Source organism: Pecten maximus, chromosome 1 (assembly GCF_902652985.1).
Source record: "Pecten maximus chromosome 1, xPecMax1.1, whole genome shotgun sequence".
Lineage (NCBI taxonomy): Eukaryota > Metazoa > Mollusca > Bivalvia > Pectinida > Pectinidae > Pecten > Pecten maximus.
This window is the reverse complement of record NC_047015.1, coordinates 56913574-57057752: the sequence shown is the minus strand read 5'-3', so window position 1 is coordinate 57057752 and position 144179 is coordinate 56913574. Positions and strand designations below refer to the sequence as shown.

The window sequence follows — 144179 nt, the reverse complement described above, 5'->3', positions numbered from 1 at the left end:
AATACCACGGGGTGGTCCGGTACGACTGTAGTGTTGATGTCCTATAATACCACGGGGTGGTCCGGTACGACTGTAGTGTTGTCCTATAATACCACGGGGTGGTCCGGTACGACTGTAGTGTTGATGTCCTATAATACCACAGGGTGGTCCGGTACGACTGTAGTGTTGATGTCCTATAATACCACGGGGTGGTCCGGTACGACTGTAGTGTTGATGTCCTGTAATACCACGGGGTGGTCCGGTACGACTGTAGTGTTGTCCTATAATACCACGGGGTGGTCCGGTACGACTGTAGTGTTGGTGTCCTATAATACCACGGGGTGGCCCGGTACGACTGTAGTGTTGTCCTATAATACCACGGGGTGGTCCGGTACGACTGTAGTGTTGATGTCCTATAATACCACGGGGTGGTCCGGTACGACTGTAGTGTTGATGTCCTATAATACCACGGGGTGGTCCGGTACGACTGTAGTTTTGTCCTATAAAACCACGGGATGGTCTGGTACGACTGTAGTGTTGTCCTATAATACCACGGGGTGGTCCGGTACCACTGTAGTGTTGATGTCCTATAATACCACGGTGTGGTCCGGTTCCACTGTAGTGTTGATGTCCTATAATACCACGGGGTGGTCCGGTACCACTGTAGTGTTGATGTCCTATAATACCACGGGGTGGTCCGGTACGACTGTAGTGTTGATGTCCTATAATACCACGGGGTGGTCCGGTACCACTGTAGTGTTGATGTCCTATAATACCACGGGGTGGTCCGGTACGACTGAAGTGTTGATGTCCTATAATACCACGGGGTGGTCCGGTACCACTGTAGTGTTGATGTCCTATAATACCACGGGGTGGTCCGGTACGACTGTAGTGTTGATGTCCTATAATACCACGGGGTGGTCCGGTACGACTGTAGTGTTGATGTCCTATAATACCACGGGGTGGTCCGGTACGACTGTAGTGTTGTCCTATAATACCACGGGGTGGTCCGGTACGACTGTAGTGTTGTCCTATAATACCACGGGGTGGTCCGGTACGACTGTAGTGTTGATGTCCTATAATACCACGGGTGGTCCGGTACGACTGTAGTGTTGTCCTATAATACCACGGGGTGGTCCGGTACGACTGTAGTGTTGATGTCCTATAATACCACGGGGTGGTCCGGTACGACTGTAGTGTTGTCCTATAATACCACGGGGTGGTCCGGTACGACTGTAGTGTTGATGTCCTATTATACCACGGGGTGGTCCGGTACGACTGTAGTGTTGATGTCCTATAATACCACGGGGTGGTCCGGTACCACTGTAGTGTTGATGTCCTGTAATACCACGGGGTGGTCCGGTACCACTGTAGTGTTGTCCTATAATACCACGGGGTGGCCCGGTACGACTGTAGTGTTGTCCTATAATACCACGGGGTGGTCCGGTACGACTGTAGTGTTGATGTCCTATAATGCCACGGGGTGGTCCGGTACGACTGTAGTGTTGATGTCCTATAATACCACGGGGTGGTCCGGTACGACTGTAGTGTTGATGTCCTATAATACCACGGGGTGGTCCGGTACGACTGTAGTGTTGTCCTATAATACCACGGGGTGGTCCGGTACGACTGTAGTGTTGATGTCCTATAATACCACGAGGTGGTCCGGTACGACTGTAGTGTTGATGTCCTATAATACCACGGGGTGGTCCGGTACGACTGTAGTGTTGATGTCCTATAATACCACGGGGTGGTCCGGTACGACTGTAGTGTTGTCCTATAATACCACGGGGTGGTCCGGTACGACTGTAGTGTTGGTGTCCTATAATACCACGGGGTGGTCCGGTACGACTGTAGTGTTGTCCTATAATACCACGGGGTGGTCCGGTACGACTGTAGTGTTGATGTCCTATAATACCACGGGGTGGTCCGGTACGACTGTAGTGTTGATGTCCTATAATACCACGGGGTGGTCCGGTACGACTGTAGTGTTGATGTCCTATAATACCACGGGGTGGTCCGGTACGACTGTAGTGTTGATGTCCTATAATACCACGGGGTGGTCCGGTACGACTGTAGTGTTGATGTCCTATAATACCACGGGGTGGTCCGGTACGACTGTAGTGTTGATGTCCTATTATACCACGGGGTGGTCCGGTACGACTGTAGTGTTGATGTCCTATAATACCACGGGTTGGTCCGGTACGACTGTAGTGTTGTCCTATAATACCACGGGGTGGTCCGGTACGACTGTAGTGTTGATGTCCTATAATACCACGGGGTGGTCCGGTACGACTGTAGTGTTGATGTCCTATAATACCACGGGGTGGTCCGGTACGACTGTAGTGTTGATGTCCTGTAATACCACGGGGTGGTCCGGTACGACTGTAGTGTTGTCCTATAATACCACGGGGTGGTCCGGTACGACTGTAGTGTTGGTGTCCTATAATACCACGGGGTGGCCCGGTACGACTGTAGTGTTGTCCTATAATACCACGGGGTGGTCCGGTACGACTGTAGTGTTGATGTCCTATAATACCACGGGGTGGTCCGGTACGACTGTAGTGTTGATGTCCTATAATACCACGGGGTGGTCCGGTACGACTGTAGTTTTGTCCTATAAAACCACGGGATGGTCTGGTACGACTGTAGTGTTGTCCTATAATACCACGGGGTGGTCCGGTACCACTGTAGTGTTGATGTCCTATAATACCACGGTGTGGTCCGGTTCCACTGTAGTGTTGATGTCCTATAATACCACGGGGTGGTCCGGTACGACTGTAGTGTTGATGTCCTATAATACCACGGGGTGGTCCGGTACGACTGTAGTGTTGATGTCCTATAATACCACGGGGTGGTCCGGTACGACTGTAGTGTTGATGTCCTATAATACCACGGGGTGGTCCGGTACGACTGTAGTGTTGATGTCCTATAATACCACGGGGTGGTCCGGTACGACTGTAGTGTTGATGTCCTATTATACCACGGGGTGGTCCGGTACGACTGTAGTGTTGATGTCCTATAATACCACGGGTTGGTCCGGTACGACTGTAGTGTTGTCCTATAATACCACGGGGTGGTCCGGTACGACTGTAGTGTTGATGTCCTATAATACCACAGGGTGGTCCGGTACGACTGTAGTGTTGATGTCCTATAATACCACGGGGTGGTCCGGTACGACTGTAGTGTTGATGTCCTGTAATACCACGGGGTGGTCCGGTACGACTGTAGTGTTGTCCTATAATACCACGGGGTGGTCCGGTACGACTGTAGTGTTGGTGTCCTATAATACCACGGGGTGGCCCGGTACGACTGTAGTGTTGTCCTATAATACCACGGGGTGGTCCGGTACGACTGTAGTGTTGATGTCCTATAATACCACGGGGTGGTCCGGTACGACTGTAGTGTTGATGTCCTATAATACCACGGGGTGGTCCGGTACGACTGTAGTTTTGTCCTATAAAACCACGGGATGGTCTGGTACGACTGTAGTGTTGTCCTATAATGCCACGGGGTGGTCCGGTACCACTGTAGTGTTGATGTCCTATAATACCACGGTGTGGTCCGGTTCCACTGTAGTGTTGATGTCCTATAATACCACGGGGTGGTCCGGTACCACTGTAGTGTTGATGTCCTATAATACCACGGGGTGGTCCGGTACGACTGTAGTGTTGATGTCCTATAATACCACGGGGTGGTCCGGTACGACTGTAGTGTTGTCCTACAATACCACGGGGTGGTCCGGTACGACTGTAGTGTTGATGTCCTATTATACCACGGGGTGGTCCGGTACGACTGTAGTGTTGATGTCCTATAATACCACGGGGTGGTCCGGTACCACTGTAGTGTTGATGTCCTGTAATACCACGGGGTGGTCCGGTACCACTGTAGTGTTGTCCTATAATACCACGGGGTGGCCCGGTACGACTGTAGTGTTGTCCTATAATACCACGGGGTGGTCCGGTACGACTGTAGTGTTGATGTCCTATAATGCCACGGGGTGGTCCGGTACGACTGTAGTGTTGATGTCCTATAATACCACGGGGTGGTCCGGTACGACTGTAGTGTTGATGTCCTATAATACCACGGGGTGGTCCGGTACGACTGTAGTGTTGTCCTATAATACCACGGGGTGGTCCGGTACGACTGTAGTGTTGATGTCCTATAATACCACGAGGTGGTCCGGTACGACTGTAGTGTTGATGTCCTATAATACCACGGGGTGGTCCGGTACGACTGTAGTGTTGATGTCCTGTAATACCACGGGGTGGTCCGGTACGACTGTAGTGTTGTCCTATAATACCACGGGTTGGTCCGGTACGACTGTAGTGTTGGTGTCCTATAATACCACGGGGTGGCCCGGTACGACTGTAGTGTTGTCCTATAATACCACGGGGTGGTCCGGTACGACTGTAGTGTTGATGTCCTATAATACCACGGGGTGGTCCGGTACGACTGTAGTGTTGATGTCCTATAATACCACGGGGTGGTCCTGTACGACTGTAGTTTTGTCCTATAAAACCACGGGGTGGTCTGGTACGACTGTAGTGTTGTCCTATAATACCACAGGGTGGTCCGGTACCACTGTAGTGTTGATGTCCTATAATACCACGGTGTGGTCCGGTTCCACTGTAGTGTTGATGTCCTATAATACCACGGGGTGGTCCGGTACCACTGTAGTGTTGATGTCCTATAATACCACGGGGTGGTCCGGTACGACTGTAGTGTTGATGTCCTATAATACCACGGGGTGGTCCGGTACCACTGTAGTGTTGATGTCCTATAATACCACGGGGTGGTCCGGTACGACTGTAGTGTTGATGTCCTATAATACCACGGGGTGGTCCGGTACGACTGTAGTGTTGATGTCCTATAATACCACGGGGTGGTCCGGTACCACTGTAGTGTTGATGTCCTATAATACCACGGGGTGGTCCGGTACGACTGTAGTGTTGATGTCCTATAATACCACGGGGTGTTCCGGTACGACTGTAGTGTTGTCCTATAATACCACGGGGTGGTCCGGTACGACTGTAGTGTTGTCCTATAATACCACGGGGTGGTCCGGTACGACTGTAGTGTTGATGTCCTATAATACCACGGGGTGGTCCGGTACGACTGTAGTGTTGTCCTATAATACCACAGGGGTGGTCCGGTACGACTGTAGTGTTGATGTCCTATAATACCACGGGGTGGTCCGGTACGACTGTAGTGTTGTCCTATAATACCACGGGGTGGTCCGGTACGACTGTAGTGTTGATGTCCTATAATACCACGGGGTGGTCCGGTACGACTGTAGTGTTGTCCTATAATACCACGGGATGGTCCAGTACGACTGTAGTGTTGATGTCCTATAATACCACGGGGTGGTCCGGTACGACTGTAGTGTTGATGTCCTATAATACCACTGGGTGGTCCGGTACGACTGTAGTGTTGATGTCCTATAATACCACGGGGTGGTCCGGTACGACTGTAGTGTTGTCCTATAATACCACGGGGTGGTCCGGTACGACTGTAGTGTTGTCCTATAATACCACGGGGTGGTCCGGTACGACTGTAGTGTTGATGTCCTATAATACCACGGGGTGGTCCGGTACCACTGTAGTGTTGTCTGTTGTATAGGAGAGAAGGGGCAGCTGGTTGGTCATAACGCGCAAATTTTGTTATTAACAGAATTTTGATTCTCTTGGGAATGATATATTGTCATTTTGCTCGTGTATTCATTAAAAGCGAGGATATTGATAATACTAATCAAACTCATTACTGTAAATGTTTTTGATAAGCTGTACCTAAGTGAAAGAATCATAAAAGGATCAAAAGCATGATCGATTATTGTATCTCATTCCATTTCAGAATTCATGAAAGAAATATATTAATCCTATTCGTAGTTATAAAATGCAAAGCTACATCTAACTAATTAAACGGGATGCTAATACATCAAAATATACAATTACTAAAGGGAAGTTAAGAGGGGTAAAATGTTCAATGGTTACAAAACCATGTACAATTCTAAAGAGCTATATTTATTTTGGATACATACAGACAATAGCTATGAACCTACAGCTCGTCTGTGTTGAACATTGAACTCTGTGGAACACGAGACGGGGAAAAACAACTTAAAATACCGACATATTAACGAAGGCATAATTCAACCTCGAAGTGGATAAAACGAGAGCAAAACAAAAAATAATTAATCAATTAAAAAAAAAAAAAAAAAAACAAACAAACAAACAAAAAAAAAAAAAAAAAAAAAGCACAAAACAAAATAAAAAAAAAATGTTAAGAAAGATTAAGATTTACATTGATACTCACAAAAAGTATTAATGACATAACCAGAAGATCTTCTTTTTCGACGACACGCTACGTCATATCAGGATTAAAAAGGATGATTTGTTGTGGAACCACGGGGTTTGTGAACAGGAATCAAACACGTCTAAGACTTCGTATCGCATAATAAAACAGAAAATTTAAAAATGGAGTCCTGATGTTGACTCCTAAAACTTTCCTGTGGATTTCATCAACCAGCATCTTCTGACACCTTTTGTTGGTGATTTCTCCGCCAGTAGTCGACATATCTGACAAACGTCGTGATAATGGGACAAATTCCTTGAATATCGAATCAACGAAGACATGTTAACACCGTACATAGGGGATGTAGGGATGGGCGTTGCTATGAAGAAATGGAAAATTGATAGTTGGGAAATTGACATATCCAGTCTTATTACGCAACGTAGGGACATGCAAACAGGGACATAAAAACACCGTAGATAAAGAATGCAGGAATGTTGCTATGAAGAAATGGAAAATTAATATTTAGGAAATTGACATATCCAGTCTTATTACGCAACGTAGGGACATGCAAACAGGGACATAAAAACACCGTAGATAAAGAATGCAGGAATGTTGCTTTGTAGAAAAGGAAAATGGATAATTAGGAAATTGACATCTTCAGTCTTATTAGGCAGCGTAGGGACATACAAACAGGGGCATATAAACACCGTAGATAAAGAATGCAGGAATGTTGCTATGTAGAAAGGGAACATTAATAATTAGGAAATTCAAATCTGCACGCTTATAACACATCTTACTTTAGTAATACCTGTTCATGTTGTAAATAAAGATCGAGCTAAATTATGCATTATCTTTAGATGTATAAAATGTCTTGAAAATCAACATGTGCCAAATAGAATTTTTCTTTACTGCAATACACAAGAAATCGGAGATAAATTCCACTTTTTATTGAAATGTCCTTATTTGATTACAGAAAACAAATTATCGAGATAAATATGTATACGAATTACAAAATATTATATTTTTTAAAGAAATAATGAACATAAAAAATGTCAAAAGTTCAGTTTATGTAGATTTATAAAAAATATGTTTCAAAAAGTCTCATGATCCGGCCTCCACATCAAATTTGTTTTGTTTGTACATTGTTGTAAATATGATTTTTTTTTCTCTGTACATCTGATTTAGCGATGAGAAATAAAATGAGGTTTGAAGTTCAAGTTCTTTAAAAAAAAAAGCCCCACATGCTTATGGAATGATCGCTTATTAACTAGCTAATCAATGAAGCAGGAAGTCGACCATCTTCCGAAATACATTATCTTATATTTGCTCCATTTCCAAATATTGCGTAAATCTGTGTTTTATTCAAATTTTGGCCTCGTTTTATCGAAGTTGAACTATCGCATTAACAGTCTCTTCATGATTTCTCGAGATTCGCATCAGCGTTAATGCTGTAATTCTTCAATAAATCTGAGAAAATGTCACCAACCCTGTGAGCATGATATATACTGATGTGAATCAGCAAATACAGTCTCTTATCTCTGCGGTGAGGCTAAGCCTCGATGATAAGCGTTGACGGTTTCGATTTTCTCATCTTGAATGTTTACTTGACCGACGTCAAATATTGATTTTACAATTAATGGTTACAAGAGGAACATATTTACACGTTTGACAGCCATTGTCAAGGTTTCCTATTTCTGTATAAGATTTGAAGCTTTCAACTACTGTAAATGTACTTATTTTAGCGTGCTCAAATTTTGGCAAAAACGATATTTAATACGGATTAGCGCAATGATAAATTAGTGCACCGACAATGCGTGCCATATAAAAACTTGTAGATAATATAAACCACTATTAGCACAATCAAAATTTAAACAAATTTTCACAGCGCAAAACTCGGTAAAATAAGATCACCACTAAAATATGTACTTTTACAGTATGTTCTTTAGGGATATCAGTACCTCTGTTTCACAGACAGTACGTACCAAAAAATGTAACTTATGTTATTTGACCTAGAACCAAACACAAGAAGTTTAAATACAATATTGTCGATGGATACCATAACTTAGATCATATTAAGCCGTAGTTTCGTCGGATTTAATAACAGTTTTTATTACATTTATACCAGTGAAATATCAAAATTTATTCATTCTATAAAAGTGATATTTTTCACTAGTGAAGAATATCATATTTTTCACTAGTGAAAAATATCACTTTTGCTGATTTGACCAATCAAATTAATGATTAGAAAATACCAAAATAATTGACCAATCAGAAAGCCCGACATATATGTCAGCACCTGGACAGGGGAAACTACTTTTTTTGTTTACAAATTATCGCTGTAGTCCTAGTTAGCAGGTTTTAGTTGATAAAAAATGTAATAAACAGAATATCTAACAGTGTCTTCAGTAAAACCAAATATATTTCACTCGTGCGGCTAATATTTTGATATTTTTCACTCGTGCTGCGCACTCGTGAAAAATGTCAAAATATTAGCCCCACTCGTGAAATATATTTGGTATTACTGAAGACACTGTTAGATATCCTCTATTTTTTATACTTTTTTCGAAATTATCAAAAGGTTTTGACCGACTTTCGATTTTCCTGGAAGTATAGTGACGGTCAAAGCCCGTGGTAAAGGAAGACTTCCCGTTTGTTTACCATCTGTTAATTTCTTATTGCGTTCATTATTCTTTGTTTTAAATCTTTGCATCTTGATTGTTTGTTGAAACTTTTTTTCAAATTAAATATAATGTTCAACAGTATGCCTATTAAGTAAAACAACGCAACTGAAACTTTTCAGGGCAGATATTTTAAAATATGTATGCTGTAGCTACATATGTTCAAAAGGAAAGTTACCCCATAACTCTATAAACAAATTGGACACTGCATTATTTGGCGCGTGTGTTGAATATACAATTTCTGTCCCCAAAGTTTGCTAAAATCATGCATACCACGTTGAATTCTTAAGAATACTGTAACCAGTTCGTAATGAACACAAAGACATATTTTGTTCCGTTTTAATTCCCAGATAAGACTCATAACTCAGAATCATAAAGTTTGAAAATACTCATAATAACCAAGAAATAGTGCTAGGAACCAATGGGACCTACATATCAATTTTCAGAAATAACATTTATTACTTCTGAAGAAATCGTGATAACAGACTCCAATATCAATATCTAAGATGGCTGCCTGTTACCCATTTTCTTTTCAAATCAAACTCAAAATTGAATGGGTTAAACTACGGACCAAGGGGAACCAACACATGGTATTTGAAAATAGCGATTACGAACTTGCAGTATAAAAATCCAAGATGGCCATCTGTCAGCCATTTTGTTTTTTCGATAACGCCAAGACTGTAGCCCTTCCCCAAATTTTAATTTTCAACTTTAGAATCCCAATTTAGATTTTAATAAAAAAAATAATAATAATAAATATAGAAAATTATATCTAAGTTGGAATTTCGGATATACTTAAGGCGCTTCTTGTGACATTTCGAAACAAGAAAGACGGCTGATAGGGCTTAAAACTTGCATGTATTTCCCAAAATAGAAGCAAGGTGTGGAAAACAATTTTTCCCAATTTGATCCTCAGTTTAGTTTTCCAAAACCCCCCAGAAAAAGTTCTCTTAAAACCTACTGGCGTGTTAACTGTCAATCACGTGTTGAGATGGTCAAATGGCCAAACTACAAAGCACCAACTGACCAATCAATAGCAATGCTTCATTATGACAGCATTAAACCTGATATTGTATCTATTAGACGTTGTCCGGTCCAGCTGATTAGACATGTTCCTGTTGTCTGAAGTGTGACTAGCATGGTATGAAGTCTAATAGCCTTTAAACGTATAAATGTGGCTTAGCTGGGATTCCAAGGAGAATCGCTACAAATAGTAAGCTTGTTTGCATATGTCGGATTTCGTCCTGGGCAGCTTCAACTTGTCAGGTTTTGATGAATTAATCGGATACATGTGGAGTAGAGTAAATGTTTGTACCAGTGTGAACATTAGATTTGGATACCTCAATGCCAGACTCATGTCCTTCCATCTGTAGCTTTGTTGGAGAACCTAATAAACACATTAAAATTCACATATCTGAAGAAGAGATATACATGTAACATACTTTGCAGTTGGAAACATTTTTCATAATAGTACCTATTAGTATTATCGATGATTGCATTATTTTTATTATCCTTTTTGTACAGAATACAGAACTTCAAACTTATTAAGGAAAATATAAAACATTTGCAAAACAATGGCTCGACTTATGCAACAGAATCACTGTCTCCACTAAGAATCGAACCCACATCATCTGGCTCTTAAGCTTAGCTAATCACAATAAAGAGAATATATCTTTAGACGTGTGAGTCCTTTTTCGTGATGGTATCTTTCATCACCGCTGTACATCGGCACACTCGTATACATTGTACAGTGAGCTGTATGTACTTGTCATTTCACGTGTTTATTGCGGTACTCGACAACTTGCTTGCATTCTCAACCTCGTTTTGGAAATTGATGGGTTTCATTGACGAGAAAAACACTTTGAAACCATTAGGTACGGGTTTTCATAGCAAAAAAAAAAAAAAAAAAAAAATGCTTTTTGTTATTCCATCAGAATTCGGTGTTGATATCAAAACTACATTTTACTTTTATTCAAGGGTAGTTGCCCATGGAAGTACTGCTTCCGGTTTACTTGACCATACTATTTTCATTGGTAAGATATATTGGAAGGGAGACCATATTGTCGAAGGGTGTCATTTCCCAGTATTTAGAGAGCTTCGCTCTCGTGCTTTGCGAGCGCGGAGAGCAGCTCTCTTGTAACATGTTCACATTTTTTTAAAATGAATAAACTCAATCTATAATTCAAAGGGTTATGAATATTATAATTCGTAAACAAAATACTTCACTCCCTCGTGTTCCCTCTAATCCACAGCCTTACTGAACTCGAAAGGTGCCAAACTATTTTACTCAACGACCACAACTGTTTACCACCGCTTAATTAAATTAACATCAACGACCACTGGGAACTGTGCGACACATCTGTCAACTGGCAGACGTATTGACCAAGAAATTAAAAGGATGTTCCCTTCGGGTCTTCTCGTACCTAATCCATCGATAATAGTGTTGAACTTGTAAACAAGTTTTATATTGTCTTTTATCCTACAATTGTCACCGCATTGTCGAAATACACCCACCAAATATTTTTTTTGCTTTATACGGCAGTGACGGACTACAGCTGTATTTTGGAATCTCAGCACGTGCGTCAATTCGACTAGCCAACTTCCAAGTGAAACAACGTTTAAAAGGCGAACACATTTGGATCATTGTTAATACCGTTTCACTTCAAAATGATTATTTTTATGACTGTTGCAGGATAAAAGAATACATGGTCAGTGTCTTTAAGTACAAGCTGTATTTTTGGCTCGGAACGGAAAGATGAATACCGATCTACAACAAACACACACACACGCTCGGAACACACTGTATGATCCACTATATGGTGACATTTGTCCCCTTCAATAAAGGAAGTATGTTAATGAGGACATTCAAAATATTAAACTTAAACAGAAAAAAAAAAAAAAAAAAAAAATGGTATACATAGGATCCTCCAAAGAGTAAATCACCTTTAAAGTAAATTAACAGCGACGTTTCCTTCCTCTAAACACTAAACAAATATTCAGTATTGGCCCAAGGAGTTTGTGGAAATTCATTTAAAGAAATAGTTGAGGTGTTGACTTGCCTAGTTCACTAGAGTATATATAACCAATTTACTTGATGTATTCATTTTAAAAATTTGTTTTCTGTTTCTAATGAGAATTTCGGCGGAAATGCTTGTCAAACGTCGCTGGTGTGACTTGATAGAGAAAGTCAATACAAGTTTTTTTTGTCAATATCAAAAAGACATATGATATCCCATTACCGGAGCACAAAGTATGGATGTATTAATGAGGATAAAAGTAATACGATGATTCATTTATTAGATACTGGTATTTGTTACCAATAAACATTTCTTCTCAAAGGTCACTATAGACAGTATTGACGCATTTCTCAGGAGTCGCTAATTACATATACATAATTAAAATAAATGATGGCCGTATAAGATGTCGAATAACATATTCTTCGCATGTGGTTAGGAGCAAATGAAAGCCTTAATAAAACTTCAAAAGCTCACGAAGAAGTAGTGGATCAGTTTCGGATTTTCTATTGTGTCATAGAGATAAATTTTTGAATGTTATGGAAAGCTGACCTAAGAACCTTTTGTGAGCATGCGTGGTGAATACCAATATCTATATATAGCTGAATACAGATCTGCGGTCATACATAACACAGTAGAATCAATAATTGTTTGTATAGAATAACAATTATTAGTTACTTAGGGGAAGCAGCATATATCAGACAATAAATGTCATTACTCGCGCGGCCACTATGTTGTCATAATTATACCCAACAGATGGCGGCGGCAAATTGTAAAGAAATATTTATTTTATCTTCCTTGCTACCAGGAATGGCCTTAGAGCACGAAGAATAAGCTATAGCGCAACCCATGCCAGTCATCGAATGCCAAGGATTTCGATCCGCCTAATTCTCTTAAGGAAGATAGGTAGATGATTATACTTCTTATATATTAAGAACATTCACAATGTATAAGGTTATTGCCGGTAAGTTTTGTTGTCCCAGTGCATTTATATCACAAGTATAAAGCTGTAATGAAAAACATTACAGAAGTCCCCAAATCGTCTCCCTTACTCCTGAAGATGCAAATGTGGTGGCTCTGGCAACAAAACCGATGCGGTTGAATTTGTAATCCTCTAAAACCCATATTTACGAATTATCCTAGTAATAAAACAATATCCAGATTTCGAACCATCAGAAGCCTCCGTGTAATTATTATGGCCGCCCAACCCAAACGGTTGAATGCCCAGTCCCTTAATACCCCATTAAACAAAATCGGACAATATTTAAAGTTCGATTAATCAGAGGCCAGGAATGATGGCAGTTTTGTTGAAATTATAAACTGAGGTTACGAAAGTGATATGTGCCAAATAATGTACATCCACACCAAATTTCGTCAAAATCGGACAATATTTAAATTTAGACCAATCAGAGGCCAGAAAACGGCGGCAATTTTGTTTAAATGTGATACTTAGATTACGAAAGCGATCGTGTCCCATCGAGTGCTTACATAACAAGTTTCATGAAAATCATACCTTATTTAAATTTCGACCAATCGGAGGCTAGAAAATGGCGGCCAATTTGTTGGAGTTCATTTAATCTGATATAGATAACGTACATCTGAAATGTATCAGGGCAATTGCTAACTAATTTTGTTGAAAATCTCTCAGTAGACTAGGAGAAGTAGCATTTACATCGTTGTTTCAAATGACGGACAGACGGACAGACGATCAACTTCATTCAACTTTACTATCATACGTCGCTGTGAAGAATACGGTGGTATGATAAACGAAAGAAAAAGTAACAAAACAAAATCATATGATGTGTGTTTAAAGAAACAATTAAAAAACTTCTGTCCTCAAGGCATACCTACGACCAGAATGTGTGATAGGAAATATGCTTAAATAAAACAGTTGGACAGGATTGGGAAATATTCTTGAATAAAATAGTTTGACAGAAATGGGAATTAAACTTGAATAAAACAGTTTGACAGGAATGGAAAATGTACTTAAATAAAACAGTTTCAAAGATACTGGAAATATACTTAAATAAAACAGTTTGACAGGAATGGGAAATAAACTTAAATAAAACAGTTGGACAGGATTGGGAAATATTTTTGAATAAAATAGTTTGACAGGAACGGGAGATATACTTGAATAAATTGTGAAATATTTTTGAATAAAATAGTTTGACAGGAATTAGAGATATACTTGAATAAAACAGTTGGACATGATTGGGAGATATACTTGAATAAAACAGTTGGACAGGAATGAGCAATATACTTGAATAAAACAGTTGGACAGGAATGAGCAATATACTTGAATAAAACAGTTGGACAGGATTGGGAAATATACTTGAATAAAATAGTTGGACAAGAATAAGCAATGCAGTTGGTTTAAACAGTATTTTATTTTGTAAACAGCAAAGTTGTACATATTACATGAATGTAAGGATTCGAAAACAAGCCTAAAGCTTATATCAATTCGTCTCCTTATAAAAGAAATAGCAAAATATATACAGGCGACGGTAAGTCAAAAGAGCATGGATATAGTAAGTTAAATACAAAGTCTAAACCAGAAAAATTAAGTAATAATGAAAATTATAATTCAAAATCTTAATCCATGTCCCAACTGTGTCAGTACCAGTATGTGCATGATACATGTTCGCGCGTATTCTATTTAATACATTATTATGATAAACATGTTATATATATATTATATTTAGAGATATGATGCCATTGAAAGACAGATAAAGCTCCAAGAATCACCCGATCGAGCTCTTAATATACGATATCAATTTGAGAAGCGTCTGCTTTCTAGAATAAAACGTTGAACAGTAAGGAATATGTCTTCATTTTGATCTGGAAGAAGAGTACTGTCCCCACAGAGAGCAGACTTTAAGTTAACATTATAAGTGAGGGTATCTATTGTTTCTCTTCTAATACGAGTATATTGGGGACAATGAAAGAGGAAATGTTCAGGAGATTCTACTTCACCGCAGTGACAAAGAGGATTATCAGTAATATTTTTGAGAAAGAGGTGTTGTGAGAGACTGCTACAGCCAAGTCGTAATCTGCTATGGTATATCTGACCCAATCTACTTCCACTGTTGTAATATTTTGGAACTTGTACCTTATTTCTAGACAGATATGATTTAAACTGTGGGACAGTTAGGTTTTGTACATGTTCAGGCAATGCATTCCATTTGCGAATGACACAAGGAAGAAATGAGTTGAAATATGTTGCAGTTCTACAGAGGATTGTAGGTATATTTCTAGCCTGTCTTGTCTGATAGCGATGGTCAGTAAGACGAGGAATAAGGTTCGACAAATAAGAAGGGCTTAGGCTATGATACATTTTATGAAATAATATCAGTCGATGGTGTCTACGTCTTGTCTATAGTGTATCCCAACCTACGTCTCGTAAAAGTTTGTCAGTGTTAACTAGATGTGTCGAGCCAGTGACGATTCTTGCGGCTTCAATATTGATATTTTCTAATAAATTTGAAAGGTTTTGTGGGATGTTAGACCAAACCACGTCCCCGTATTTAATTAAGGGTCTTATAAAGGATATACATATTTTTTCTAGAGAAGATCTATCTAATAATTTTTTTAGTTTTCTCATAATTCCAAGTTTTGACTGTGATTTATTAATTATTGTACAATGTATCAACGTGTTCATCCCATCTTCCATCATTACTAAAATTTAAACCTAGGTGCCTGTGGTGTTCAACTTCAGAAATAGGGGTATTAAGCATATATAGAGTTGGATGAAAAGGTTTGTAAAGTTTTTTGGAAATAATCAATGATTCAGTTTTGTTAGGATTAAATGTAACAAGCCAAGAACTAGCCCAGTTAGAAATTTTTGTTATGTCAGAAGAGAGAAGTTCAGAGTCGGCGATGGGATTATCTACTACAATGGAAAGTGTTGTGTCATCTGCAAAAAGACGAATATCGCAAGTAATTTCATTAACAATATCATTAATGAAAACTAAGAATGAAATTGGTCCCAGAATAGACCCCTAGGGCAACTCCAGGATACAAAGTTTTAAGAGATGAAGAAGCACCATTTATAACAACACATTGTTGACGTCCATGTAAATAATTTGTGAAAAATTGTAGGGCTTTGTAAGTGATACCTATAGATTCTAATTTATGAAGAAGACCTCTGTGCCATACCTTATCAAATGCTTTGCTAATGTCAAAAAAGAGAGCCCGAATTTCTTTGCCATCATCAATTGCCGAATAAAATCTATTAGTTATGTCTACCAACTGGTTTATAGTGGAATCGCCGTGCCTAAATCCTGACTTATGTTTAGTTAATATACTGTTAGTGTGTAAGTGATTATAGAGATACTTGAAAATTCATCTTTCCATGACTTTACTTAGAATACTCAATAGGGATATTGGTCTATAATTATCTACAGAAGAAGAGTCACCCTTTTTGAAAACTGGTATAGCATTTGCAACTTTCCATTTTGAAGGGAACAGGCCTAGTCTTAATGATATATTGAATAATTTTGATAACGGTTGGGATAACTGATTGGTAGCTTCTTTAAGAATACGTGGGTGGATAAGATCAGGACCGACAGCTTTATTAACATTTAATTGTGAAATAGCGTCTTTTACGTCTTCAGTTGTAATAGAGATTATGTCGAGTTTATGTACGATGTTGTTTCGTCCGTCATTAGTTGGTAACGGTGTGTTGTTCTCGTCAGGAAAACATTGTCTAGCCAAAAAGTCTTTCAGTGCCTCGCTTTTGTCCATGTCGTTGTCGATGTAAGTGTCATTAGTTTTGAGTATAGGTATGTCAGTGGATTTGTTAAACCCACATAGAGTTTTAAGATTTTTCCAACAAGATTTTGAATTTAGATTCGATTCGTTGTGCAATGATTGAATCATTTTATCACGAAAATTAGCCTTAGCCACACGAACTAATGATACACAGCGATTTCGTAAATTTTTAAACTGTTGCCATGAATCCGGCGTAATTCTTCGTTTAGCATTGCTATGGGCACGTTTGCGCTTCCGAATAAGTTTTCTGATTTCATTGTGCATCCAAGGAGCGTCAGTCTTGCGAATAAATACAGTTTTATTGGGTACACAATTAGAAGTAGCATCTAGGATTACTTTGGAAAAATTGTCTACGGACAGGTCGAGGTCGTCATCGTGTAGTAAAACATCCCAGTTCGTCTCGTTAAGCGTCTGTCTAAGTAAATTGTAGTCGCCTCTGTCGTATAACCAAATTTTCTGTCTGATAGTACATTTTTGTCGGGAAGGAGTGTTAACTGTAATGAAGATAGGACAATGATATCTAACATCATTACCGAAGCAATGGTCCCCCACAACTACTGATTTGATAACATTTGGGTTATTTGTTAAAAATAGATCAAGAGCCGACGATGTAGTTTCAGTTAAGTAGGTTGGGTTATTTACTAATTGTTTAAAATTAAAATTGGTTGTCAGTAAATTTATATATCTACTAGGCTTAGGTAAAACGTTGTCATTGAAATCTCCAGTTATAAAGACACCACTAGTGATGCAATTCATTGCTAAGTCAATTGAATACATAATGTTTTCCCATGTTGATGAAGGAGAGTTCGGAGGTCTATAAAAAGTACCTATAAGGAAGTTAGTATTGGTAAAGTTAACTTCAATCCAGATGCACTCATTTTCCGGAACATCAATGTCGGATCTATGTTTAGAAGCTAATTCCGGTTTGACATATACTGCTACAACACCCCCCTGTCGTAATTGTCTATCATTTCGATAGGGTTCTTTAAAGGAATGTATCATTACTTCATCATTTGGTATGTCCGAGTTTAACCAAGTTTCTGTTAGAGCCAATATATCTAAATTAGTGAACTCGGCCTCAAGGATATCAATTTTATTTCTAATACTTTGGACGTTTAAACATGCAATTGATAGTCAGACAGACAGACAGACAGATTCTTTATTTCCTCTTTACAGAGATTTTGAACAATACATAAATACAATATCTTAGTTACGAAATGCAATACATAAATTATTTGAATCAAATCATCAAATCATTAGAATGTTTTAGTTTCTAAATCAGATTACACTGATTAAGTTTTTTTTTTTTATAGTTTTGAGTTCATATCAGAGAGCAGCACATCAATCCCGTCTGAGACTACCAGCATTAGGTGTTTCCATTCCTCATCATCCAACTGAACCTGCGTACGACATCCCAGTAAAAAGTCAGTTTGAACATTGTCTTCAAGAAATGAAAATTTTACATAATCTTTTACGTTTATAACATTAACAACCTGCTCTAAGAAAGCATCGCGTGTCATATAGAGTACTGGGCATTCAGTAAGTAAATGCGCAACGATATCGATGCTATTTTTCGCACACAATCTACATATCACTTCTTCGGTTACATTAGTCACCGATAAGAGCATAAGGTCTACTAATTTCCAGCAATGTTTCGGAAACTTTGAACATAAACTCAGAATGGGGTTAGGACCAATCGATACGTGTATTCCACTATACCGTTTTAGTTCCACTTTTGATGCAAGATCATGTCTCCATTTATCACAATACCAATATGCTATAACATTTTTGATAAACCTTTTCCATGTAGTCTTCGGATATGAAATAAAGTCAGTAACCTGTTCTTTGAAAAACATATCAATTTGGAATTTCGCCATTAATTTAAAAACATCTTGGATAAAACCCATCTTCCGTTTAAGTGTGTTGCCATAATTGAAGCTACATAATCTGACGACAAATAACAGGTACCACACAAATGACACATTGCCATTTGCAAGCTTATTCCAAAAGTTCAGCTTTCTCTCTTCTACCATACTCCACAGATCCATCAGACCGATACATTGCGAAGTAACCGCAGTAGATGATCGTTGCGGTAGACCAACGCAGCGCCTACAAGCGTGTCTTAATGTTACATTTACTTGGTCAGTTGCTTTTTGGGTATAATTATTCCACAATTCGCATCCATATACTATCCCTGGAATAACCACAGAAGTCAGTATAGTCTTACTCGTTAAGGGGTCTAACCCATTATAATGAATGCCAACACCTACAAGGGAATTAAGCGTACGTCTTCCTTTTTTACATGAGTCGAGTATGCCTTCATCGTCTTTCAGGTTATATACGAAGCTAACTCCTGCGTAAATGGTGCTCGTTACCCAGGACAGTTCTTTCTCGCCAAGATGAACAGTGCGATTAAATGTCAGCTTCTGACGGTTTAGTGTAAACTGCATAGCGTTACTCTTTTGTGGGTTATAATTAAGTCTCCATTTGCATGAATATGTATGTACAATGTCTAATTCATGTTGAAGATGGTCCATGGAAGCGGACAGGACCATGGTATCGTCCGCTAGCAAAACACCCGGGACATGTACATTTCCTACTTTCAAACCGTGATTGTTAGTGTCAAGTTCAGCTATCAGATCATTTATTATTACCAAAAAACACCAAGCAGATAAAGTTCTTCCTTGTCCGACGCCTTGCAACACCGGATACCGTTTGCTCAGGATTTGATTATAAAGCACAGACGCTTCAACGTTTCGATAAGAGTCAAACAAAAGACGCCAAAATTTCCCATTGAAACCAAGATGGTATATTTTGTACATCATTCCGGTTATCCATACACTGTTAAATGCCTTCTGGTTGTCCAAAAAGGCAGCGAATACTTTTGAATCCTGTTCTAGATAATGAGAAATTGATTCTTTTGCCACAAATGCTGCAGTTATACTACGGAAGCCTTGCTGTAGCGGATGAGGAAAATCCAGTTCAGAACATTTCTTCCATACTCTTTGATAGAGAATTTTTTCAAACAATTTTTGAATAACAGGAGTGAGGGTGATGTCCCTATAGCTGTTCGGATCTAGTTTGTCTTTCTTCCCTCCTTTGAACAGACTGATCACAACACCATATTTGAAATGCCCTGGGTAATGTTCGGTATAGATTATTCCGTTGTAAATTTTTACTAAAATGACAAGCGATTCATCGTTCAAAAGCTTTAAATGTTCCGCCACTATACCATCATGTCCACCAGCTTTCCCAGAATTAATTTCGCGCAATGCAAGCTTCAATTCATTAAGCGTTACAGGATTGTCACATATTGAATCACAGTTATTAAAACTTTCTGATTCTAGTTTGCATACACGCTCGGTTATATAAGTCATGAATTTATTATCGAAATGTTCTTTTTCAAGTGGGCTTGCAAGGAGACTATAATGGTTTCTCCATGCGTCTCGTACAAGGTCAGGATCGCGTACTATGTCACCATTAACGCGAAGTTCCGACGATCCGTTACCCGCGTTATTCCCGCGTCTAGCCCTTACAGCTTTATAAAATGTACCTGTATCTATTTCGGCACATTGCCCAAGTTTTTGAAATTGCTCTTGCTCATACTCTGTCTTTGCTCTGATAAGTTCATTCGTAAACAGCCTCTTCACGTGTTTGTATTTAGCATAAGACTCAAAAGTGTGTCCCCTAGGACGACCTTCAGATATCCAAATTGACCTCATGTGCCTCATGTCCTTATGTAGCGTTTTCACATTATTTTATCCATTTTTTATTATTTATTTCTAATACTTTGGACGTTTAAACATGCAATTGATAGTAAGGATCCCGAGACCCGATCTTCTTGTAAAATAGGAAAGGGATTGGTAGAATTTGATGCAGACGAAACACTAGATGTGGAAGAAGGACCCGGATTTGGGTGTATATCACCTCCGAGGATCAGCATAAGGATGGACATGTAGCTTAATAATAGAGAGCAGTGAATGATTAAGATCAAAATGGCCAGTGTATATTTATAACTGTAGTGTTCGGGAGGACTGTGTGTTTCTTCATTCTGATAGCTAGAAGAAGAATACGAAAAGTTAATGAGGAAATACGATAATAATGCCTTTTCCTTAAAGATGATCAGCAAATTGACAAGCAATACTGTATGTAGATTAAATTTAATTTGTAATCTGCGCGCCGTACCACAGAAATTCCCTATTCTTGCCCTGTATAAAGTGATATTAACACCAGTCATGTTATAGATTCAAGTGAAAGGAGAAACATATACAATGGGCTAAGAACTAGGGATTCTATGGAGAATAAACTGACTAAGATTTCAGAATAGGAGCAGCTGAACCTGAGACAGATGGGACATGAATAACAGAAAAAACAAAAACAAAAGTGTAACATATATACACATGGTAATACATTGCTATTGAGTATACGTGAGAAGAGAAACAGCGTGAAAAAATGGGGTGATAAAATAATTTAAAATGCCCCATAAATGTACTTGAGAGGGTATATGTTCAATACCGTTATATTTACAAATAAACATACAATAAATGGAAGTGTTGTAGAACAAAAAAAAAATAAAAAAAAATATATATATATATATATAATTTACACACACACACACACACACACACACACACACACACACACACATATATATATACACACAATACATACACACAAAAAATATACATACATACATACATACATACATACATACATACACACACAAACACACACACGCACACACACACACACACACACACACATACACACACTTATATACACACATACCTATACCCATACATACACATACATACATATACACACATGTACATACACATACATAATATGTGTAGTACTTACACTCATTCACATACGCAGACTCGCACACAGAATATATTACTTTCATGCATGCCATACTTCCAAATACCATTTCCAGAATTAGACAATGGCATGTTAAAAGAAACACACAAAAATAATTGAACATAGATTGCTTAACAATATAGGTATGTTCGTATGAATTTATACCTGTTATGAAATTATGGAATTATTTGTTTATGTTAAGTGCAATCGCTACCAACATATGCATGTATAAGGCCACATAACAAATGGATAACTGTTGTATTGGATACATCATGTGAAAATAGGACTGTTAACTAAACTTGAAATTTGCGTACGTGATCAGGAAAATGTCGAATTTAAAGTTGAACCGTAAGCCTTTTAACGAAGATCACGTAACTTACACCTAAATACGTTAGAGTAACTTCCCCTTTGAACAAAACAAAAACAAAAGAGAAAAACTGCACCAAAGTCATGCATTGATAGTAGGGAAGTCTTTATAAATAAAGAGATGTAAATACCATGAATGATGCTGCCACAGTTTTCGCCAGGAAGTAAAAACAATTGAAATACATTTACACTTGGAAAAATCCAAGCTGAAGTAATGATGTTCAAGCAGACTGATGTCAAATCAGGTATCTGGCGAGATAATAAAAAAATCTTATGCTATTAAAGTTTCGGGCGTGTAGTGTAACAAAAAGGTTATTGAACGTATATAGATCAGGCAGGACACGCACAAACAAACTAGTACTGAGTTGTATTTTAGTCACATGTAAGCACGATGATAGTGCATGGACGATGTTACTCACAGAGTTTATATATGATCTCGTGGTTTAATTTTCGGTGTATCATAAGCATAAATATATATACATAATATATATTTATTACAATTTACAGAGTATAAAAGATAAATCATCGATCTTATTCAGATCAATTTATAACAAGATGTATGAATATGATCAACTCCAGTAAATCAGACTAATAGATCAGGTCATTTCCAATCAGGAGGAAAATACCGAGTACTAAATTACAGTAGTACAGCAATTTTATTTCCAGTACACAAAACAAGACAGTCTGCAGATATGAATCATGTTGAAACCTTGCACGGTCCCCGGACCGCTCCTTTTATACGACAAGACACTTTATACCTTCGGCGGCTGTCCATTGCCTTGATGCCGATAGGTAACATAGAATACCCTCAAGGGTGACCACTAATGAGGGCACTAGCAGCGGAAGTAGCAGCTTTGGCTGACAGACCATTTACAGTTGAAGCAGCAGGAATGTTCGCGAGATCGGATTCTGTTCTTATCACACGAACTTTATCGTACTGATCTTTAATAAAGATTTTACCGTCCACCGTCCAAGTTTGTTTAAGGACCCCATCCTTAACCAAGCGACGAGCTTCGTAAGCGAGTTTGCTCCTGAATTGTGTTAAGTCTTCATTAACCAAGCAATACAGTTGAATGAAACACTTGGACAAGAATGGGAAATACAGTTGAATAAAACAGTTGGCCCAGAAGCAAACTTCATTAAAGAAGACCAAAATCAGATATAGCTATCTGTATAGCCGATGCATTAAGCTTGCTGCAAAGATTTAAAAAAAAAAATATCACTGAAACATTAACTGGTTAAAATAAAAAAAATGAAAAGGAAAGAAAAAAATCTGGTTGGGAAAGACATGTTCTGCAAAATTACATATTTTGTCGCAATGCGATGTAAGCACGAAACCGAGTTTAAAATGATTACCGTAATGGTGGATATTTTGTCGCAGAAAACGATCACCAAAGTAAACAGATTAAAATCGGTCATATATTTTTTACCTTCTTTCTTTGGCTCATTACCGAAAAGACAAGGAATCGTAAGGTTTTAATCAAATCGTTATTTTTAGATAAAACATACCACCAAGGAATGGCTATCATTTTTTTACGACCATGGGTTGATTAGATATTACACAAGATTACCTGGGTTAATGACTTTTCAAATCAAAATTGTCTTGACATTATTGTAATTAAAATGTTTGACGTAATGAAGTCAACATAATTGTTAATACAAGAAATTTGCTTTTACATGAAGTTCATATTACATTTTTCGAAATGAGATTTAGAAAAAACAAGCGAAAATCGAAAATTGAGATAGCAATAGTGCTATTAACGCATCCTTGATCTTTGCTTGCCTTTGATTAATTTTATAAAAATCGATATAAAAATCAATATATATTTGCGAAATACAGTTATCCAAAAATGTTTCTCCGTTTCCGTAAACAGACGTTTTTCCTTACATTAAAATTCATCAATTTCGGCTCATTTTTACGAATAATCGCGAGCCCGTACCGCGTCAAAACTTTTATAGAGATTTAGAGTAGTAGGTATATAAGAAAGAATCCCAATGCCTTATATTTGTTATGTTAAATGAAATATGTATGGTGGGCAAATGCAGCATTGGAAACGGTTTTGATGTCACATGACCAACTGGGTTTTATAGCCTAAGGAACTTGATGTTATAGACGTATGATGGCAACTGCCACTGCAAATGTATATTTTTGGCATTATGTATCTTAAAAATGTTATTTAAAAAAAAATAGGCCGCGGAGGCCGAGTGGTTAAGGTGTCCCCGCGGTGGCCGAGTGGTTAAGATGTTCCAACACTTTATCACTAGCCCTCCATCTCTGGGTTGCGAGTTTGAAACCTACGTGGGGCAGTTGCCAGGTACTGACCGTAGGTCGATGGTTTTTCTCCGGGTACTCCGGCGTTCCTCCACGTCCAAACTCAGGCACGTCCTAAAATGACCCTTGCTGTTAATAGGATGTTAAACAAAATAAACCAAACCAAACCAAACCCAATCTTAAAGCATTTTAAGATGGCTAATTATTCTTGATGTATAAATCAGACTTCAAAGGAAATAATCTTAATCAAGTATGCAAACCAGCTCCAGGATACATATGTCTAATCAAAGCGTTAGGTATTTACATAATCTAACATGGGTCAGTTCCGTGGACAGTGATATATTTAACCCGAGTGCAAGAGTTGCGGAGTGCTGGCCAGCCAAACGTTTACACGAGGGTTGAAATATCCTTGTTCGCAGAACAGACCCAAGTTCGATACTACATGTATTTTTCTCACATACTTGCAAGCAAATGTAAGTTTTTATGATAGTTTTTCATTTGGCCATCTGCATTGCTCCTTGAGATGTGCGTCAAACTTAATGACGTCATAATTTATGACATGGATACTCAACGTAAAAAATGACGTAAGGTTATTGTGAGCAGCGTCATATGGTGCGTGCCAGCTGTCTGTACCCCCTTATGTGGGATCGATTTTTCTCTCGTCCCTACCGGTATCATACTGGTCTGTCCAGGTAAATACACCCATGCTTGCTGTGTGTGTATTACCTCGCTTCCGGTGTAGGATAGCCACGCGCGCGCAATGATACAAAAGTAGGTCGCCGAACCGAAAGTACATGTAGATCTACCTATAGATTTGTAAACACATCGTCTGCTCCATGTGCTAGGCCAGATGTAATATTTATTTTTATTTATGATATAAATTATGTAACACGTTCTTTTATTGTTTTTTATTAATAAAACATGGAACTATATTTTCACGCGAAAGGACACACTAGCTTGGCCGACATCAAGTGATTTGGCTTCGCTTGCAATGACAGGGCTGCTGAAACAACGTTAGACTGTGGAAATGAATGGTTTCCTTCGTTTTTAGAACAGCAAACGTCGTTCGCATATATGGGTATGGTAAATCGATTGGCGCTGTTCTTTTTTTATTATATGCAGGAGAAAAAAAGTTTGGGTTGAGAAAAAATGGAGTCTATCTGAGAAAGCTATCGACAGATAGTGCCTATTTTTGCAAATTTTAGGTTGGGGGATGAGAGAAAGATACCCAATCATATGTGGTTCATGTAGGATAGGGATATTTTACCCTCTGGGTCACAAAAGTGGTAAAACCCTCGGCGGAGCCTCGGGTTTTACCACATTTTGTGACCCCTCGGGTGGAATATCCCTATCCTACATGAACCACATATGATAGAGTCTTATAATCTTCTCCCTGGTAACCGCGGGATAACCATGTGAAGTATGTGAGAAACACTCTGCCCCATTGTTTTGTATACTCAACTGTGACTACTTAAGGAAATGAATTAATTGGACATGTCAAACAGATGAGCTGTTTGTTTGGCTGATATGGAGACGCATCAAGCTTTCTATGCAGTCTGCGATCAATAAAATACTGGAAGAAAAATGGACGAAACTTAAGTGGATATTCAAGAAGATTCAACCGTCTGAGCGACATGATTATTGATAAGTAGATAACACAAAGCTTTGCGGTTTGAACTCAAAAAAAGAATATGTGTTCTTCGATCAAATCTGAAAGTGCTTTAAAATATATATGAAAGAGAAATATCGACATGTGCAATTTGAGTTCCCGAAATAAAAAAAAAAAGAAAAAAAAAAGAAAAAAACGGCAAGAAAGAAAAAAAGAAAGAAAAAAATCCTCTTCGTATGTTTCTTGTGAACGGATAAAATCCGATAACGTTAATTTGGGAAGAAGTCAGAACATTCAAACTTGGTGATAACAGTGATCGTATGGGCCTAAACATCAGATATATATTTTACTTCAGCTATGTTAATTAGTTCACAGGACCCTAATGGAATTGGAAATGAGCATCTATCGTTTTGAACTGCTCGATAATAAAAGAAGAAGCGTTTAGCTTAAAAGAAAACAACGCGTGTCGTATTTGAAACCAATAACAATTAGAGGCATATCTTTCAAGCGTTTGAAGGACTCCGTTTGTGAAAAATTACAATTCCTTTCGTATTCCTTTGAAGTTTAATGAGAACGTATCGATATGGGCTAACCGTTATTGATCTTTTTATGTCCTCTATTGCTATTCACTTAAATTAAAAGCGTATCATTGTTATGAAATCTATATTTAAATGTGGTTCAAAGCACTCATTTGAACCATGGGATCAGCAGATCTAGATCATGTGAATGTTTGCAAAGGTATGAAAAAAGACCCGAGGGAAACATAGATTACAGGTAGTGTTGCCTTGATTTGTGTACAAATGATAAAAATAATGAATGGAATTAACATCCTTGTTGCTTTTTATATAAAATGTGACTACCGGATCAATTATTGTCATTTTCGTTACATTACTGACTTTTAGATGACTGGTCTGTTTAAGACATTGTGAAGTGTAATTGCATCAAAGATTGATTGTTTCCTTACGCAGAAGGAGATCTGCATCATCAACAATCCCTGGTTGAAGACCTAAGAGACTTGTTAATCATGTAATAAGCGTGTGACTTGTGGAGTTTGTCCGGATGGTACAATTCCAAGGGAAGGAACGAGATGAAATAGTACCGTCCATCAAGAAAGATCAATTCATATGGCAACCAAACATGGCATTTGCTATTCGCCTACAGAAAAATGAACGCTGATTAATGATTACAAGTTCCATATGTATCATGATTATAACAAATACACATAGATTTTGCGAGGTATGAGTGAAATATTAAATTCGGCTTATTCTGCTTTACGAAGACAACAAGATATGACCGACATGGGTAGGTATTCTAGGTGTTTCGACAGGGTAACACTATTCTGCTTCTTTGACCACACCTACAATATGAATTGGGATATCTTGTTCCACAAATATACAGGGTTTTGCTAAAGCAATACACATCCCCTCCCAGCACCCGCTGGCTATTATGGTTCCTCACAGGTTTCTAAAATTAGATCCAAACCCTTGAAGGAATAAAGCTGCTAAAACGTTTAGAAAAGTGTTTTTTTTCTTCTAAAATTAGATATGTTCACTTTGACCCTAATAGCAATGAAATTCAAACTTGTCCGAGATATTATAGTTCTTGTTTAATTGTGTAAAGTTGAATCAAAATCATTTAAGAAATTAAATGGATAGAACGCTGACCAAAAAGTATGTTTCGTACATACGTACTCACGCACGTGCAGGACGAACGGACGTAGTGAAAGACTGTACTCTTCCTTCTCCCTCCTCGACGGTTTCACAAGTAGTGAACTAAAATAATTATACGAAACGAAACAATGCAGCAAAAAACAAAAAGTAAACGAAAAAAAGTAAATATGCAAAACTGCTATGCATATTGAAGAGCATTGCGCACGCATGACTAATTACCGGTTAACGAAATGAATTATTTCCTAGTGAGTTCATGATAACGATTTTAGGAATATTCAACATAGCATCGAGTAGAGGGCAATCAAGTAGCATTGGTTAATTACATGGAAATTACTTCTACATAAAGAGGTCTTTATTTCGAATTTTGTCTCATTAATTCAATGATTCTTAGGTTGATAGCAAGGTTGGTTGACATCAAGAAAGCAAATTGCAGCATTTCCCCAATATGTTACCAGTTCAAATGTACCAATACAATATTTTTATTGGGTAGTGAAGTTAGATGTGTGTTGTGAAGATGCGATAAATCTCTTGTAAGTTGATCTCTCTATCTGTATTTATGCTTTTGTATTAATTCTTATGTAATTTTACTGCTTCCGTTAAATACATTTTTATTATAAGTGCGCAATAAAGAATAAAAGTTTTTTTTTTTTCTATTCTTTGGTTTGGTTTATTTTGTTTAACGTCCTATTAACAGCCAGGTTTTGGAGATGGAGGAAAGCCGGAGTACCTTGAGAAAAAAACACGTAGGTTTCGAACTCGCAACCCAAAGGAGGTGGGCTAGTGATAAAGTGTCAGGACACATTAACCACTCCTTTTTTATCCAGTTCGGGAACAAGAAATAACAGTTTATAATGAAATTAATGGAAAGAATATAAATAATCCTCGATATTATTCACATAGTGCAACACATAATGACCCATTTTAAGACCAGACAAGCCTATTGACCATGTCGTTATTCCGAAGGGTACACTTTGTTTTGGTATATTGGGTGTTTATCATTTCGAATTCGTTTGTGTTTGTGTTTGTGTTTTGTTTGCTTCGTTTATTCTGTTTTGTCTTGCTGCTGTTTACGATGATGTATATATAGTCCTAACCTTTTGTGTGATAATATTATTGTTTTCCATATATTATATTTATTTGGTCATTTTACGAAAATGTATTAGAAGTTGCATTTTCATAGAGATGAATAAATAAAAACATTGATTTTCCAATCAATGTCGACGGCACGATGCTACAATACCTGCTAATGTTGTTATGGTGGACTAGAGTACTCCTGTACTGTAGCCCAAACAAAAAAATGATTACAGCCATATCGACAACAGTGCCTGGGGAGACATAATAGAGACGGATAACGTTTTTTCTATCATACTTACATTACATCCATAATTGTAGTAATGGTGCGATTAACCCCCAACAATCACAGCCTTTGCGTTTTGCGTTTTTCAGATTTCGATCGATGAGGAGTCCCTCCAATATCTTGATACTGAATCTGTCCATTGCTGACTTCATGGTGTCTTTGGCGACACTACCAGCTGTAGGAATTGGCAGCCTTGCTCAGGAATGGGTGTTTGGAGGAACTGGTAACCAAAATTCCCTATTAACGTACATCTTTGAACCACAGATTATACATGTTTATTTTTGAGTCAAACAGTTTACATAACACGGCTTCTAAATTGCATTACTTTTGTAGAAATAGCATTGTACCCCTGATTCCGTTACCATTTTGGTAATGGTTTGATATAATCTGAAACGTTCGATACAATGTAATTACCCCTTTTCATATTTACCCTTGGGCTAAACTCTCGATGTCAATCCAGGATCAGCTGAACATTCTGCGACGCTCTCGATATACGTTGACCTCCGTTCTAGTCCTTTACCTCATTTCCTGCTGTTTACGTGGTATAAGCCGAATCATATGTTATAGAAAAAAAAGAAAAAGAAAGGGAAAAAAAAGAAAAAGAAAAATAAAAGAAAAAGAAAAAAAGGCAAAGGAAAAGAAAAAGAGAAAATAAAAGAAAAAAAAGAAATAAAAACATAAAAAAAAAGAATAAAAAAGAAAAGAAAAAAAAAAAAAAAAAAGCACCACAAAGGTCAAATAACATCAATTTGTTGTTTAAACAATGGGTCCATTTTTTTCTAAGGTGCGTACAACTTTTAACATGAAATAAGTTATATTGTTCTTTATCTGTAACCAAAACGATTACCTACTTGGTGACATGACGTAGACTAGGTAACACAAAAAAGTGTTTTTGGTGAGCTATCATTTCTATTTGGCACTTGGTTTTCGTAGACTTAACGACACAAAGCACACCCAATGTCTTGAACAATATAAACCTTTGAGTGAAAATTATCTATTACTCATAAAACAGAGAAAATGGCCATGGATAATATTTTGAAATATATCCTCATGGTGAATTTGAATATCATCTAATATAATTCAATTTGTATTACAGGTTGCATGGTGTATGGGTTCCTCGGTGCAGGAACCAGTATAGTGTCGATTATGACTCTAACCTTGATTGGAATAGAGAGATGCGCCGTCATAGCCTTTTCTAGGAAAATGACTCAAAGGAAGTTAGTTGCATTGATAATATTCACGTGGCTTTATGGAATATTTTGGGCGATAATGCCGTTAGTCGGATGGGGAAGATACATAATTGAAGGCAGTCAGACTTCCTGCACGTTTGACTTTCTCTCACAGGATAAGTCAACCAAATCCTTTGTCGTTTCTTTACAAGTTTGTGTTTTCCACATACCCGTCTGTCTTTTGTTTTTTTCATATATTTCAATATTTGTTAAAGTTCGACGTCATGAACAAATGATGGACAGACTTAAAAAAGAACATTTTTTAAGATCAAAACGGCTTGACCGGGAGACAAGGGTAGCGAAATCTGCTTTGATTATAACTTTGGTGTTCTGTTTGGCATGGTTACCATATGCTGTTATATCAATTATTGGTTGCTATGGAAACGCTATGCTTGTCACTCCGATGACATCAGCACTTCCGGGATTTTGTGCAAAGCTTTCGACGTCAATCAACCCCATTCTATATGCTCTTTGTCATGAAAAGTACAGGAACAAAATAGGACACGATATCAGATCAGTGATAAGATGCACTCTTTCAACTGTTAAAATTCCAAAACTATGACTCTAATTAATGAAAAGCTTTTGATGGTGATTGCAAATACATACAGAATAATTACTGAAAGGCAGTGATGAATACATGTATACAAATTGTACATAAACTACATCGGCATGAACTGATTTCCCGTGAAGTTTTAAACAGATATACAGATAGCTAAGAGCATCATGTAACAATATCATTACGGTCTCTTTTTTGGACTAACGTCGAAAGAGCTTACGATAACTACGGGTTTCTTTGTGAAATACAACATGTGTACACTCGTCTTAAAGATAAATATTTGGTTTCATCTTGAAACTTCGACTCAATGTCACAATCATCAATTTTATTTTTATATAATAGAGACAAGAAAAAATATTTATAAGGATCAAATGAACAGAACCATTGAAACATAAAAACCATGTTACCACTTGACTGAGTGTATCATTAAACAAAACGTATGTTGGACGATAGCTTGTTTTGTTATTGATATACAGACCTACGAAAAAACGTAAGTTTATTTACAATTGTAATTATCTTACATAAATCGTTCATGAAGTGGTCATGGTGTGGGTTTCTCGATTATTTCATCATTACTGAATACATTTGAATGATTTGTGTGGTCCTATCACTGACGGTGTTTGCGCGAACAGCTTTAAAACAAGGGTACCCTACGCCCTTTCCTGATCCAAATCAGTAGCGTGTATGCCTAACCCTGGTATTAGTCTCTGCTTTAACTCTCCTTAGCATTGACCTCATCAAGATGTTTATTGTCATTTGAAGGATATTATTCCACTCCTCTAGCTCGTGCAACAAATGTTCGATTCGGGGACATATCTGGCCTAGATGGTGTCCAATAACAATCTAATTAAAATCAGACTTGTAATTTTCCTCTCACCTATGGTACTCTGCGATACACTACAATACCAGATCTAACGATGCCCCGTAGGAGTTCATCTCAGCATGACATTTGAGCTCAGCCAATCAACGCGCCGCCTATGAAATAGTCCGATGTGATTTCCTTATTTGGAAGCATAAACACTTAAGCAACGTTCCTGAGGTATTGCGATGGTCGAGAGCAACGGCAAACAACATGGCTTCGCCCACTCCGGCTCACCAAGAAACCTCAACGAATTAATTATTTAACAGACATGTGCTGTCTGATTGGTTTTCCCTTCATCGCACGAGGGAAAGACAGTGAAGGCAACAGCGTCGCGAAAAAGTTAGTCTGAAAGGGATTACTGTATAATTATAACGTGTACTGCAGTGCGGTAACGATTTTTGAAATTCAGTTGGCAACACAATCCGTCCTGTCGACTAGATATTTTTTAAATGCTTTCTGTTCTTCTTTCAATGTAACGTCCAGAGGATTAGCAATATCTTTATTATCGTGGCCATTAACATAATGCAGTTATGTTTGTGAAATTATTTAATTTTGCGTATGTATTTCAAATCAAGCGCTGAATTGAGTCGTAAACACTAAGGAAACGCAACCGAAGGCTCGTATAAGACGCTTTGTCATTGGCTGATTAATGACGTCATTGAACAGTTTTCATTGGCTTATATTTGAAGCTCAAAGGTCATGCTGTGATGAGCTCCTACGTGGTATCGTTAGATCTTATATTGCAGTGTATCGTAGAGTTTCGTAGGGGGTGAAAATAACAAGTCTAATTTTAATTAGATTGTGCCCAATTAAGAACTTGTTTGAGTGAGAGAGTCACGACAAACCCGAGCAACATGGGGTTTCGCGTTGTCCTGCAGAAATGTAAGGTTATGTTGATGGATAAAAGGAAAACGTATGGTCTCAAGATATGATACTGATATCTTAATGTTGTAAGTTTACCATGGGTAACCATGTGAGGTGTTTTCACGCCTTAATATAACCATAACATAAAATACACTCCCCCTAATCTGTCGATTTCCGTTACGCATGCGTCAGAATATCGCTCACCACGACATAAAACGAGATTCGTCAGTGAACAACACGCGTCTCACGAAACCGATTACTGTAAACGTGATTATTTTTGCGGGGGCCTAATTTCGCGATTTCAATACGTAAACTATACGCGTGGAGGTAATTTTCGCAATCGAACAACTTTTGGTTGTAGTTCAAGATTACGCAAATTGATATCAAAATAATACGCGCTGGGGAAATTTTCGCGAACAAAAGGAGTCCGCGTAACTAGTGAAAATTTTCCCCTCACGTAAATTTCAACGATGCCAGTGAGTGCATGTGCAAGCAGCCATTGCATCCGACGTTGGCGGACACACATAGGGACGTCGTTACCTTAAATGAAACTTCCGCAATCTATTTCTAACCGTTCGTTGACACATTGGCCGACCATGAGAACCATGAAACCTTGACGTGCCGTCTCCATCGTTGTCTGAAATCGGTTACGGTTTCTTGACATGTGTGTTACTTGTTTCCGCGAGCATGTTGACCTTGACCTTCAACTTTGACCTTCTTTAAAAAAAATAACTTACTTTGTATTTCAACCAACTCAGCGTGTCTTATGATAAATCTTGTTCTTCGTTTCTGCGGACCTGTTGATCTTCACAATCAACATTGGCCTACATTATATGACCTACGCAGTCTATTTTATAAACCAATATATATCTAGTTCCACGTAAGATGACAAATGAGTGATATTACCCTGTTGAAGCCTTACGACTACCTACTGTACTGTACCGATCCTTTCTCCTGGATTAAGTGGTGCTTCCTTAATGGCATCGTGTCAATTTAAGAGCAATGAACGGTATATTAATCTTATCCGAACCTAATAAATGCGATCGGAGAAAGCCAATAATTTGCCGTGGAATAATCTGGCTTTGGCATCAAACCTTGTCGTTCCTCCAAGAGTAGGGGAGCGTAATATGTATAATGTCAGAAATAACAAAAACTACACCGTCCAAAATAATAGATTATCCATTTCTTATGAGTCTTTGTTTCCGTCTACTGTTAGGTTATGGAACAATTTACCAATCGATGTTAGAGAGCAACCATCCATCAGTTGTTTTAAATCTAAAATCCAACACAATATTGACCCGTTGCCTTTATTTTATCATGTAGGAAACAGAAAGTTAAATGTTTTACATACAAGGTTGCGACATGCTTGTAGCAGTTTAAAATATTACTTGTTTCGAGTTAATATAATTAATGATCCATCATGTGAATGTGGAAATGAATGTGAAAATGTTGTGCATTATTTTTTAGAATGTATATTATATAGAAGACAACGTGAAATTTTATTCAACAACATCTCTCCATATTGTAATGTCACAATCAATGTTGTTCTTTGTGGTTCTCCAAACCTGTCAGACGTGCAAAACGGATATATTTTTAAATCCGTACAGACCTATATTAAAATTAGTATCGGTTCTAAGGTCACTTAAGAATATTTCACTTCAATAGATCCCCCCCCCCCCCTTTTTTTTGTTATTCTTTTCTTCTTCATGGCTTTTCAGCTCTCCTCTTCTTAACAAATATCTAACTCTAGAAAACTTAATTAGTGATAGTGTATATTATTGTAGATATGTTATAGATATACAATGTATTTTGGGAGAAGGCGTTTCTTAGTTGAGATAACTAATGTGCCTTATCCTTGTTGTTATATTGAACAATAAAAATATGTTTAAATCAATTTAAAATCAACCTTGTCCAAAATGAGCGTTATTTGATGGCGGCAGAACAATATACATGTATGCCTTACAACAGGAATTGTCAAAATGGTCATTTCACAGCAAATAATGGGTTTATTGATCAGAAGAAGCCTTTGACAAAGAATATCTGATATGTCTTTCGAATATGATAATAAGTACGGTTTTAAGCTTCGGATGTACATGGCGGTTGCTTTCATTAAGATATTGTTTGATCCATTCTGTGTTTAAAAGGGCAATCAGATAAAAGGTTTATCCGTTTTATTCTGGATTTATTTAGATTAATTATTTATATTTACACTTTTTAAGATCTATATTAACGATAAAATTGACTCGGTCATTGAAAATCAAATTTTTATTTTTTACAAAAAATGAATTAATAAGCAGTTCTAACACAAAAAAAAAACATTGTATCAGTTTATTCCCGGTTCGTCGGGTGGTCAGATAGCACAAGTGATACCGCATATGTTTTTCAACCAGGCCGTCGAGGTTTGATTCTCTGATCGGACGTGAAAAGTTATTGGTGCCATCTGCCCGATCTCGTGGATTTTCTGCGGGTACATCGGTTTTCTCCCACAGTAAGAACCTGTGCGCGCTTCCATCCGGGCGAACACCCGTGATTAATGTAAGCTGTTATATTTCCGGTAAGTCAAATATACCAATAACGAAATTAATTTAGATCCGTCTTCATACCCAGGCGATTTCAAAATAACGACCAATAGACAAACGAAAAATTAACACCTTGCAAAACAAAATGAAAGTTGGAGAACATCCGTCAGTATAATCTAATTTCTTCTCAACATCTTCGGAACTGTTTAATTACCGTAATTGTATCTTTACAAAGTTGATCAAGTCTAAGCGTATACCGTAAACAGAGATTACACAACAAGACTCTGTTGAATAATCTATTTCACACGAGTTAGTTCTTTTTCTAAAAGGTTACAAAAGACACGAGCTTTAGCGAGTTTCTGTTGTAACTTTTAAAAATAACTAACGAGAGTGAAATAAATTGCATATCCAAAAATCACGTGTCGTGTGACCTGTTTCTACCACAATAATATCGGCTTGAATCAAAGGGAAACGAGGCCAATTACAATTTCGCGTATGCAAATAAGGTTCACAGATGGCGGCCGGGACTTGGTGATGTGACGTCATATGATTATTGATGAGGTCAATAACAATTGCAGCACGGGTCAACGTATCAAAATATCTTAACCAATCAAAAGACAGGAGTTGGTCATATTTCACTAGTAGAATATATGTATCCAACAGTCGGCACATTTATACAATGGCTTGAGAGTGGAATAACACGGCGTATTGTGGTAGGATACTAGCTTGCAACTGCCACCGCATTGTCGGAATACACGCACCATATATATTTATGCTGTATACGGCAGTGATGTAAAAAACACATTTCTATCATTTTTGACACCGTTTCACTTCAAAGCGATTTTTATGACTGTTACAGGATAAATAGAATACATGGTCAGGGTATTAAAATATAAGCTGTATTTTGGCGAGGGTAAAGAAAGACAAAAGTGGCGAGCCTTAGCGAGTCACTTAATTTTGTCTTTCTGTCTCGAGCCAAAAATACAGCTTATATTTTAAGACACTGACCTTCTATGCTCTTTATATACACGAGGAGAAATACGCAACACACTAAGACGGAAATACATGTAAGTGAAGCTGTAACCTCAAAAATAAAATCGTCATGCAGTCTGTATATCCAGCTACTAAAGGGGATCGATATGAAAAACATTCCAGCCAGGTTGTACCAAAAGGCCATCTCCAAATGTACAGCAAAATATAAACCGGATGACGATGTGGTCGGTGCCCTTGAAAATACACATTAGTCAATAAATAGCCATGCGCTATAAAATGGCGTATTGCCAACCACCAACATCAAGTGTCAAGGTTGGGGGGAAAACATGACACATTCTGTTATATAATATCAGAAGCGTAAAAGGATATGATTAAAAGTGTAAACATCGAGGTAAGAGAATGACCTAAGGTTCTGTTGGGTCAAGGATTTCTGGTTGGGACTGTTTATGCATATATCCATTTGACATGGTTAAGAAATGTTTTAATTTTCATTTAAAGTGTTTATGAATGACATTTTTTATTATTGTTAATAGCTAGATAAAGTTAAATGAGATACTTAAGAAACTAGGTGCAGAAATTGTGTTATTTATTAGGTATGCGCGATTTCGTGGAGAACGCAACTGTTCTCGAATGTCATTCGTACTAAATAGTGACCTATCTAGTTGTGACGTCATAAGTGAATACTTACATAAGATAGACGAAGCAATCAATCAAATCCCAACGGGTAATATATTATATCTTAATATCTGGCATTGATCTTTGTGTTCCAATTAAGTTCTTGGTAGTTGGGGCAATGCTTTGCAATATATTAATGATTGAGAAATTACTTGAAAATATTGCGACAACTGGCGTTTCGAGCAAGAGAGCATGGCTCATGGTATAGGTTATGTACTGTAATCTGTATGTCCAATAGTAGTTTGTATACGTCACATAGAACCTGTAAATAATCATATCTACATGTACACATGTTAGTTAATTTGCCAGTAATTAGATATACCTCGGTTCTCTAAACAACTTGGATGTTATCTATACCATTGCTCATGTAATACTGGTTGTATTCAATTATCTTTGTGTAGTTATAATTAATGTGATATTTACATGTAAACTTAAGGTCACGAACCCCATAACCATATTAAGTCAGGAGTAATATATGGCAGATGCACATCAAAATTGGTATAAAAGAATCCCATTTTCCTCATATCACTGGCATTCCTAGCCGTACAACTTTTTACTTTAGTTACAGATGAAATTTGTAAACAAAAAGAGACTCAAAACAGTACATTTTTTTTATTTTTTCATATAAAAATAAAATAAAAAATAAAAAAATAGATAAATAATTATAAATAAATAAAAAAAAAAACAAGAACAACCCCCCCCCCCCCCCCCCCCCCCCCCCCAAAAAAAAACCAACAACAAAAAACAAAAACAAAAACAAAAAAAAGGAAATAAATAAATAAAACACAATTATACAAATGTATATTAATCAAACTTGTTGGCCCGGATTTAGGTTGTCGGGCATGAGACCCCAAACCTGTTCACGTCGGATCGGGGAATCGAACCCCGGCTGCCTAAGTGAAAGGCAAGTGTCTAACGACTGCGCCCTCGACCACCCACTGATTAACTTGTCTACTCGAGACATTTATAATCTACAGTAGATGTTAGATTTTAACCAATTAACCTGAACAGTCCTCAAACGGGAAAAGAGTTCCAAGACAAACATGCTTTTCATTTCCATCCTCATTCCAAAAATCGATCGATTCTCCCAGTCCTTTTCATTATGATGCGTATTGAAACCTTTCTATCTCTAGTTAATTATCTCCAAACAAGCGAAAGTAATCAAAATATGAGCAGATGAGTCGGAACAGCGGGTTACCAATCGTGTCAAAGTATTAAACGGTGTTGTCTAAAATGTTAGCATCTTTAAAGTAATTGCTATTGTGGAATATCTATCGCAATATTTTAACATATTCCGACATGTAGTTTTTTTCGGCAAAGCCGTATAATTAATTTTTCCTTGTTTTCATGGTAAATACTCAAATTTGATTGGTCGAAACATTCTCTTCATTCTTCTATAAAAGAAATTCCGAGAATGGCGCGAAAAATGTAACGTCACAATACGACAATTGACGTTGCGTATTGATTTGAGAAAAAGAGTCCCATTTAAAACCAGTAAAATTGTACATAAAAAAATGTTTTAAATTAGAAAATCATTTTCAAAAATTAATTATAAGCGTTGATGTCATACAGTTTGCAAACAAAATTAGTTTCATACCCCGATGAAACTAAAAAAAAAATGACATTATTGTTTTTTGGTCCCCGGATAAAACGCGACAGGTGGCGTTACTAGTCAAGATGAAGTATGTGGTTGGTCAATATAGTGGTAAATGGTAAATGCAAAATGCAAATTTAAAACGAAACAAAGTTAAGATTGAATGTTAGCTGAATAAGTGGATGTATCTATTCAAATGACACATTAATAAAATTATATTCCTGATTCATTTGCAGTCTTATTATCACCAAAAATGATTCAAACTACATTTACATTATAACCGCCAGCATTAAAACTATGTCGTTTATCTTTTTAAAGATGTTTCTTGTTAAAAAATTAATGACTCTATTATTCGTGTTTTTCTCCGCCCGTAAAATGTAGTCTTAAGCCTATATACAGGAGATTGAGGTCATTTCTAATACATGTAAATCAAGTCAATGTCTGGGAAATATTGATTGATGTTGTTTTGTGTAAGAGAGAAAATTGTGTTGATTTAATTGGGGTTAGGCCAATTTCCCACATACACGCTCCACACGTGTGACGTCACAGCCCGAAATACATCCATCATGACTAACAGCACCAGTGTTGATTGGCTATAAACTGATACGATTTATATTTCGGGACAGAGAAGGATGTATTTATGTATTAGATGCAGTTTTCGAAAACTTATCAAGTTATAACAATCTCACTCAGTTAAAAGAAAAAAGTTAAAAAAAAAAAAAAAAAAAAAAAATTAAATTAAAAAAACCCCAACAAAACAACAACACTTTAGCTTTAAAAATACGCCTGATATATTAATACGTGAAGTTGAAAGACGATATTTAGGCCTTCAACAAGGTTTGTTCTTCCTTTTTTATGTTTCATATCTGTCTCGTATCGATACAAAGACGAAACAACAAGGAGAAAGGCTCTGTTTGTTCCCATGAGTATGCCAAAAGTCTGTTGGAAGGGTAAGATCCCAAATGTACCAAAGATGCTGTCGGCCGCAATTTCAATTATTCTGTCATTAAGTGTGTTTAAATTAGTTGACGTGTTACACTACTGTCTAATGGATGTAGATTATTTTAAATTTCCCTGCAAATCAAAGCATAAGTGATATATTATAGATTTAAAACATTATTTCAATAATGTATATCGTGTGAAAGCTTTGATCGCATTCAAAGCCATACTGGGTAATATATTGTTACGATATTAGGCATTAAGTGTCACAAACATTCAAATTCCTTTGTCGTGAAACCTTGTAATTACGTTTAATCTCAAAGCTTATAAATAGAATACCGCACCCACTTTATATATGTAGCTAAACCGTGACTTTTGTGAGCATTTCTCGATTGTATCGTTTGAAATGTCTCTTCCTTTTTTATCCATAAGCCTACTGTCTGAATATCGTGTCGTGTAGAAACCTATACATATTCTCACCACCCCACCCATATTATATCATCACGAAGATTGTGTTACTAAATGTGGACGATATCTGATGACGTAGAACTCACATATCTGCCCACATCTGAACTTGTGACGTAATCACTCGGTGTATACTGCACAGCACTGATATAATTGTTTATTTGTCTATAGCACAAATTATATACAATTACAGCCTTTGGCTGAGGACAACATCTGGATTTATCAACCCTAGAAAACACCATATTAACCGATATTTGATTCTACATGAAAAATGTAATACAAAAACTCTAAAAAAAGTTCTATATGTCCAATATCAGGAAACCTTACATAAAATTACATTATTTATAACGCAAGCATGTAAAGCGAAATAGGATTATATTTATATTCATGGCTTGCTAAAACAACTTATTACTGTTAAGACTTCACTAAGTTTGATAATTTCAATATAACTAGGTATAGTGTGTCTTTATTTTGCAGTGTTTTAGGAAGATTGGTATTCGGTAATAACACTTATTCATTTTATAAATATGCAATGACTGTGCTTAATTGCAATCGTTGCATCTGCGAAACAAGAAATATGTTTCGCTTGCAGATCCTGATCACTAAAAAAGAAATGATTTGCTAATATGGTTTTACTTGTACACGTCTTTCATTTACTTTTAATTGTTTAATTGAAACGTAATTTTGTTATTCAATCGAATGACACTTGTTTTGTAAATGTAAACTTTATTGATTTTACAACAAGTGCGAAACAAGTTATATTAACTTACATTAATCTCGCTTGTTGGCCTGGATTAAGCGGGTGAGGGGTCTTACTGTGGGAGGAAACCGGAGTACCTGGAGAAAACTCACGTGGTCGGACAGGTGACCCCATACCTTTTCATGTCCGATCGGAGAATCGAACCTCGGCCCGCCTAAGTAAAAGGCAAGTGTATTACCACTATGCCATCCAACCACCTGTTTTGTTTAATAATACGAATACTGAATAAGATTTTGTACTTGATCACATACCCAAAGGCAGTGATTTTAATTAAATTAGTTATACGCTCTGTTACAAAAATTGTCCAAAATCCTACCAGCACGGAGACGCATAACAATAGTTTTTTTTTTTTTTTTTTATGCTAGGAAACAATCAATCTCGTCTAAAGGTCTAAGACACACTTCAGCAGAATGCATATTTGTTAGAAATAATACGGGATAATTGTAGCATAATGTTTTAAAAGAAATACTAAATTGATGTAGGATATGACATGATCAGAAAAATAAAGAACTTTACACGAGTGACCTTTGCTTTGTAGTAAACAAGAATTACATATAATAGTGTTTCTCGTATGTCATCAATTAAGTCAACACGTGGTATTTGTTATATACGGGAAAATGCTACAAAGTTTTTCTCCAAATATAAACAAGAGCTGTTGGAGAACAGCATAGCTTGTCTCGCACATGTTTGTGTGGTTCTATATACTTGATCAGATTGTGTATTCATGCAATTTTCAAAACCCTACCAGTTTATATATATATATATATATCAGCGCCGTGCCAAAAGTATTCGCGGAAAAATGGCTGGCGTTTTAGTTCGAGTTGTCTCGCTTGGAATACAAGAAGCGCTTTTTGAAAAAAAACAACACATATTTGCCTTCAATACTTGGTCAGGTGCCCCTTGGAACGTATACATGCCATTACTCTCCTGGGAATCGAATTAAATAAAGATTGCACATATTCCGAGGATAAATTCTGCCATACGGCGAGTATAGATTGGAACAACTGATAAGTGTTGATTTTGGCGGCCTGTTTTTGCAGTTCCATTTTGATTTTGAGCCAAATATTCTCAATAATATTGATGTCCGGTGATTGAGCTAGCCATAACATGCCTCGGATACCGTTTTCATGTTTCCATCTTTCCACTATATGGGCTCTATGGACGGGGGCATTGTCATCTTGAAACATATATCTTTGGTTAGTAAAATGACGGGCTAAAACTGGCCATAAATGTTCATCTAATATGTCAATATATTTTTGAGCATTTATATTTCCTTGTACATGACACAAAGTTCCAGGTCCAAACCAACTGATGCACCCCCACACCATAACAGAAATCGTCCGTCCCCTTCCGACACTCATGCACTCAGGACGGTAAGCTTCATTTGCCGGTCTCCACACGTAAACCCGGTTGGTTTATCCAATCATCACCTCGGATTCATCACTGAATATAACATTTTCCCATTGTTTATTTACAGTCCATCGCCGTTTTTCTAAACACCATGTCAGTCGCTTCTTTCGCTTGACATCTTTTAAGCTGCCCTGCAGGTAGGGCGTACGAATTGTACCTGCTGCCCCCATTGCATGATCGTAAGAGGCGACTAAATTTGGGATATTATCTTTTCTCTTCCTTCTTAACAACTTTCTTCTTCCTAATGTCACCCTTGACAATGCCTCACTTTTGGCCTTTAGTTGAGCGTTCGCCCCTTTGAGGAAGGCTTTGGGTTCTGTCCCCTTGCCGAGACATACCATATCATGCATAGTCTTTAGAAATGGTAGTTGCTACTCCTGCTTAGCGCTCAGCATGTTTGGAGTGGGACGACTGGTTCGCCCGTTGTCAGTATAATGTGACCGGGTGGGGTCTGCTGCTGGGTGTCTTCGGCAATATACTTCAGTGAGGTAGCACTATAAATCGGCAAAAGTTCCGGCCTATCACAAGGAGACTTAACACGAACATACCGCAGCCTCCCAAAACACACATACGCACTCACCACACGCATGCATGTCGCACGCACGGGAGGCCGTCCTTAAATGACCTTAGCTGTTAATAGGACGTTAAACTAAATAAACCAAATCAAACCAAACCAAACCAATTGACCATGACGATCTATTTTGGTAGTGGGGGAATCACTAGGGTCACGTGATATTTTACCTGTATATTTAGCCCAGACTATCAGCGGAAAACAACCATACCTCTTTCGTATGCTTCTAATTTTGCTATTTGGCCCCTGTGCCAAATACGATCAAAAGCTTTAGATATATCACAGAGAAAAATGCATGTATGTTTTTATTCTTCTAAGGCAATACGTACATATTTTAAAATGAGCAATTTAAAATATATATATATATATTACACGCTCGAACACTTTTGGTTTGTTTGCTTGTTTTGTTTAACGTCCTATTAACAGCCAGGGTCATTTAAGGACGTGCCAGGTTTTGGAGGTGGAGGAAAGCCGGAGTACCCAGAGAAAAACCATCGGCCAACGGTTAGTACATGGCAACTGCCCCACGTGGGTTTCGAACTCGCAACCCAGAGGTGTCGGGACACATTAACCACTCCGCCACCCCGGCCGCTCGAACCAACTGTAGATACACGTAGTAATGATATAGGTCTATAATTACATGGCGTATGTCGATTTCCCTTTTTGAAAAGCGACATAACAGTTTCAAATGTCCACTTAACTGGATATATACGCGAGGAGAGTAATATATTGAAAAGTACATGTATTTCAAGTGGTGTGCAGAAAGAATTAGCAGTATACTTCAGCACATGAGGACGGATCCCCTCCCCTTCCGAAGCTTTCCCGAGCCTTAAAACCTGTAAAATATCTTTAATTTCTGAATGATTTAATCGCAAAAATACAAAACGTTTATCACTTTTAGATTCAACCAACGGAAGTGAAATATTACTAACCCGAGTTTCCTCTATCCCTGACACCATGTCTGATGTAGGGCCCCTACACCAGACATGGTTTCAGGGTAAGAATATTACCATCATTAACACGGTTTATACTACAAAAATAGTCATTGAATTTGCAGGCTTCATCGACATCGTTGTAGTAAGTTTTGGTAGTGTCCACCTGATTTCACGAGTCGTTTTACAAGTTTCCAGTACGATTTTGGGTCAAATAAACGTAATAATATCGTCTATAAGTTCATGAACGTTCTCATAAATTCTTTTCTTCATATTGCATGTTTACTTAATTTTCTGAGATCCACATTTTTTCAGAGAGAGAGAGAGAGAGAGAGAGAGAGAGAGAGAGAGATAGAGAGAGAGAGAGAGAGAGAGAGAGAGAGAGAGAGAGAGAGAGAGAGAGAGAGAGAGAGAGACAGAGAGACAGAGACAGAGAGACAGAGAGAGAGGGAGCGAGAGAGCGAGAGCGAGAGAGCGGGAGAGTGAGAGACAGAGAGACAGAGGGAGAGAGAGACAGAGAGAGAGACAGACAGAGACAGAGACAGAGAGATAGAGAGAGTGAGACAGACAGACAGACAGACAGACAGACAGACAGACAGACAGACATTTTCATAGTTTATCTTATCGACATTACGCAATACTCTGTCTCGCTCATGCCACCACTTAAAATCAATTAATTAGGTCAAATGAATAAAAAATAATACCACGGTTGACTTATCAAAGATCTAACAATATCTCGCTCATCTTAATAACATTTAATAATCTTATTTGATATGGAATTCGACCCAATTATCAACACGTGTTATAGGTAATGTTACGTATTTCATTATATAACACCTCATTATATATAATTATATACCTCAAGTATCACAATATGTGCGCTTCACGATAGAATCTGTTAAAGCAACACGATCACAACAGTAATGAAATGTATATAGTCTATAATTTAATAGATTTGTCATTGCTTTGAAATAACATTAACTAATTAAATTATTAACTTGTATACGTTTTCTATGTTATGAAACGGGGTGTACTTTGATTACTTTGATCATAAACCGCAAATGAGAATATACAAATGTATTCGTTTTTCCCCCCAAGTTTTCCATAACATGTTTTATTAGCCGTTCGAACGACGACCTCATTTTTAACATTATGTATGTTTGGGCCGATGAAAATGGGTGCTTCAAGCAAGATTAAGTTATCATTGAATAATAAAAACCAGAAATGTTACACTTCCAAATTTCATAATACCGATAATGTATTAGAAAGTGCTACATGTTTTTGCATATTAAAAAAATCTATAAATAATATATCGAACGATTTTGTATCTTCTCTGAAATATTGAACAAATATTACCCCTTGATTATAACCCCTCCCCCTTTATAAAATGTGATATTAAAATGACTGTTCAGTATCTTGTTTTACTAAATGACATTATTCACCCGTATAAAGAGCCTGTCGGTTGTAATCATTGATTTATTAGACCATGCACATGCATGAAGATATACAAAACAACGTTAAAGATTTGGCTGATAGCGTGATTCTTATCTGCGCGATAACAATTAACAGTTACTCAATCTACCTTAACAAGATCTGAAATCATTAATTGAATCCCTATATAAACTATTGGCGCGTCCACACAACAGACACTTAGCGATTTAACATCAACACCGCGCAACCAGAATCCCCGGGTCGAAAATGGCGAACAGAGTTTACGTATTTTTCGTTTTATTTTCGTGTTTTCGTGTTGCTGATTTTGCGGCTTCCACCACTCAAAAGGACATTTACACCGCCATAACCTCCGGATATACAAAAGAGGTTCGCCCTGTGTCAACAGCAAATAGTGTTTTGAACATAGAAGTTATGGGCTATCTATTAGCCATCAACGACTTTGACGAAGTTGCGGGGACCCTTGAGTCTGTAATTGTTCTGGGATTAAAATGGAAAGATGAAGCGCTGATTTGGAACGCTTCTACTTACAATAACGTAAGCTATATAATCATCCCGCAATCTAAAGTTTGGGCTCCAGAGCTCTTCAATGTGAAAGCCGCAGATACATTTGTCCCAATAGGCAGTGGTACTTTCAAAGTATCTATTATGTTTAATGGGGACGTACAAATGATGCCCGGGGGAATTATGAAAGTCAAATGCTCGCCGGATGTAGCCAAATTTCCTTTTGACGTCCAAAACTGCTCACTGGAAATACTACCGTGGATGTACATGGCTAATGATATACTACTCACTGCAGTTGCTGCAGAACTCGATTACACGTATTACGAACTGAATGGGGAATGGACAGTTACGAAAACCGAACTGAGATCTATAAATAAAAATGGATATCCTTTTCTGACGATTAGTCTCATGTTAACGAGACTTCCACTGTACCACATAGTGAACACGTTGATTCCGGTATATTTCCTCGGCTTCCTCAACCCGCTTGTCTTTATCCTGCCCTGTGACTGTGGAGAAAGGTCCGGATACACCTTGACCATGTTACTGTCATACACTGTATTCATGATGGTTATCAACGCTTCATTGCCGCAGACATCTAGTCCAATGGCGGCCCTTTCATTCGTGACTTTCGGAGCGCTTGTTTTCAGTGGTTGGATCGCAGTTTTGAACTGTTTCCAGCTTCGCATGTACCACCGAGAAGACGATGTCCCCGTGCCTCTTTGGCTTGTGAGACTGATTAACATTCTATCCTGTTCCGGTTACAGAAAGGTCAAACCGGAAGTCGCCGTGGTCGGAGATGCCGAAAACATGCAGGTTTCGAGGGTAAACAAAGATGACAATACAGTTGATTGGAAACGTGTAGTCGACGTCCTGGACATATTTTATCTCAAGTTTATATATATTACTTTTACTCTTGGTACCATAATCGCGACGGTGTACTTATCGTCAATGTAGGTCCATGTTCTGGAAATGTTTCAGCTAGGAATCATGTGTAAGTTTTAAGTTGTTGCCGGGATGTATCTTGTAGTCATTAAGGAGGGGGCGCGGTGGCCTAGTGGTTAAGGTGTCCCGATACTTTATCACTAGCCCTCCACCTCTGGGTTGCCAGTTCGAAACCTACGTGGAGCAGTTGCCAGGTACTGACCGTAGGCCGGTGGTTTTTCTCCGGGTACTCCGGCTTTCCTCCACCTCCAAAACCAGGCACGACCGTTAAACTAGAACAAACCAAATAGTCATTAAGGTAAATTTAAGAAATCGTTTGTTTGTTTGTTTTTTGGGTTTTTTTTATTTTGTTTTGATTCTTTTTTGTTTTAATTTTTAAAAATAAAATCACAATTCACAAAAGGAATTTTACTAAAGGAAAACATATATTAGAGCAGTCTAGGTCTGAAAAAAGAAAGAAAAACATACAACATTTTTTTTCATTCGCATTTCTCAACTTGTTCTTAGGTAACTGTAAAAGTATCATTAAGGTCATCTTACTAGCTCAGACTAGAGAGCATTTTCTCTTTGGCCTAGAGGTAGGATGTTTGCCTTGAGAGCGAAAGGTCCTTAGTTCGAAGCCTGGCACGGGCAGGGTATTTTCCATTACTCCTTCCTATTACAGTAACAAGCACTTTACCGATCATAATTCGTTGAAATTCAGCTATAAGGAAACCAAAGTGATAGCAATCGGCGTTTGATCATACATTAAGGCAATATGAGTTTAAATTTGAGCAAAACTGAGAGAAAGGAGAAGCAAAATAAACAAAAAAAACCAAAACAAAACAAAACAAAACAAGAAATATCTTTTAAAAAGATAAAGGGCATAATTTTAATGCTGGTAGTTATAATGTAAAACTGCTGGTGAAATAAATTAACGAACTAATGCGTTTCAGCACAGATAATAAATTAATATAATTTTGAATCATTTTTGGTGATAATAAGACTGCATTTCAATCATGAAAATAATTGTATTCAAGTATCATTTGAAAAAAGATAGATCCACTCATTCAGCTTGCATTCAATCTTAACATTGTTTCGTTTTAAGTGCATTCTGCATTTTGCATTTCCCGCTACATTGACCAATCACATACTTCATTTTGACCAGTAACGCCACCTGTCGCATCATATCCCGGGGTCAAAAGAATAGTATACGGCTATGCCGAACATGAAATGTTTCTCGTCTAGAACCAGAGTTATCTCCCGTTTTCCACTATTTATTTGGTGCTTACGTCGTAACGACTGAAGTAAAGCCAAACCTGTTGTTGCTATTATCAGACTAGCTTGGGAAATTTATTTACTGATAAAGCAAACAATCATACAAATGAATTAACGCATGCTCAGACTAACTATTTCATATCAGGAGGTTTTGAAAAGAAATTAGGATGGATGGGATTGATATTAAATATGCATATCAATACTAATAATTATCACATAAATGTATATATACTCATATTTTACATTTGACTCGAAATTTAACACTTATATAATATATCAATACATGTACATTGGGGATACACACTCCAAATAATCTGGTGAATGAATAATAACAATATAAATTTGTAAATAAATATACAAATATCTGTATAAAAAACATGACAGAAAGAGAAAGTGTATATAATTGAGTAAGTTCTTATTGAGAACGCGGATGTGTGGTGCTGTGGGTATTTCTGGCTAGGTGAATGGGTGCCGTAGATCGTGAGTTCGAAGCCCGATCAGGGCACGGGCCATAAAGTTGTCTTCCTTCGTCATTTGGGTTACAATGTTATATACATGTATCCATATATATAAATACATTTCGATCCAGGTATTCATATCATCTAATAGACGACTTCAACAATAATCATGTCAGAATATCGGGCCGACTATCACTGCGCCATTGAAGCTTGTTACCAAATCCTCTTGTATACTTTTGATTTACTGTATTGTATTACTTATTTCAAATAAATGTTGTTTAAACTAAACTTTCTTTTTAAGAACGCCGATTTGGCGCAGCGGTATGTTCTGTGGGTATTTCTGGCTAGGCGATTGGGTGCCGTAGCTCGTGAGTTCGAGGCCCGGTCAGGGCACGGGTCAAAAAGTTGTCTTCCTTCGTTAATTGGGCTACAATGTTATATATGTATGAATGATCTAAAAAAAACCATAATCAATAATTATCAAAGTCTAATAATGTATTTCTCTCTCGTTCATGCAGCAATTGATTTTCTGCAATTACTAGCATCACTGATAATGACAGAACGAATGAACAGACAATTCAATTTACAATTATAGAAGGGTTGCGATTTCCGGAAATTAACAAATCACTATAAAATGATCGTCAATTTGTTAATAAAGTTGAATGATGTTACATTGTGTACGATATAATGAGCCTTTATGTCAAGTAACAAAACTATGGAGAACAATAAAAAAGAAAATTATTGATAAATTAACAAACAGTAATTAGTCTTTGCAGGAAATGCTTTTAGAATTTAAATCTATGACATTTTTATACCTCTGAATAAAAACATGAAAGAAAGAGGAAAAAAACATAATTAAGTAAATTTAATAAATGAATAGTGATAAATATGCGAGGAAGAACAGCAATGGAATTGTAAGATTTTATGGAAGAATAATTGAAAGAAAGGATGAATTGGAAAACAGTTTCGCGTATTAAACGAGATTAATGTAAATATTGACATCGTATTTGCAATAAGAAGACATTTGTATACAATTATACATGTATATAGATACAGGATTGGATTTCACTTAGGTGATTAAATGATGTTATGTTTTAAATTATGTTTACGGTTTTACCATTAAGTTTTCTGTATATACGTACACAGACAAAATATCTCCATAACAATTAAGGTCACACTGGGTCAATTTCATGTGAAAATTTCAGGTGAAATGACTTGAAAAGAGCGATATAGTCAATTTATGTCAAGAAATTGACATAAATATGAACTGAAATTGAACTGAAATTTTCTTTATGTGAAATTGACTTCATTTTCCAAATCATTTTCAGGTCATTTTAAGTAAATATTTTTTTATAGATCAAATTCACCACATGACATTTGCCTGTGTATCATGAAATAGAATGAGATATGATTTGTTTTGTTTTTGCTTTTTATGTTTCTTGTTGTTATTTTGTTTTTTTTTATCATTATTATTATTTTAAGAAAGAAGAATACTCTGCTTATTTTGTACTTTCCATACATGTATTATTGAAACCTTTAAGAATTAATTTACACAGTTTTTAAAGTAAGAATTAAGTAAGATATATTATCTACATTTGTATTTTATGTGAGAAAGTTTGAATTGGAACCAAAGGACTTATATGTACATGAAAATCATGTAAATATTAAATAAATAATTTGAGAAAAAAAATGTTTTGAAAGAAAACTTTGATATTACGTTAAGTCAAAACACAGATAAATACACAAGTGCCGTCCGACCAAAATGATATACAATCGAACTTTTTGTTATTGCGAAGACACCAAGTTAATGCATTAAGAAATTTAATTGTCAGAGCTGAATATTTGAATTTTTGTACATATTTCGAGTAAAACAGTTTCTTCGAGTTATCAAATAACGAGATAACGGAGTTTGACTATATCTGAATTGTGTGAAACGCCATAAATGGTTGACAACCGTGTTTGTCTACTTGTTTATCGGTCAGGTTATAAAGTAAAGAATTCACGCCCCAACCGCGTGGCCACTAGTGCTCGGTTTCGTGTTTCTGAGTAACAAATGACATCAGTAAACATTCACAACACTATAAATTTAGCATTGAAACCTTGTAAAATTGGCGTTATGGATGTATAAAAAATACCGATTTTTATAATGTTTTAGAATGTATATGAATACTTAATTTATAGTGTTGTGGTTGTTTACTGATGTCATATGTTACTCAGAAACCCGAAACCGAGCCCCTGTGCACCTAGCGGCGCCGTTCACCTGTCACAACGTGAATAGTGTCCCCCTCTTTGGGGGATCTATATCTGTCCTTATATGGACAATGGCACGCCTAAAATCAGGATAGCGATCAAAGTTCAACACGACCGGTCACAACGGTTGATATATATATGTACCCCATATACTCAACTCTTTCATAATTAAAACTCGTTCATGCGTAACCTTCAGGACACGTTCTTGTATCTACAAACTGTAAACAAAGCCCAATTGTTTGTGAACAGGGATCCGCTGCCCACATTTTTTTTATATCAAAATAAAGTAACTGACCGACCATGCGATACCTAAAAGCAATTAGGAAATATTAAGACAATTCTAATTAACACTTGATTTTTTATACGCATTATATACAACCAACCAAATGAACTTTACATTCATTACAGAAATCATTTGTCAGCGGTAATTATCTGATAAAAGATAACACATGGTACTTCAGTTATTGTCCATTGACAGACAAATTAGGTTTTATTACGTCACATTAAAAAAGTTGTACCATAGGATAATTGTCAAAGTTGAAAATCTCAACCGTTCTGTTATGCATTTATCATGATATATACAAATGTATGACGTTTTTGAACGTAACACAATGTAACGATACCTAAAAAATAAACATATTAAAGAAAGAAAGAAAGAATGAAAGAAAGAAAGAAAGAAAAGAAATCATTATTAATAGAATTGCGATTTTAATATGTTAAAAATATTTTTCTCACTCAGACATACATAACTATCACTTTCCAGCAACATTGGTTTGAACTTTATTTTATTCAATAATACATGGCAATATATACAATATAATTTCAAAAAAGATTCAGAAACAAGTACTACGTACTTATGTAAATCTGTCTCCTTGTAGACATAAAGTAGCTGTGGAACAGTACTGACAATACTATTTGGATATATATCATAGAACATTTAATTCGGCATTTTAACATGTGCCTGGAAAATAAAAAGAAAGGCTGCAGGTAATTGAAAGGGGCTGGGGATAATGCTTACGGTGTAGGTAGGACAACATTGTGACTTCATTGTGAGAGTTTCCATTGTACAGTGTGCAGCACTGCTCAATTTTGATATTTAATTAATGCATGTCATATATATTTGAATTCTGAAATGAAAAAAGAAAAAAAGAAAAGAAAAAAGAAGATAAAAAAAAGATAAAAAAAAAGTTAAGATGAGTTAAATGGATAGACAGAGAGCCCTTTTCTTCATTTTACCCATTTCTTTTATCATAAAACTGGAGCAAATTTTCAATCGCTAACCAATTTACAAATTTTAACCTATTTGACATTGGAGGGTTTTCATTATAACTCATACTACACAAACTGCGTATATTTCTAGTCATATGCACAATTTATGATATAACAATATTTCATATAAGGTACATGCATCAAATGAAAATTGTCAAAGATACAGCACTACTGAGTTGAATTTACGCGTCTCACAACCAAGTCGTATTTTGGAGGTTTTAAACACAATATTAAAACGACATATACCTTATAGCGTTACTGACTTTAAATGGCCCGTAAACAATTAGTTCTTTTCTTACTTAATAGCATAGATCATGTGTTTAACAAGCATGCCAATCCTAGCAATTGATAAGCAGTCTGTATACAGTTGATTTAAAAGTACACAAAGCAACTTTAAAGATGATGCCGATATCAAGATGGCTATCTTCGAGGTGACAACAGACGGTTAAGCAGTGTGCCTTTAAAGTTTCGAGTCGTGACAGAAATCGGCCGAAGATATTTTCAAGCCGAAAGAAACATTTTACAAACAGAAAGGACTAGCAGATTTAAAATGGATTCCAAGATATATGCGATCGTTTTCTTACTTTCCTGTGTCAAAGTTGCCGATTTCACTGTTTCAACTGTCCAGAAGGATATTTATAACGAAATTATAACCGGTTACACGAAAGAGGTCCACCCTTTCACCACAGCCGGTACACCACTGAATATAGAAATGTCGGCATTTTTGATATCAATCAACGATTTCGACGAAGTATCCGGTACTCTAGAAATCGTAATCGTTTTGGGATTAAAATGGACGGATGAGGCATTAGCCTGGGGACCTAGCCAATCATAGCTACAGGGGCAGTATAATCATCCCTCAGACTAAAATCTGGACCCCCGAACTCTACAACGTAAAAGCTGCCGATACATTTGAAGCGATTGGTGGTGGGAATTTTAAAGCCATGTTGGTTTATAATGGAGACGTTCACATGTTTCCCGGTGGAATATTGAAAGTCAAATGTTCGCCAGATGTAGCCAAATTTCCGTTTGACATTCAAACCTGTTCTCTCGAAATTCTACCATGGATGTACACCACTTTGGATACATTGTTTACGGCAGTCGCTTCCGAGTTAGATTTGACCTACTATGAAGTAAATGGCGAGTGGACAGTGCTGGAAACTAGTATAGAAACAGGCAAGAAAGGGGACTACAGCGTTCTAATAATCAGCATCAAAATGGAGAGAATTCCGCTCTACCATATTGTAAATACATTGGTGCCGATGTATTTCCTTGGCTTCCTTAACCCGCTTGTCTTTATCCTGCCGTGTGACTGTGGAGAAAGGTCCGGATTCACATTGACCATGCTGCTGTCATACACTGTATTCATGATGGTCATCAACGCCGCCCTGCCCCAGACGTCAAGTCCAATGGCCGTGCTCTCGTTCGTGACGTTTGGAGCGCTTGTCTTTAGCGGAATCATCACAGTTCTGAATTGCTTTCAATTGCGCATGTTTCATAGAGATGAAAGCGTTCCCGTACCAGCTTGGCTTGTGAGGTTGGTAAAACTTCTCTCATGTTCTGGTACGAGGAGAAGGGTGAAACCGGATGTTGTTGTAAATGTTGAAAATGAAGAGATTTCCAGTTCGAATAGTGTCGTTACGTGGAAGAGGGTTGTTGATGTATTAGACATCTTTTATATAACTGTGATTTACATCACCGGTATCATCGGCACTATCGTCGCCACGGTTTACCTAACCTCCAAGTAAATCAATCTATGGGACATACATATGTCTGGGTCACGCTGGACCTGACATTTGACAGTTATTCATAAAAAAAACTATGGGAATTATGCTCAGTGTTATTCTTGCGGGAAAGCCAGAAGATCGTATCGTCTTTCCAATACGTTGTACTTTAAACATTTTTGTTTTATTCTAGTTCATGATTTTTCGTTGCACCGTTAATATATAAATATATATATTTATATAATTTCTGTAATTGTGCTTTCAAAAATATTTTGGCAATGCTATATGCTGTGATTTCAAATATAATATCGGCAATGATATATGTTGTGCTTTCAAAAATAATATCGGCAATGATATAATTATTATGTTGTGCTTTCAAAAATAATATCGGCAATGATATAATAATTATGTTGTGCTTTCAAAAATAATATCGGCAATGATATAATTATTATGTTGTGGTTTCAAAAACAATATCGGCAATGATATATATACCTAAAAACAATTGTACAATGTATGAATTGCTCTCATATGTAATTCTGACAGAATTCAGAAGTATCAGTCACTACCGATACAGAAGATAGTCTTGTTTAATTCCAAAAGCCAGTTACAAATATCTGTCTAGCTTAATTGACGCCTTTAAGATATCGTCAAATAGCTTATACTAAGATACAGATTATTATTTTTTCTATATTATCGAAGTTTTAATCAAACTAACTACGATATACTAGATCGTTTTCATAAATGAAACAAAACTACAATTATTCAACGTCGTTTCTGTCTCGTTTTACTCACTAAACGTAGAAAAATTTAGATAGAATGTAAAAATGTATTTTTATATGATGAACTAAATCCTCGAACAAAAGTAAAGATCTTAATTATGGAAAAGTTTTCACTATCCCTTATAGTCAACCTGAAGTTTTACTGCAGATGTACGTATCAACCTTAAGCTAGACTTACAATTGTACCTCTGTGATCTACATTACTTTTATACAGTACTAAATTTTAGTTGCAGTAAAATTTACATATTCTATAAAACGGAACTAAAACGCCATTTCTTAAAGCGACTTTATCTGTACATTTCATTTCCATACGGCGATTCCTTTTTTTTTTAAATGATGAAAGGCGTTTAAGGAATAGCGTTACCTGAGTAGGACATCATATTTTATTTATTTACTCTACTTCGTCTAGTCTACTTGATGATACCAATTTACAAAAATTCTCTCAAAAAAAAAAAAAAAAAAATACTCCTATGAATTATTGTTATTCTGAATTAGTGTACATGTATGTTAATTGAATGTGTATTCAAATATTTTTTAAAAGTTTATTTAAAGAACTGCAAAGAATTCTCGCAAATCCTGAAAATCGCCTTATTCATGCTGTCAAACCAAAGTATCACAGATACATGTACATGTGTATATGTACGTATCAGAATCAAATTATCAGTATTTTATCTTTTTTTCTTGGCTGTGTGAATTTTTATGACATTTTACATTAACGCCAACCTCAAGAAAATGCTTCAAGTTGTTGGCAGTAACGAGCTTCTACTTTTTGTAGTTCTGTAGAAACTTTTGCAGAGCTAAAATTATATTGTGTTTTTCATTGGCTAAATTTATTATTAATAAAAATGAGATAATTATTTCACTATACTGATGTCCATCCTGTTTTACCATGTATCATTGTTCTCCATTTGTTATGATGTTCATATTCGCTGCATTGAACTGTTTACGAGAATAAACAAAATTGGCATCGTGGTGTAGCGTAGTGTCAAATATTTAACTTTGTACACACGAATCAAATTAAAGTAGAAAGCATTTTGTCTGAGAATTGGCTCAAACTTGTCAACGTTGAGGAACAACTAAAACTAACTTTTGCTTCACAGGTATGTCGTCTTGAGGAAATAATATTCTTATTGAAGCTGCCATTCTCTTTTGAAAACATACTTAATATTTTCACTTTTATTCAACATTCTCGCGTGGTGTTAAAATGTGTGAAATTTTGAATTCGTGCGGGAATGCGCCGTTGCTAAATTGGCCATAATTCGTTTCCTATGTGCGCTCGAGCTCTCTTGAAAAGAAGATAGTATCAGTGCCATATGGTATACACACTTAATCATTGACATGCGCTGGGGGTGGCTTGTCATCCAATCTTTCCATTGTTACATATGCATTTATGATATAATAAATGACGTCTCAAACCAGTCAGTCGTGTTCATGATAAAGGCTATATCTGATATATGTGTTTGAATTAGTGTGCGTGTTATTTTCTCAATAACACATTTAACGGTCAGAACCTTTATGACGTCATGATGTCAGTGCAGAATATATTTCATAATCTCGAAGATTTCAACTAACACATAGATCTATTTTGTGAAGGCAAACCTAATACATTTTTGTACGTCAATTAAGTTATAAACGACATAAGCCTGTGGAACTGACATGCTATATTAATACCGAATCGTCTAGATGCGACGAAAGTACTAAAAACGTGTTGTCGAGTTTTTATTTGTCTATAATTCATCATCAAGCTAGTATCCGGAACTGGTGATTTTGTATGTTACTGTAGTATACTGTATTGCGTAATTTGTGTCGGTACATGTACATCACCGGAAGTTGTTTTCATATTTAGTTTGGAGGAGTTAAAAGGCAATCGCAACATCTCGGGGAAATTTCCGGCAACACTCGGAAATCTACTCCCTCGAATTTCCGGCAACACTCGGAAATCAACTACTCGAGTAGATTTCCGAGTGTTGACGGAAATTTCCCCGAGATGTTGCGAAAAGGATAAGTTGGATGTAACACGTTTCTGACATTTCAATACACAACCACGCGAATGAATTACAACACAACAATAGACACACGTGATATTTCTTTAAAAAAATAATTGTATGCTTCGGAAACCTCCGGTTCAAAAGAAAGAAAAATATTTATTATGGAGACGCCTGTGAAAAAAATTGAATATAGAGAGGTTTTTATATTTGCAACACGAACAAAACTGCATATTATAATTATGGAACACATATTTTGTACATTTGCTACTTCAGTCCAACTACTTTCAATACACCACATAAGAGTAATTGACTTACGGTGTAATATAATGTGTTTTTGGGTAATATATATATTTCTCTCGGTACAACTGCGACAGAAAATTTCAATCTATATCTTCGGATCACCAACACATAGTGTGTATGATACATTGTGCTAATAAATAGATATATAACATCTCATTGAAACGTTAGTTTTTTTAGAACGCCGATGTGGTGCAGTGGTATAAGCTGCGGGTATTTCTGGCTAGGAGATTGGGTGCCGTAGATCGTGAGTTCGAGGCCCGGTCAGGGCACGAGTCAAAAAGTTGTTTTCCTTCATCATTTGTGTTACTATATAAATTATATCAATTAGAAATTGTTCACAACTACATATATGAAAGATGGCTATATGTTTCCAAATGCTATACAGAAAGACACATTTTTGGTATCAACTATGGAAGCGCGTGGGTTAACATAGGAATATTATTTTCGAAAATTACCGTAGCAAATCAAACGTTTTAACCGTAAAACAATTACACTTGTATGTATATTTAAACCATTGTCAGTCTTTATGTTCCCGTTCGTACGTAGATTAAATAAAAAAGCCTATACATTACAGATATAAAGCTAGAGGCTATCATGTCTCGAAAACAGACACGGTCAGTCTCAGCATTACAAAGATAAAGCTAGAGACGATCATGACTCAAAAACGGACACGATCAGCCTTGGCATTACAGAGACTGAGCTAGAGGCTATCATAACTAAGAAACGGACACCATCAGCCTCCGTATTGCAGAGATCGAGCTAGAGGCTATCATGTCTCAAATACGGACACGATCAGCCTCCGCATTACAGAGATTGAGCTAGAGGCTATCATGTCCCTACTACGGACACGATCAGCCTCCGTATTGCAGAGATCGATCTGCCGACTATCATGTCTCAAATACGGACACGATCAGCCTCCGTATTACGGAGATCGAGCTGGAGGCTATCATGTCTCAAATAAGGACACGATCAGCCTCCGTAATACAGAGATCGAGCTAGAGGCTATCATGATTCAAATACGGACACGATCAGCCTCCGTATTGCAGACATCGAGCTGGCGGCTATCATGTCTCAAATACGGACACGATCAGCCTCCGTATTGCAGAGATTGAGCTAGAGGCTATCATGACTCAAATACGGACACGATCAGCCTCCGTATTGCAGAGATCGAGCTGGAGGCTATCATGTCCCAAATGCGGACACGATCAGCCTCCGCATTGCAGAGATCGAGCTGGAGGCTATCATGTCCCAAATACGGACACGATCAGCCTTCGTATTGCAGAGATCGAGCTGGAGGCTATCATGTCCCAACTACAGACACGATCAGCCTCCGTATTGCAGAGATCGAGCTGGAGGCTATCATGTACCAAATACGGACACGATCAGCCACCGTATTGCAGAGATCGAGCTAAAGGCTAGCATGTCCTAAATACAGACACGATCAGCCTTTGTATTGCAGAGATCGAGCTGGAGGCTATCATGTCCCAAATACGGACACGATCAGCCTCCGTATTCAGAGATCGAGCTGGAGGCTATCATGTCCCTACTACGGACACGATCAGCCTCCGTAGGCTATCATGTCTCAAATACGGACACGATCAGCCTCCGTATTGCAGAGATCGAGCTGGAGGCTTTCATGTCTCAAATACGGACACGATCAGCCTCCCTATTGCAGAGATCGAGCTGGAGGCTATCATGTCTCAAATACGGACACGATCAGCCTCCGTATTGCAGAGATCGAGCTGGAGGCTATCATGTCTCAAACACGGACACGATAAGCCTCCGTATTGCAGAGATCGAACTGGAGGCTATCATGTCCCAAATACGGACACGATCAGCCTCCGTATTGCAGAGATCGAGCTGGAGGCTATCATGTCCCAAATACGGACACGATCAGCCTCCGTATTGCAGAGATCGAGCTGGAGGCTATCATGTCCCAAATACGGACACGATCAGCCTCCGTATTGCAGAGATCGAGCTTGAGGCTATCATGTCCCAAATACGGACACGATCAGCCTCCGTATTGCAGAGATCGAGCTGGAGGCTATCATGTCCCAAATACGGACACGATCAGCCTCCGTATTGCAGAGATCGAGCTGGAGGCTATCATGTCCCAAATACGGACACGATCAGCCTCCGTATTGCAGAGATCGAGCTGGCGGCTATCATGTCCCAAATACGGACACGATCAGCCTCCGTATTGCAGAGATCGAGCTGGAGGTTTCATGTCCCAAATACGGACACGATCAGCCTCCGTATTGCAGAGATCGAGCTGGAGGCTATCATGTCCCAAATACGGACACGATTAGCCTCCGTATTGCAGAGATCGAGCTGGAGGCTATCATGTCTCAAATACGGACACGATCAGCCTCCGTATTGCAGAGATCGAGCTGGAGGCTATCATGTCCCAAATACGGACACGATCAGCCTCCGTATTGCAGAGATCGAGCTGGAGGCTATCATGTCCCAAATACGGACACGATCAGCCTCCGTATTGCAGAGATCGAGCTGGAGGCTATCATGTCCCAAATACGGACACGATCAGCCTCCGTATTGCAGAGATCGAGCTGGAGGCTATCATGTCCCAAATACGGACACGATCAGCCTCCGTATTGCAGAGATCGAGCTGGAGGTTATCATGTCTCAAATACGGACACGATCAGCCTCCGTATTGCAGAGATCGAGCTGGAGGCTATCATGTCTCAAATACGGACACGATCAGCCTCCGTATTGCAGAGATCGAGCTAGAGGCTATCATGTCTCAAATACGGGACACGATCAGCCTCCGTATTGCAGAGAATCGAGCTAGAGGCTATCATGTCTCAAATACGGACACGATCAGCCTCCGTATTGCAGAGATCGAGCTAGAGGCTATCATGTCTCAATACGGACACGATCAGCCTCCGTATTGCAGAGATCGAGCTAGAGGCTATCATGTCTCAAATACGGACACGATCAGCCTCCGTATTGCAGAGATCGAGCTAGAGGCTATCATGTCTCAAATACGGACACGATCAGCCTCCGTATTGCAGAGATCGAGCTAGAGGCTATCATGTCTCAAATACGGACACGATCAGCCTCCGTATTGCAGAGATCGAGCTAGGAGGCTATCATGTCTCAAATACGGACACGATCAGCCTCCGTATTACAGAGATCGAGCTAGAGGCTATCATGTCTCAAATACGGACACGATCAGCCTCCGTATTGCAGAGATCGAGCTAGGAGGCTAGCCACGGCTCAAATACGGACACGATCACCCTCCGTATTGCAGAGATCGAGCTAGAGGCTATCATGTCTCAAATACGGACACGATCAGCCTCCGTATTGCAGAGATCGAGCTAGAGGCTATCATGTCTCAAATACGGACACGATCAGCCTCCGTATTGCAGAGATCGAGCTAGGAGGCTATCATGTCTCAAATACGGACACGATCAGCCTCCGTATTGCAGAGATCGAGCTAGGAGGCTATCATGTCCTCAAATACGGACTACGATCAGCCTCCGTATTGCAGAGATCGAGCTAGAGGCTATCATGTCTCAAATACGGACACGATCAGCCTCCGTATTGCAGAGATCGAGCTAGAGGCTATCATGTCTCAAATACGGACACGATCAGCCTCCGTATTGCAGAGATCGAGCTAGAGGCTATCATGTCTCAAATACGGACACGATCAGCCTCCGTATTGCAGAGATCGAGCTAGCAGGCTATCATGTCTCAAATACGGACTACGATCAGCCTCCGTATTGCAGAGATCGAGCTAGAGGCTATCATGTCTCAAATACGGACACGATCAGCCTCCGTATTGCAGAGATCGAGCTAGAGGCTATCATGTCCCAAATACGGACACGATCAGCCTCCGTATTGCAGAGATCGAGCTGGAGGCTATCATGTCCCAAATACGGACACGATCAGCCTCCGTATTGCAGAGATCGAGCTGGAGGCTATCATGTCTCAAATACGGACACGATCAGCCTCCGTATTGCAGAGATCGAGCTGGAGGCTATCATGTCTCCAAATACGGACACGATCAGCCTCCGTATTGCAGAGATCGAGCTGGAGGCTATCATGTCTCAAATACGGACACGATCAGCCTCCGTATTGCAGAGATCGAGCTGGAGGCTATCATGTCCCAAATACGGACACGATCAGCCTCCGTATTGCAGAGATCGAGCTGGAGGCTATCATGTCCCAAATACGGACACGATCAGCCTCCGTATTGCAGAGATCGAGCTAGAGGCTATCATGTCTCAAATACGGACACGATCAGCCTCCGTATTGCAGAGATCGAGCTGGAGGCTATCATGTCTCAAATACGGACACGATCAGCCTCCGTATTGCAGAGATCGAGCTGGAGGCTATCATGTCCCAAATACGGACACGATCAGCCTCCGTATTGCAGAGATCGAGCTAGGAGGCTATCATGTCCCAAATACGGACAAGATCAGACTCCGTATTGCAGAGATCGAGCTGGAGGCTATCATGTCCCAAATACGGACAAGATCAGACTCCGTATTCAGAGATCGAGCTGGAGGCTATCATGTCTCAAATACGGACACGATCAGCCTCCGTATTGCAGAGATCGAGCTAGAGGCTATCATGTCTCAAATACGGACACGATCAGCCTCCGTATTGCAGAGATCGAGCTGGAGGCTATCATGTCTCAAATACGGACACGATCAGCCTCCGTATTGCAGAGATCGAGCTGGAGGCTATCATGTCCCAAATACGGACACGATCAGCCTCCGTATTGCAGAGATCGAGCTGGAGGCTATCATGTCTCAAATACGGACACGATCAGCCTCCGTATTGCAGAGATCGAGCTGGAGGCTATCATGTCTCAAATACGGACACGATCAGCCTCCGTATTGCAGAGATCGAGCTGGAGGCTATCATGTCCCAAATACGGACACGATCAGCCTCCGTATTGCAGAGATCGAGCTGGAGGCTATCATGTCTCAAATACGGACACGATCAGCCTCCGTATTGCAGAGATCGAGCTGGAGGCTATCATGTCCCAAATACGGACACGATCAGCCTCCGTATTGCAGAGATCGAGCTGGAGGCTATCATGTCCCAAATACGGACACGATCAGCCTCCGTATTGCAGAGATCGAGCTGGAGGCTATCATGTCCAAATACGGACACGATCAGCCTCCGTATTGCAGAGATCGAGCTGGAGGCTATCATGTCTCAAATACGGACACGATCAGCCTCCGTATTGCAGAGATCGAGCTGGCGGCTATCATGTCCCAAATACGGACACGATCAGCCTCCGTATTGCAGAGATCGAGCTGGAGGCTATCATGTCCCAAATACGGACACGATCAGCCTCCGTATTGCAGAGATCGAGCTGGAGGCTATCATGTCCCAAATACGGACACGATCAGCCTCCGTATTGCAGAGATCGAGCTGGAGGCAATCATGTCCCAAATACGGACACGATCAGCCTCCGTATTGCAGAGATCGAGCTGGAGGCTATCATGTCCCAAATACGGACACGATCAGCCTCCGTATTGCAGAGATCGAGCTGGAGGCTATCATGTCCCAAATACGGACACGATCAGCCTCCGTATTGCAGAGATCGAGCTGGAGGCTATCATGTCTCAAATACGGACACGATCAGCCTCCGTATTGCAGAGATCGAAGCTGGAGGCTATCATGTCTCAAATACGGACACGATCAGCCTCCGTATTGCAGAGATCGAGCTGGAGGCTATCATGTCCCAAATACGGACACGATCAGCCTCCGTATTGCAGAGATCGAGCTGGAGGCTATCATGTCCAAATACGGACACGATCAGCCTCCGTATTGCAGAGATCGAGCTGGAGGCTATCATGTCCAAATACGGACACGATCAGCCTCCGTATTGCAGAGATCGAGCTGGAGGCTATCATGTCCAAATACGGACACGATCAGCCTCCGTATTGCAGAGATCGAGCTGGCGGCTATCATGTCCCAAATACGGACACGATCAGCCTCCGTATTGCAGAGATCGAGCTGGAGGCTATCATGTCCCAAATACGGACACGATCAGCCTCCGTATTGCAGAGATCGAGCTGGAGGCTATCATGTCTCAAATACGGACACGATCAGCCTCCGTATTGCAGAGATCGAGCTGGAGGCTATCATGTCTCAAATACGGACACGATCAGCCTCCGTATTGCAGAGATCGAGCTGGAGGCTATATGTCTCCAAATACGGACACGATCAGCCTCCGTATTGCAGAGATCGAGCTGGAGGCTATCATGTCCAAAATACGGACACGATCAGCCTCCGTATTGCAGAGATCGAGCTGGAGGCTATCATGTGCCAAATACGGACACGATCAGCCTCCGTATTGCAGAGATCGAGCTGGAGGCTATCATGTCCAAATACGGACACGATCAGCCTCCGTATTGCAGAGATCGAGCTGGAGGCTATCATGTCCCAAATACGGACACGATCAGCCTCCGTATTGCAGAGAGCTGGAGGCTATCATGTCCAAATACGGACACGATCAGCCTCCGTATTGCAGAGATCGAGCTGGAGGCTATCATGTCTCAAATACGGACACGATCAGCCTCCGTATTGCAGAGATCGAGCTGGAGGCTATCATGTCCCAAATACGGACACGATCAGCCTCCGTATTGCAGAGATCGAGCTGGAGGCTATCATGTCTCAAATACGGACACGATCAGCCTCCGTATTGCAGAGATCGAGCTGGAGGCTATCATGTCCCAAATACGGACACGATCAGCCTCCGTATTGCAGAGATCGAGCTGGAGGCTATCATGTCCCAAATACGGACACGATCAGCCTCCGTATTGCAGAGATCGAGCTGGAGGCTATCATGTCCCAAATACGGACACGATCAGCCTCCGTATTGCAGAGATCGAGCTGGAGGCTATCATGCTCCAAATACGAACACGATCAGCCTCCGTATTGCAGAGATCGAGCTGGAGGCTATCATGTCCCAAATACGGACACGATCAGCCTCCGTATTGCAGAGATCGAGCTGGCGGCTATCATGTCCCAAATACGGACACGATCAGCCTCCGTATTGCAGAGATCGAGCTGGAGGCTATCATGTCCCAAATACGGACACGATCAGCCTCCGTATTGCAGAGATCGAGCTGGAGGCTATCATGTCCCAAATACGGACACGATCAGCCTCCGTATTGCAGAGATCGAGCTGGAGGCTATCATGTCCCAAATACGGACACGATCAGCCTCCGTATTGCAGAGATCGAGCTGGAGGCTATCATGTCCCAAATACGGACACGATCAGCCTCCGTATTGCAGAGATCGAGCTGGAGGCTATCATGTCCCAAATACGGACACGATCAGCCTCCGTATTGCAGAGATCGAGCTGGAGGCTATCATGTCCCAAATACGGACACGATCAGCCTCCGTATTGCAGAGATCGAGCTGGAGGCTATCATGTCCCAAATACGGACACGATCAGCCTCCGTATTGCAGAGATCGAGCTGGAGGCTATCATGTCCCAAATACGGACACGATCAGCCTCCGTATTGCAGAGATCGAGCTGGAGGCTATCATGTCCCAATACGGACACGATCAGCCTCCGTATTGCAGAGATCGAGCTGGAGGCTATCATGTCCCAAATACGGACACGATCAGCCTCCGTATTGCAGAGATCGAGCTGGAGGCTATCATGTCCCAAATACGGACACGATCAGCCTCCGTATTGCAGAGATCGAGCTGGAGGCTTTCATGTCCCAAATACGGACACGATCAGCCTCCGTATTGCAGAGATCGAGCTGGAGGCTATCATGTCCCAAATACGGACACGATCAGCCTCCGTATTGCAGAGATCGAGCTGGAGGCTATCATGTCTCAAATACGGACACGATCAGCCTCCGTATTGCAGAGATCGAGCTGGAGGCTATCATGTCCCAAATACGGACACGATCAGCCTCCGTATTGCAGAGATCGAGCTGGAGGCTATCATGTCCCAAATACGGACACGATCAGCCTCCGTATTGCAGAGATCGAGCTGGAGGCTATCATGTCCCAAATACGGACACGATCAGCCTCCGTATTGCAGAGATCGAGCTGGAGGCTATCATGTCCCAAATACGGACACGATCAGCCTCCGTATTGCAGAGATCGAGCTGGAGGCTATCATGTCCCAAATACGGACACGATCAGCCTCCGTATTGCAGAGATCGAGCTGGAGGCTATCATGTCCTCAAATACGGACACGATCAGCCTCCGTATTGCAGAGATCGAGCTGGAGGCTATCATGTCCCAAATACGGACACGATCAGCCTCCGTATTGCAGAGATCGAGCTGGAGGCTATCATGTCCCAAATACGGACACGATCAGCCTCCGTATTGCAGAGATCGAGCTGGAGGCTATCATGTCCCAAATACGGACACGATCAGCCTCCGTATTGCAGAGATCGAGCTGGCGGCTATCATGTCCCAAATACGGACACGATCAGCCTCCGTATTGCAGAGATCGAGCTGGAGGCTATCATGTCCCAAATACGGACACGATCAGCCTCCGTATTGCAGAGATCGAGCTGGAGGCTATCATGTCCCAAATACGGACACGATCAGCCTCCGTATTGCAGAGATCGAGCTGGAGGCTATCATGTCCCAAATACGGACACGATCAGCCTCCGTATTGCAGAGATCGAGCTGGAGGCTATCATGTCCCAAATACGGACACGATCAGCCTCCGTATTGCAGAGATCGAGCTGGAGGCTATCATGTCCCAAATACGGACACGATCAGCCTCCGTATTGCAGAGATCGAGCTGGAGGCTATCATGTCCCAAATACGGACACGATCAGCCTCCGTATTGCAGAGATCGAGCTGGAGGCTATCATGTCCCAAATACGGACACGATCAGCCTCCGTATTGCAGAGATCGAGCTGGAGGCTATCATGTCCCAAATACGGACACGATCAGCCTCCGTATTGCAGAGATCGAGCTGGAGGCTATCATGTCCCAAATACGGACACGATCAGCCTCCGTATTGCAGAGATCGAGCTGGAGGCTATCATGTCCCAAATACGGACACGATCAGCCTCCGTATTGCAGAGATCGAGCTGGAGGCTATCATGTCCCAAATACGGACACGATCAGCCTCCGTATTGCAGAGATCGAGCTGGAGGCTATCATGTCCCAAATACGGACACGATCAGCCTCCGTATTGCAGAGATCGAGCTGGAGGCTATCATGTCCCAAATACGGACACGATCAGCCTCCGTATTGCAGAGATCGAGCTGGAGGCTATCATGTCCCAAATACGGACACGATCAGCCTCCGTATTGCAGAGATCGAGCTGGAGGCTATCATGTCCCAAATACGGACACGATCAGCCTCCGTATTGCAGAGATCGAGCTGGAGGCTATCATGTCCCAAATACGGACACGATCAGCCTCCGTATTGCAGAGATCGAGCTGGAGGCTATCATGTCCCAAATACGGACACGATCAGCCTCCGTATTGCAGAGATCGAGCTGGAGGCTATCATGTCCCAAATACGGACACGATCAGCCTCCGTATTGCAGAGATCGAGCTGGAGGCTATCATGTCCCAAATACGGACACGATCAGCCTCCGTATTGCAGAGATCGAGCTGGAGGCTATCATGTCCCAAATACGGACACGATCAGCCTCCGTATTGCAGAGATCGAGCTGGAGGCTATCATGTCCCAAATACGGACACGATCAGCCTCCGTATTGCAGAGATCGAGTTGGCGGCTATCATGTCTCAAATACGGACACGATCAGCCTCCGTATTGCAGAGATCGAGCTGGAGGCTATCATGTCCCAAATACGGACACGATCAGCCTCCGTATTGCAGAGATCGAGCTGGAGGCTATCATGTCCCAAATACGGACACGATCAGCCTCCGTATTGCAGAGATCGAGCTGGAGGCTATCATGTCCCAAATACGGACACGATCAGCCTCCGTATTGCAGAGATCGAGCTGGAGGCTATCATGTCCCAAATACGGACACGATCAGCCTCCGTATTGCAGAGATCGAGCTGGAGGCTATCATGTCCCAAATACGGACACGATCAGCCTCCGTATTGCAGAGATCGAGCTGGAGGCTATCATGTCCCAAATACGGACACGATCAGCCTCCGTATTGCAGAGATCGAGCTGGAGGCTATCATGTCCCAAATACGGACACGATCAGCTTCCGTATTGCAGAGATCGAGCTGGAGGCTATCATGTCCCAAATACGGACACGATCAGCCTCCGTATTGCAGAGATCGAGCTGGAGGCTATCATGTCCCAAATACGGACACGATCAGCCTCCGTATTGCAGAGATCGAGCTGGAGGCTATCATGTCCCAAATACGGACACGATCAGCCTCCGTATTGCAGAGATCGAGCTGGAGGCTATCATGTCCCAAATACGGACACGATCAGCCTCCGTATTGCAGAGATCGAGCTGGAGGCTATCATGTCCCAAATACGGACACGATCAGCCTCCGTATTGCAGAGATCGAGCTGGAGGCTATCATGTCCCAAATACGGACACGATCAGCCTCCGTATTGCAGAGATCGAGCTGGAGGCTATCATGTCCCAAATACGGACACGATCAGCCTCCGTATTGCAGAGATCGAGCTGGAGGCTATCATGTCCCAAATACGGACACGATCAGCCTCCGTATTGCAGAGATCGAGCTGGAGGCTATCATGTCCCAAATACGGACACGATCAGCCTCCGTATTGCAGAGATCGAGCTGGAGGCTATCATGTCCCAAATACGGACACGATCAGCCTCCGTATTGCAGAGATCGAGCTGGAGGCTATCATGTCCCAAATACGGACACGATCAGCCTCCGTATTGCAGAGATCGAGCTGGAGGCTATCATGTCCCAAATACGGACACGATCAGCCTCCGTATTGCAGAGATCGAGCTGGAGGCTATCATGTCCAAATACGGACACGATCAGCCTCCGTATTGCAGAGATCGAGCTGGAGGCTATCATGTCCCAAATACGGACACGATCAGCCTCCGTATTGCAGAGATCGAGCTGGAGGCTATCATGTCCCAAATACGGACACGATCAGCCTCCGTATTGCAGAGATCGAGCTGGAGGCTATCATGTCCCAAATACGGACACGATCAGCCTCCGTATTGCAGAGATCGAGCTGGAGGCTATCATGTCCCAAATACGGACACGATCAGCCTCCGTATTGCAGAGATCGAGCTGGAGGCTATCATGTCCCAAATACGGACACGATCAGCCTCCGTATTGCAGAGATCGAGCTGGAGGCTATCATGTCCCAAATACGGACACGATCAGCCTCCGTATTGCAGAGATCGAGCTGGAGGCTATCATGTCCCAAATACGGACACGATCAGCCTCCGTATTGCAGAGATCGAGCTGGAGGCTATCATGTCCCAAATACGGACACGATCAGCCTCCGTATTGCAGAGATCGAGCTGGAGGCTATCATGTCCCAAATACGGACACGATCAGCCTCCGTATTGCAGAGATCGAGCTGGAGGCTATCATGTCCCAAATACGGACACGATCAGCCTCCGTATTGCAGAGATCGAGCTGGAGGCTATCATGTCCCAAATACGGACACGATCAGCCTCCGTATTGCAGAGATCGAGCTGGAGGCTATCATGTCCCAAATACGGACACGATCAGCCTCCGTATTGCAGAGATCGAGCTGGAGGCTATCATGTCCCAAATACGGACACGATCAGCCTCCGTATTGCAGAGATCGAGCTGGAGGCTATCATGTCCCAAATACGGACACGATCAGCCTCCGTATTGCAGAGATCGAGCTGGAGGCTATCATGTCCCAAATACGGACACGATCAGCCTCCGTATTGCAGAGATCGAGCTGGAGGCTATCATGTCCCAAATACGGACACGATCAGCCTCCGTATTGCAGAGATCGAGCTGGAGGCTATCATGTCCCAAATACGGACACGATCAGCCTCCGTATTGCAGAGATCGAGCTGGAGGCTATCATGTCCCAAATACGGACACGATCAGCCTCCGTATTGCAGAGATCGAGCTGGAGGCTATCATGTCCCAAATACGGACACGATCAGCCTCCGTATTGCAGAGATCGAGCTGGAGGCTATCATGTCCCAAATACGGACACGATCAGCCTCCGTATTGCAGAGATCGAGCTGGAGGCTATCATGTCCCAAATACGGACACGATCAGCCTCCGTATTGCAGAGATCGAGCTGGAGGCTATCATGTCCCAAATACGGACACGATCAGCCTCCGTATTGCAGAGATCGAGCTGGAGGCTATCATGTCCCAAATACGGACACGATCAGCCTCCGTATTGCAGAGATCGAGCTGGAGGCTATCATGTCCCAAATACGGACACGATCAGCCTCCGTATTGCAGAGATCGAGCTGGAGGCTATCATGTCCCAAATACGGACACGATCAGCCTCCGTATTGCAGAGATCGAGCTGGAGGCTATCATGTCCCAAATACGGACACGATCAGCCTCCGTATTGCAGAGATCGAGCTGGAGGCTATCATGTCCCAAATACGGACACGATCAGCCTCCGTATTGCAGAGATCGAGCTGGAGGCTATCATGTCCCAAATACGGACACGATCAGCCTCCGTATTGCAGAGATCGAGCTGGAGGCTATCATGTCCCAAATACGGACACGATCAGCCTCCGTATTGCAGAGATCGAGCTGGAGGCTATCATGTCCCAAATACGGACACGATCAGCCTCCGTATTGCAGAGATCGAGCTGGAGGCTATCATGTCCCAAATACGGACACGATCAGCCTCCGTATTGCAGAGATCGAGCTGGAGGCTATCATGTCCCAAATACGGACACGATCAGCCTCCGTATTGCAGAGATCGAGCTGGAGGCTATCATGTCCCAAATACGGACACGATCAGCCTCCGTATTGCAGAGATCGAGCTGGAGGCTATCATGTCCCAAATACGGACACGATCAGCCTCCGTATTGCAGAGATCGAGCTGGAGGCTATCATGTCCCAAATACGGACACGATCAGCCTCCGTATTGCAGAGATCGAGCTGGAGGCTATCATGTCCCAAATACGGACACGATCAGCCTCCGTATTGCAGAGATCGAGCTGGAGGCTATCATGTCCCAAATACGGACACGATCAGCCTCCGTATTGCAGAGATCGAGCTGGAGGCTATCATGTCCCAAATACGGACACGATCAGCCTCCGTATTGCAGAGATCGAGCTGGAGGCTATCATGTCCCAAATACGGACACGATCAGCCTCCGTATTGCAGAGATCGAGCTGGCGGCTATCATGTCCCAAATACGGACACGATCAGCCTCCGTATTGCAGAGATCGAGCTGGAGGCTATCATGTCCCAAATACGGACACGATCAGCCTCCGTATTGCAGAGATCGAGCTGGAGGCTATCATGTCCCAAATACGGACACGATCAGCCTCCGTATTGCAGAGATCGAGCTGGAGGCTATCATGTCCCAAATACGGACACGATCAGCCTCCGTATTGCAGAGATCGAGCTGGCGGCTATCATGTCCCAAATACGGACACGATCAGCCTCCGTATTGCAGAGATCGAGCTGGAGGCTATCATGTCCCAAATACGGACACGATCAGCCTCCGTATTGCAGAGATCGAGCTGGAGGCTATCATGTCCCAAATACGGACACGATCAGCCTCCGTATTGCAGAGATCGAGCTGGAGGCTATCATGTCCCAAATACGGACACGATCAGCCTCCGTATTGCAGAGATCGAGCTGGAGGCTATCATGTCCCAAATACGGACACGATCAGCCTCCGTATTGCAGAGATCGAGCTGGAGGCTATCATGTCCCAAATACGGACACGATCAGCCTCCGTATTGCAGAGATCGAGCTGGAGGCTATCATGTCCCAAATACGGACACGAACAGCCTCCGTATTGCAGAGATCGAGCTGGAGGCTATCATGTCCCAAATACGGACACGATCAGCCTCCGTATTGCAGAGATCGAGCTGGAGGCTATCATGTCCCAAATACGGACACGATCAGCCTCCGTATTTGCAGAGATCGAGCTGGAGGCTATCATGTCCCAAATACGGACACGATCAGCCTCCGTATTGCAGAGATCGAGCTGGAGGCTATCATGTCCCAAATACGGACACGATCAGCCTCCGTATTGCAGAGATCGAGCTGGAGGCTATCATGTCCCAAATACGGACACGATCAGCCTCCGTATTGCAGAGATCGAGCTGGAGGCTATCATGTCCCAAATACGGACACGATCAGCCTCCGTATTGCAGAGATCGAGCTGGCGGCTATCATGTCCCAAATACGGACACGATCAGCCTCCGTATTGCAGAGATCGAGCTGGAGGCTATCATGTCCCAAATACGGACACGATCAGCCTCCGTATTGCAGAGATCGAGCTGGAGGCTATCATGTCCCAAATACGGACACGATCAGCCTCCGTATTGCAGAGATCGAGCTGGAGGCTATCATGTCCCAAATACGGACACGATCAGCCTCCGTATTGCAGAGATCGAGCTGGAGGCTATCATGTCCCAAATACGGACACGATCAGCCTCCGTATTGCAGAGATCGAGCTGGAGGCTATCATGTCCCAAATACGGACACGATCAGCCTCCGTATTGCAGAGATCGAGCTGGAGGCTATCATGTCCCAAATACGGACACGATCAGCCTCCGTATTGCAGAGATCGAGCTGGAGGCTATCATGTCCCAAATACGGACACGATCAGCCTCCGTATTGCAGAGATCGAGCTGGAGGCTATCATGTCCCAAATACGGACACGATCAGCCTCCGTATTGCAGAGATCGAGCTGGAGGCTATCATGTCCCAAATACGGACACGATCAGCCTCCGTATTGCAGAGATCGAGCTGGAGGCTATCATGTCCCAAATACGGACACGATCAGCCTCCGTATTGCAGAGATCGAGCTGGCGGCTATCATGTCCCAAATACGGACACGATCAGCCTCCGTATTGCAGAGATCGAGCTGGAGGCTATCATGTCCCAAATACGGACACGATCAGCCTCCGTATTGCAGAGATCGAGCTGGAGGCTATCATGTCCCAAATACGGACACGATCAGCCTCCGTATTGCAGAGATCGAGCTGGAGGCTATCATGTCCCAAATACGGACACGATCAGCCTCCGTATTGCAGAGATCGAGCTGGAGGCTATCATGTCCCAAATACGGACACGATCAGCCTCCGTATTGCAGAGATCGAGCTGGAGGCTATCATGTCCCAAATACGGACACGATCAGCCTCCGTATTGCAGAGATCGAGCTGGAGGCTATCATGTCCCAAATACGGACACGATCAGCCTCCGTATTGCAGAGATCGAGCTGGAGGCTATCATGTCCCAAATACGGACACGATCAGCCTCCGTATTGCAGAGATCGAGCTGGCGGCTATCATGTCCCAAATACGGACACGATCAGCCTCCGTATTGCAGAGATCGAGCTGGAGGCTATCATGTCCCAAATACGGACACGATCAGCCTCCGTATTGCAGAGATCGAGCTGGAGGCTATCATGTCCCAAATACGGACACGATCAGCCTCCGTATTGCAGAGATCGAGCTGGAGGCTATCATGTCCCAAATACGGACACGATCAGCCTCCGTATTGCAGAGATCGAGCTGGAGGCTATCATGTCCCAAATACGGACACGATCAGCCTCCGTATTGCAGAGATCGAGCTGGAGGCTATCATGTCCCAAATACGGACACGATCAGCCTCCGTATTGCAGAGATCGAGCTGGAGGCTATCATGTCCCAAATACGGACACGATCAGCCTCCGTATTGCAGAGATCGAGCTGGAGGCTATCATGTCCCAAATACGGACACGATCAGCCTCCGTATTGCAGAGATCGAGCTGGAGGCTATCATGTCCCAAATACGGACACGATCAGCCTCCGTATTGCAGAGATCGAGCTGGAGGCTATCATGTCCCAAATACGGACACGATCAGCCTCCGTATTGCAGAGATCGAGCTGGAGGCTATCATGTCCCAAATACGGACACGATCAGCCTCCGTATTGCAGAGATCGAGCTGGAGGCTATCATGTCCCAAATACGGACACGATCAGCCTCCGTATTGCAGAGATCGAGCTGGAGGCTATCATGTCCCAAATACGGACACGATCAGCCTCCGTATTGCAGAGATCGAGCTGGAGGCTATCATGTCCCAAATACGGACACGATCAGCCTCCGTATTGCAGAGATCGAGCTGGAGGCTATCATGTCCCAAATACGGACACGATCAGCCTCCGTATTGCAGAGATCGAGCTGGCGGCTATCATGTCCCAAATACGGACACGATCAGCCTCCGTATTGCAGAGATCGAGCTGGAGGCTATCATGTCCCAAATACGGACACGATCAGCCTCCGTATTGCAGAGATCGAGCTGGAGGCTATCATGTCCCAAATACGGACACGATCAGCCTCCGTATTGCAGAGATCGAGCTGGAGGCTATCATGTCCCAAATACGGACACGATCAGCCTCCGTATTGCAGAGATCGAGCTGGCGGCTATCATGTCCCAAATACGGACACGATCAGCCTCCGTATTGCAGAGATCGAGCTGGCGGCTATCATGTCCCAAATACGGACACGATCAGCCTCCGTATTGCAGAGATCGAGCTGGAGGCTATCATGTCCCAAATACGGACACGATCAGCCTCCGTATTGCAGAGATCGAGCTGGAGGCTATCATGTCCCAAATACGGACACGATCAGCCTCCGTATTGCAGAGATCGAGCTGGAGGCTATCATGTCCCAAATACGGACACGATCAGCCTCCGTATTGCAGAGATCGAGCTGGAGGCTATCATGTCTCAAATACGGACACGATCAGCCTCCGTATTGCAGAGATCGAGCTGGAGGCTATCATGTCCCAAATACGGACACGATCAGCCTCCGTATTGCAGAGATCGAGCTGGAGGCTATCATGTCCCAAATACGGACACGATCAGCCTCCGTATTGCAGAGATCGAGCTGGCGGCTATCATGTTCCAAATACGGACACGATCAGCCTCCGTATTGCAGAGATCGAGCTGGAGGCTATCATGTCCCAAATACGGACACGATCAGCCTCCGTAATGCAGAGATCGAGCTGGAGGCTATCATGTCCCAAATATGGACACGATCAACCTCCGTATTGCAGAGATCGAGCTGGAGGCTATCATGTCTCAAATACGGACACGATCAACCTCCGTATTGCAGAGATCGAGCTGGAGGCTATCATGTCCCAAATACGGACACGATCAGCCTCCGTATTGCAGAGATCGAGCTGGAGGCTATCATGTCCCAAATACGGACACGATCAGCCTCCGTATTGCAGAGATCGAGCTTGAGGCTATCATGTCCCAAATACGGACACGATCAGCCTCCGTATTGCAGAGATCGAGCTGGAGGCTATCATGTTCCAAATACGGACACGATCAGCCTCCGTATTGCAGAGATCGAGCTGGAGGCTATCATGTCCCAAATACGGACACGATCAGCCTCCGTATTGCAGAGATCGAGCTGGAGGCTATCATGTCCCAAATACGGACACGATCAGCCTCCGTATTGCAGAGATCGAGCTGGAGGCTATCATGTCCCAAATACGGACATGATCAGCCTCCGTATTGCAGAGATCGAGCTGGATGCTATCATGTCCCAAATACGGACACGATCAGCCTCCGTATTGCAGAGATCGAGCTGGCGGCTATCATGTCTCAAATACGGAAACGATCAGCCTCCGTATTGCAGAGATCGAGCTGGAGGCTATCATGTCTCAAATACGGACACGATCAGCCTCCGTATTGCAGAGATCGAGCTAGAGGCTATCATGTCTCAAATACGGACACGATCAGCCTCCGTATTACAGAGATCGAGCTAGAGGCTATCATTTCTTAAATACGGACACGATCAGGCTCTGATTACAGACGAAGAACTGGACACTAATTTATATTACCTGTCTCAAATACGGGCACCATTAGCATCCGCTGTACTGAGAAATGGCTGATGTTGAGTACAAACTCGGCAAGTTTACATAATAAGAAACGAGTCAAAAGTACACTTATAAAACAACGACTTCTATATATCACAATGTCATCTGGTGACCACTATAGGCTTCCATATATAGGCTGACTGTCCGCTACATGTACGTCCCATAGCTCAAAAGCCCGCCTCTCAACGACACCAATTTCATAAATCGTTCTGCGATCAGTGGCGTAGCTGGGCTCGAGTCCGAAAGTTTTGGAAAATTATGAAGTTTTGAAAATATTAAAATGGCGTTCAAACAAAGTCGATGGTCCGGCTTTTCCCCCAGTAAACTTTACTTTTCATTTCTGTTACCGATGTGTCAGTGTCACTATATGGTTCTACTATGTGTATGTATACAAGTTACATTTTACTTCATATTGATACAATTTTTCGGCATAGCCGTATAATATTCTTTTGGCCACGGATATGAGGCGACAGGTGGCGTTACTGGTCAAGATCAAGTATGTGATTGGTCCATGTAGCGGTCAATGCAAAATGCAGATATGCAACTCAAAACGAAACAAAGTTAAGATTGAATGCAAGCTGAATAAGTGGATGTATCTTTTCAAATGACACATTAATAAAATTATATTCCTGATTCAAATGCAGTCTTATTATCACCAAAAATGATTCAAACTGATCTAATTTTGTTATCCGTGCTGAAAAGCATTATTTCGTTGATTTATTTCACCAACAGTTTTATATTATAACCACCAGCATTAAAACTATGCCGTTTATCTTTTTTAAAGATATTTCTTGTTTCTTTTTTTATGAAAAATTAAGTGGATTCACCTGCGTACAGACAGCTACGCGCCTTGTGATGTCTACTTGTAAAAAAGCCGGAGATAGAGAGTCTGTGTTCTCGTTGTAGAGAACTACGTCGTGGAGTTTATTAGAATAATTATACAAGTATTCCTCTTGTGAGATAGTTTTTAATTGGTGTTATCGAGCACATAAAATGAAACAATGGCCATACAACACCAACCGAGTCATGAATATAGGTGACTGTATACGCGCTCAGGGGAGGTAACTCTGGAAGATCTGTGCAAAATGACATACTCATCCTTGAGGAGCATACAATTAAGTGTTTTTCCAGTTATAGAAATCTGTTTTAAACAGCTACTTTGTTCTTCTGACGTTAGGATCCTAAGTGAGGAAGTCTAGTTAGAGAAAAACCAAATCAGTCCAGTATTTTTGAAAGCGTAGTGGGAGATGTGTACAAACCGCATATAGTTTAATCAGTTGGCTTATGCTGAATATAGGGCTATTTTAAAGGTCTGCAGATGGGATTATTTCATTGGAACTGGACAAGGGATCATTTTGTCAGAACTGGACATAAGCTTATTTTATCACAACTGGACATAGGATTGTTTTATCAGAACTGGACATGGGATTGTTTATCAGAACTGGACATGGGATTGTTTATCAAAACTGGACATGGGATTGTTTATCAGAACTGGACATGGGATTGTTTATCAAAACTGGACATGGGAGTGTTTATCAGAACTGGACATGGGATTGTTTTATCAAAACTGGACATGGGAGTGTTTATCAAAACTGGACATGGGAGTGTTTATCAGAACTGGACATGGGATTGTTTTATCAAAACTGGACATGGGATTATCTGATCAGAACTGGACATGATATTATTCAATCAGAACGTGACAAAAGTACATTCTAAGCTTTATTCACTAGAATAAATATGAATTTCAGGGTTAGTAAAAAAACTTCACAGATTAAAACGTTAGCATACCTTTAACTATTACATAATAGTACACGTAACATATCCTTGACACAGCGCCATGATATACAATCAACAGTGTCACATCAGGCTAACTAGTCAGTATTGTCAAAAGTCGAACCTTAGGACAATACAATGTATGCACCGACCATCAGTCTATAAGTCTAGATCTTACTGAAACATATTACGACATAGCGTAGTCGTTATTTTGACTCTTTTTTCGCAGCGACCCTAACTTGTATCTTTGGGAACTTCCTTGCTAGGACAGACAGAAAATAATATGTTCAAAAACAACAATAACAAAATAAAAACAACAACAAAACAACAAAAAACAAATACAAACAAACACAACAAACAAACAAATAGGAGGGGAGGGGAGGGGAGACAATAGTACGGTTTGGTCACTTCCATGCCCAAAATACTGAACACTAAAGGAATATCATTCGCAAAGGAGGTTCCACATAAGTCGCCTCTTACTAAGTCCAGAATCACTTAAGATCTTCTACACCGGAATCAAATATATATCATAGACAATTATTGAATAAATTAATTAGGACAACAGTTCATTTCTACAGAAATTCTTATCTTTGATTTTATAAAATTTCTTTATCCGCCCAATGCCTGTCTAAGTCTATTTTTGAAAGAATTAACTGTTGGTTCCGATATTACTTCCTCTGGAAGATTCTTCCATATTTTGAATAAACGCATCGCAAACAAGTTATCCCCCATGTCCAACTTACTTTTTTTCTCAATCTCATATCACACAGTGAGTAAGATAAGCATCAGGTTTTGACCGAAAGCAAATAAACTTTTTTGTTGTTGAAAATAACGTAAACCCTTTTCTACATCTTGTCGTCCAAACGAGAGTTAAGTGTGACTTGCGCCTTTGTGTTATTGATTTCACGTTTGTATCAGTTTATGTACTAATTTCAATTGATCGTGCTAAAACGTGAAACGGAGCTAACGAGGTCTGTGGTTTTTATAGCGACACCGCAGCACAGATGTACACATCATTACAAAATGTTATTAACACAGTAAAACTACAACAGGAATTACAAATCTTTTTCTTCGGATTAACAACACATAGTGCATATGTTACACTGTACTAATTATTAGATTATAGCATAGTAACACAAATGACAAAGGAAGACAACTTTTTGACTCGTGCCCTGACTGGGCCTCAAACTCTCGATCAACGGCATCTCATCGCCCAACAAGAAATACCTGCAGCGTATACCACTGCGCCACATCCACGTTCTTGATAAAAGAATATTCCAAGACGCAGTACATGTAATTACAAATTGTATATGTGTACATGAACTATGATCGAATCATAGCATAATTTTTGATGGCTTTAAACTCACGGCTGCCATCACCAGTAGTAAAAGACGACGAAAGGTCATTCTAGTACTGATGAAGAAAATAACGCATCATAACGCTAAGCATGATTACAATGTACAGTGTACATGATTTATGACAAATAAATATAAATGTTAGCCTAAAATGCATTATTTCCGTCACTCCGTCACTCCGTCAACAACACTCGACGAAGCCCCGACCGCGCCTAACTGCCCGTTGTTGTTAAATAAGACTGTAATAAATTGGTTTGGCCATATTGAAATATATTCTGTCATAATCTGATCAAAAACTATGTCAATTACAGCTTAGCATGGGACAATTTGAAGTATAATTATATATTGTTCAAGGCACATTGGCTATTGTTTTAAGGTATTGTGGTATCGCTAGAATCAATTGCTTACGCATCAGAGGTGATTTGAAGTTGAACCGTGAAATGTATTCCCGTACATACGACCTAATGTGACGCTAACTGGTATGTTTTAACGGCTTAAATGGATGTCTGATAATATAGGAATGGAACTAAGATATTGTGTGGCTCTTATAGTGACCATTGTCCGTGTATGTACTGGTCAAACCTGGACACAAGTAAACACTTTACATGACAGTTTATTTGCCGGGTATAGCCCCGACATCCGTCCCATCAATACACAAAGTGATCCTATTCACGTAAATGTTTCCTTTCAACTATTCAACATTGACGATTATAATTCTGTTTCCGGTGTGCTGAGCCTCGTAGCTGTTTTAAACATTCAATGGAAAGATGAAATTCTCACTTGGACTCCAGCTTCACATGGCGGACTTCTATCTCTCGTTGTGAATCAGACAAAAATATGGCGGCCAAATTTATATAATTTAAAGGTGTCGGCGATGTTTCGACCAATCAGCAACGACCACTTCCGGGCGACGATTTCTAGTGATGGCACGATACGATGGAACCCTGGAGGGTTGCTGAAGGTAAAATGTCCGCCGGATGTAAGGCAGTTTCCGTTTGATTCACAGACATGCGTAGTCGACTTAACACCGTGGGGATATGACGAAACCGAGGTTATGCTTGCTGCTGCCAACTCGTATATAGACCTGAGTTTTTACGACACCGGTGGGGAATACAATATTGACTCAACTTTCGCCGAAGCGTCCACTCAAGGGTTAATAAGTTTCGTTCAGTTCACGCTAACATTCTCGAGAATCCCGCTGTACCACGTGATTAACACCATATTTCCGGTTATTTTGATTCTGTTGTTGAATCCGCTGGTTTTCATTTTACCGTCGGCGTCCGGAGAGCGAGTCGGCTATAGTCTGACGGTACTCTTATCGTTTACAGTGTTTCTGACGATCGTCAATGCCGTTCTGCCGAATATCTCCGACCCAATGTCCGTCCTCTCATATTTCACGATTATTTCTATGATTATCAGTGCAGGAATAGCAGCACTCACAATATTTCAACTTCATTTCTACTACAAAACGGAAAACGATCCAATTCCACGATGTCTTTTTGCTATTTTTAGATGCATGCGCCGTAGACGTCGATGTGGGTGTAAAAATAGAACAGTTGCGAACGACGAACAGACAGACGCGGTAAAGACAGAACAGGACGCGGAGGCATATGACAAACCTCAGTGGAACGAATTTGTGAAGACGTTCGATAAACTGTTTCTTATATGCTTTTATTCAATCATTTTCATTTTTGTGTTTGTGATACTGATTTACCTCAGCACGTGAAAACTTGAACTTTGTCGGGGTTTTTTTTTTTCGTTTTTTTTTTTCCTAAACCCAATTTTGCTTCCTTTCTATTTTCAATTAAAACCAACATGGCTGATTCGAGTCCGGATTAACGAAAATTCCGCCTTTTACGACGTCGCTTTCATTGCTTTTATGCTTATATACGCTGCAAATTTTTTATCCGCGGGGAAGACCTGTCAGAATTATAAATTCACGGCCACATCCAAGATACGTTATACGAGTTGGGTTTCAAGTTTAAAGAACATTTTAAATAACATGTTACCGTATATATAACGGGAGATTCATGACCAGTAGCTAACTGTGTCGTGTCATGTTCCATCAGGGCCCATTTGTTCAAAAGGTGATAAGCTTAATCACTTGATTAGTGAAAATCTTATTTCTCTTTTACTTCAAAGCCCGAGTGTGTGTATTCTTTAAAACAGGCAGGTAGGAAGAAACTGGCGAGTGTTATCGTGTCATATTTTTTTTTAAGTTTGTTTTACCAGAAATTATTTTGTCAGGTTTTAAAATTGTTCTTTAACCGTGATTAGCCTAATCACCTTTTGCACAACTGGGCCCAGAGCGCACAGCGACGGGCAATGAAGAAAAACAGGCAGGCATAAATACACTGTGTTTGACGAACCTCAACCATCTATTCATTATTCGTCGTGGGCTTGTTTGTATTATAACTATACAGTCGATAATAAAGCGATTTATACCTGACACTAAGGTACAAGACATAGACTGTTACATTTAATAATTTAAAATTGACATTTCAGATGGTTTAAATAATAATAATCATGTGGATTTACGTCGGTGTGTTAGCGATGGACATTCTACTGACCAGTGGTCAAACTTTATTGGAAACTCAATCAGCGTATAATGCTACATTCTTTACCAATTACAACAAGAACATCCGGCCGCTCAAGAATGATTTCTCACAACCGCTCAAGGTCAACGTGTCCTTGGAACTTATAGCCGTGGATAGCTTATAGTTCCATAACAGAGATTCTCGCCATTGTTGTCATTCTTCATATCAAATGGACGGACGAGATTCTCACATGGACACCAGCAACATACGGGGGATTGACCTACTTAAAAGTAGGACAGTCTAAAATCTGGCTTCCGGAACTTTACAATATAAAACTGACAGAAAAATTTGAGCCAATCAGTGAGGAACACTACAAAGCGCACGTGACTTTCGAAGGCATGGTTTCCTGGAAACCAGGTGGTCTTCTGAAGGTGAAATGTGACCCGGATGTGTCGAACTTTCCTTTTGACGAACAGTCGTGTACGGTTGTTTTGACCCCATGGGGCTATGACAAGTCAAAGGTCATTCTACACTCCTCATCAAGTGGCATGGATAAAAGTTATTTCGAGAAAAACGGAGAATGGACAGTGACGGATACATCTGTTAGTTCTGATACTGTTTCAGCCCAGAGTGTTTTAAAATTCGACATAACGATCAAACGGAAGTCGACATTTCACGGATTAAATACAATCGCACCTATGGTGATTTTATTGGTTCTCAATCCCCTTGTGTTTATTTTACCTCCACAGTCAGAAGAGCGCATCAACTTCAGCGTGACGCTTTTGTTGTCGTACGTTGTGTTACTGACTGTACTTACAGGGGTTTTACCCACGAATTCTAAGCCAATGGCGGCCATCAACTACACCATGATAACGACATTATGTTTAAGCAGTATCTGTGTTTTGCTGACCATTTTTCAACTTCATCTTTATCACAAAAGTAACGAATTTCCGGTCCCGCGAAATCTCGTGTGATTCGTGACATTTTGCCGAACTGCATGTAAACGTAAGACAAAAGAAACTGATGTCCAGGTGACTGACACAGAAACTGATGACGTCATCATAAAGTGGAAGGATGTGGCTATTATTCTTGACCGGATATACGTAATACTTCTTGACCGGATATACGTAATACTAGGTTACATTGGAATAGTTATCTTTATCGTCACAGTTCTCATTTACATAGCGGCATCGTCATAGTCTCATCTATCCTTGCGATCAATAAATAAATAAATATAGATAAGTAAATAAAAATAAATAAAAATAAATGAATAAGTATTGATATTATTTTTTTATATTGAAGTATTTCCCATGTGTGTTATTTGTAGCAATCTTAGAGATGACCCATGAGGTATGTAAAAAAAATCAAAAGGTTCCATGGGCCTGAACTATGGCCTACTTAGTGTTGCACAATACCTGTAACACAGTGCTCCCTTTTTTTATCCAAAAAACTTTCAAAACAATGCCAATAGCCGTAAGATTATCTTATATTCTCAAGAGTATGATGTTTTAAAAATTGGGATCCCAAATTCATAGCTAAATGTTGCACAATAAATATGTAACACAATTTTTTAAGACGAAAGTGTTCAAACTTTGAGGATTACAATACAAAAAAATCAAATATAATTTTTATATAACCAACTTTGATGTAGGTAAAAGAAAAAAGTGAGTCGTCTCAAACAATTGATTCTAGTAAATTTGATATATTTTTTTAGTAGCAGATTATTTTAACGAGGTGAACGTTTTAGCAAATCAAAAACAAACAAAAAATACAGCACACAATTGTTGTGTGACTTCTTCAGCTAAAGTAGATGCACAAGTTCCATTCGATAATTCGCTAAAAAAATTGAAGTAGGAAAATCGCCAAAATTTAAACTCTATAACACTAGATTTTACACTCGCTTTAAATAACCCGCTATGCGCTATTACACAATTACAATGTACAATGTTGATATTTCGTCTTTAGAGTATACACACAATGGGTAGTTCGTGTGACGTAGCATTGTTCTTAGTTAACTATTTTAAATGAAGTGGCAAACGCTAAAAATAAACATTTAAAAGGAAGGAAAAACGATAACTAGCAAAACATAAGTAAATGTACATATCTATATATACAATACAATAATCAGCCTGAAAAAGCCTGAGAGGGCAGAAAGGGCTTGCGGCAAAGTCTTGTTTTTTGTTATTTTTTTATACATTCACCATCGCAAGGACAGATTTCTTTTTATTACATTTTTACCAGTGAAATATCAAAAATTATTCATTCTATAAAAGTGATATTCACTTTTTGAAAAATATAAATATCACTTTTGCTGATTTGACCAATTAAATTAATGATTAGAAACAATACCAAAATCATTGACCAATCAGAAAGCCCGACATATATGTCAGCACCTGGACAGGGGGAACTACTTTTTTTGTTTACAAATTATCGCTGTAGGACTAGTTAGCATACGTGGTAGGTTTTTCGTTGATAAAAAATGTAATAAACAGAATATCTAACAGTGTCTTCAGTAATACCAAATATATTTCACTCGTGTGGCTAATATTTTGATATTTTTCACTCGTGCTGTGCACTCGTGAAAAATATCAAAATATTAGCCCCACTCGTGAAATATATTTGGTATTACTGAAGACACTGTTAGATATCCTCTATTTCTTATATACAATACAATATATATATATAAATATATAGAATAAAGTTGAAATGTCCATGTGACGATAAATAATAATAAAATAAAAAGTCAAACACAGATCTGCTGTCTCCCTAGTACTTTCGCGGCTACATTCTGCCGCTCTTCAGGTAAGTTTAAGGTAAGTGAAATAATCCCCTGAAGAGCGACAGAATGTAACCGCGAAAGTACTAAGGAGACAGCAGATCTGTGTTTGACTTTTTATTTTATTATAAATATATATATATATTTTACATTGTACAAGACTTTTCAAACTGTTCAATAAAAATGAAGATGCACAATGATTGTTTATTCTTCTTCTTCTTCTTCTTCTTCTAAATTGATTTTTATAAATAATGGATATATTGGATATCTTCGATACAATACTTACAAATAGATAAACTGACTTTATTAATTAAGTTATTGTGTCTGTTTTCTGGTTTCCTTTGAAACTCATAATTATTCCTTTTTCGAAAAATTGAAAATTGAAAATTTTCAAGGCTTGAATTATAAATAACGCACCACACTAACCATACTAATGAACTTTGAGAAGTGAGAGCCAAATGTGGACCAGAAAATATAAATTACAATTGACTCGGTATAATTCTGAATTAGAGTCGCTTTATCACTAGCCCTCCACCTGTCGGTTGCGAGTTCGAAAACCTACGTGGGGCAGTTGCCATGTACTGACCGTAGGCCGGTGTTTTTTCTCCGGGTACTCCGGCTTTCCTCCACCTCTAAAACTGGCACGTCCTTTAATGATCCTGGCTGTTAATAGGACGTTAAGCAAAATAAACCAAACCAAGAATTAGAGTTCCTTGCCTTTATATAGACGAAAGAAACGTTCCTCTCATCGATAACATATTTTCTCTAATCGTTCACAGAATTGTCTCCAATTTCCTTTTTTTTTTTATTTCTACACCACCCCTGACACCGAAATGGCAGCTCCGGCTGAATGCTCACCTTGGAACTTAGAAGACATTGGCCGACTCCTAAAGGCCTAGTACTTAAATGATGCATCACAGTAAAAGAGCAATTCTTTTCATTTTCAATCAATTCGATGTGAAATGTAATTAATTTGGTATAACAACATTTTTATGGCAGATTTAATCATGGTTCTGTTGAAGACTTTATTTATGTCGGGTGGTCACGAAAATGTATACCGGAGAAAAAGTCTGACAATAAACAAGTATTCGCTTCTAATAAACCCAGCACTCTCAGAACGACACACGACAAAAATAGAACTTGTTTATGTGAGATTATAGGGAGAGTTTGCTAGGTTATTTTAATTTCTGTTTAATAATGCATAGACATATTTCCTGGTAGGTTTTAAACCCCGTGTATAATTTTATAAGATGAAAGAAGTTGGAAATACGAAACGGCCTTAAACTCCCATATTGAAACGTGCAATGGGATTTATATCTGCCGTTTTAATGAAATAATCAGACTCACACGCAAGCATCCCTTAGTCTGAGCTTTGAATATTTTATGCTTTATTCCAGCCCGATCCTTCCTTGATGGAGTTCCGGAGTCGGCATCTGTTCCGTCGGACAGTGTTTACAAGGAGCGAAGTAAATAGAAAAGTCTTGGAATGACACACACGGAATACTGTGATATTATTTATAGTCACGTGATGGTTTATTGGTGTTAGATATGTATTTAAAGACAGGAATCGTATGCAGATAATACTCATTTACTGATAATTCCAGACGGATAAACGTCCGTTGATTTTCTTCTTGATTACAAAACCCTCTTGAAACGCTGTCGTCCATTTTGCTGGTGGTGTAACACAAGGGACAACTTTGTCGAAATAAGGAACTTGGATGGGATATTTGGAATACTACCGAAAGGGAAGCTTTGAAGTAGAGACGTCAATTTTGGTGAACTGTTCATTTCAAATGTGCTTTAAATAGATATGATTTAGTGAAATAGTGTCATCCATTTTACCGGAACTATTGGTTGCATGTGTACAACTCTGAACGGAAAGCTGACTAGTACTTTCGCGGCTACATTCTGCCGCTCTTCAGGTAAATTTAAGGTAAGGGAAATAATCCCCCGAAGAGCGGCAGAATGTAGCCGCGAAAGTACTAGGGAGACAGCAGATCTGTGTTTGGCTTTTTATTTTATTATAAATATATATATATATCTTACATTGTACAAGACTTTTCAAACTGTTCAATAAAAATGAAAATGAACAATGATTGTTTCTTCTTTTTCTTCTTCTTCTTCTTCTTCTAAATTGATTTTTATAAATAATGGATATATTGGATATTTTCGATACAATGCTTAAAAATAGATAAACTGACTTTATTAATGAAGTTATTGTGTCTGTTTTCTGGTTTCCTTTTTTCTCTTTGGAACTCATAATTATTCTTTTTTCGAAAAATTGAAAATTGAAAATTTTCAAGGCTTGAATTATAAATAACGCACCACACTAACCATACTAATGAACTTTAAGAAGTGAGAGCCAAATGTTGACCAGAAAATATAAATTACAATTGACTCGGTATAATTCTGAATTAGAGTCGCTTTATCACTAGCCCTCCACCTGTCGGTTGCGAGTTCGAAAACCTACGTGGGGCAGTTGCCATGTACTGGCCGTAGGCCGGTGTTTTTTCTCCGGGTACTCCGGCTTTCCTCCACCTCTAAAATTGGCACGTCCTTTAATGACCCTGGCTGTTAATAGGACGTTAAACAAAAACAAACTAAACCAAGAATTAGAGTTCCTTGCCTTTTTATACACGAAAGAAACGTTCCTCTCATCGATAACATATTTTCTCTAATCGTTCACAGAATTGTCTCCAATTTCCTTTTTTTTTTATTTCTACACCACCCCTGACACCGAAATGGCAGCTCCGGCTGAATGCTCACCTTGGAACTGAGAAAGACATTGGCCGACTCCTAAAGGCCTAGTACTTAAATGATGCATCACAGTAAAAGAGCAATTCTTTTCATTTTCAATCAATTCGATGAGAAATGTAATTAATTTGGTATAACAACATTTTTATGGCAGATTTAATCATGGTTCTGTTGAAGACTTTATTTATGTCGGGTGGTCACGAAAATGTATACCGGAGAAAAAGTCTGACAATAAACAAGTATTCGCTTCTAATAAACCCAGCACTCTCAGAACGACACACGACAAAAATAGAACTTGTTTATGTGAGATTATAGGGAGAGTTTGCTAGGTTATTTTAATTTCTGTTTAATAATGCATAGACATATTTCCTGGTAGGTTTTAAACCCCGTGTATAATTTTATAAGATGAAAGAAGATTGGAAATACGAAACTGCCTTAAACTTCCATATTGAAACGTGCAATGGGATTTATATCTGCCGTTTTAATGAAATAATCAGACTCACACGCAAGCATCCCTTAGTCTGAGCTTTGAATATTTTATGCTTTATTCCAGCCCGATCCTTCCTTGATGGAGTTCCGGAGTCGGCATCTGTTCCGTCGGACAGTGTTTACAAGGAGCGAAGTAAATAGAAAAGTCTTGGAATGACACACACGGAATACTGTGATATTATTTATAGTCACGTGATGGTTTATTGGTGTTAGATATGTATTTAAAGACAGGAATCGTATGCAGATAATCCTCATTTACTGGAAATTCCAGACGGATAAACGTCCGTTGATTTTCTTCTTGATTACAAAACCCTCTTGAAACGCTGTCGTCCATTTTGCTGGTGGTGTAACACAAGGGACAACTTTGTCGAAATAAGGAACTTGAATGGGATATTTGGAATACTACCGAAAAGGAAGCTTTGAAGAAGAGACGTCAATTTTGGTGAAATGTTCATTTCAAATGTGCTTTAAATACATATGATTTAGTGAAATAGTGTCATCCATTTTACCGGAACTATTGGTTGCATGTGTACAACTCTGAACGGAAAGCTGACTCAGTTTCCCGGAAGCACATAACCGAAATTCAAACCGGGTAAGTGACCTAAATTTCAAGATTGTTGAAATTTAACCAGTGCTTGTTGACCAGTCGTGTCTGTCTAAACATGGATGTGTTCATGAGATCACGGGCACCGTCCTCTCTCAACAGAAACATCGCATCAGGTATCGGTAAACCTCTTCATCGAAACGCGAGTCAAAAAAGTATGTTTCGTTCAACAGTCACTCCCTTATTTGGACATCGAATGTTCAGGTTCAATTCAACACAACGCATGGCATGGAAAGCCATGGTGTCCAAAGATATGGTAAAGAGATCGGAGAGTGGTCCGTTAGACGATTGGTCTCATCGCCCTTCTCATCTGCCTCCTCTTCTACTCCCTCCAGTTTATTGCGTGAAGGCACTCCCTTTACGACAACAGCGACGAGAGCGCGTGATCCCCCCAAACAGAAATGTTCCAATCACGGAGGCCGAATGGCGAGAACTAAAACAGTGTCGGTATCTGCGTCCCGGACTTCCGAAATTCTCAACGGAGGTAGTCTAAATCGGCTTGTAATGGATACGAATTAAAGTGCAGGTCTTGAAATGGATACGAATTTCAACTGCAGGTCTTGAAATGGATACGAATTTAACTGCAGGTCTTGAAATGGATACGAATTAAACTGCAGGGTCTTGAAATGGATACGAATTTAATCGCAGGTCTTGAAATGACTGTTTTGTTGCTGATCTTGAAATGGATATGAATTTTATTGTGGAGCTTGAAATTGGTATGCATTTAATCTCAGACCTTGAAATTGATTATTAATTCTATATTTATTTAGGATCTTGAAAGGGATAGAATATATAAGATTATATGAATTTCATAGCAGACCTTAAAATGGATATGGGATTCATCGCATATATTAAAAATGGACATGAATTGTCGAGCTGCAAGTAAACTTCAAAAACACATTACAAGTGAGTAATATAGTGTCTGGTGAATATATGTGTGTAATTATTTGCAATTTTGAAATTTTAAATGATAATGAAAAAATACTACTTTGTAAGATCATAAATGTGGAAACTTGCAGTTGGAATGTCCTTATTGTGATATCCATGAAATAGATGGCGAATTTCTTTAGTTGTTACGATTTTCATTTTTGACTATCAAAAGAGAATTATTTTCAGAAAAATATTATTATACACGGCCAAATATTTTTTTTTTTTTATTTTCAGAGCTAATGAATAATACTTTTATCAAAATTTTACGTAATCTATGCAAGTTTATAAAAGTTTTGTTTATAAAAGTCTTAGCATTTGTTCTCCGGATTGATACACTGCATATAAGTTGGATGTTGTATAATGTGTTTCTCTGTACATCATATTTTTGAAAAGATAATTCAATAAATAAAGTTAAACAATTGTCGTTTTTGACTGACTTCATCAGACGTTCTCTAGACATCATATACAATCTGTTTTTGTCGGGGAGTTAATCATAGTTCTTGGGGCCGCGGTAGCCGAGTGGTTAAGGTGTCCTGACACTTTACCACTAGCCCTCCACCTCTGGGTTGCGAGTTTGAAAACCTACGTGCGGCAGTTGCCAGGTACTGACCGTAGGCCGGTGGTTTTTCTCTGGGTACTCCGGCTTTCCTCCATCTCCATAACCTAGCTGGCACGTCCTTAAATGACCCTGGCTGTTAATAGGATGTTTAACAAAATAAACCAAAACGGGAGATACCCATTGTCCTGGTCAGTTTCCATTCACGTTTTTCGGATATTAACCAGTTATCTGCTTGTCTTATCCCCAATATCTTTACTTCTAATCTAATTAGTTTCTCAAATACGCATCTCCGGAAAATTTCCGGTTAAAATTAATTTCAGATTAGCTAGATTTTTAGTGTAATGAATATTTCTTGCTCTCAGCCATGGGAAAATGAAGTTTTTTTTAGTTTTGAAATCTTTTTTATTCATCCTTTTACATATAGTATACATACAGGTACATTATATTACATGGTATAATAATACAGACATATCATTACAGCAGTAAGATGTACAATACGTATTAAGTGATGAATAGAAAAAAAAGGATTGGTTGTTTTTTTTTGGAATACAGAGACAAACAAACAAACAACCTTCCACTCACGCTTTCTCTCATTTTAATATATTGTGTTTAAAGGTATAGAAAAAAAAGAAAAACTTTTGACTTACTTTTAAGTACATGTTATGATATGTGTGAAGAAGATCTGAAAAATTATTCACTTATATAGACCATTTTTTCACAAAACTATCATACTCCATGTTGTTTTTGTAAATTACCTCCACTGTTGTTAGATACAAATCTAGTTCTTTTATGAATCCATTAATACGGGGGAGACAATGGAAGAATGAAGTTGGCATTGCAATTTATCTGTCAATTAAAACATTTTAATATAAATGTCTTTTACAGTTTCGTTCATCTCCAAAGTCCAACGGTTACGTTCGCGACTATTTATCGGAGATACGTGAACGGAACACATGGAACTTTTATGATTAGTTCCTTGAAATACTAATTCCATGCAATCGTACAGTAATTAATGACTTATTCTTTCATGTATTGTTTTAAAATCGCTTTATCTGTAATTCTATGATATATGTCTTCAATTTGTAACGTTAAAATTGGTACATTTGGTTTACCTCTAACCGAATAAAACAAATATGCAAACTTTTAAACATTTATTTCAATGGAACGCTGGATTTTCAAGGAGTTTAATAAGATATAAAAATTAAAAACTTTCGTCTAAAATGTTAAATGATATTTGTTTATCTAAGTTTTAAAAAGGAATTGAGATGTCGGTAATGTGGATAAACTACGTATCTATTTCCTGGGTTTATCGCCCCGTGAACAGACAGGGTCATTTTGAGGCGAGTCTCATTGTAGTAGTTGGTGACTACCTCACTGAACAACATACGGGAGGACCGTCGCATGCCATCCAGAGAAATTAGGGTAAAGCATCTTGCCATATTAACAACCGCGACAGCAAAGACTGGCCCGTTTCTCAGCTTCCCGAGAAACACAAACCGATATGGGTAGGGAATCGAACCACGCACCTCGGATCTTCACGATGAGTTACATTGACAGTGCTCTGGTATCGGATACAGATTTTAGGATTTCCTTATTCAGTTAAAAAACGGACTTTATAAGAATAAGAAATAAAAATAAAATAAAACATCTCCAGCATCAAATTTTAAGAAATTTATACACGAAATCGTACTGAAGCATGGAACTAGATAATAAATTGATTCATCAATGTACAGGCCTAAACTCTGAATAAACAGCGAACATAGTAAATTAACAGATTAAAGATTCAGTGTTGATACTGTACATGCATGTACGTTCGCATGATCCTTCTCTTTTATCGCGAACACTACTAAGATATCATATACCGCGAAACTGACGATTTTCATAATGAATTATTTATCACGTTTGTGAAATCAGATAATCCCTATGATATTTACAAGTTATTTTGGTTATATTCCTACTATATATAGATTCACACATAAACCCAAAATATAGAACAGGTATTGTCTCCAAAATGGTTATCCGGATAAAGCAGTCTTTCGGACTAGCGGAACCGGGTCTAACCACATAACACTTTTACGAACTTTAGGTAATTTGCTATGTACAGATCATGAACTGTTGTGTCTAAGTATATTACCACGCGACGGTTAACTTACCTGTTGACCTCAGAGGGTGTTAAATATTTTATTGGAAAATCCTTTTGATTCCGTTCCGTAAAAACTCCAATCACGATGTTACGTATAGACTTTGAAGATTTGTACAGAAATTGGAATATACACAATTTTCGATTTTGTGGAATTTTTAATTGATTATATGTAGACAATTTTTATGTAGGATGTGTCCGGAGATATACAAATCAAATAGTTTTAACAAATATTTGCCAAGATCTATTTCTTGGTATATTGCCGCTTGCAAGGATGGAAATGACCTCTGGGTTGAAATTGATAAGATGCAAATTAATTTGTAATTTAAACGAACGATAGCCTGTGGTATTCTCATGGATTGTTTTATTTGAACATATTTTATAGTTTAGACACAATTTGATTTGGCACACGTTTTTACCAACTTATAAAAGCCCTCTCCACAAAAATATATTACAAATATTGTTATATACTACAAATTAGGGTTCATAAACGATGTACACAATATATACACTTAATTAATCAAAACTAATTAAAAACTAATGCGTGGCACAGTCTAGCTACACATTCAATATACATCACTTATCCATTCCTTATATCCATTATCGAGTCACTCCTGAACTTTATAGGTATCTTATTCATATGCCATACATTAGAGGTTTATTATAAACTGTAAATGATATGCATAATATATGATTTGATTCTTTGTCGTTGTTATTGTTTTGTTTTGTTTTGTTGTTTTTTATGTTTGTTTTTTGTTTTGTTTTTTATTATTTTTTTTTTTTTTTATTTTTATTATTTTTTTGGGCGGAGGGGGGGGGGGGGGTTCGATTTAGTTTTAGCATGTGTACGTAATAAACTATCATACATGACTTTCATTTCGTTATTATGTTCGTGTGCTTACTTGTAATCCTCTCGAACTTACAAGTTTATCAGATACATTTCATGTTACTCCGGATACCCGTACCTCTCTTATATACATGTACATTGCGTTGTAAGATAACAAAATCCATTTAAGACGCGAATTCGACTGTATAGAGCACGACTTTCAGTTGATCAGAGCGAAAATATTGCCTAATACCTTATTTGGACTCTAGGTATATGACTTACAGCAAATGACTTTGCATTCACTTTAGATAACACGAGTTACCCCGCTTGTATAAAATACAAAAGACATAGACTTTGGGAGCTTGGGCAATTGTGTGTACAATACATGCATATAAATATATGGACATACAACTTTGGATTGTAACTGATAATGTTTAAAATGACCCCCATTGTTCCTTGTCAGAGTTAAATGTGAGCGATGGGTAATTTTACTCCGCATACGGTTTAGTGTCAAGCTATCTACATATGTAACATACCTGTAGATAATTATAGTAAGGAGATCACGCAGGTCAAGTTACAAAGTGTGTTTGTTAAAGCGTTGTAGCCTAATTCACCAGTACAAGTTTTTAACACAGGCGCTTGCATAGAAAATGTTATTTTCATTTTTTTTTTTTGACAGTGGTATGTGTAATCTGTTAAGCTATACACATACCACTGTCAAAAAAAAAATGAAAATAACATTTTCTATGCAAGCGCCTGTGGTTTTTAATGCTCCCATATCACGCCTTATTCAGACTGGTTGTGTGACAACTCTGTCACACCCGTATGACTTTATATGTTAAATATCGTATAACGTACTTGGTCTTACTAAGGGGGTGGTTATATATAGACGTAAGAGATCATTAAATCTCGTCTTCTTAGATTAAACTCACTTAACATCAACTGTCCGTTACCCAGTGAGCATATATGGTCAGTGGTCTCTTGAAAAGAAAACTTAACTGAACTTAAGATTTAATTATCCCAAAAGCATGTTCTTGTACTCTAAGTCAAGTTGTCTGTATCAACAACCTGAACTCTACACCAAGTATTCACCATTTTCCTTTTCTTCTCCTTGCTTAAACTTTTGTTATTCATTGTTAATATATGGTCTTATATGCCAATGATATGTTGTCCATCCTCAATATATTTGCTGTTTATGATAAGGTGATAGATTTACATAAGTGTCTGAGACACTTGTTTCTATTTCCTATTCTGTACATCCAATTTTGTAACTATACATGTTTTGAAATGCCTGAATAAAAGAAAGTTTAAACCAACTGAACTTAATTTAACTTAACCATCGTGATGATATCTATAAATAGTCAGTAATTCATATTACCACGGCTGATACATGTGTATGTAAGCCGACGGTAGTTGATAAAAGCATCTTAAACAGTGCATGACGAGCGATATAACACCCTGTTCTTAATGTCCCGCTCTCTCGGCATTTTAACTTCCTTTTTTAATCTACGGCAACCATGTTGATCCAGTTTTAAGGTCGTTTGTTTATCTGTGGAGCCGGGTTCAGGTCATAACATCTATCACTATGACCAGGAATTATTTATATCATCCACGACCTCTCTTAGAATGGATGTACCTGATGTTTGTCTAGGACGATTATACTGGACAGGATTGTGCTGCGATGTGACTGTCATGTTCTGACTGAATGGGTGTGACTGTAGCCTGGACACTGCCTCATTCCTGATACAGAGTGCCTCGGTGACAAAAAACTGTTATAACTTGACTGTCACATTGTAGAAGGTGGGTGATTCTTTTCGGCCTATAGTGAAGGCATTGTCTCATTTGCTGGCGAATTTTCTCGTCTATCGGTTTAAATCGGTATCATAGAGAGAATTAATAGCCCAACACACTCTTAAGTCCGATTTAGATTGGAAATATTGATAACCATTCGCAACTGATGTTTCTGCAAAATGGCGGCGAATTTTATGAGCAAAGGTCAGGTCCCTTCCCGTGTCAAAGGTCAGGCAGTGTGTATTCATCACAAGGGGAGACAACTTGAGCTGTTCTGTGAGGAATGTAGCGAACTCGCATGTACACAATGTTTGTCCAGCGTGCACAGGAGCCATTCAATATGTGAGCTACGTGATATCATGTCACAGAAGAAACAAGAAATAAAATACTTTATAGACCAAGGAGAAAATGTTGACCTTGTGCAAGCCGGTAAATACATCGCTTCCATTCAACAAGATATCGATGACAACGCTAGCACATTTGAAAAGCTTTCAAAAGACCTGAAAATTCAAACACAACAATTAATAGAAGACCTTGAGCTACAAACATCGCAAACGCTGTCCCTCTACCGACAAATGGAGGAAGAAAACTCCAGGCTACTTCAAACATACAAACAGGACTTGGAAAGGTTCAACACTCAGCTTAAACAGCAGATAGATGAATGCAAGACGGTGCTTCAACGTGGCTCACACGTGGAGATATATGATACTGCTCGTGATATTCAGGGTGGTGATGTCTCATTTCCTGTAAAACCAACTTTGAGTACCGCCATCTTTCACCCACCTAGCAATCCTGGCGATCTGCAAGACGTCTGTGTGTATAGACCAACATCAGGAAAAGATGATGCCAATGTGAAAGCCTACCCAGATCGAGGAAAGTCAGTTGGACCACGTGATTACAGAGGTTCAAAGGATACACGACATCGCTTTCAGCCGCCGGAGAAAAACACGGCAATAGGACGAGGGTACGACTTCCTGCCTCAGATGACCAGAACAGTCGGCTCGTGGCAGGCTCCATGTCCCATCAGCGGTCTAAGTCTTACTACGGATGATCAAATCTGGACAAAATATAGTCACAGCTTAACTCTCCTGGACAGGGAAGGTAAAACTAATCAAATGATCCAACAAAACGACTTTGTTTTCATCAATGACATCAGTTTTTCATCTCAAACCGACACGTTATGGGTTTGTAACAGGTACAACGTCATGGAGCTTGTTTCAGGACGACTTTCACACAGGTTCAGCACAGCCAGAGAGCCAAAGTGTCTCTGTATCACCGCAAATATCAAAGTCATTGTGGGGATGACAGAACAAATCACCAAACTCACCGTAAGAGGTGAAGTCATTGCTTCAATATCTGAAGAATCCGGGAAACCTGTCGTACGTTCACCACAGAGGATTGCGGAGTGTCCGATCACCCAACACATCGCAATAGTTGACTGGGATTTAAAAAGTGACGGGGGCGATGGGAAAAAGCAAGGTTGTTGTCATGGACATAGGTCTGAAGAAACTTTTTACTTTCAATGGTAACCTTCCAAGTGAAAGTGCAACAGGCCATCCAGTTGAATTCGACCCATCCGATGTTGCCTATGATAATTGTGGCGATCTAGTCATAGGCGACTATACAAACTGTCGTATTCTACTAATAGATGGGCGTGGTGAGTTCCTCAGGGTTATCCATACGGATATAAGCTACACACGTGCTGTAGGTGTGGATAGAGACGGTGTCCTTTGGGCGGCGTTTAAAGGCGACAGTGTTAAACTGCTTCAGTATAGAGTGCAATAACTCTCTGACTCATATGTGATGTCACATTGTTTGTAATCGTCTAAGTATATGTGTTAAATAGTGTATGTAACTGTTGGAATTCACAAAAGAAAAAAAAATGAAAATGGAAATATCATGCCTAATAATCTTGAAAAGTATTTTAATTTTCAATTTTCTAAAACAAAATTAAACATGTAAACTTTGACATTTAAACAGAAACAATTCAATTTACTCAAATGAAAACATTTCCCGGTGATCGTGGATATGGTCATGTAATAAAGCGATCAAATGTTCATCTTCCGACCTGTTTTTCGTCTTTTATTACCCAGTACAATTGATAAGTCTAACACACCAGCAACTTACTCGAGTTTCTGCTGGCCGTTTCTGGTGTAGGGCCAGAGCTCGCTACTACAGAAATATATATAAATGTAAACTTGGAATTCTCCGACACCGTTTTGTGCCGCTAAGATTTTGGTGCAAATACAATAAAATCGGGTGTGACATAACACCTACCTTACATATATGGATAAATGAGATATTTATTTACCCCAAAACACCCATTCAATCCCATATTGGTGTTCTTTTCCGTCCTGTAGACCCTCGCTTTACGTTGGTCAAAATCTAACACTGTTGACCCGCCATTTTGTATGTGACCGTACAGCTAACCACCAGAACTGTAACGCAATGGACCGAAAAGACCAAATATCATTTATAGTGTTTTTCTTCTTACACAGTTTAAAACAAGAAAACTAAGCTTATTATCTCCCAAAACATTATATGTAATACATTACTTACAAAAGTACCCGGAGAAAACCAACGGCCTACGGTCAGTACTAGGCAACTGCCACACATGGGTTTCGATCTCGCAACCCTGAGTTGGAGGTCTAGTGATTAAGTGTCTGGACACCTTAAACCTTGCCTTTCATCAGCCCATAACTTCCAAATGAAAGCAGTTCAATGCTTCTATTTACATTTGACAACGATTTTTAAAGACTATATCCAGGAATTTTGCTCCGACGATGAATGAACAAATTATTATCGTCAAAGACGGAACAGCCTTTTCAACAGCCATCTTTCGTTATCGCCGACGTGACAATTATGACGACACTATAATAATGACGTCATAATAAAGATTTGGAAGTTATGGACTCGTAACCTTCAAGTGAGCTTGGTCAAGTTAAATAGTGGGTATGCAGTGTAAATATATAAGCATGGAAACACACTCTGTCCCTCTATTGGCCGACTTCTTTTTGTTTTTCATATTGAAGAGCTAATCAGAACATATAACAGAGATCTGGCAAATTCTTTCAAAATCAAAATATGTCATGCGGTACAAGGAAATGATAAAACATTTCGATCGAATATAATATGTAGAATTTGCATACAATAACACCACAAACTCTTCAACATCAATCACTTACCTCAATCTTTATTTAAAATGCAATCAACAGGGATAAAATGACAAACGAGCGGCCATCTTATTTCTTATTCAAATGAGTTGTTCCTGTTTGTTTAAATTTGAAACAATCGAAAAAGAAAACTTACAACAGACGTTTTTTTCTCTTAAGTTTGGTTTATCAGTTACTCTCAATATCTTTGGAATAATGGGAATATATTTATACATTCGCCCTTGTATTCAGTTGTGCACTCATTAAAAGAAAATAAGTGAAAAGTGCAGAAAATTTCAAACTTACATATAACAAATGAAATACTATTTGTTTAAATGACGTGTAAAGAATTTATGTGTGGACATATTGATCGGATAACGTTTAGAAATCTCATTTCGGTCGGTGTCTGTGTATGCGTTAGCCCATATACATCAGTGATGTGGTGATTTAAAGCGCAGCATGCAAATCATAGACAACCTGACAAAGAAGGCTCACACACCACTTGAATATATTTAATGGTCGATATCGTCTGGAAGGTAAATCTATAGCTGTAAACAACCAACCAGGAAGTAAAAAGAAGGGATATGAACAGCTCATTCCTTCATAATAATTTCATATTCAAGTTTTAAACCTGGGGCTTTATATGTGGTGACAAAGGAAAACAAAAGTGTGCAACTTCGAACGTTGCTGTCTGGCTAATTGCAATCCAGTAATTTCCTTGCCAGCGGAAGTGTGGACATTTGACATCAAACTGCACATACGTGGTGAGTATGGCTGTGTGTTTTACATGTTGTGATATGCAATTTGATTAAAATCATGATAATTATAGAACTAACGTTTGTTATTTGGCATTCTTTCCCCTACGTAAGTGTACAGTGTATATATACTTCATAAAACAAATTTGCTACATAGTTCGTAATTCTTCATTTTAGTTATATAGCTATATCTTTTGATCAATTAATATTTTCAGACTTTATCAGTATGGCCACCTCTCTGGACAAAGGTCAGGTCCCTTCACGTGCCAAAGGTCAGACAACATGTATTCACCACAAGGGGAGACAACTTGATTTGTTTTGTGAGGAATGTAGTGAGATAGCATGTACACAATGCTTGGCAACGGTGCACAAACGTCATTCGATGTGTGAGCTTCAAGAAATTATACCCCAAAAGAAAAAGGACATTACGGATTTCATAGACAAAATAGAAAATGTTGACCTTGTACAAACCACTCAATATATCTCATCCGTTGAATCTGATCTTAATGAAAACTCAAGCAGATTTGAACAACTTTCAATTCAGCTAAAGAATCAAACAAAGAAATTGAAAAAAGACCTGGATTTGCTAGCGTCAGAAACATTGTCCCTTTACCGACAAATGGAGGAGGATAACGCCCGGCTACTACAGACGTACAGACAGGACCTGGAGAGGTTCAACACCCAGCTAAAACAACAGATACAAGAATGCAAGTTAGTACTTCAACGTGGCTCCAACCTCGAGATTTACGATACAGCGCGTGGTGTTCACGATTCACATGTGACATTCCCGGTAAAGCCTGAATTGGGTACAGTAACCTTCTCCCCGAACAGAAATCCTATAACTCAATTGAAACTGGCAGTGGGAGAAATGTCCACTTCCGGTGAAAATGTACGTTCAACCTTACAAGGTCAGGATCGGCCATTAGGAACACCAACAGACAAAGGAACGCGTTCTAAAAGGCGACAACCAAGACTTACAAGGAGAAAACTGCCAACAGAACAAAAGGACTTATGCACATTATGGCCAAAGACGAAATTGATCGACGAATTTCAGAGTCCGTGCAAAGTTGGTTCGTTATGTTCGAATGATAATGGTCAGTTATGGACAAAGTATGGCAAAGCGTTGACTCTCCTTGATGCAGACGGCACCGTAATCCAACGTGTTGACCACAGCTCTTGGATAAATGCAATTAGTTTGTCACCCAAAACAAACGCGCTCTGGATCTGTGACGATGACAACATTTTTCAGTTTGAATCGGGGAAATTAAAGCGCAGATTTAGCGTTGATGACGATCCTTTGTGTATTTGCATTACATCTAGCAATGAAGTCATTGTCGGGATGACTTGTCGCATAGCAAAATTTACCACGAAAGGAGCAGCCATGGTCACTACGGCGTCTTCTAGAGGTGAAGAACCTTTGGTGCGTTCACCATACAAGATCTCGGAGTGTCGCGTCACCCAGGACATCGGTGTGATTGAGAGGAATTCTGAGAGAGATGGCGGTAATGGAAATCAACAAGTGGTTGTCTTTGACACAGATCTTCATAAACAGTTTGTTTACAATGGCGACATTGCCAGTGGAAATGCCACACAAAAGCGGAAACCGTTTGACCCATGCGACTTAGCGTATGATGTTGCTGGGAATCTTGTGGTTGGGGACTGTGCCAACTGCCACATTCTACTGTTAAGTGGGTGTGGCGATTTTCTCAGGGTCATACATACAGACAAGCTCAACACGTGGGCTGTCGGTTTGGATAAGGATGATGACCTGTGGGCTGTGTTTGGAGGTACAAATATCAAACATCTGAAATATAAAAGAACAAAGTAATTCTGGAACTTTGATGATCATCAGATTATTTACTCTTATCGTTTGTGTGGGGATTTCAGTTTACAAGGACGTGTGTTCTATATCATACAGTACAGTTTGTGTGGTGATTTCAGTTTACAAGGACGTGTGTGATCTGCATTATACTGTACAGTTTGTGTGGGGATTTCAGTTTACAAGGACGTGTGTGATCTGCATTATACTGTACAGTTTGTGTGGGGATTTCAGTTTACAAGGACGTGTGTGATCTGCATTATACAGTACAGTTTGTGTGGGGATTTCAGTTTACAAGGACGTGTGTGATCTGCATTATACAGTACAGTTTGTGTGGGGATTTCAGTTTACAAGGACGTGTGTGATCTACATTATACAGTACAGTTTGTGTGGGGATTTCAGTTTACAAGGACGTGTGTGATCTACATTATACAGTACAGTTTGTGTGGGGATTTCAGTTTACAAGGACGTGTGTGATCTGCATTATACAGTACAGTTTGTGTGGGGATTTCAGTTTACAAGGACGTGTGTGATCTGCATTATACAGTTCAGTTTATGTGGGGATTTTAGTTTACAAGGACGTTAGTGGTCTTCATCATACAGTACAGTTTGTATAGGGATTTTAATTAACAAGGACATCATACAGTACAGTTTGTGTGGGGATTTCAGTTTAATCAATATGAAAACTGACCAGTATTCTATATGAAGCTGTTAAACTTTGACAAGCCAGTAATTCAAGGTGACACAGACTTCAATATGCCGACCATTTACCTGTAACTCGATCGACATTTGTATTACAAATTGGATCTTCGGTGTCATCGCTATGTTACTTTGGTGTTTCGTCACGTGACACTGAAATTGTTTAAGCCAATAACACAATCAGCGTGTATTTCCCCTGAACCAAGTCCCGGTGGAAAATGTGTTTCCTAGGTTTGTAGCGGTTTTCCTGAGTAATTAATATATGAAATGGGTACTCTCTATATACAAGAATAAAGATATAAGGTATTTAGATTTGAAAATTTGAAAAAATATACACTTCTACTGAAAATAGAATGACGTAGGATTCGTGGTGTAAAAAGCGGGAATCCCCAAGGTGGGGGTTCCCCAGTGTAATGAAAATGTCAGGGTTACTGTCTTTCGAGTACATATGCCATTCAACCTATACTATAACAACATTCATCAGATAGAAAAAAAAACTCAAACTTTAATTTGATATAAATGTCACGTCATTTGAATTTCAAACGAGTGAATGAAGGGATGGAGTCACTAGTAGAAATATATAGTAAGTTATTTATTTAGTTGTGTGAGTCTTTGTACGGCTTCCTTACAATAATGTATAGATAGGGAGGATAATGTATATATATTTTCATATTTTACGATTTAAATGTTTGATTAAATGATCGTCAAACTAAGGCTAACTAAAAGAATAAAAGTTATCTCAGAAATTTGAATTTGATTTGTATATTTTTTTTATCAAATGTCCAAATAGTGCTGCAAATATTGCAATAAATTCTCTATTCAATTCATTCTTTGAAATCATCTTGGCTCATATCCCTTTCCTCTCACATATTGACAACCCATGTGATCGCACGCGATTGACTATAAGCACGCGTATAACGCACGGATTTCCACATTTCAATAAATCCATACATATCAATATAATGTAGCAAGGTACTAGACAAACGCTATGAAATAAGCATTTAAATAATGAAAAATAAATTCTATGAAACTATATTAGACAAGGGAAATCACTCTTCCAAGCTTAATCGTTTTCTTAGTCAATACCTACATGTACATGTACAATCTCCGTCTAACAATAGTTTTGAGTTTGAGCTTTGATGAGTTTATTCAACTTCAGTTTGATTTTGAAAATTAACGAAACATTTTAAAGGGCAGACATGTGGATTTCTGTTTTGAAGGGAAAATAGTGTATGTTTATTTTACAAAGTAAGACATATATTTTATGTTTATTACAGTAGAATTGTAAACAATGCTGACCCAATAATTCAACATCGCAAATAGCTCAAGTGTGTGTTTACCCCATTTAAACCCAGTAAATTTGTTTAAATAAATCATAAAACTTGTCACATAAGAATCAGGCGAGGAGTTACTTCGCTGTAGACCGAAAATGATGAATTACAGTCTGAAGATCTGACTAGAACCGTCGTCCTATCTATCCCCACCGATAATGGCTCCCACGAAGAATGATATAAGATAACGTTTAGTTATCAATGGCATTGCTCAGAGGTTTTTATATCTCGTTCGATCTCGCGAGACAATCAGTCATGCTACCAAGACAGGAAATACCTTTCGTGTTCACGTAGTGTTTTATCTCATCAATCAGCGATGTATTACTAAATGTTATACGCATACACAGAACATATTGTGTCGTATGTGTGCCGTTTGTGCGTCCTACGTGTGTCATGCGTGTGTCATGCGTGTGTTACGCGTGTGTCATGTGTGTGACGTGCGTGTAGGGTGTGTGTATCATGTGTGTGACGTGTGTGTGTCGTGTGTCACGGAGTGTGTGTGCGCGTGCCATGCGTGTGAAGTGTGTCGTGAGTGTGTCGTGTGTGTCGTGTTTTGGTTTAATTTAAAACTGCAAAAGTATTTATCTTGTAACCACCATATGGATATTAAGTATGAGTGTGTGGCGATATTGGATATTATTACATTTTTACCAGTGAAATATAAAAAAATATTCATTCTATAAAAGTGATATTTTTCACTAGTGAAAAATAGTGAAAAATATCATTTAGTGAAAAATATCACTTTTGCTGATTTGACCAATCAAATTAATGATTAATTAGAAAATACCAAAATAATTGACCAATCAGAAAGCCCGACATATATGTCAGCACCTGGACAGGGGGGGACTACTTTTTTAGGGAACTGTTGGCCTAGTTAGCATACGGGATAGGTTTTTCGTTGATAAAAAATGTAATAAACAGAATATCGCAGCACGAGTGAAAAATATCAAAATATTAGCCCCACTCGTGAAATATATTTGGTATTACTGAAGACACTGTTAGATATCCTCTATAAATCTGTCAATTTGCAGAACATTGTGATGCAATATTTATTTATTTATCTTTTTAGTTGTCGTTTTAGTGTCAGTTGTTCCAAAGAGTAAAAATATTACAATAATCGAATAATATTTGCAATTCTGTCCAATCTTTTATTATTAAAAGTAAACGCTTTGAGTCGGTATGATATCCCTTTCACTATAAGATATCTAAACGTATATATTATTCTAAGAATATAATGTATGTCAAAAACTAACCCATGTCCCTCGTTGTCACTTCTTTATGAGGACTCACGGAAAAAATGTTGCAATAACATTCCTATTCTTCTACCACCATCACCTACACACACACACACACACACACACACAACACACACACACACACACACACACCCCTCCCCTTCCCCCTCCCCTTCCGCTCCCCCACTACTCAAATAGATTAGTATTAATGAGATAATTTCTTAACCTATGTATTAATGTAATTACTGTTTATTACCATTGTATGTTAATTTCGACAGTATTGCAAATTCTCTGCTGAGATTACTTTATTTATATGCGTACGGGCCAGAGTCATGCTGATCTACATACGTACAAGTTGTATGTCTGTAGCTCAACATGATATCTGCTTATTATGTTATCTGCCTGTCTGAAAGAGAAGACGGATTTATATTACATTCTTTCCGAATTCTTTACTGTTCTATGTTTGTGTAATATATATTCTATGTGTAGGGTGTCAGGGCCAGAGGAAACTCGGGCTTTACATTCTCATAACTCGTTATCTCCCGATATTGTTACACAGATCGAAGTCAGACTTTGGTTTAGATGACATATCCCATATCATCAAAAAATGCATTGCCGTTTGAAATAAGTCTTTATTTAAAGATGAAAAATATGACAATTATCTGTTTCGTGTATTATGAATTAAAACATCCACATACACTTATTACTCAAAGCTACAATTTACAAACACACAAGTCCACAAATGATTTACACATTCTTCTGAAAAATGACATATTATACAAAAAAAAAAAACAACATAAAAATGGTCATATCATTCGATTTCATAAAATTGTATTATATGAATTTTTTTCTTAAAATTCATATTAATATATTTAAAATGCAATTGTTGGCCAATATATAGATAACTTTAAATTCTCGTAAATCCGGATTTTCGGGTTAGATTCATAAACCTGTAAAATGCATGAAAATGATTCCGTTGCAAAAAGTGGCACTGTATATTATCGTTGAAGAACGTCATTTGGGAGAAATTGCAAGGGAATAAATATAAAAATTAAAGACTAATGTTCATCAATTCTAACTTCAGTAAAAAAAAGTTTCACAAATTATTCGGATCAGAATTACCTACTACACATATATTTTGCAATATACAATGGCACAATAGTATCTTTAAGCGGTGGCCTAACTTTTTTATGAAATATTTATTTACAAATCATTTTTCGGCATCTTCTGTTCCTCATATGGCATCCATATTGGTAACTCCGATAATAGTGTAGTTTTCTTTGGCGTCTTTAAACTTCGCTATGGCCATGCTCTCGTTTTAATGGAATATATTTGCGTTGATATTTTAATAACCTCTTACGTGATAAAGTTCATCAAAATACTTTTTGACACGGCTGGTATTTTTCAGTCCTTCCATCGTTAGCTTTTCAAATTTTTACATGTGCACAGTTCTAACAGCTGTTTTAGGCGGATAAACAAGCTTTTAAATATACATTCTTTGTAGGTAACACGTATTAAATAGTATATCTAAAGTCCTATTTAAGTATCCTTAAACCAAACATGTGATTTGTTCGAGACGTTTTAAGCGAATTACGTCCAAATATCAGGGGTCAAATAACCCGAATTTTTCGGAACTCCTCTTGATTTTTCGTTAAAACTATACATCTCATACACATCGGGGTATATTTTTGTTTTCGTCATGATATATGCACACTTCTATGTCGAGCATCCCATATATATATGCATAGAGGTGTGACATAACACCTTAATTCATAATTCATGTTCAATGAAATTGTTTGTACACAAATGGAAATTGTCATGGTAACAATATTAAAATAAACAATGGATGTCTATTTTCTATTGTTGTTTGATCCTTTTTTCGGAAGACCATACGAAGCCCTCATTGTGAGGTCAAAGTACGCATCATCATCGTACAGAGCACTGACGCCTGCGTAGTAATCGAGGAACTCTTCTCGTGTCACCACTCCATCCGGGTTATTTTGGTCGTCAATGGTATCCAGGAAGCTGCGCAGAGTTTCCTCCTCTGTCCACTCACCGGATAGGTACTTGGGATGACATTTGACGTTATCGGAAAATCTTACTGAAAATATACAAAATAAACAAGGTGTTAGATTGATATTGAATTGATTCAATATAAAGGAATTCAATTACATGTATACTGTACTTTTATACCTGTCTAAACCGACACCCTTTGTGATACAACAGTCCGTTATTTGCAACAAATGTAACGAATTAGACAGGTTGTCAATATGCAACAGTGGCCCGTGGGCCTTAATGGTCTGACTCTAAAGACTCTTGTACAGTGTACTTTGGTAGAATTTATTCCCAGTAGTGAGTATACTGGTAATGTTGACCATGGTGCCCATCTTGGATTTCGGACCGACCAAAAAATAGCAATACTAGGACAGGACCATAGTTTGAGTTAAATCCTACTGATGTTACTCGAGAAGTTTGAAAAGGGTCTTGATCAGAAAACCATGATTGCGCAATCATGTTTCAAAATGGCCGCCATGGCTGACATGTCACAGTTTTACGATGCCTAAAACTAACAACACTTTGTTGGCTCTCCTTCCTGAGCAGCCCTACCAATTTTCAGCAAAATGGCACCAGTAGAATCGCAGAAGAAGTTTTAAATGTGTTTTTCAAGATGGCTGCCATGTCATTCATCTTTTATTTCGCACCGACCCGAAAAATAACAACAGCTGGTCAGAACCTTTTCAGAATCACTTAAGGTAAGTTTAAACTGAATCCCACTGGTGACACTTGAGTAGAAGATTAAAGCAGGTGTTGTTCAGAAAAACAAAGATTGTGCAATCATATTACAAAATGGCCGCCAAGGCTGTCATGTCACGACGACGGACAAAGTACGATGGCTATAGGTCATTCTGATTCTATTGGTCAGATGACCTAAACATAGCATATCTATTAGTACAATTGTATATGATAATTTATGACATAAATATTGTTGAGATGTCGAATACGACAAAATGTCATAAACCTAAGGGGTCAAATTAGACAGGTGTCTAATGCATTAGAAAACATGAAGACGTATCATTTATGCCTAGGTGGAAAGATGGAAAGAGTTCGGCAAACACGTGATAACGGGTGTAAATCTCATTGGCTTTCAGTGCCATTCCGGAAAATCCCGATGATTACCGATTAAACAGCACAGAATGAGACAGCTGGCCTGAAGATAAACGTTTACTTTTCATGCTTCATAAACTCCTGTAGTTATACTAAAATGCGAGCAGTATTATAAATGTCATGTGTGTGAATCAGACAGGCTTTTATAGTAAATATAAAAAGGGTTAATTATCTCTGATTCTGCTCTGCGGTAAATGAAACATCGCGTGTTCAAGTTCAATTTACATTCATACACGAAGCATATTATTTGTTATCTCGCCAAAAAATATATTTAGAATGTTCGTTGCAACTAATTATGAGTATCACGTGCATTCTTACGAATAAAAGTAATGAATAATTTGAATTTATTTTTATCTGTAAAGAATTCACACATCAAACACATAGCCAGTCTTAGAGGCGCCATTACCAATCAAATTTTATCCCGTACACCATGTAACGCATGTGTTGTAAGCTGTATTTTGCTCTTATTACATACCATAAAATGTACGAAATTTCAGAACACGAAATGTACAAGGAAAATAAATCTTGATCTGCTTACAAAGAGGAAGTCTACTACATTGTATTTTCAGCGTAATTCAGCCAAAACTGAAATGAATGGTTTTTTGTTTTTTTGTTGGTTTTTTTTTTTTGTTTTTTTTTTTGTTTTGTTTTTTTGCGAGTGTCAACAATAACAACCAGCGTAAAATAGACAAATTATCTAAACTCAAATCTGTATCTGACATAAGAAATGTGTCATGAATTGATAAATTCGATAAAATCTTTTTTTTTCGATTATCACAAACCACAAGCTAACATATCGTCAAATTCAATGAATGTCATCAATGACACGAAACTCGATATAAGGACAATTTGATACATCGCCAGATCTGACATCTAAGGATCAATTTAATCAATGGACAAGCATAGAACCACGCGAGGCAATAATGACACTGTAGGGAGGTTTCACTATATAGTCAATACAAACATATTCGATAATGTTTCTCTAATACCTCCTTATACTGATATATGTTGACTGATCTTGGATGTTTATGGTGCATGGCGATGTAATGGATTCATATCATTATCGAAAGTCGTGTTCCAGAGCCCAACACAGAATCAAGATATTTTGTTTTACTCTGACTTATTGCAAATAAGTTTGATAGCCAATAGAAAATTAAGGACCTTTATTTCGGTCAATATTGTGTTATATCAACCTGGTACAATCTACCAAAATACTAACCTCGGGCTTCCTCCTCGGTTAATGTTTGATTCTACCAGGTTGACATATCACCATATTGACCTCACAAAACGACCATATTTAATAAGTGTCCGTTGTGATGACGTAAAAATCTTGTTAACGGCACAATTTACCAATCATATCATACAATACCCCGTAAGGGCTGAAAGAACATTGTGACCAGGACTGAAATAACCCGAAACCTGTCAAGATTTTACAATAATTATTGCTTTAAATGTAAATCTCTTGGCGGCGTCTTCAAATGTTCTAAACATGTTTGATATTATATAAAATGTATGATATCCTGTTAATGCAACGCGAAGCCAAAATCTTGGATCTCCCTTGGTACATTGCAAAATACCTGTTAACTCAATCACCGCGCAAAGAAAATAATGTGAAAATATATATATACCTTTGGTTCCGTCCTGATTTCATTACGAGAACATAATTTGATTTAAGAATCTGTAATTCGTTAGGTGAACGGATTGGAGGCGGGAAGGAAAGCCCGAGAAGGACAACGCAAGATGAGCTGCAAGTGTCAACTCGCCCGATACGCAAAGACAATTGAATACATTCTGCCATTTTACCAATTCCGAAGAGCATTTCAGACGTTGTAGGGGATCACATCAAATGACACCCCTGCCTGTGTATGACGTCACAGGGGATTGCAAAATTTACCATGTGTTGAGATTTTCTGTACGTAACCCACAGAGCGCCCTCTGTCGATCCAAAAATATCTAGCCTGTAATTGAAATTATCGGATTCGTGTGGTCGAACACTTTTTACTCGTCACGTACAATAGAAATGAAAAGACAATAGTTGATGGTATCTGTTGTTTCGTTATTTCGTTATTTCGTCTCGCTAGATACCGCTTATTTGAAGCGACGGAATAAATTTCATCGTTTTTTCGCATCCCTGGGCGACAGAAAAAACAGCTGAAATTTGTAGCTAAACGACAATTTATTTTTACATGTGTTGTGTTCGTTATTTCGTTATGTCCCCGAGGAACGACGCTGTTTGGCGCGACAAAAACAGGATGATTATCGTTATATCGCTGTAAGTTAACGAAATAACGAAATGAAAAATATCAACCATCACCGCCATCTTGACCCTTCGTTACCATACACAGATAAACTGGCCGCAGACTGACCCGAAACTGTAAACAAGGTACAATAACTATGTATACATGGGCGTATTTACAACAATACAAGTCGATATATACCAATAGACTAGGGATTCAGCAAATCACGACGTTGATTGTTGTCCTAATATTACAGTTTCATCCTCTCTTAAACACAGCGTTATATCTAGAGAAATATATTTCTATTTAGTTCACATTTTCTTAGATTAAAAAGTCCAAATTTTCGAGAAAAAAATGAATCTTTTTTGGACAGAATCGGCTTTTTTTCCGAAAACATATAACGATTTCTGAAGTCCTTCGAACTACCGTCTGACTCCGTTTGACCCCGTCAGACAGTCGTGAACTTATCAATCTTAAAGATGCACGTCAATTCCATGTCCAGAATCTCCCGAAGGTTCGAAAGTTCAAAGCTTATTCGTAGTCATATATAAATGATAGCCGTTAAAATAAAGTTACTGATATATGTATTTTCAGAGTGAGCAGATATTTTCGCGGAACCCTACCGCCAAGACAATACAAAATAGAACCTTGAGCACGAACCCTTCGTTGTATAGAAACTGACCGGGCGCTATAGTTTCATCAAAGTGCATGTACCTAATTAGAACTGATGGAAATCCCTTTATTTCAAATAGTCTTTAGGAAGGTTTTTTTTTTTATTTAATTTCAAAAAAAAAACAAACTTGGAATTTTTCTTTTTCCTTCTAAAATTGTGTAATGATTTCCTATGGGAAATTTTATGTTAAGGAATTCCCGTTTGATGAAATGGGACCAGAAGGCCCCTAAAACCCGTGCCGGTTATAGTGAGATAGTGAATGGGCAAGATCAGTATACAGGTATTATGGGCATTGAACGCTGAAACGGAATGGAATCATTTTAATTTAAATATTATACATTTTAAAAGTATTTCATTTTAAAAAGTTTAAATTTGAAATGAAAATCAATTTTAATTTAAAATATTTATTAATAGATTTCACGGGGGAAAAGCAAGAGATTTATGATTTGATAGGTTTGTATATATTGTACTCCAATATAATACCTTCTGAACATAACCAAGATCATATATTGTTTATGACAACCTGATCAATACACGTTATATTTAATAAGCTGTATTCATCGTATAACTTGTGTCGAGATCTCCCGGGCAATCATCGTATAATGAGTGGTTTATTTTACGGAGGTGCTATCTGAACATGGGTAAATATTTGCTAATTCCATCGCTTATCCAGTCGGGTTAGCCCTGCTGATTCAGAACAAATCCATTGAGTCAACAAATGCGACACAACACAACGTTTAAGCAACATAAGGTATACCCACGATCCAGGATATGGTTATAGAATGGTTATGGTATGGAATCAATTAAGAAATTTGCGTAATTGGACTATACACGAGTTTTATTAGAAAACTATTGAGAACAGGCATGATTGGTATGGCTATAGTATGTAAGTGATGAATTATTCAAAATACAGTTAGGGCATACGTGTACTTTAATACGATATTATGGTAATAGGTTTGGTAATGTCATTAATAGTATTTAACACAGGGACCTGACACGAATTTTCAACCAACGGTCCATATATATATAAATGTGTGGGGAATATGGACCGTGGGGGATGGAAACTCGTACCATATCCCTGTGTTACTGAACATTGAACGTATGGTGCCTTTCGACAAGATTGTAAATACTTATTAGAATCATCTACGAAGTATTCATAACACAGATTTATCAATGGTACATGTAATGTTTGTCTACAGAAATATTTACCAAAAACAACAGGCACTCGATATTTTCTAATGACGTCACAAAAGATAAATATTGAAATGATTCGATTTGAGATATCGAAATTGAATTGGTACAACTTGTAATAGCGGGATTACTGGGGTGAATACATATTCTATTTTGTTTTGAAATGCTTATGAGAATTTAACTGTCAAGAAATATTCAACCCCCAACTCACCCCTTTCCTCTTAAGCTACAGCCTCCACAGTAACCTCTAAACTATACACAACTGTCCTAGATTTTCATACCCTCCCCTGCATGCCGTCAAAGATAAAAAAAAAAATCCTTATCTATCCTCGATGGTATCAACTCTCTCCGGCGTCCACAGTGGTAAAATCCTCTCCCTTGCCCATAATATATCACTGCCCACCCCCCTGTCTTCAAAATTGCACTCCCTCCTCCCTCCCTTGCCCCCAATGTAACACTCTCCCTTCCCCAACCCCCAATATAACACCCTCTCTTCCCCTACCCCCAATATAACACTCTCCCTTCCCCTACCCCCAATATAACACTCTCCCTTCCCCTACCCCCAATATAACACTCTCCCTTCCCCTACCCCCAATATAACACTCTCCCTTCCCCTACCCCCAATATAACACCCTCCCTTCCCCTACCCCCAATATAACACTCTCCCTTCCCCTACCCCCAATATAACACTCTCCCTTCCCCTACCCCCAATATAACACTCTCCCTTCTCCTACCCCAATATAACACTCTCCCTTCCCCTACCCCCAATATAACACCCTCCCTTCCCCTACCCCCAATATACAGCTCCCACTCTCCCTTCCTCCCCTACCCCCAATATAACACTCTCCCTTCCCTTGTCCCCCAATATAACACTCTCACTTCCCTTGTCCCCAATATAACACTCTCTCCCTTCCCCTAACACCTCCCGTCCCCTACCCCAATATAACACTCTCCCTCCCCCCTACCCCCAAGTAAACACTCTCCCTTCCCCTACCCCCAATAAAACACTCTCCCGTTCCTTGTCCCCAGATATAACACGCCCTTCCTCCGACCCCCAATAAACACCTCCTTCCCTGCCCCAAAATAACACCCTCCGCCCCAAGCCCCTAAAAACACCGCCCGCCCCTACCCCCAATAAACACGCGCCCGTCCCCGACCCCCAAGATGACACACCGCCCGTCCCCGACCACCCAAGGATAACCTTCCCGGTCCCCACTCCCCAAAGAACACGTCCCCCTTCCCCGACCCCCAAGAAACACCCCTCGCCCGGACCCCCAAGAAACACTCTCCCGCCCGACCCCCAAGAGAACACCCGCCCGGCCCCTAACCCACCAAGAGAACAGCGACCGGCCCGCGACCCCCAAGAGAAACACTCGTCCCGGCCCACCCCCAAAGGAGACCTACCCCGCCTCTTGCCCCGACCCCAAGAGAACACTCTCCCGCCCCCTGACCCCAATGAGACACTCGCGGCCCGACCCCCAGGAACCACGCCACCTTCCAGACCACCAGAGTGGGGATAACCACGAGCCTTCCCCACCCCCAATGAGAACACTCGCCCTTCCCATGGCCCCCAATATGATAAACGCGCCGGCCTACCCCCAAGAGTACACGCGCCGGGTATCCGGCCCGCCAATAGAACACCCGCACGTAACCGACCCCAAGAGAACACGCGCCCGGCCACTACCCATGATGAGACACGCGCCCGGCCCCTACCCCAATAGAACACCCTCCGGATCCCGACCCCCATAGAACACGCCGGCCCCGACACCCAAGATAACTCTCTCCCTTCCCCTAACACCCAATATACACTCTCCCTTCCCCTACCCCCAATTATAACACTCTCCCTTCCCCTACCCCCAATATCACCACATCTCCCTTCCCTTGGTCACCCAAATAAACTCTCCTTCCACTACCCCCAATATACCTCTCCCTCTCCTGCCCCCAATATAACACCCTCCCTTCCTCCTAACCCCCAATATACACTCCCCTTCCTCCCCTACCACTCCCCAATATAACACTCTCCCTTCCACTACCCCAAATATACACCCTCCCTTCCCCTACCCCCATATAAACTCTCCCTCCCTTCCCCGACCCCCAATATAACACTCTCCCTTCCCCTCCCCCATTAACACTCTCCCTTCCCCCACCCCCATATACACTCTCCCTTCCCCTACCCCCCATATAACACCCTCCCTCCCCTACCCCAATAGTAACCTCTCCTTCCTCCCTTCCCCTACCCCCATATAACACTCTCCCTTCCCTAACCCCTCAAGTATAACAGCTGCCCTTCTCCGACCCCAATAGAAACACTCTCCTCGCCCTACCCCCAATAACACTCACCCTTCCCTTGTCCCCCAATATAACACTCTCCCTTCCCCTACCCCAAATATAACACTCTCTCCCTTCCACTACCCCCAATATAACACTCTCCCTTCCCTTGTCCCCCAATATAACACTCTCCCTTCCCCACCCCCAATAAACCACCCTGCCGCTCCCTACCCCCAATATAACACTTTCCCATGCCCCTACCCCCAATATAACACCTCCTCTTCTCTGCCCCCAAGTAACACTCCCTTCCCTTGGCCCCCAATAAACACCTCCCTGTCCCCTTACCCCCCAAATAAACACCCCTCAACCGACCCCAATAAACACTCCCCGTCGTTCCCTACCCCCAAGTATAACACGCGTCCCTCGCCTGGCCCCCAATAAACACCGCTGCCACTCCCCCTGACCCCCAATAACCTGCGCTCACCGTCCGCTACCCCCAAAAACACCTGCCCGCCTCCTGACCCCAAGATAACAACCGCCCGGCCCCTACCCCAAGTCGAACACCGCCTGCCCGACTCCCCAAGAAACACGCCCCGCCCGACCCCCAATGAGTAAAACGCGTCCTGCCCCGACCCCAAGAAACATCCCGCCCTACCCCCAAGATAACACCGCCTGCCCGCCCACCCCCAAGAAACCAGCCGCCTTCCCCACCCCCAAGAGACACGCCCCGGTCCCCGACCCCAAAGAAACACCCTCCTCCCCGACCCCCAAAGTAACACTCGCCCGCCCCCGACCCCCAAGAGAACACCCCGCCTGCCCCGACCCCCAATATAACACCGTACCTGGCCCCTAACCCCCAAGAAACACGTCTCCCGTCCCGACCCCCACAATAACACCACCCAACGTCCCCTACCCCCAAATAACACCCTCCGGCCCGACCCCAAAGAACACCCCCCTCCCCACCCCAATAGAAACACTCGCCCTTCCCCACCCCCCAATATAACACCCTCCCTTCCCCTACCCCCATATATAACACTCGTCCCTTCCCCTACCCCCAATATAACACTCTCCCGTCCCCTACCCCCAATATAACACCTCCCTTCCCCTACCCCCAATATAACACTCTCCCTTCCCCTACCCCCAATATAACACTCTCCCTTCCCCCTACCCCCAATATAACACTCTCCCTTCCCCTACCCCCAATATAACTCTCTCCCTTCCCCTGCCCCCAATATAACACTCTCCCTTCCCCTGCCCCCAATATAACACTCTCCCTTCCCCTACCCCCAATATAACACCCTCCCTTCCCATACCCCCAATATAACACCCTCCCTTCCCCTACCCCCAATATAACACTCTACTTCCCCTACCCCCAATATAACACTCTCCCGTCCCCTGCCCCCAATATAACACTCTTCTTTCCCCAGCCCCCAATGTAACATTCTATCCTCTCCCTGCCCAAAATGTGAAACTCTCTCTTCCCCCGCCCCCAATGCAAAAAAAAACCTTCCCCAATGTTACACTCTCCCTTCCCTTGCCCCGAATATAACACCCTCCCCTGCCCCCAAATGTAACAATTAATATAATAAATTACATCATACCTTTCAGATCCTCACATTTCAACTTATCATCGTTGTTGATGTCGAGACTTTGAAATGTCTCCATGATGACGTCATATCTACCTTGCGACAGAGCAGGCCTCAGTCTGTCGTGAAATTCCTTAAAATCAACCATAAGATTGTCGTCCGTATCAAACGAACAAAACAATATTTGCATTTCTTCATCGGTCAGTGGATCGTCGAGTCCAAATTTCTGTATCCCGATCTTGAACTCATCCATTGACAGTTTTTGAGAAAAGTCGATATCCATATGTCTAAAGATAACGGACAGGTGTTTTATACCTCCGCATCCCCTCGACAGAACCGCGTCACGAACTCTGGACATGAGTTCGATCCCTTTGTCAGATAGATCCCTCTTCCACGAGTTATACATTCTTAGATTTATGAATCACGTACCGCAGGTTGATCGTGAAGAGTGTAACGTCAATTTTTTTGATAATATGACTATCTCATCCACAAACTTCTGTCCAAATGAACTAAAACTTTTGAGTCATGGAGCTCTCACAAAACAGTCATCGTAATAATGATATAGTTATATCCGAATACTGTGATCAGTAAATATACCTCTGTCCCGTCCTTTGATGGTTCTGTCACGCACAACGCACGAAAAGCACGTGTATATACTGTGTGCGAAATAGTTTTACTTCAGGGCAGTATATATCAATCATTGTCTTATTTTCTACTTCTCTTTGTGATCTAAGACACGCAATAAGCATTTCCTGTTCAACATCTAATGCCAAGACACACGCAACATACACTACTTCCGGTTAAAAATAACACGCCCGAACAGTGAACTACAAATTTATAAAGTCATCCCTTCAAACAGGAATTCATGTGAATTTTAAACAGAAAACATTCACAACGATCCTTCAACTCATGTACAGTTGTTGACTGATGTAGAGGTCAACAGATGTTTTGTTGAAACGCCGTGGCAAAACTATTAACCGACGCAGAAACCCATTAATTTATCCTCAAGTTGTAGGTATTCCTTGGTCTGTATATTAACTATACAGTGGTAAATAAAATCAGATGATTTGTATTTCAGAACTTATGGCACGTTTTCTTCCGAGTGATTTCCTAAAATAGTTCGTTGTGTTTGTAGTACGTTCGAGGCTAAATTATTTATTCCATGATTACAGGTCAGAGTTTGGAAACCGCAGGCTGCATGTGTGTGGTTTTTGGGGTGAAGTTTATCCTTCCGAGTACATCTTTGTCTGTAAACAATAACTTCCCACGTGTATGCCTTTCTTCTAAACAGTTCGCATATGAAATTTTAATTATCATTAAACCGTATTATGAAATGTATACACACCTCTGAATGTCTCCTGATCTCGACTAGGTACTCCCAGAATTGTGTCCGGGGATAATTTTTTTTTTTTCATTCAGAGAGAAATATACAATGATCCTTTTGAAACTGTAGTGCATATCAAACCCGTGTTAAACAGAGCAATTTAGAACTGAACATGGATCGCTATCACGATACTCAGCAATTATCCACACAACAGAAACTTAATTTACCGTAGATAATCACTTTTCCATGTCCACGGAGTTAGCTGTAAGCATATACACAAAAATTTCAATAACCCACAGGCGTAAAGCGAAGCGTTCTCCATCACCCCTGCTCATGGCGAAACGTTATGCTGCATATATACCTCCACACACGTGCCCACACGTGCTCACTCGTGTTATTAGTAGCAGTAGGTAGCAAGTGTGTGCCAGCACGGTTCCCTTGGCTACGGATCAACAATAACAAAGAAAAAAAACCGGCAGTTTGTTATTGTTACTTCAAATTGAAATCACGTGAATTGATTAAAAGATGGTGTCATCCGACCTGACGTGTCACTCGTGGACGATGTCGATTTCATGTGACCATTGGAGACATAAATACATAGCTGCTGAATGTCGATAATCTAACAGCGAAGTCTTTTGTACATGTCGTCTTTGATTCTGATAAGCGTGGCATCGTAAACCAGAGAGGTTAATCAATATATAGATTTTTATAGCAAATTGGGCCTGGAAGAATCAAATTACATTTACAATTTCCGTAACGGTTTTCCAGTAGATTTAATTCTATAGATTTCCAGTAAGTACGTGATTCAATTGTTGACTGAGCAACCATGGACTACTTTCACATCCAGGTACAATGCGTCTATTTTCTGTAATAGAACATAATTTTTTATATCACTAATTGTTCAATGATACATGTTAGATGTCATGATAATCGTTTTGTTTCAAATAGCGATGAAATAAGTACACAGTATTTATTTGTTTGGGATTTTTTTGTCATCACAACCGCTGGGCCATGTGAAGACGGAGTCCTTAAAAGTCTGGGTATATCAGGTGCCATTTTAAAGCTTTCTCGCACTGAAATGCCACACCTGGACATGGTGGCATGGCACCTCGCCTGGTCAAGTAATACTTACAGCTGACAATTTATTGAATTGTCTCCCATCGTCAAACTTTAATTTCTTGTCAAAAAATGAGAAATTGCCAACATGGGCTCGAAAGAATTAAAAAAATGAATGAATAAATGAATAAATAAAATTACTTTAAGCATTACCATTTGTGTCAACCCACAGAGGGAACATTATCGAATTCCCAATCATATTGAAGAAGTCATATTTTAGTCGCCTCTTTAAATAGAAAATGACACCAGCAGGGAGTGATAATGATTATTGAAATTTCATGAAATGGTAAAATTTCAATAATCATTATTGAAATTTCATGAAATGGTACAAAAAAAACAAAAACAAAATTTCATGCAATGGTAATAATCATTCCAACAAAAGTCTTAGAACGAAAACCATTGTGCGAAAACTGAACTACATACATATATATATTTCCTAAATGGCTCAATATTAAACATTAACGAATGCTATGTGTTATCGGAATTTGAGGAATGCTTCATCAAAAACAATTTGTATAACATCCGTAATTATTACGCGGATATACTTAAGAGAACAGGGTTGATGAAAGGACTGAAAGCCCTCATAGTCGGCGAATTCTGATGTCAACACGTGATAAAGGTTATGTCTGCCAAGACAGCTTGAGTACTGAGAGAGAAGATCTGCAGACAATATTAATAAAAAAAAAAAAAAACACATAAACTGAAACTAACAAAGGGTAATATATTTTGTAGGGAAAAATGCCGCTCAGGAGAACAAAACCATATATCTAAAGTATATATTCTAAGGAATTAACTTTCAGATAAGCCAGTAATTACTTATTATGCTTTTAAACTAAACCGACTCGTGATGTAATAGTCAACACTTCAATATATTAGAAATTAGATATAAAATTTTCTCTCACCCCTACCGATATCATACTGGTCTGTCCAGCTAAATACACCCATGCTTGCTGTGTGTGTATTACCTCGCTTCCGGTGTAGGATAGCCACGCGCGCGCAATGATACAAAAGTAGGTCTTCGAACCGAAAGTAGATCTATCTATAGATTTGTAAACACATCGTCTGCTCCATGTTATGTTATCAGATAATAATTTTTTTTATTTATGATATAAATTATGTAAAAAAAAAAAACACGTTCTTTTATTGTTTTTTATTAATAAAACATGGAACTATATTTTCACGCGAAAGGACACACTAGCTTGGCCGACATCAAGTGATTTGGCTTCGCTTGCAATGACAGGGCTGCTGAAACAACGTTAGATTGTGGAAATGAATGGTTTCCTTCGTTTTTAGAACAGCAAACAGCGTTTGCATATATGGGGTATGGTAAATCAATTGGCGCTGTTCTTTTTTTATTATATGCAGTAGAAAAAAAGTTTGGATTGAGAAAAAATGGCGTCTATCTGAGAAAGCTATCGACAGATAGTGCCTATTTTTGCATATTTTAGGTTGGGGAATGAGAGCCTCGGGTTTTACCACATTTTGTGACCCAGAGGGTGGAATATCCCTATCCTACATGACCACATATGATAGAGTCTTATAATATATCTTAACAGAATTAGCGGGTTTACAGAATCACGTAATAGATAAATATAAGTTAAGGCTAAACTAAGGCTAAACTAAAGTAAACTAGGGTAAACTAAGGTAAACTATGGTAAACTAAGGTAAACTAAGGAAAACTAAGGTAAACTAAGGTAAACTAGGGTTAACTAAGGTAATACTAAGGTAAACTAAGGTAAAATAGGGTAAACTAAGGTAAATTAAGGTAGACTAAGGTAAACTAAGGTAAACTAAGGTAAACTAGGGTTAACTAAGGTAATACTAAGGTAAACTAAGGTAAAATAGGGTAAACTAAGGTAAACTAAGGAAAACTAAGGTAAACTAAGGTAAACTAAGGTTAAACTAAGGTAAAATAAGGTAAACTCAGATAAACTCAGGTAAACTAAGGTAAACTAAGGAGGTAAACTAAGGTAAACTAAGGTAAACTAAAAGTAAACTTAGGTAAACTAAGGTAAAGTAGGGTTACCTAAGGTAAACTAAGGTAAACTAGGGTTAACTAAGGTAATACTAAGGTAAACTAAGGTAAAATAGGGTAAACTAAGGTAAATTAAGGTAGACTAAGGTAAACTAAGGTAAACTAAGGTAAACTAAGGTAAACTAAGGTAAACTAGGGTTAACTTAGGTAATACTAAGGTAAACTAAGGTAAAATAGGGTAAACTAAGGTAAACTATGGTAAACTAAGGTAAACTAAGGAAAACTAAGGTAAACTAAGGTAAACTAGGGTTAACTAAGGTAATACTAAGGTAAACTAAGGTAAAATAGGGTAAACTAAGGTAAATTAAGGTAGACTAAGGTAAACTAAGGTAAACTAGGGTTAACTAAGGTAATACTAAGGTAAACTAAGGTAAAATAAATTGTTCATTGTTTTGTTTTAGACTTTAGTACTTATTAATCACCAGAACATACAGGTGCGTTAGAATGGTGGATTAATGATATAAATTGCCCCTTACGGTAAACGTGATTATTTTCGCGGGGGGTTAATTTCGCGATCGATCCACTTTCGCTTGTAGTTCAAGATTACGCAAATTGATATCGATATAATACGCGTGGGGGAAACAAAAGGAGTCCGTGTAATTAGCGTTAATTTCCCCCTCGCGTAAATTTCCACGTTTACAGTACTTGGTACGAGAAAGTATTATATTCTATCATAACTATATAAAAAAAATAAGCACAATCAATGCGTGTTTATTTCTAGCTTTGAATTTCTTAATTAAAAGTGCGTGTCATTTCGAAAACAAGTAACATATATCATTAGCAATGTTTTCTCAAACTAGAAAACAAATTTCATTTCACAAAGATTTTATTGAATGAATTCTATGGGTATTGGGTAATAGGCTAATGTCAATATAAGCTCTCTCCCAAATGGTTTCCTCAGCCTCTTATCAACAGTGACAAGCTGCCATGAAACTCTCTGTAAGGCATCATTAATGACATTGAGAAGAGTCGACAAGAAGATGCATAATGCACTCTCTAATCCGCTTTATGCACAGAATCCACACTGAGTGCTCTTTTAAATCGTTTGCATGCTGCTTCCCCAAATACTGTCAACGCATTAAATTTGGCGCACTCAAATTTTCGAATTTTCAAATCATAATAATTTGCGCAATGAAGAAACTTTCATATTTTTTGTAAGAATAGCACATAGAAAATGTAATTAGCACAATCATAATTTAGCGCAATGCTTTCAAGAGTGAAAATCGCTAAAATAAGATTACCGCTGAAATATGTACCTTTACAGTATATGGCGTAGTGATATTCACCAGTCTAGAGCAGTTAATGCCTTCAAAAAATGAATACAGCTTATAAGACAGTATGATTTGGCGTGTTCTGTAAGGATCGTTTATACTTTTAAGTCTTTCTTATAACGGACTTGAAAAAAAAAAGAAACTAGAACTGTCGCCAGGATGGCTGACTAATACCCCCGCAATCCGCACGAGTCAATGGTGAATTGGATCTGTTAATTAGAGGCTAACTAAGATAATCCAGTTATATAGTGACCAGTTGCTATAACAACCATAATTTTGAGAAAAAGAAAGTGGCATGCACATCTACATATGGTCCTCTATATTTGTGTGAAGTTTCATTGAAATCGGCCCTTCGGTTTAGGAGGAATTGTCTGGACAAACTTAAAGTTATGGTTCTTATCAGAAAACCTGATCATAGTGACCAGTTGCCATAGCAAGCATAATTTTGAGTAAAATAAAGTGGTATGCACATCTGTACATATGGTCCTCTATATTTGTATGAAGTTTCATTGAAATTGGCCATTTAGTTTAGGAGGAGTTGTCCGGACAAACTGAAAGTTATAGTTCTTATCAGAAAACCTGTTTATAGTGACCAGTTGCCATAGCAATAATAATTTTGAGAAAAATGGCATGCACATCTACACATGATCATTAATATTTGTGTGAAGGTTTCATTGGAATTGGCCCATCGGTTTAGGAGGAGTTGTCCGGACAAAATGCGACGGACGGACAACCTGATTCCAGTATACCCCCCCCCCCCCCCAACTTCGTTGCGGGGGTATAAAAAGTTATCAGATCAGTGGACTAGTTTTACATCATGTAAGTTAACTTCTGGATCCATACCAGCTGTTCACAACCGACTTCCCCGAATAAAAATCCCCTTTAATTCACATTTAATCTAATATGTTATGAAATATAGCTTTGACAATAACAGTTGCTGGGAGGTTTCATTGCTATGGCTTCTCTCATTTACTGTAAACGATCATATTTTAGCGGTAAACTTATTTTAGCGATTTTCGCTTTTGGAGCATTTGCTAATTACGTAGTGTACATTATATATGTGCTATTCCCAAAGAATAATAAGAAATGCAATAATTCTTCATTGCTCTGATTTGGTATGATCTCAGTATTAGACAGTACTGCCGTTATCGAAGCCAAATGTGATGTCGACAGAGCGATACCTGGATTTCGTCTTCGCTTCATAGGCGACACAAAAACAGTGCAACTATAAAATACATTAACAATTAAACATTAAACCAACATTTAATTTCGATAGTGATCCTCCAATTGAGTCCATAGTGGCTATTTTCATTATTCATGCGAATCACTGAAATGTTTTCTACCATAACAACCAGTTTATTACAACAAGTTAAGGCTCGTGTATTGATTCCCGTGAGTCCCGACAAACAATTACAAATGTATCACTGACACATCCCCCCAATTATCCATAACATGTTTTTTTGTTCCTACTGTTAAGGCTGGGCTGCTCTGCTCATTGGCAGGGATAATTTGCACTATTATATGATAACACTAGCACGTACGATAAAAGGCATACTTTTCATATCGATAAAGGGTTATATAGAACGATGATAAAATTGTCTGTGTATACATCTATATTTATCTAACACATATCGGTTAAACCTGGGAATGAAACTCGATTTAGCCAATTGGCACCCTCGATTCTCTAGGGTTTACCGGTACGTTCACTCTGCTGCTGAGAGCTAAAGGAATGTAAACACGGATTATCGAGGATGTCAATCTTTGTAAATTTGGTCATGGGCCAGATTTCCTTGTCTTGTGTTCGTTACGTAATACCTACCTGTGGTCATGGTAGGTAACGCGATAAATAGAATATCATACGCGTGTCACCACGCAATTTGTAATAAAAATTTCAAAGTCTTTTTTTTACCGGATAAATTGTCATCAGATGGAAAGATAATCTTCACTTGGTACATGTTTCGACCTAATTAATAATTATATTGGAAAAATACTTATTTTTTAATTGCGTGGTGACAGTACGCGTTCTTCATTCTCTGGGTATGCTTTAGCTTGTTAAAGCATTGGTCGGACGGAATACATAAGTATTCCAAATATTTGTCATCTGCCAAGATTTAAGTGAAAAGTAGTTAATATCAGGACAGAAAATGAAATTAACAATGTTAAGAATAAATTTTTTGACAAGCTGTAGTAAGTACAGGTGGGTGATTCAGTATACTAATATTAAGAACCCGTCTGGGGGTCTCTTAAGATATTACTTGAATCGCAATTTTAGAACGCAGCTATGAATTCTTTTTCTATTTGGGGATATTAGTGTAGCTCTGCTGATTCTACTTTACTACATAGTAAGAGGCGAGGGGCGCGGGGGTGGGGGGGGGGGGGGGGGGGTGGGGGGGGGGGTTGCTTAAACTGAATCAAAAAACAAACAAACAAACAAACAAAAGAATAAATAAGTTCAGCTGACCCTATGACGAGACTTGGTACTCTAAAAGTTGTGATAACGTCAAAATTTTGCTGAAAACAAACCAAAACGTATGTAACAGTATTTTGACAATACAGATTCTTCCTTAAGACACCAAATTATTGAATATAAGATATATTTTAGGCAGATTCAAAACATGGAATCCTTCGTGACTGAAACCAAAGATGAGGAACATATGTGTCTTTTTTTTTATATCTTTCCTTCATGATGTACCATTGAGCTCGTGAAGATATTTTCATATTTGGAACTTACTGCTAATACCGTTTTTTGACAACAAATGTTAGTTCTGGTCTATGACCAAACATTGGTATGCTTACACGCATATGTTGGTTTACAACCAGGGGGCGAGATACCCAGTAAGTAGATCGGCCAATGTAAATCCGAAGTGTGGATTTATCCTCACTTAGGATCTCCTCAGGAAGATCGCGAATCGTCCGCTACTACCGTGGTTGTGTCCTTAAGCATGCCACTTTATCCCAATAGCTCTCGATATCATGGGACAAGTCTGTCGTTCAATGAGGTAGCCACCAGCTACAGGCTCACGGATCGATATACTCAGCACTATTTGTCATTTTTGACATTCATTGGGTTATGAACAAAGCTAAGCTAGCGCAAAAACAAAGTTCATGAACTGCAACAAGCCCACAATTCTTGAATGTGGCGAACGTGTTTCCGAAGACAACACAAAAATAAACCGTTAATATTGATAAAAACATAACGATAATGATAAACTATTTGAAACGGAATTAGAACCTGATATACGAGTTAAGAATTTTGACGGGATATGATATTAATCTGGATTAAAAGTGTTACTCTGGGATCTTTAATTCTGGCTTTCTCTACTTATATAAAAGGGCCGCGGTGGCCGAGTGGTTAAGGTGTCCCGACACTTTATCACTAGCCCTCCATCTCTGGGTTGTGAGTTCGAAACCTACGTGTGGCAGTTTCCAGGTACTGACCGTAGGTCGGTGGTTTTTCTCCGGGTACTCCAGCTTTCCTCCACCGCCAAAACCTGACACGTCCTTAAATGGCCCTTGCTGTTAATAGGACATTAAACAAAAATAACCCAAACTCTACTTATATAGACAATATCAATTTGTATTCAGTCAATATGTTACTATAGATAACAAAATATACAGTTTGGTTCACGGCTCAGATTATGATATCAATACCCTATAATCGATAAGTAATTATCTCTACATTCAATGCAAATACAAAACTAATTAAAATGAAAACTCCGCACTGCAGACCGGTATTATTGACAGGGTTATCCTAAAACATTCAATGATGGTCCCATGTGGATTTCAAAGTACCAAACTGTATTATTAATTGTTTACAACTAAAACATATTTATAAATATTGATGCTAATTTCGACATGGGAATATACGCTATCGACAACAGTCTGAAAGCATCACACTGTTAGAACGATGTAGCTGTGTGGCGTAGAAATAACAAACAAATTGTTGCTAATGACGCTCCTCCGCAGTTGACACACAACACCGTAATTTATATATATATATATATATATATATATATATATAACTACTCAGCGCTATTTATAACTAATCGCGTGGGCGATCTGCAGCACGCGCTTTCTAAAGTTACACTAGTGACTCACTGATATGCATTAAATAATTGCGTTTCGTTATAGTTTCCTGTTGTAATTCGTATTTTATATCGACCGGTTAATGTTTATGATAGCCATGTTTGTTTACATGTCCTTGACGACGGCTAATCATCTTTTTTCATTATTCGAGTTGAATGCATCAATAGGGAATTTGATTCTCGGGCCGTAAATTAATACATTACAAATTTGAAAACTGTTTAAGTCTCGCTGCTGCTGTTAAGCTAATCACGCGAAAATATTTTGTCTCTTAAGGGATGTATATTTGTAATTATCACAAATATTCATGAATATTTTTAATTTATTCGTCAATAGAAGTCAGAGCTTCAAAATGTGGCATCGGACCATTGATCAGTATATATACATGTACATTGTTTATTACATGCAATATGATACCAGTATTTTGTCATCCTCAATACTACAGGGATTATGATCAATGTCGCTATCTTCATCATTGCAATATGTCATTGCAAAATCAACGTACATGTAACTCAACTACACTGTAATGGCTTGATTGGTGCTAGGAAACAAGTCTGACCAATCACAAAAGTGATCCATTCCATGACTTCTATTGACGAATAGATTTAAATATTAATGAATATTTGTCATAATTACAAATATACATCCCTCTAGAGACAAGATATTTTTTCGCGTGATTAGCTTAACAGCAGCAGCGAGACTAAAGCAGTTTTCAAATTTGAATTGTATTGATTTACGGCCTCGGTTGATTTAACAATATCTTGGCCTCGATATTTGTTTACATGTAACAAAAGACACGTTGCCGGTGACTAAACTTTCGAATTTACAAAGACAGATTTTAGGGATACAGAGAACGAAGTTGAACGTAACCTCCTTGTTATGGAGGATGAATCTTTATATGCAACGCTCAACTACTCTTTGATGTTTTTTGCTATGTATAGTATTGTTTAGCAGCTGTACAATATACCCAAGTGCATTTGAGGCAAGATACAGATAATTTCACGGACGAGCTAGAACCTGACGGGGCAGAGAGTGGAAACTTGCAATTCCTTGTATTATCGTTGAGGAACTATTCATGACTCAAAAGGCTTCAAAGGAAAAGAAAACCTGCTAGAGAACAAGGAACGTACTTATCTTTGTTCGATCCATCATGCATTTCACATCGTCAGAGAATATCAGAAATTCCATTAGAGAAGAAACATCAATTAGAGGGGTCTTAACATTATATGTCTTTTGTTTTAACAGAGGGGTCTAAACATTATACATATTTATTGTATGTCTTTTGTTTTTAACTTCTAAATCTGGCGAGTTGATATTTCCGAAACTGAACTATTCAATCAACGACCATCAAAAATATTTTCCCGCGAAAGTTAATCATTGAACAGTAAGTCAAGTGTAAGTTTGTTCCATTACAATTTGCCACACTGCAACGACACGCAACACATATTCACCAAACAAGTTTTCTCGTTACCGGGGTCCACCAAATCGGATAGAGTACCTAATGTTCTCTTGAGAGAAATAACACAAACGTTGACACCTATGGTTTCTCCTCGTGGAATCGGTAAGTGGTTAAAACCGCCATGTGTCTATTAGATGCAAAAATCAATATGGTACATCTAATAGCACTGTTTAAGCTTTTAGACTCGCCGGAGAGGATACTTCTTTGTTTATATGGGTCAAAATCCTAGGATTGGAAAATCAACATTTTAAAATATCAAGGTGTTTTACAGCTTGAAACGTTCGAAGATGGCATTTTAAACATGATATTGTTTCAATGTGTTTATTGTTGTTTACATTTTGAAAGATTCAATAAAATATTAATAGATATACAGGTACATACTGCGTTTTTGCTGTAATTTTGTGCGTCTTTGAGTATCTTTATATGCCATAGATTCTTCGGAACTATGTTTTTGGAAAATTTCTTTCCGCTTTATAAGCCGTTTGTAAGATATATCCGTTTAATTTTCTGTGAGATTCACTTCACAACAAAATAGATTCAGATGCTGAAGACCGTATTATACATATCACGATAATTCAACCATTGTACAGTCACGTGCCATTGATCGTAAAATGATAAAGAATTGGTCAATCGCGTGACCAGGTCGATTTGGAGTTGGTAATATCGCGACCATTTCATTATTAAGACGGAGTGACAATCGACTCGTTGCTACTAATGTATTTATCACGTCGTGACATTAACGTGTTCTGTTATCTATCGAAACAATTAGTTGAGGAACATGTTTTGAAACTGATGCAATCATTTCTCCTACATACAAACAACATTTGTATTATTTAATAGATACCTTGAATTCAAACGTATATTTCAGCAAATTTTTTGTTAAATCCATATTTGCATTTTTCACGGCACGTCCTTACATATACACTACTGTATAATAAACTTTTGATTTATTAGTTTGTTTTTTCCCCATCATGTATTTATGTTACATCCTTTTTGGGACTAGCCAGCGATGCCAAATGTACCTTTGGGGTGACAGAGAGAAATCCAAGCGTCGTGTAACAAATGAGTAGAGAACTTTCAGAAGGTTTATAACAAAAATTAGAGAAAGCATATACGAATTATGGGGCAGATTTTAGAAATAGAAGAGTATAATTCTTGGTGCTAGAGAGTATATAGAAATATGTAATGAGTTAAGGGATAGAGAGTAAGAGAGATATGTCAAGGGGTAGAGAGTAAGAGAGATATGTAATGGGTCGGAGAGTAAGAGTGATATGTAATGGGAAAGAAAGTAAGAGATATATGTAATGGTAAGAGATTAAGAGAAAAATGTAATGCGTTAGAAAGTAAGAGGTATGTGTAATTGGTTAGAGAGTAACAGATAAGTGCAATTTATTAGAGAGAAAGAGAGATATTTAATGGATAAGATAGTAAAATAGATATGTAATGAATTAGAAATTAAGAGAGACATGTAATGGATTTGAGATTAAGAGATGTATGTTATGTGGTAGAGAGTAAGAGATATATGTTATGGGGTAGAGGGTTAGAGAGATATGTTATGGGTTAGAGAGTAAGAGAGATGTGTTATGAGGTAGAGAGTAAACGATATCTGTTATGGGTTAAGGAGTAAGCGAGATATGTTATGGGATAGAGAGTAAGAGAGATATGTTATGGGGTAGAGAGTAAGAGAGATATGTTATGGGGTAGAGAGTAAGAGAGATATGCTATGGGGTAGTGAGTAAGAGAGATATGTTTTGGGGTAGAGAGTAAGAGAGATATGTTATGGGGTAGAGAGTAAGAGAGATATGTTATGGGGTAGAGTAAGAGAGATATGTTATGGGGTAGTGAGTAAGAGAGATATGTTATGGGGTAGAGTAAGAGAGATATGTTATGGGGTAGAGTAAGAGATATGCTATGGGGTAGAGAGTAAGAGAGATATGTTATGGGGTAGTGAGTAAAAGAGATATGTTATGGGGTAGAGTAAGAGAGATATGTTATGGGTTAGAGAGTAAGAGAGATGTGTTATGAGGTAGAGAGTAAACGATATCTGTTATGGGTTAAGGAGTAAGCGAGATATGTTATGGGATAGAGAGTAAGAGAGATATGTTATGGGGTAGAGAGTAAGAGAGATATGTTATGGGGTAGAGAGTAAGAGAGATATGCTATGGGGTAGAGAGTAAGAGAGATATGTTATGGGGTAGAGAGTAAGAGAGATATGTTATGGGGTAGAGAGTAAGAGAGATATGTTATGGGGTAGAGTAAGAGAGATATGTTATGGGGTAGTGAGTAAGAGAGATATGTTATGGGGTAGAATAAGAGAGATATGTTATGGGGTAGTGAGTAAGAGAGATATGCTATGGGGTAGTGAGTAAGAGAGATATGTTATGGGGTAGTGAGTAAGAGAGATATGTTATGGGGTAGAGTAAGAGAGATATGCTATGGGGTAGAGAGTAAGAGAGATATGCTATGGGGTAGTGAGTAAGAGAGATATGCTATGGGGTAGTGAGTAAGAGAGATATGTTATGGGGTAGAGTAAGAGAGATATGTTATGGGGTAGTGAGTAAGAGAGATATGTTATGGGGTAGAGAGTAAGAGAGATATGTTATGGGGTAGAGAGTAAGAGAGATATGTTATGGGGTAGAGAGTAAGAGAGATATGTTATGGGGTAGAGAGTAAGAGAGATATGCTATGGGGTAGAGAGTAAGAGAGATATGCTATTGGGGTAGTGAGTAAGAGAGATATGCTATGGGGTAGAGAGTAAGAGAGATATGTTATGGGGTAGAGAGTAAGAGAGATATGTTATGGGGTAGTGAGTAAGAGAGATATGCTATGGGGTAGAGAGTAAGAGAGATATGCTATGGGGTAGTGAGTAAGAGAGATATGTTATGCGGTAGAGAGTAAGAGAGATATGCTATGGGGTAGAGAGTACGAATTATGTTATGGGTTTGAGAGTAAGAGAGATATTGTTATGGGGAAGAGAGCAAGAGAGATGTGTTATGGGATAGAGAGTAAGAGAGATATGTTATGGGGTAGAGAGTAAGAGAGATATGCTATGGGGTAAAGAGTACGAATTATGTTATGGGTTTGAAAGTAAGAGATATATTGTTATGGGGAAGAGAGCAAGAGAGATGTGTTATGGGATAGAGAGTAAGAGAGATATGTTATGAGGAAGAGAATAAGAGAGATATGTTATGGGGTAGAGAGTAAGAGATATATGTTATAGGGTAGAGAGTAAGAGAGATATGATATGGGGTAGAGAGTAGTAAGGGAGATATGTTATGAGGTAGAGAGTAGTAAGAGAGATATGTTATGAGGTAGAGAGTAGTAAGAGAGATATGTTATGGGGTAGAGAGTAGTAAGGGAGATATGTTATGAGGTAGAGAGTAGTAAGAGAGATATGTTATGCGGTAGAGAGTAAGAGAGATATGTTATGCGGTAGAGAGTAAGAGAGATATGTAATGGGTCGGAGAGTAAGAGAGATATGTTATGCGGTAGAGAGTAGTAAGAGAGATATATTATGGGGTAGAGAGTAAGAGAGATATGTGATGGGGTAGAGAGTAAGATAGAGATATGTTATGGGATAGAGAGTAAGCAGAAGAAAAGCAAAGATTCGATCAAACAAATTAAAGTCTATAGCCTGTCAATAGTATCAAAATAAAAACTTCACCTTTCCAGAAAACAAGTAATTGTTTTTGACAAATCTCAAAAGCAGAAATAGTTTGATTCCATGACTACAGCGTGTGAAAATGGCCTGGATTGTGATAAACACAATCACAGAAATTAGCAATCAACACTTAGAACTGAGATATTGTAAATACACATCCAATTTCGAACACCCTAATGCATCATTCAGATCAGTATTTGCTAACACTTCTGTTTGAAACTCATATCATATAAAATTATTGATAAAAAAACAACTACTTCTGTCTTTATCGGTAATATAAACCACTGCACGTAATCTTCATCGAAGCAAATTATTGATTTAGTTCACAACCCGGATATACATGTATTCATAAGTGACTGCAGTTTTTTTTTAATGAAAGAATCTTTACTCCATATTAACCAGCAATCTCACTCTGTAAAATGTCTGGACTCCAAGGATCGATTACATATATCAGCAGGGTATATACATTAATGATTTCTTTAGAAATGGCATGATATCATCGTCATTGTATGATACAATATTAATTCTGTTTCGACAACGGCTGCGTAGTCGAATAAGGCGGTGCTATCTTGTCATTACCATAAAGTGTGGACATAGCATTAGATTACTGTAACCAATCTTTTCTATAAACATTCGAACCGAAAATCAATACCATTATCCTGTTACTGGTTCAGTACGATGACAAACACAAGTGTTCGGATTACGGTCACAGGATACGTATATACGTAACACACTTTACCTACATGCTTACCATACAATATACTATAATGACATTACTGTATGCTATCGCCTTGTGTGATGTTGTTGAGCAAATCGATATCCTTCCGAGAGATCAAGGGACTAATTTGTAAGGATCAAAGACTCGGACGTCTTCTAATCGATACGTACCATTAGTATTGTGACAATTGAGTACACGTTCGGAACCTCTCGGTAATTACGGTACCTACATATATATTTTTTTTAATTTTTTTTTTTTTTGTCGTATAGAGTGAGTTTGATTTTAGAAAAAAAAATGTCTTTCCACCGTCTTTGGATTACCATTAACTTATGTTTCGGAAAATTATGAAGATTTTGACGCTCTAGTCATAGAGTACAGTGCCTATTTTAAGGACTTTCGCTTCGTTGATCCTACAAAGTATCAGTCGAAAAGTCCCTGTGATACTGCGTTGTGACGAAATACCCGAAAACAAAGCTAAAACTCTCTGGAAGAATCTCGTAGATTCATGGTATCAATACGACTACTGTGTCTTGAGCACAATTCTGCAACTTATGGTATTATTTTGAGAATCTCTCTCTCCAAAATTATATCCATAATTGTACTTCCGGCAGAAACAACCATCGATTGCTTTAACTCTTTCGGGCTTTGTCGGGAGAGCAGACAATCGGGGGCGCCATGGAATTAACCATCGAACGCGCCGTGAATATTACAATCGGACACAGCATAATTACAACAATCGAACGCGCCGTGAATATTACAATCAGACACAGCATAATTACAACAATCGAACGCGCCGTGAATATTACAATAGGACACAGCATAATTACAACAATCGAACGCGCCGTGAATATTACAATCGAACACAGCATAATTACAACAATCGAACGCGCCGTGAATATTACAATCGGACACAGCATACTTACAACAATCGTCGTGAACATTAAAGGCACGAGCTATGAGCGATAACTCCTATTGCCCATGAGAGTTGCCTAACCTTCATGTATCCGTGGAATCGATTTTGAAACTTCAGTTTTATTTCATTAAACAGGCCTATTGTCATCACCTCCGAGAATAAAACTGGTCGAAATCAATGTTCTTTCTACTGTAGCTCGATTTTTTTGCCTACGGTTTTTTGTCTTTAAATTCAAGGATATCATTAATCGATAGTCTCAGCTTCTAGCACGAAGACCTAGTAGGGAAAGCAAATTTTACAAGCTGGAAAACATTTTCCCTTACCACACTTCCGTACTTTGAAAAGAATAAAACACGAAAATGTCCATAATCTAATATTTCACCAAAAAATATCGAATTTAAATCGTTTTTGTTTTTGTTTATTTGTGTTTTCTTTTGTTTTTGTTTTTTTTTTCACTTTTTTTTGCAAAAAATACTTATCTATGTTTTTGTATGCCCGGATGACGTGACGTTACTTTTTCCTAATACTCACCTTTTAAATCTTCCGTTTTGATCAATCCGTCTTGATCAGCGTCAAGCAAATCAAACGTTTCGTTGACCACGTCAACACGACCCTGATTCATAGGGGGTCTTAGCGCCTTCATGAATTCCTGAAAATCAATCCCTCCGCTATTGTCTCGATCCAGTGTATGAAATAATGACCTGAGAAAATTCTCAGACATCAGGATCCCATATCTTTGTAAACCTATCCGAAGTTCTTCATACACAATTCTCTTTGAATAATCGATATCCATGTTTTTAAAGACAAGTCCAAGGCCTTTGATCCCTCCACATCCCCGCTTAAGGCACTGTTCCCGTAGGGCTTCAATCAAAACTTCCGGGGTGGTGTTTTCATCCATTGTGATAGCAGCACCCTGTAGAAGAAAAACCAAAATATCTGTTTAAACAGGAATGCCCCAAGTCACAAGTGTTTATTACTTCTGAATGCCAATCCTTGTAATATTGCATCTGTTTCTTGTTTTTAAGACAGCCATCTTTTACTCTTTAAACAAAAATGTGTATTTTCTTTAACAGCCTCTTAGGTTCATAGGTGCCAAACTTAACAAGCTAGTGGCGTTTCCCTTGTAACATTTAGTCAGTTTTCACCTTTCATTGTGTAGTAAGGCCAAAGACAAAATATATGAGTTGTAATTTCTAATCACAATATCTTAAGTGCATATTAAAACAGAAACAAAACATTAACCTATAACCCCCTTTTCCCCATTTCCAGTTTACAATTCAGTTTTGATAATAATAGCCATACAGTGAGATACTATTTAGCACACATTTCTGTTCATTTTGTAAAGCAAACCAAATCAAAGTATGTACAATTCATGAATGGGAAGCTACGAAACATTTATATAATTCCAGTCAGACCTGCCTGCGATGTCACTATTATATAAAAAAAAAAAAACTAACAGGCCACCCTTTTGTAACCAGAACTTATAGTCCGACCAGAATGACCTTTCGTGTTGAACTGTGATTAACATATTGATTACAGACGAGTCTATAGTCATTTAGGGGAAATAGGTGCTTTGTATATATACATGTATATCTGTTAGTTGTTTATATTGTAACAAACCTTATAATCAGCTGCACCTTTTGTATTTATACTGGTCTAGATTTAGCGACAAAAATGTCAACATGTGAATAATTGATTCCATAGTTATTTGAATCTGTGTAAAATAAATGATACAATCTTTGTGCTGTCAATATAAAATTGTAACAAAAAAAGAATGGTAAAAAACAGCACCCTGCTGGACACAGTAGTATTCCTAATCAATATGTTTTGTTAACACACCTCTGCACAAACGGAACTACCCACTTTGAATATTCCACGAAAAGGTCAACGCGACAGGTCATTCTGGTTCGACTATACAGATATTCCATGTCATGGTTTCTTAATAGTGACGTCACAGTGGTTGGTATTTCTTACGTTTAAAAGTCAAGTGAATATGCATGGTTCTTACATGAGTATGAAGAACATAAAATATGATTGATGAATTTTCTGATTCATTTCAAAAGGGTCATCCCAAACGAGTTTCAAAATATCAAACTATATCAACACTGTATTACATTTTTACACATGAATATTTCAAGACGAGCTCCTTAAGATTCAGGATACTAAATAATTCATCAGCATCAGTTTCATAAAAATGCATGGACGTGTTTGATTCGGAATGTTTTCATAGCGTGGCTGCACGAAATTGAGTGTCTGCGAACTAGTTCCGATAGGGACAACCGTGAAACATAACCACCGTGAAAAAAAGTACAAAATAATAATAATAAATTAAATAAATAAATAAATAAAAAATACACAGTACCCTCTAATATTAACAGCTCCTTGTTCAGCTTTGGTGTTTAGGAACAAACCTCTGGAAATATTTATGAGTGCAATGTCATTTTGATTTTGTGCATGTTTGAGTCGGCCTAATATCGCTAGCTTTCGAAGCAGCAGATAAGGCAAACAATGAATTCATCAAATGAAAGAGCAAAGGACGCAGGTTTTTTTTAACGCCTTATTAACACACAGATAATGCAATTGATTTAATGTGAAACAATTCGCAATCTTTTGGACGATTATTGGAAACATTAAAATGATGCTCTGTTTAATTCTGAAATCAGTGGTGACAGCATGGCAAACGTCTTAACTTTGTTTTTACACGGATTCGAGTATATATCTAAACAGATCATTGTATAACCTTCAACATAATACCCGGGATTGACTCGAGAAAGGTCAATGTATTAGCCTCAACATAATACCCGGGATTGACTCGAGAAAGGTCAATGTATTAGCCTCAACATAATATCCGGGATTGACTCTAGAGAAATTCACGTATGACCTTCAACATAATACCCGGAATTGACTCTAGAAAGGTCAACGTTTAACCTTCACCGGAATCTCCGGGATTGACTCTAGAAAGGTCCATGTATAACCTTCAACATAATACCCGGGATTGACACTAGAGAAATTCACGAATAAGCTTCAACATAATATTCGAGATTGACTCCAGAAAGGTCCACATAAAACTTTCAACATAATACCCGAGATTAACTCTAGGAAGATCAATGACTAATCTTAAACCGAAATACCCGGGATTGACTCTAAAACGATTCATGTATACACTTCAACATAATGCCCTAGATTGACTCTAGAAAGATTCATGTATGACCTTCAACATCATACCCGATATTGACTCTAGAAAGGTCAATGTAAGACCTTCAACATTGTATCCGAGATTGACTCTAGAAAGGTCAATGTATGACCTTCAACATTGTACCCGAGATTGACTCTAGAAAGGTCAATGTATGACCTTCAACATTGTACCCGAGATTGACTCTAGAAAGGTCCACGCACAAACCTTGACAGAATACCCCAGATTGTCTCTAGTATAACATATTGCCTTTAGTACTAACGTTTCAGATGTGCTTCTCCTTTGCTGAAATTTGATATGCTGAATATTACTTTGAGGAATCTATGGAATTCGGATGGTGTGGACGTATAAGATGATATATATCACCATGACCTTGCAATTAATAGAGTATTAAAAGTTGAAGAAACCATATGTTTAAGATTTAAAAGGAAATTTTGATGTTTTCTGAAATTAGAATTTTTACCAGCTATGTATTCTGAATTCTCGGGTAGATATCAAAGCAGATTGCGATATCTAATTATTTAAAAAAAAAAAATAGTTTTAGTTTTGTTTCACGAAGGTTAATGAACCTAATATATTCGTAAAACTGTCCAATATGTATACATATCAGTCCGTTCTACAGTTGTTGCCTTCCAAATGTTTACTGGCGTAATTAGAATTAAAGAGGTCTTAGTAACTCATCATTTTAAATGTTCATTAAACCTGCTTTATCTACAACAATCGAACTTTGGAATCCACAGTCTGATATATCTGTAACACTTGAGATGATGTTCCCTATTTTTACCGATATCTGTGGACGTTCAGTGATTTTGTTTGTTTGTTTGTTTATGTTTTACGGCCCATCGACAACTAGGGTCATTTAGGGCCAAACAATATACTAACATGTTTTATTTTTAAAGTTAAAATCAGATAAAATTTGTCATTTTTAAAAGCATCCGTATTGTATATTTAGATCATTATGATAAAGAAGTTGGTTAAAAATGGTAAAATATGTATATGTACGGATAGATTATTTGAACTTTGTGATATAAATAAAACGTCAAAGAGAGTAACGTAAAAGACATCAAAGTCTATAGAATAGATCGATTTCTTTCAAGTAGCTAAATATTGTTTTCGAGTCCACGGAACTGAAAAGGGTTTTCATATCCGGGACTCGAAAGTATTTATCACGAATGTGCTTGAAATCGGAACATTCTATTAAAAAATGCTCCACTGTGAATTGAGCATCACATGCATAACACACCGGTGGATCCTCTCGTTTCAAAAGGATCGAATGAGTAGGATATGTGTGCCCGGTACGGAGCCGAGAGAGGACTATTTCCTCTCTACGATCCTTCCGACTTGGTTTTGATGTTTTAAGTTTCGGTTGTATTTTAAAAAGTTTGTTGCTCGTCTCGAGAGACCAGCGGTGCTGCCATTTACTCTGAATGGCAGTACTAATTTCAGGTTTGAAATCTGTATATGGTATTTTAATATTTGTTTGTTGCAGATTTAGAGCAAGTTTTGCTTGGCGGTCAACAAGTTCGTTGCCTTTAATTCCGACATGGCTCGGAATCCAAAGTAATGCTATTTTGCATTTTTTTAAGATACGAGATATTCGTAAAACAAGGTTTTGTATGAGTATATTCTTTGGATCCCGTGATTGTAAATTCTGAAGGACAGATAGAGAGTTCAGTGATTACACACACTGGTGCTAAGTAACGTTTCAGTTTGTATATCGTTTAGTGTGCAACATCACCGATAGGCGCGTATCGAGAAATTAGCCTTTAAACAAACAGTTAATTACAAACATTCAAGTTAAAAAAGTCAAAATATTTGTTTTAATCCAAAGACAAAGGAAACAAAAATTTAAAAAGAACTAAAAAGAAGAAAATGAAAAAAATACAAAAATAAAACAAAAAACAAAACAAAATTAAAAAAAAAGAACAAAAAAAGTAAAACAAACAATCTGAATGGATTGAGTCATATATGACGTAAGGAAAACCGGGTTTATTCCTAAGTAATGCGCATGTGTATGGATTTACTCGCTGAGAAGTATGTTCTGTACAAAAGTACAACTAACCTCTATTCCACAATGGTAAGCTATACAGTTCATGCTGTCTCTGACATCTAACAGGGTTAGAATGGTGTACAAGTCTATATAGGGTGTTTTCCCTAATGTAACAGCGATACAATACCATTAATATAGTTTGTCATATCAGTCATAATACCTCACCACTTGCATGTAAGCTAAGATAAGAATTTATTGCATGTTTACCGGTGAAATATTCCATCTATAAAATTATATTTTCCCTAGTGAATAAAGTTATCAAATGTTAGAAATTAAATAACGACTTTGTTCTTTATGGGGGTTCTTTCAGATCACCTAATGCAAATATATTAATAGAATGGATTGGGTTTTTTTTTTCATTGTCATGTCAGCTATGAATAGCAGTAGCCTGTCTTCCGAGGTGCGCAAACGCGCACATGGAATGTGTAAATAGCTAGTGCTATTCATAGCCGCCATGAAAATAAAAAATAAAACCCATTCAAACCCTTTGTGATGTTTCATCTAAATACTGCATTGAACCGGACATGATTAGTAAGAATGGATAATAATAATAATATCCCCTCCGTATCAATGTGAAAAAATGTGTGACGACAAAGCCGAAGGCTCTGTATGTACAACCTTTAAGATGTTCTGGAACATATCATGCTAGCATACACATCTGTGATTGGAAAACCCGGATATCGCTGAATGTCTAGTGAATAGTGCAAAGGACTAGAGCAAGCACGCTTATGAAATTTTATCTATATATTTTCCTATTGCATGGACATTTTTTAAGTATATCATGTATCGTGGTGGCTGAGAACAAAACTTGTATCATATAAACAATTTTATACACTAATGACATTGACATTTGTCATTTGTATGTCTCTATTTCAGTTGGTCATATCACATTATGTAACTTGATATGATTGACAGTTGTGTTATTATGTATCGAAAACCGTACCACCTTGTTTTCTACATAATTTCCATTAAAAACGTATTATCCTTGTATGAGGTTGATATGAAATCTGTTTACCGTTATATAGCCATCGGTTAATGTAATAGTATACTTTCCTCGTATAAAGGCTTACAGTACTTATATATATATATATATATACTTCGAAATATAGACATCGATATATCTCCATCACGTGTATATGTTTCAACATCTCGTTATACAAACAATATAATTCACGCTCGCCAACAAATGTTTCCCTCTAAGGTCTTTCAGGAACAAATATGTCGTCCAGATGCAAATCTAGATAAACCGAACGGTCTGGAAAATCCTGGTTTGTTCATTTCCGGAATGACTACTTTCCATATTAATGGAACAGCACATGCCATTCGCAATTTTTCATTTCTAGAACATAAGCAGTATCTATATGATAATTTAAAGAAATCAAACAAACCACTCACCATTTTCATCTGTTCAGCCTCCCCATATTTGTCCTTTTCATTGTTCAACACAAATGTATCTCACTTATTGCATTATCGGCCCAATAGCCGCTACTTAAAATCTGTATGTATAGCTTTAGTTTCGTATGATAGCAAACACATAACCATCCTCCTAAATAGCATCGTGTTCCTCTGGGACTGAACTCCGATTAACCATTTGGGCGATTACTTTATAACAACATACAGTCACGTGTTTTTATTTGAGACATTCTAGATAATTCCTGGCCTTAACTCTCGATTGTTACCTCACATCTTCGTTTTAGTAAACAGTGCACAGACCTAACCTAAAACATTTTAAAGTATTTCAGAATTTAATCCCGAGCGCGTGCTTCCTTCAAGTGTAAACATATGTTCATGATAGATTTTACAACCAAAAGGAATGGCATTCTTCAAGTTCTTCCATAAGTTTTCATCAATTAGGGGTCTATATTACAACCTGTCATGTTTGGAACTCCTTCCATTTTTCTAGTGGGTAAACCCTTTAAACAAGTAAGAATCACTTGAAATGGAATCGTCCTCCTTCAGGCACATTTTCGTCTGATTAATCTACAGGTGAGCCGTGACTATTCATCTCGTCAAATATGGCGGCCATGGTGTTCGTTTAATCCTGGAAAAGGGGATGGTTATCCACCAAGTTGACGTAAATAATTTCGCTATGAATATTAGTCAAGTGTATAAACAAGAGTAAGATTATCATTACGGTGCATGATACACATGAATACATGTACTTACTCAGACAGCGGAGAGAAAGTCCAGAGTTCGGCAATTCCTTAAGATGTAAACTGGATCCGACAGAAGAAAACATTAACCAGACACTTCAGGAACAAACCACATGAATCTCTGATAAATCTCCTGGTATTGTTCTTCGACCTCTCAGAATGATGTTTTGGTTACATAATGCATTGAACAAGTCCAAAATGCGTTTATAATAAAATTACATTGACTTGATAATAATTCACGTTGTCTCCTCCGGGAAACATGTGAAGCTGGCGACAGGATTTATTTAGACGCTCTTAATTTTGTAATTCAACAACGGCTTAATGAGGAACACTTAGCGAAGACGAAGTTGCTTTCCACGGCTTTACTCAAAACATGATTATAAGGAGCAGTTATAAACAGTAAAACGTATAAAATTTTCGTTTTTCTGCGTGCATTTCGCCGTATCTAGAAATCAATACATTCACTGGAATATGTTTATTTTATGGTTTTGTCACTAGTTTTAGTCACAGACAGCTATTCCATGGATTCTCCCGAGTGTCATTAGTTCCCAGCGAACTGCACGCTGTCGTTTCTAAACCTGTAATGGCTAGTACAAATACTATAGTTATTGCCTCTGTGACAATTCCTCTATTGTGGATTTAAGCTAAGATATTAGCAAACAAGAGACTTCGTCACTACAATTGATATCATTAATACTGTGACATGTTTACAAAGGCAAACGTCCACTTCTGCAATATCTGAAAAATTGATACTGACGAAATAATCAATATAAATAAAAAATGCCAATAAATTTAAGTCACTTCAGTTTCCAAACTTTCCCAATATTTCAAATTAATAAATTAAATATATATTTCACAATCATATCAATGTATAGATATGTATTTCTTTTGTCCATTTTAAAAATCCATATTGTCATTGAAAGTTACTTTGTATTTAAGTGCGATTCAAACCGAGGTTGACTTATCTTTAATCTTTTTAATTAAAATTTTCCGTTTTTTTGTTGTTGTTTTTTTTTTTGCACACGCGCGCGCGTGAAAACATTTGTTACGTGATGTACCAACATGCTAATGTTGCAGCTGATTTCAGTACGATACGTGCACGGAAGCCAACTAACGTTGATAGCATGCTTGATGTGGAATTATAAAGACACAGTTCCTATACCGATTTAAAATTATGTACCCTTCCCGAATGACGTCGTAAGAGATATAATACAGCTATAGAGCCATTACCTCCATCCTCATTGTTCAATCAATAGAATAAAATTCAATTACAAAATCACAAAACTACAATGAAGAATTATGATTATAAAATTACAACATTTCACAATATACTAATATTCATGTAATATCAATAAATAACTTCAAAATAAGTCCATGGTAACTCGATTTTATAACTGCAATATGTATACAATCAAGATTAAACAATGTCTAAGGCATTAACAGTTTATGTCTTTGTCCTGACAAATGCTTGTGATATATATACCACTTCCTATTGATCTTACGGTCAATTTCCTAAAGCGACATATGCCTGAAGTTATATATCTATTCCATGTGCACACACATATATATAGCATTAGTGCTAGAATGGTAATTTCGAGAACACGTTGTTTTGTCAGAGCTTCCTACCGCATTCCGACCTAAATTTCCTATTTGTATGTTAATCCATGTCCTCTGTCTGATCCTTCATCTACTACATTAGTTCTCGCGTAAACCAAATGTTGCACGTGCGAAACCCTCACTTCCGGGAATGGCTTTGTAGACATAAACAATAACAGTCCCTACATCCTGCCACTGTTTCGCCGAAGCCTTCCAATTAAACAGGCTCGGAAAAAATGCATGTTTTCACTGCCGCATTGCCATATGGTCACATGTATGCACAGCATTGCTCTGATAGCCTATTATATAACTGTGTCATTCATATTATGATATGCGCTGACATTAGGAGATTGTGTTCAAATAGCTTACTGTTAGAAAATATATTTCATGATGATAATCTGTAGACGGGCCGATAAAAAACAGTCATTCATCCAGAATTGCTTGTTCGTTTCCAGAACTGAGGAGAATGTGTCAACATTAGTTTTAAACCATATTCCATTGATGGAATCCATTTGCATTTTTGTTCTGTTTTGTTTTTTATGTTTTAATTTTGTGATGAATTTGATAATGCATCTACAATCACCAATACAGTTTAATTGAATCAAATTTGTCTACCTTGAATGTATTTTAAGTAAATAACAAAGTTGTATAATACACACTGAAAGAGACGAACACAAATTGAATCACCACTAACTACAAGTACTTGTTTTAAGGCATTATCAAAACGGGGACAATTGACATCGTCAGGGAAGAAGTCTGTCGTTGTGTCGAAAGCTTACGTTTATAAAGTGTATCCAGTAGTCATGTTCGATGTATACCAAGCCAATACTTGTATTGCATATTTTGCGTTTTTTCCTTCGACAACGATTTACAGTATGTATGAATTTAATCGAATTCTCCTTAACTTACGTAATTATGTAATCTGAGTCTATTTATAGTATCAGTGTCATTTGACTTGCTTTCAATTTCCTAAAAACACTTAAGATAGTTTAATTAGTTAGTTTAAACTTTCTTTTATTCAGACATTTCAAAAACATGTATAGTTACAAAATTGGATGTAGAGAATAGGAAATAGAAACAAGTGTCTCAGACACTTATGTAAATCTATCACCTTATCATAAACAGCAAATATAATGAGGATGGACAACATAGTATTTGCCATATAAGACCATATATTAACATTGAATAACAAAAGTTTAAGCAAGGAAAAGAAAAGGAAAATGGTGAATACTTGGTGTAGAGTTCAGATTGTTGAGACAGACAACTTGACTTTAAGTACAAAAACATGCTTTTGGAATAAATGAAATTTTATGAAAACCTGTTTGTTTTAAGTATATAATCTTGAACAGCTAAGACGATGACCTTATTTTCTTGTGGTGAAAGTGTTTGGTTCCCAAATAGTAAGATATCTGTTGTAATATTAAAAGGTAAGGAATATAAATACTGCCTTCTTATGTCGTCATACCTGGCACATTCTAAAAGGAAATGGGTAGCGTTTTCAACTTGCCCGCACAGACAAAGCGGAGATTGAACAATGTTTTTATTATATAAATAACTGTTTAGGGAACTACATTCCATTCGTAGACGAGCATGATAAATTTGACCCTTTCGGGTTCCAAATGTGTAGTGGCTAGGTATGTTCCTGCTTAACTGTTGATCGAGGTAAGATTTTAGAGCAGAAACAGATGGGTTTGATCGAACGTGAGGTGGAAGTTTATTCCATTGATCTATTGTAGAGGGTAAAAACGATTGTTTATAAAAAGCAGTTTTGCAAAATATTGGAGTGACAAATGTTTGGTCCGAGTTTCTTGTATCATAGTTATGTCCCTCCGAAACTGTTGTAGGTATAAGACCATATAAATATTGAGGAGTATATTGATAGAACATTTTATGAAATTGAAGAATTTTTCGATTTTGTCTACGATCAAATAAACTAGTCCATCCTACCTCATTGAACAATTTATCAGTACTGGTTAGCTTTGTTGCGCCAGTTACTATACGTGCAGCTTCAATATTAAAATTTTCAAGTTTTTTTTCCAATTCTTTAGGAATATTTCCCCATACAATATCGGCATATTCAAGTAGTGGTCTTATAAAAGAGAAATAAATAGTTTGCAAAGTTTTTCTGTCTAACTGAAATTTCAACGATCTCATCATATTGATTTTAGATGAAGTTTTGGCAATTAAGTAATTTACTTGATCTATCCAACGACCATCTCCTGAGAAGAACACACCCGGGTGTTTATGAGAAGATACATTATTTATAGGAGTATCGTTCATATATATAGAGGGATGATTCATAGGATTTCTTTTTCGACTTATTAGCATAGTTTCAGTTTTTTGGGGATTGAAGTCTACAAGTCACTGACGGGACCATATATGTATTTTGTTGATATCTGACTCTAGAGTGGCATGTGCCGTGATGGGATTTTCAACTATTATGTACAGCGACGTATCATCGGCAAATAACTTAATTATAGAATTGATATCATAAACAATGTCATTTATATACACAAGAAATAGAAGAGGACCAAGGATCGAGCCCTGAGGTACCCCAGCCTTGATGGAGGCCCAATCCGATACACAATTATTTAATATCACCCGCTGTTTCCTTCCATTGAGATAACTTTCAAACCATTTAATTAAGCTCCCAGAAATACCAAATTTGGAAAGTTTGAAAAGGAGACCTCGATGCCAGACTCGATCGAATGCTTTACTTACGTCGCAGAAGACAACTCGAATTTCTTTGCCTACATCTAAGGCTTTATCAACATCATCAGCTATACTAACAAGTTGGTTTATAGTTGAATCTCCAGGGGTAAACCCTGATTGACGACTAGTTATCAGATTGTTGTCACAGAAGAAGTTATGTATATATTTAAAAACACAGCGTTCAAAGACCTTCCCAATAACACTCAATAAAGATATTGGACGATAATTTTTAACATCTGCACGATTTTCTTTCTTGTGAATTGGAATTACATTCGCTTCCTTCCATTGCGATGGTATTTTTGACAAAGAAAGTGATTTGTTAAATAAGAAGGCAAGAGGAACACATAAGGTTGACGCCGTCTCTTTAAGAATTCTAGGACTAATCAAGTCGGGTCCCACGGCCTTAGAAACATCAAGGTTAACCAATACATCTTTTACGTCATTGATTGTTAAAGTTATTTCATTAAGGTTGTTTGGTGTTATGCTGGAATTATCATCTGGAAGAAGTGAAGCAGAATCGTCCACTGACGATTGACTAGAAAAGTAAGTATTGAACACGTTAGCTTTGTCAGTGTCATCGTCATAATATCTCCCATCAAACACTACAGGAGGAATTTGCTGAGTTTTAGGGGCTGGTTTAATGAAATTATGAACAACTTTCCACCATGACTTATTTCTATTATTTTCAGTTAATTGGGACGTAAGTTTATTAAAATACCTATCTTTCGCTTGTCTTATCATGTTAACACATTTATTACGTACACGTTTAAATTCTAACCAATCTATTTCTCTATTACTTAGTTTTGCCTTATTATGCAGTTTTTTACGTTTAGTAATTTTCTTTCTAATATCAAAACACATCCACGGAAGATCTCTACTTTTAACAGTAACACATTTATTTGGAATACAGATACTCCTTATTTCGTTAATTTTATCAGTTAACAAATTGCATGAATGATCTATATCATTAGTGTCAAGACATGACCAGTCGGTCTCTTCTAACAATGTTCTAAACTGCTCAAAATTGGCATACTTATACATCCATATTTTACGTGTAATTGACTTTGATATAACTTTTTGAATATTAAAAATGCCATATACCGGACAATGATATCTCATTGGTTGATCCAGGAAGGATTCTCCAACGTATGTTCGATTCAATATTGAATTGTTACTTACAAGAATTAGGTCCAACAACGACGAGCTATTTTCTGTATAATGTGTACATTCGTCTACTAGTTGGGTAAGGTTGTACGTAGTTATTATATTTGATAGGTGACCTTGATGGGGATGATTTTGTAAAACATTTACATTGAAGTCACCCGTTATTATTATATCGCGGATATTTGTGTTAAATGCTTGATCAATCGATAGTTCAATTCTATTCCAGAGTTGCACATTTGAATTCGGGGGTCTATAAAAAGTACCAAATAAAAATCTTGACTGTTTTGAAGCTATTTCAACCCACACACTTTCTACGTCCCCTACTTCAAGATCATTTCGTCTATTTACAATTAATTTGTCTGAAACATACACAGAAATTCCACCCCCTCTTCGATTATCCCGGAAGAAACAGAAAGGGTTATGAAAGCCAGGAAGGTTTAAAGACACATTATCGTCTGAATCACTGAGCCAGGTCTCAGAGAAAGACAGGATACTACATTCCCTTAACTCTGTATGTAATATATCTATTTTCTGTTTCAGACTTTGAACATTCAAATGAACAAAAGACAAATTATTTTGATTCGAAAAACTTTCCGATGCTTTTGAAGAAGAAGTTGAAGTGTCTATATCTACAGTTGGCCCGGGGTTTAATTCAACATCGCCGCACTGGAAAAGGAGCCAGAGCGTAGCTATTAATGACAATAAAACAATGAAAATATATAGATAATAAGATCCGGCTTTCTGGTGACTATGTATGTTAGGGTTGCTGTTTTTTTACCTTTGGGCCCTTGTCTAGAAATATAAGATATGCAAGAATAGGGAGAATATTGACACCGTAATAAAAGTACAGCATAATTATCAAGGCCTCGTCATAGCTAGATAGTACATGCACATTTCTACCTCTGTTAGCAATATCATGGTACAGACCCACTCTCATTCTATGTGATATGGTATTTACAGGCATTTAAGTAATACTAGGATGATATACACAGGCTTGCTGAACGAGAGTGTGTCTATTCCAGATTACTTTGAAACAGGTTTGTAAAAAGTATAAAATTATAAAAGTATCCATGAAACGTGTGTTTGTACAACTCATATTTGCATTAAGAAGAAATGCTACAAAATACACCAATTCAACACAAAACTCTAACATCGTAAGAAAAATAAAATACAAAAAATGAAGTGGATGCATATAGGACAGAAAGAATGGGTGAAAAAAAGGAAAGAAAAGGGGAGAAAAAGAAAAAAAAAGAATGAACAAGTGGTCGAGTTCGGGGAAATCCAATGGTCAAATGGGTGGGGAATATAGCGATATTGAAGAGTCGAACTGTATTGACAACTTACATATCATCAGGCGAGAAAGGTTTGTGAACTGAGGTTTGCATAGTTGTCAGTGTAAAAGATAGCGAATACTAAAATACCATACATTATCCGAAAAGAACAATGAAGTTGACATCTATAGGGTGCTATCAAAAGAGAATACCAAGTTCGTATTATTCTTACTTGAAAAATAAGCATTATAATATTTTCTGTTTACAGGATACACATTTCACTCCTGAACTTGAAAATATAATTAGAGCAGAATGGGGTTATGACTGCTATTTTAATTCATTCAGATCAAATGCACGGTGGGTAGCAATTTTACTCAATAACAATTTTGAAGTAAAAGTATTGCAGGTAAAAAGGGAGTTGTCTGGTAATTTTTTGGCACTTGATATGAGGATAGAAGGTAGAAAAGTAACATTAATTACACTATATGGCCCTAATTCAGACAATCCAGAATTTTATGAAAACTTAACTGAAACTATTAATCTATTTGGCAATGATTCTTTTATAATATGTGGTGATTTTAACTTAGTTTTGAACCCTACAGTGGATTATGATAAAAGCTATAAAAATATAAATAACCCAAAAAGCCAGGGATAAAATAATTGAACTTATAGAAGAGTTGGGAATGGTAGATATA

General features: G+C 38.7%; 7 protein-coding genes across 8 annotated transcripts; 6 read left to right on the top strand and 1 right to left on the bottom strand.

Annotated features, from left to right (window-relative positions):
• The first annotated feature begins 28961 nt into the window (after positions 1-28961).
• Positions 28962-31064, top strand: LOC117321519 (rhodopsin-like). Its single transcript, XM_033875950.1, has 2 exons — positions 28962-29149; positions 29963-31064. The coding sequence occupies exons 1-2, from the start codon at positions 28966-28968 to the stop codon at positions 30655-30657; spliced, it is 879 nt and encodes a 292-aa protein (XP_033731841.1). The 5' UTR covers positions 28962-28965; the 3' UTR covers positions 30658-31064.
• A 13869-nt stretch (positions 31065-44933) lies between these two features.
• LOC117321509 (neuronal acetylcholine receptor subunit alpha-3-like) lies at positions 44934-46142 on the top strand. Its single transcript, XM_033875937.1, has one exon. The coding sequence runs from the start codon at positions 44934-44936 to the stop codon at positions 46140-46142; it is 1209 nt and encodes a 402-aa protein (XP_033731828.1).
• A 6193-nt stretch (positions 46143-52335) lies between these two features.
• Positions 52336-53112, top strand: LOC117321503 (neuronal acetylcholine receptor subunit alpha-6-like). The gene has a single exon (XM_033875926.1). It carries the CDS (start codon positions 52336-52338, stop codon positions 53110-53112), a length of 777 nt encoding a protein of 258 aa, XP_033731817.1.
• A 27071-nt stretch (positions 53113-80183) lies between these two features.
• On the top strand, positions 80184-85945 carry LOC117321493 (neuronal acetylcholine receptor subunit alpha-4-like). Its single transcript, XM_033875913.1, has 3 exons — positions 80184-80676; positions 83959-84027; positions 85869-85945. Exons 1-3 carry the CDS (start codon positions 80184-80186, stop codon positions 85943-85945), a joined length of 639 nt encoding a protein of 212 aa, XP_033731804.1.
• A 6888-nt stretch (positions 85946-92833) lies between these two features.
• LOC117321473 lies at positions 92834-94183 on the top strand. Its single transcript, XM_033875903.1, has one exon. The coding sequence runs from the start codon at positions 92834-92836 to the stop codon at positions 94181-94183; it is 1350 nt and encodes a 449-aa protein (XP_033731794.1).
• Positions 94184-96381: 2198 nt separating this feature from the next.
• On the top strand, positions 96382-99819 carry LOC117339012. Its single transcript, XM_033900380.1, has 2 exons — positions 96382-96570; positions 96777-99819. The coding sequence occupies exon 2, from the start codon at positions 96788-96790 to the stop codon at positions 98387-98389; it is 1602 nt and encodes a 533-aa protein (XP_033756271.1). The 5' UTR covers positions 96382-96570; positions 96777-96787; the 3' UTR covers positions 98390-99819.
• Positions 99820-102257: 2438 nt separating this feature from the next.
• On the bottom strand, positions 102258-136147 carry LOC117338996 (calcyphosin-like protein). Of its 2 annotated transcripts, XM_033900370.1 has the most exons (3): positions 135984-136147; positions 129877-130258; positions 102258-103746 (listed from the first exon to the last, which is right to left on the bottom strand). In XM_033900370.1, the coding sequence occupies exons 1-3, from the start codon at positions 135990-135992 to the stop codon at positions 103496-103498; spliced, it is 642 nt and encodes a 213-aa protein (XP_033756261.1). In that variant the 5' UTR covers positions 135993-136147; the 3' UTR covers positions 102258-103495. The 2 variants fall into 2 exon arrangements, with proteins under 2 accessions (XP_033756261.1, XP_033756254.1); XM_033900363.1 differs by lacking the exons at positions 129877-130258; positions 135984-136147 and adding an exon at positions 112781-114690.
• Positions 136148-144179: the final 8032 nt, after the last annotated feature.

Excerpts from the sequence above, each read along its gene's own strand:
- LOC117338996 (XM_033900370.1), bottom strand. Across the intron at positions 103,747-129,876 it reads CAAAACGGAAGATTTAAAAG|TAAGATTTTCCGATAACGTC; the intron begins GTGAGTATTAGG and ends GTATATTTTCAG.
- LOC117321493 (XM_033875913.1), top strand. The coding sequence starts at position 80,184 with ATGGTTTCCTGGAAACCAGGTGGTCTTCTGAAGGTGAAATGTGACCCG. Across the intron at positions 80,677-83,958 it reads AACGACATTATGTTTAAGCA|CCCGATCCTTCCTTGATGGA; the intron begins GTATCTGTGTTT and ends GCTTTATTCCAG. Across the intron at positions 84,028-85,868 it reads CAGTGTTTACAAGGAGCGAA|CCCGATCCTTCCTTGATGGA; the intron begins GTAAATAGAAAA and ends GCTTTATTCCAG.
- LOC117321509 (XM_033875937.1), top strand. The coding sequence starts at position 44,934 with ATGGCGAACAGAGTTTACGTATTTTTCGTTTTATTTTCGTGTTTTCGT.
- LOC117321519 (XM_033875950.1), top strand. The coding sequence starts at position 28,966 with ATGAGGAGTCCCTCCAATATCTTGATACTGAATCTGTCCATTGCTGAC. Across the intron at positions 29,150-29,962 it reads GATTATACATGTTTATTTTT|GTTGCATGGTGTATGGGTTC; the intron begins GAGTCAAACAGT and ends TTTGTATTACAG.
- LOC117321503 (XM_033875926.1), top strand. The coding sequence starts at position 52,336 with ATGTTTCCCGGTGGAATATTGAAAGTCAAATGTTCGCCAGATGTAGCC.
- LOC117339012 (XM_033900380.1), top strand. The coding sequence starts at position 96,788 with ATGGCCACCTCTCTGGACAAAGGTCAGGTCCCTTCACGTGCCAAAGGT.
- LOC117321473 (XM_033875903.1), top strand. The coding sequence starts at position 92,834 with ATGGCGGCGAATTTTATGAGCAAAGGTCAGGTCCCTTCCCGTGTCAAA.